Genomic DNA, 144,179 nt, shown 5'->3' with positions numbered 1-144,179 from the left:
TTTTGCGACATTGTTTGCGCTTATGAAATAACTCTTTGGTACCCTACAGAACCAACTTGCTTGATAAACTTTATACCCAGGTTCTGAGGGACATCGGGTCACCCCTTTTCTCTATAACTCCTTCCTGCCCAGGCCTTTGGTCTGGATGAGGGCAGACTTCTGTCTTGGCGGCAACTGGCTTGGAAAGCTCACCAAAGCATAGGGAGACTATGGCAACTTGGGGGCAATCTCCAAGGGTGCCACCCACCCTTGACACGAGAATCGTGTCATGGTGAATACGCACGGTGTTTGATACTAAACATGGCTGAATTTGGTGGCACCATAATGGAGCTGCCGAGCTCTTGGTCGCCTGGTAGCCAGTCCACATTAACCTAAGGACTGCCGTTCACTTACAGTGATCTTTAATAGAAAGATCACTGAGGGACATGTATGCTTGCACATACCTGTCCACACCATTGATATATTGCACCCTACCTCCTGGGCTATAGGAGGTCTACCTTAGGGGTGGCTTACTTATCTTTAAGGCAGTGAGGTGACCCTGTCAAACATGGTGTGTGCAGCGTCGATCTCAAGCATAGAATCTGCTTGTGCAGGCTGCGATGGTAGACTTGATGACTTCGGTCACTCTGGGTGGAACAAATAGTGCTGCAGCCTTTGTGATCCCTTTAACACCCCTGCCCTGGATACCACTGATACCATATACTAGGAACACACCAGGGGGGGGTTAAAGTATATTGCCATTTGGGCGTACCAATTCACATTACCTTTAGAGTGCTCTAGTACTAGGACGTCTAGACTATGGCAATACCTTATACCTCGTCTCACCATCTTATGTGGTCAAGAGGTTTCAGATTGTGCAGAACGTGGTGGCTCAACTTCTCACAGAAACACCCAGATACCAGCCAGCCACTAAAGCCATTCAGGGTCCCCACTGGCTTTTGGTGGAGCACAGAGTGCATTTTAAACCCCTATGCATCATTCACAGGGCGATAAACAGCAGAGGACCCCACTACTATGCTCACTGGCCTCCCCCTATGTACCCAGTAGGCATCTCAGATAAGCTTCTGCCCACCTACTAAAGGTCCCCAAGAATCAAAGATCACCGTGGGGTTGAAGCTCCTTGTCCTTTCTGGTACCCATGCTCGAACTCCCTCTGCCTGCAGCATAGTCAGCTGGAGCATGCACTCCCATTCAGAAGATCCTTGAAGATCTGGCTAGTCAAGCAATAGTGTCACACCCGGGCCATTATCCAGTAGCTATGAAAGGCGCTGGGAAGCCTATGGGTAGCCATGCGTTATACAAAAACTACAGAATAGAATAGGGAAAGAGCACTGGCACTGGGGCCTGGTTGGCAGGCTCCAGTGGACTTTCTTATAAATTACCACTGCATCCAAGCAAATAGTGTGGGGGGGGGGGGGTGACCATCCAAGAAGGGCAATTTCCTACAATGCAGGGCACTTATTATATTGTCTGTAAACACAGGTTTCTACTCAAGTAATGAAACATCTACTCTCAGACGTGAGCCCTGTACTATGGTTCATTTTTACATACTTTGGAGTCAAAAAGTGCTCTGAAGCAGAAGTGAGGATTCTTGGGCTAGCACAGTGCTTAATTTGTAAAATACGAAGTCCAGGTCCTCAAATGTTTGTCAGAGGCCACACCTACTTTCCCTCGGCTCCACCCACTTCCCCCACTGGCTCCACCCACTTACTCTATTGGCTCCATCCACGTCCTCAACTGCCACTGTGCTTGTTTTGACTATGGCACTAGCCCCACGCATTTCTTTTACTCTAAGACTCTTCATCTATGACTCCTCCCACAGATTAAATGTTTTATTTCACTGCAAACCATGCCCCTATCTCATACCACAGCATGCCATGACTTTCTGACCTGCTCTGGCATATGTCATATGCAGGGCTTTAAGTGGGATGAAAAAACTGGGGGGGGTCTCTCAAAGGGCCGTGGCCAATGTAATTAAGGGCATGGCTTAAAAGCATGTAAGCTAAAGATCTGTGCTTAGCATAGTGTGCAGCTGGATTTGTATTTTGCTGTTTCCGTCATTGCATTCATATATAATGTAAGAAGTAACAAATACACGTACGACAAGCCAGGACTATTGGCTTTGTCAATGAGTGTTAGTTGCATAAGATAAATAAGCAGCAACTATGGGCTTGTATATAATATTGAAAAAGCTTCCATTTAAAGCCCCGATGACACCACGACAATGTTGCTGCTCCTGAGTTTCAAAAAGAGAAAGGAAATCTAAAGAGAAAATAGCTCTCTTTAAAGGATTTCCCTTCCCCTACAACGCTCACCTGGCATGATGTCATGCCTTAACTTCTCCACTAGTGAGAAGTGAGCAGTGTGAGCAGCGCACATCGATGTGCCTGTTGCAACTGCAGTCTGGAAAAAACGGACGTGTATGCCAGGGCAAAAACACAGAGCCCGATAGAGACCCATTTCGAGGCCCCCTTTAATAAACTGCCGCTGCTCAAACCCGGGGAGACCCGGCTCACTTAAAGCACTGGTCATATGACAGGTTTAGAGCTCCAAACCTTTCTCAAAAATTCTCTTAACAATGCTTGTTCTTTGTGGTTGCAACCTATAAATATACCTGCGGGCGCTGTGTAGCCTTCGTATTACTATTTCAAAGGGTACAGACTGCGGCACTTAGCAAGGGCTGAACATGGAGCTGTATTGCAGCTAGTCTGTCCGTACATAGTCTGCTCTTTGTGTTGCATAAACAAAAGGTGGCTCACCAGGCACCTCCCAATCAATCCTTTACTAAAGAAACTGAGGCTGGATGTCAACTAGCGCATAGTCTTGAGGTAAACCAGTGGGGGTATGCATTCAACCCTTGCTGCACAATGTGCACATCGACAACTCTTGTGCGCTCCCAGGTCCCACAGCACAGCAGACATAAAGTATCTGGTCACCACAGTACTGCCACACTATGCTAACTATGCACAAGCTGTTAACAAGTGAGCAAATATCGCCTCGAGTTACGTGTATGAACTTTAGACACTTCAAACACAAGAAGCCAGTTGCCGGACTCTGCGCTTAGCGGGCGAAACTTATCATGATCTACCCCAGCGAAACTGCCAGCTCACAGTTTCAAGGTGTATTTCACCACATCATTCCATGAATTGGGCCATCACCCCACTCCTACATTTGGGGAAGCCACATCCGACTAAATTGTTTGATTTACAGGTTGCACAGCTTGTTAGAAATACAAATTATTCTGAGAGTGAATAAGCGACATTTTAAGTTATTTAGAAATACGTCATTGCTAAGTGCCGCAGTCTGTACCCTTTGAAATAGTAATACGAAGGATACACAGCACCCGCAGGTATATTTATAGCTTGCAACCACAAAGAACAAGCATTGTTAAGAGAATTTTAGAGAAAGTTTTGGAGCTCTAAACCTGTCATATGACCAGTGCTTTAAGTGGGCCGGGTCTCACCGGGTTTGAGCACCGGCAGTTTTTTAAAGGGGGCCTCGAAACGGGTCTCTATCGGGCTCTGTGTTTTTGCCCTAGCATACACGTCCGTTTTTTCCAGACTGCAGTTGCAACAGGCACATCGATGTGCGCTGCTCACACTGCTCCCTTCTCACTAGTGGAGAAGTTAAGGCATGACATCATGCCAGGTGAGCGTTGTAGGGGAAGGGAAATCCTTTAAAGAGAGCTATTTTCTCTTTAGATTTCCTTTCTCTTTTTGAAACTCAGGAGCAGCAACATTGTCGTGGTGTCATCGGGGCTTTAAATGGAAGCTTTTTCAATATTATATACAAGCCCATAGTTGCTGCTTATTTATCTTATGCAACTAACACCCATTGACAAAGCCAATAGTCCTGGCTTGTCGTACATGTATTTGTTACTTCTTACATTATATATCTGAATGCAATGACGGAAACAGCAAAATACAAGTCCAGCTGCACACTATGCTAAGCACAGATCATTAGCTTACATGCTTTTAAGCCACGCCCTTAATTACATTGGCCACACCCTTTGAGAGACCCCCTACTTAAAGCCCTTCATATGACATATGCCAGAGCAGGTCAGAAAGTCATGGCATGCTGTGGTATGAGATAGGGGCATGGTTTGCAGTGAAATAAAACATTTGATCTGTGGGATGAGTCATAGATGAAGAGTCTTAGAGTAAAAGAAATGTGTGGGGCTAGTGCCATAGTCAAAACAAGCACAGTGGCAGTTGAGGACGTGGATGGAGCCAATAGAGTAAGTGGGTGGAGCCAGTGGGGGAAGTGTTTTTAACAGAAAGTTTAATTTGGCCAAATAACTAGAGCAGCAAGACTGTGGAATGTGGGAAATAAAAGTATTTACATACAATTTTGCAAACATTATAGGTGGGTAGGTGTGTACGAAACTCTATACTGTGGTGGCAGAAAGTTCGAGGGGAAGAGAAACAAGAGAAACATGAGAAACAAGAGAAACATGCCTATCTTGACACATGGGGAAGCGGCACTGGTTGCTTCTAGTTAACTAGAGGGATGTATGACGTAACAACGCGAGTCATTACAATGCGTGCAGTTACATCGCAATCGTTACGACGACTGCGATGTTACTACGTTATGCCATTACAACGCAAGTCTTTACATCGACATGCGCTAGATGGCGTGCTAACATTAGAAAAGCGTAATTTACTATTCCAACTCCAGTCCACTTAACAGTAGGGAAGGTGTTGGGATAGTAAACTACACTATTTGTAATGTTAGCACGCCATCTAGCGCAAGTCGATGTAAAGACTTGCGTTGTAATGGCATTGTGTGGTTACATCGCGTTCGTTGTAACGACCGCGATGTAACAGCATCGCGGTGTACTGACTGCGATGTTAACGATGTTTCCCAACTAGAGAAATAAATAACGTGTACATTATCTGCCGTTCACCCTGCAAGCTATGTTCCCATGAAGAGAGGGATGTTGAGGGTTTTATAACCATTCTGCACAGAACTTGTCAAATGTTGCTCTACTTTCTGCCCCTCTTTTCATAAAGTTCAGAAGGAAAACTAAGGGTAATGTTAGTTGCTTAGTGACCATGGCAGCTGTCTCCTCATAGAGTATTTCAGTGATCAGAACATCATAAGGATCTATCTATCTATCTATCTATCTATCTATCTATCTATCTATCTATCTATCTATCTATCTATCTATCTATCTATCTATCTATCTATCTATCTATCTATCTATCTATCTCAGTGAAACATAATTGTTGCAAAATATATAGCTTTTCAATGTAATAGATATTGATTCAGCATATTTAAATATTATTCAGTATACCCTAGGGGTCTGCCTGCGAACCTATGTCACTAATATATCTCACTGTGATGATGCAAAGGCTGCAGTGAAACACGTACACATGTTGGGTCAAATTGCCAAAAAAGGGTGTAACAAACTTGGTATTTTATCCTTCTAAGTTTGAAATATGAGTGAATTCAAAGCACGGTAATATATCCAGAAATGGTCTGGATTTATGACACTGTGCAATAGTTGTTCAAATGGTAAAAGTATAATAAATATGTTGGTGGAGCTCACAGGTCACTTATTTTGAATTAACGTCTGATTGAAAGTAAACAACATCAGCTGTCTTGCATGTGTAATATATTTTTACAATTTGGGATTCCAGGTCATTAAGAAAAAAGCAAAGGGGAAGGCTAGGTGGAAGGAGAACTGTAAAAGCCACAAACCCTCAATGACTGTGCTTGAGGACGGCTCTCGAGACGGAAAAATCAAATGTGTTTCAAGACACACTTATGAAGCTTTCAAACCCTTATCCACTAGATCGTGAGTGCAGAAAAACAGCTGTCGAGAAGCCTCATTAACTTTTGCTTCACAATATGGAATTTTAATTGATGTGTATCCCTCATCAAAACCCATATCTTCCAACCCTGTCTTCTTGATTTCCACATAAAGGGAATTGCCATCCAGTGGACGCTGGTGATATTTGAAAGTGGTAGGCCGTAAAACAATTGTCGTACTTCACTGCGGCGGGCGAACGAGCGTAGCGAGCGAGCCTGAACCACCTATGGGGGACTGGGGGTGGGGGGGGGAGGGGGGGGGAGGGTTCAACCCCCGAGAACATTTTGAAAAAAGAGTGGGAAAATGGTGCATTTTCAAGCAAACCAGAAGGTGTGAAGAACAGCCCTGGAAGGCTTTCTGCCCAGAACTCAGGATCCTTCCCATCTGGCAGTGTCCAAGGAAAAAAATGAAAACCTGCCTCTTCAAGGAGGCTTTTCTAGCCCTCTACAAAACTCACAGGATGCCTCCTATACCATCCAAGGAAAAAGTCCCTGAAAAATGTTAAAGTGCCGCACAGGAGCTCTGTAAACTGATTAAAATGCAATTGACCTGAGCCTGTCAGATTTTGGTTACACTTGAAATACACCTAGACTCAATATTCAAAACAGCATTACAAAGTGGGCACCAGCCAAAAGTCAGGGAACAACAATTCAATTAAAGGTACACCTACCATGTCAGACACAGGGACACACTGAGGGGAAACATTCCATCTTGTAACTCTAAGGCATTCTCGCCTCACTCACCGTCACCTCACTCCCCTTATTTCACCAGGTACCCCTAGATTACAACCAGCAACAAAGCGGGCAAGTGACCCCCACCCAGAATTCATTGCTATTATATGAATAAGCACCCCGTTTTGGCAACTAACTGGTTAAATCCAGATTAAAAATAGCCACACTGCTTTCAAACTTAGAGTTAGCTCTGCCTGCAGTTCTCGCAAATAGATTCCAGTGTTTTTCCTCTCTTTGCTACAGGTCTCAAATGTCTCAGGTCACACGGAGTGCTAAAGCCTGGAGGGGAGCTGTGTGTATGCTGCACAAGGAGTGCTGAGGCCTGGAGGGGAGCTGTGTGTATGCTGCACAAGGAGTGCTAAAGCCTGGAGGGGAGCTGTGTATGCTGCACTCCTTAAGCTGTGTGTATGCTGCACACGGAGTGCTGAGGCCTGGAGGGGAGCTGTGTGTATGCTGCACAAGGAGTGCTGAGGCCTGGAGGGGAGCTGTGTGTATGCTGCACAAGGAGTGCTGACGCCTGGAGGGGAGCTGTGTGTATGCTGCACAAGGAGTGCTAAAGCCTGGAGGGGAGCTGTGTGTATGCTGCACAAGGAGTGCTGAAGCCTGGAGGGGAGCTGTGTGTATGCTGCACAAGGAGTGCTGAAGCCTGAAGGGGAGCTGTGTGTATGCTGCACAAGGAGTGCTGAAGCCTGGAGGGGAGCTGTGTGTATGCTGCACAAGGAGTGCTAAAGCCTGGAGGGGAGCTGTGTGTATGCTGCACAAGGAGTGCTAAAGCCTGGAGGGGAGCTGTGTGTATACTGCACAAGGAGTGCTAAAGCCTGGAGGGGAGCTGTGTGTATGCTGCACAAGGAGTGCTGAGGCCTGGAGGGGAGTTGTGTGCAGGCTGCACATGGGAGGGCTGAGGTCGAGTCGTGGGTGGGTGGGTGTATGCAGCTGCACAGAAGCCCCCGGGTGTGTGGCAGGTAGACGGCCTATAGGCTGCACTACAAGGACGAGACCTGTGACAAGTGCAGGGTGCGGTGCAGGGTGCGGTGTGGGGTGTGGTGCAGGCTGGCTGCTCCCAGGAGGACTGTGGGGTGTGATTGGCGGATTGCAGCTGTGCGCAGGCTGCAGTACCCCCCAGAATTGAAATGCACCGTATGGGCACAATACACATATTTAAATCTAACACACAACATCCTCTCTGTCATAAGGCGGTGCCACACGCCTGCCAGCTTGGGGCTTTCAAGGGGTCTGCATAAGAGAAGAGGCAGGCCGTGCAAGAGAATCAGGCGTGAGATTACAGTGACTGTCCCTGTGCTGTGCCTGCACACCAGGGAAAATATAAACCGCCTGCACTGCCTCTGTTTACAGGTGGAGCTACTGGGTTTTACTTATCAAGCGTGACAGGTGCCACTCGGCCGGGCAGAGGCCAGTGAGGTTACATACACATGCATTACAGCGCCTATATAAAATGTCTCTTCTAAAGTGCAGGGTGCACACTTAAGAGCTGGCGTTAAAATGGGCCGTCTATCCTCACTGGCGTGAATAGGTTTATATATCACCTTTTCGCCTCTGTGTCTGCAGATTTAAACGTCACCCCCCCATACACACACACACACCCTTCCCTTTCTGACGGAAGTGCGCACAGACAGTCTCTTCTGGGAGCTAGCTGGATGCCCAGGGTGCACAGGAATGCTAATGTATCACAGCTGCCCGTCTACCCCCTCGCCCAGCTCTTGTCCACATAGTGACAGACCGATGATTCCAGCGCTCCGCCACCTGCCAGAATCTAGCAGCGCTATATAAAACTCGTCGATAACATATAGTGACCACACCGTCATCTGCTCCACACAACACGCATGCACAGACGTCACCCAAGGATTACACTGACACTTTCATTGTGGGTGAAGAACTGCTGCAGGTTTATTTCATACAACATAAGTATGACGATAAATGGGTTATCTTACGGGCGATCCAGGGCAAGCAGCCCCTCGCTGCTCCGCCCGCCTGGTGAGCCAGCACGCACGGTGGGTCGATGCCCGGTAGTGCGGCACATATTTATTTTCAGATCATCCACTGGGTCACGTGATCTGTCTCCTACTCCCGCCCCTTTTGACAGGGGCGGAGCGTGTTGTGGCACACCCCCGGTTGGTCAGGCCCCCCAACTGCCCGAAGGACTAACGGGGCGCCGTCGCGGTCTTCCCAGAACCCCCTTCGGCTCCTGGACGCCTAAGTAGGGGGGGCTAGCCTCGCCCCCCTGTCGGCCCGCCTCCCACCGGCACACTCATTGGGCGCTCCCCTCCCTGGGCGCGGCCTCGCTCACGAGGCGGAACAAAGGGGGGGGGAAGGCTGCGACGGGCGGCCACTAGAAAGCTGCCCTGCTGATGTCCCACTGCGTGGGACGCGGGCAGCGGCAAACTGCCCACATACAAGTGATTGGGGACTACACTTAAAGCACGCATGTAGCGTGGGCGCCCCCCGATGGCCTCGAGAAACTCTGGTGTAATCCGAAGCAGGACGTGTACCATAAGAGTTATATAAAGCGATTTATGGTTCAAAGGCCCAGGGTTTCTGAGAACTGCTTTGGACGACACCAGAACTGTCCTCCAGCCCTGACCTTTTCACTTCGCTCACACTAAGAATTAAACCGGTTTAATTCTCAGCATGTTACCTCCTGGAGATGAACGCAACAAGTACTGGAATTTATTTAACCCTCCCCGCACCGTGTCCACCAAAACACGGAAAGGGCTATTATGAGACTCGCTAGCTTAAATCAGCTTAGAAATGGAGTGTCTCTCAGTCCATGATAAATAAAGTGATTTGCCTTTGAGATTCAGGACGCTTTTTAAGTTCGGATAAACCGCTTCTGTTTCGATAGACTAACGCGCCGCTGTTCCATTTGCCATTGAACCGATGGATACTCCAATGTAAAGCGGCGTAGTTCCGTTTGTATTTCTGCTGATACGAAATGCGTCAGGCTCATCAGTCACAGCTAGGTCAGCCCTTGAAACCCTCTTATGGGAATGGAGCCCCTCTTCCCACCCCCACCGGAGTTTAACAAGCGACTCCAATATTGCGAAGCAGAAGCGATCTATATATACAATATTTCAGTGCATGCTTCTCAGATGAGTTTTTAGAAAGTTGTGATCACAAAACTAAATAGTGTTTTAGAGTTAGCACCCCCCCCCCCCCCCACGAAAACACAGAACACCCCTTCCATGGTGTTGTACGAGTCCACCCAGCACCCCAAAAACACAGTCGCGGCTCGCAATACTCGCGATGGGGGGGGGGGACAGGGGGTGGGGGTTTAAAAAATAAAGTACCAAAAGAAAATTTACCTGACCGCCAGGGTCCGCGCTGCCTCTGATGCTGGGCAGGGGTCCTGCGTTGGGGCCTTCAACGTCTTCTGCGTCACTGGAGTGGCTGGCAACCCCTCTCAGCCAATCCAGCCCCAGCAGCGCCAGGATTGGCTTGAGCAGGGATGCTCCCCGCCCATTAGGAGACCGGGGGCTGCGGCATGAAGCAACCCTCGCTGTCCTAACGGGAAGGCTAGTGCGCATGTTCGTGCTGGTCGTAAAAATGAGCAGCCCAAAACCGAACATGCGCACTACTGCTGTCTGGTGCGCTGTCAGTCAAACCCTGAGTGATGCAGCAGCCCCACCCCCTTCTGCCTCTCTCGTTCTACTTCTGATGCTAATTCCAATCAGGAGTCCTGATTGGAATTAGTGTCAGCAGTAGAACGAAGAATTAGTTATTTCTTATTTGTAATTTATTTAAACGATGAATGGGGCCATGGCATTAGCGGGGCAATGCCCCAGCGCCCCAATGGACGCACCGCCACTGTTGCCATCTGGTTCTACAGTCTCATAGCTGGACTGTTTTCCCCAGTCAATGAAGGAGCCATGTAGTGGGTCCAACGTTCCTTGAGCAAGATGGCAATGCTGGCTACCCTCTCTAAAGTTGGAAAAAAAATCTGGGCCCTCCCTACCAGTATACAGTTATAATAAAGAGTATGGCATACTAGGTAGACCAGAGTGATGATGGTAACGTCTATGAGCTGAGTGAGAGTCTTTTTATGTTTTTTCATTAGCCGCCTGTTGTGAGCCTTTTGTAGTTGGATGGCTTGTTGGACGTTTTGGGTGATCTGGATCAGTCTGCTGCTGGTGCTGAACAACTTGACTTAGTTGTTGATGGCCTCCTGTCAGTTTCTGTTGTATTGACTGTATGCTCGTTTGATCCCACTCCTGATATCACTTTGTACACAAACGACTGAGGACTCGCGTAGTTTTCTGGTAACTTTCTTTATATAGTACACTGTCTCCCCACTGGAAATGATTTCATACTAGGTAGGAATACAAACATCTATAATCAGATGTTATTCTCTCCCTCTGGGTGGAATGAGAGGGTCCAGATATGCTCATATATTCGACCCCTTCCATTATTTTGAGGTGAAGTCAACAGTATCACAAAGTCTCTTTCTCTCAGCACCCTGAAATGTCCACTTGACAAAGATGGGGCTCATGGAAAGTAGAGGAGAAACAGTTATTAATGAATATGTTCCCATCCAGCGCGCCACCCTTTCCACAAATGCGGACAGTTCCTTCCAATCTCCACCTTGGTATCTCTCACATGCCTGGAGGGTAGAAGAAAAGGCAGGTATCTATGGATATGCTCTTACACCAATTTCATCCCACTGACTGACCATTCTTCCCCCAGATCTACCTTCATAGGAGTGGTTGTCCCACCCCTTCCTGTGTTCCTAGGGAAGTATACAGGTCCGATTGTTTATCCCTTCTCCTCCAGTCTCACCCTTTCTCTATCGGATCTGCTAAGGAGTGTCTCTTCTTGGCTGCGGTACACCGCCTTTTAGAAACAGGCTTCTCCTGTCCTCCTGATGGGAAATGCAACATGGCATGTGTGGAAAACCTTCCCTGTCTGACCTCAGTCCTAAGCTCCCTCACTGACCTGCATCTGCCTTGCCGTAGGAGACCCCGGATGAACAGAGTAACATGGAATCCATTCAGTCTCTGTTGCGGTAATGGTTTCCTCAGCTGTCTTGTCCCAATTCCGGGAACCTTGTGGAACAGGTGAAGAAATGCGTCCACTACTTACTGATGATAGCATTACCTTCCTTTCTAAACAATGAGGCTTCCTTGCCTCTGATAGATCCCTCCGTTCTTTAAATAAAATGCCCAACCACCCTCTCCTCGCCCTGTACGTAAACAAGCCAAACCAGACACTCAGGTGTTCTGTACCGGGAGGGTAGGAAGGACTTTGAAGGAAGGTGAGGGAGTAGTACTAAGAGTAATGCCATTATCAGTAAGTAATGGACGGATTACCCCCCGTCCCTCCCTCGCCTTCCTTCGTAACCAATTAGACATAGCAAGTAAAATAACAAAGGACAACAGAGTTGTAAACACCCAACTTTAATAGAGTTACCAGAACATATAAAGAAATCCCTCTATACCCTCATACAGAACAAAACTCTGTGACCCAACACATTAGCCAAACATTCCAGCTCAGCAATCTGATAGTGTCGAACACATGTGGAGGGAGTGGACCAAGTCACCGCCCTACAGATTTCCACTACCAATGTCCCTTGCAATTCAGCCACCATTGCTGCCATACTGCTCCTAGACTGCCCCTGAACACCCAGGGGAGGAACCACACCCTTCACCTCATATGCCAACAAGACCACAGAACGTACCCACCTACTCAAGGTAGCAGTAATTGGCTTTTCCCCTTTCTTAGCAGGACCAAAATTCACAAATAATGTGTCCCCTTTACGGAGCGACTTTACCACATCCAGGTACCACAGTAAAGAACGCCTCATGTCCAAAAAATGCAGTTTGCATTCCTCATCCGAGGCGGCTCTGGATAAAACGCCAGCAGGATCACTATCTGACTCACATGAAAAGCTAAATTGACTTTAGGTACGAATGAGGGAACCGAAACCAGAACAATCCTGTCCTGAAACACCTTACAGGCAGGAAACTTACAGGATAAGGCCCCCATCTCACCCAAGCACCTGCGGAAGTAATGACCACCAGCAAACAAGTCTTAAACGTTTAAAGTTTCAGATCAACACCCTCAAGGGGTTCAAATGAAGGTCAGTGAAAGCCTCCAATACCAACTGCAGATTACAACAAGTACAACAGCCCCTGAAAAAACCCTAGGAATCAGCCCCCCTTCATTCTTTAGATTCTGACAAGATCCACAAAATGCCTGAATCGCCATCCACTTAACCCTCAAAGTGGCGACTGACAGACCCATGTTAGCCCTAATCAGAAACAGACTGTCTACCGTAGGATCCACCTGCTTCTTCAAACACCAATTAGAAAAGGCATTCCAATGCCTGGCATAAAAATTCAGAGTAGATAATCTCCTCTAAGCCTTTAAGGGCACTGCCAACTGCTCAGGAACTCCTGAACCAGCTAAGCCGCTCTGTTCAACCTCCATGTTGTGAAATGCAACTTCCTCAACGACCCCAGAGGAAGACCCGGAAAGAAGAGCGAAGACGGTACCACAGGAAGATCCCACTCCTGTCCGCTCCTCAAGAACTGCAGTAGAGGGAAACAATTTGCTTGAGGCCACCATGGCGCCACCAAAATCATGTGTGCCCTCTCCTTCCTGACCCTCACCAAAAATGCCCTGACCAACTCAAAGGGCAGAAAGGCATATATTAGACCCAGAGCCCAGCGACAAGTCAACCCGTCCACAGCCCCCAGAGGACATTGTCCCCTCTAGCAAAATCACTGCACTTTCATATTCTCTGACAAAGACCCACCTCAGCACAAGTAGATCAAACAGACATTAGTGTAGGGAGAAATCGTTGGCGGACAGAATTTCTCTGCTTAACAGATCTGTCTGGACATTCGCAATGCCCCGAATGTAATGAGCATTCAGAGACAGAACATACACCTGTGCCCACAAGAAAATGTCCAGTGCAGTCAAGTTCAGGGCCGTGAACCTGGCACCCCTGTCTGTTGACGTAAGACTTTGCCACCAGATTGTGTGTCTGGACCAGTACCACTTTCCCCTTCAGGACCGCCTGAAAATGCACCAGAGCCAGAAGAACAGTCTTTAATTCTTGCCAAATTTTTAAGACCTCAGAGAGTCCTGACGAGGCCAGAACCCCTGAACCTGCTCTGATTCCAGACAGAATCTGATCCTGCCAGCATACCAACATTTTCTCTGACTATGTCACTAACCCTCTGAGAGTCAGAAAATGTGCCTCAATGAAAACCATGCCCCGGGACGGATCCAAAGATGTATTTTTCTGATTAATCAAAAACCTGTGTCCTTGTATGACCTGCAACACTCTTGTCACATGAACCCCCATCTGCGACTTGCTTATGGATGGCACCAAGAGATCATCCAAATAGAGATGCACAAACACTCCCTCTTTATGAAGAATAGCCATGAGTGGTGACAGAACCTTTGCAAACACCCAATGAGAGGATGTGAGCCCAAAGGGAAGAACACAAAACTGGAAATGCTTGCCCCTATCGCACACCGCAGAAACCGCTGCGAAGGAACAGAAACAGGAATGTGAAGGTTGGAATCCTGCAGATCCATTGATGCCAAACAATTTCGTGGACCCATCAGAGGGATAATCGCCTGAACAGTCAACATTTGGAAATAAATAGCTTTTATCCATGAATTGACCCACTTGAGATCCAGGACTTGTCCAATTTCCCCTGACACATTCCAAACCAGAAACAAGGTGGAAAAGGCCCCTTTCCCTTGCTCTGCCACTGGTATACTGCAGATGGCCCCTTTCACTATCATGCACCCGACACCATCCAGAAGGGCCAACCTCTTCCCCTCCGCAACCGGAACCAGAGGTAGCAGGATCCCAGTATCTGAGGGAACGTGTTTGAATTTTATTATGTAGCCATTGGCCACAATGTCTAGTACTCATCGATCTGACACACCCTGCGGCCAAACTGACAGAAAATGCTGGACCCTGCCACCTACTGGCAATGCTCCTCCATGACAGTGATTGTCAGGAGCTCTTCCTAGAGGCCCCTTCTGAGCAGGAACATTACGTTTTGGAGAAAAATGGTGCTGAAACTTCCTCCTCCAAAAGGAAGATTGACAGCACTCATGCTGTGGGGATGGTTTATAGGCTTTCCTCCACCCCTTCCCAGCAGAGGTACCCCCCTTATAGGGCAAGGCATGATTTCTCTTCTTAAATGCCTTAGAGATCATGGCAAGTAACTACTCCCCAAAGAGCGCCTGACCCTCAAACACAATTTTCATCATGGCGGCCTTCTCCCCAAGGTCTGTCTTCCACTGCCTCAGCCATAGAGCCCGTTTAGCCACAATCAAAGCCCCAGTGGACATAGCCAACAAGTGGTGTATAATGTCTAATGAAATGTCCGCAAGCATCCTTGCTTGCTGTTCGATAGCTGGAAACAAATCAGAGCACTCCGCCCCCTGCAACAGGGATTGCGCTGAATACGCTGAGAAAAACTTGCTTTCAAAGTCAAATTATCAGCTGTAAATGAACTCCTTATATCAGTCACCTTCCTATCTGTGGCATGAGTGGGAGAACAGTCCTCCAGATTAATGGCAGTATTGCTAATAAGGGTAGCTAGAATAGAATCTAGACGAACTGAATGAGGAAGAGCGGCCTCCGCATCTAACAAGTACAGTTCCTGTAGAAATCGAGGGACCTGAATCTTATCCACATCCTTTCATTCCCTCATTATCATATCCCTATGAGGACATTGAAAGGGCATAGCAAAGCTAGAGGGCTTAACTAATTGTGGAAACAAAGCATTCCCTGCGTCCACAGCTTGAAAGGATAGAAATCCTAGGTTTTCCCTTGCATGGGCTAGAATGTCCCACATCTCTTCTCTGGTAACATACATCCCTCCTGAGGAAGTAGATGGAGCCTCTACCTCCAAGGCCAAAGAATCATCGTCCACCACCACAGTCTTAGGCTTAATTGGTTTGATGAGATTTTGGGGGCTGAGCCCAAAGTGCTCTTGCCACGGCCACCTCAATCGTGTTCTGCACCTCTTCTCTAGGCATGAGAGGTGCCCTCCTCCTTCTGGACTCCCAGCATCACGAGCCCTCTTGCTGAGAAGAGGAACATCCTCATCCGAGGAAGACATAGTTGATACACATATTTCCATATTTTAGCTCTCTTCCCCTCCATGATGACACATAGATGCCACTCAACCCACCGGGGTGCCTTAAATAAAGGGAACAAAACCCAACCCTAAACCAATAGGTAAATTGCAGCAGAGCCAAACCATGGACCAATCACAGTCTAAACAAATACCCCCAAAATTATAAATAAAAACAAGCTCAAGCCCGCTCCCATCGCTTTTTCCAGATGAAGAAATGCCTCCGATTATGCACCCTGCCATGCAGAGGCGCTGAACCAGAATCTCAGCCCAGCCACAGCAGGATCACCGGACTCCGCCACGGTGTCCGCAGGCTATACTCGTACACCCGCCAAGCTGCTGCATCAGACCAAACCGCCAAGACAGGAGACTTCCTCTCAGAGCCCAACTCCTGGCATGGACATAACAAAGTAGCCCCCCATGCCCTACCGTGAGGGGAGAAAGGAAGTAGGTCTCCTGGGAGACAAAAAGAACAGGGCCTTGGAGGGGCAGGGGGCAATTTTATTTAGAGAAGGGAGGGGTCTATTGAAGGCAAAGGAGCCTCATTTGTTAAGAATGGATGCGAGGGAGAGAAGGGAGGTAACCTACCAATCTTTCTTCCCCCCTGTCATGTACTACAGTTGGCCCCAAATGTTAACGGGGACATGCTCCGCCCTTTCTTCCTATAGCCCTTTCTTCAGATGGTGTATGTTCTGGTGGTGGGAAATCTGCCTCTATACAGACAGCGATACAACAAATGTACATGAGGGTAGACGGCAGAAGAGTGGATCTTCAGATAGGAGTTTCAAGCGCATTGTGTGTGTCAGGGACTTTCCCACAGTGAGAAGGCTAGAGCCATCCTTCAGATCTAAAACAAACACCAATATCTTGTGTAAATTTAACAGTTTAGTTATTCATGCACATTTTTGCAATAACATGAACCTTAAAAAATCTGCCTTAAATGTGTAAAATGAAGGTAGCATATCATCCAGGTCTTACATTGATCTGAAAACTACTTTGAATGCATGGGACAATTTTGAGATTATAAACAACAAAGGTCCCTAGGCATAAATAAGATAGAGAAGGGAGTAAATAAGGACCCAATCAGTGCTTATTTTCCAGAGACTTGTCCAACCGGACAGTGGTCATAAGTTTTTACTAATATAATAGTTTGAACAACAATTTACAAAGGAATTCTCAAAGTTGGACACAAGCCTGTGTACCGTACAGTTAATAGGGGAGAAAATATTTACAAAAGACAAGGTACAGGCAAAAAAATGTTTGTAGCAATTGACAAGAAATAGAAAATGGAATTAACAAACATTGCATAGAGCACCCTTATGTGTATAACATAATGTCGTTAGGAACATATAGGGTGTGTACAAATGTCGACGACGTTTCGATCCTCACACGTAATATTGGGATCATCATCAGGACAACATACATAAGGCCTGTACAATTTGAACCTGAATAACTAAAATGAAAGAAGGGAAAAGAGAGGAGAAAAAAAGAGGATTTATAAATTGAGAAGGGAAATTAAAAACCAAACGGTCTGACTAAGCACACTGTGACTCTGCTTGTGTGAAGGAATAATTATCGCCGCCGTGAAGCAAGAGTGAAGGTAAAAAGGAATGAACTCTACTGGAGGGTGGAGTGAGACTATGGCATAATACAAGGAATTAGATGTTCAATTATTGCTGTTGATCTGGAAAACCATAGAAGGAGGGACAAGGTGTAGATATGCAAGCCCGTAATTGTTGGCTTGTGGGCTTGCATATCTACGCCTTGTCCCTCCTTCTATGGTTCTATTGTTGCATACAAATATTTAAAAGGTACATTACAATTAGACCTCGAAATAAATGTGCATCTTAACGTTCACACACAAAGTAACATGTGCATGGTTGAACACACCATTTACACAATTACAGCCGGGCTAAAGAAGTAAAACTAAGACTCCAAGGGTGAATATTTCACACAGCGTGGCGTTTATATAAATGTTTGCGATGCACCTTGGGTCTTGGGATACTTCACATGAGTCGTTCACTGCACACCCTCGTTGTCCTCCCCTGGAAAAATAGCGGGTTAAGGTTAGGATAGCATGGTGAAAGTGCCGTGTCCTCTCTAGATTGCGCAGGGAGTTAGCTTCATCTGGGGTATGGTGGGTGGGGTTGAGGGTTAACACTGGTACGGTACGGACCACCTGGGGAGAATCTGCGCCATTTCCACCCCGCACCATGTCCAGAAATTAAAATAGTCTTTGCCTTTCCGCCCATGAGTTGGTGTCAGCCCAGCACACGTGACACAGACTAGATCCATGTCTAAGTTTAGGGATGTGCGGGATGGGTGAGTAACCGTTTTTTACCCACACCTATGTGCCACGCACCTACTCCCTGCTGAATGTCAGTGTGTCTGTACCCTGTGAATCGTGCTATTAACTTTGGTGACATGCTGCTTTATAGCGCTCCGAAGCAGGTGTTGGGTCACATGGTGCGCTATATACATTTTTGAATGAATTAAATTGTCCACAGCCCCGGCCCTCTGTGACACTTTGAAAAAGACCGCAGGTGTTTCGACAAAGCCAACCTCGGCACCTGCTCACCATGCTTTCTTTTAATCCATCGCAGGGCCCTCCACCTCGTTACTCTCTGAAAGTGTAATTGCATTTCAGATGGGCAGAGCTGCGGTGTCGGCCCTCGAACCACACCTGAACGCTCCATTCCCCAGTTGGCCCTAATGCCTTTCATCCAGTTACCATGTGTCTGCATCAAGCATGTGGCTGGCGGACCCCTCCCAAGCCCCCCCAACCCCCCATGAGGACAGTGTCCCAAGATGGCTGAACGCTTATCAGCGCTTCACCGCCACTTCGGAGACCCGTGTGAAGTCAGTGAGCAGGCAGCAGCTAATAGCGCATGTAGACCCGGCCCTGACAAATAAGTGCCGGTGCTAAGCACCGTAAAGCACCGGCACAAATTAAGCACTGGCTGGCGTTAAAATGGGCCGTCTATCCTCACTGGCGTGAATAGGTTTATATATCACCTTTTCGCCTCTGTGTCTGCAGATTTAAACGTCACCCCCCCCCCCCCCACACACACACACACACCCTTCCCTTTCTGACGGAAGTGCCCACAGACAGTCTCTTCTGGGAGCTAGCTGGATGCCCAGGGTGCACAGGAATGCTAATGTATCACAGCTGCCCGTCTACCCCCTCGCCCAGCTCTTGTCCACATAGTGACAGACCGATGATTCCAGCGCTCCGCCACCTGCCAGAATCTAGCAGCGCTATATAAAACTCGTCGATAACATAAACTGCCCACATACAAGTGATTGGGGACTACACTTAAAGCGCGCATGTAGCGTGGGCGCCCCCCGATGGCCTCGAGAAACTCTGGTGTAATCCGAAGCAGGACGTGTACCATAAGAGTTATATAAAGCGATTTATTGTTCAAAGGCCCAGGGTTTCTGAGAACTGCTTTGTACGACACCAAACCTGTCCTCCAGCCCCGACCTTTTCACTTCGCTCACGCTAAGAATTAAACCGGTTTCATTCTCAGCATGTTACCTCCTGGAGATGAACGCAACAAGTACTGGAATTTATTTAACCCTCCCCGCACCGTTTCCACCAAAACACGGAAAGGGCTATTATGAGACTCGCTAGCTTAAATCAGCTTAGAAATGGAGTGTCTCTCAGTCCATGATAAATAAAGTGATTTGCCTTTGAGATTCAGGACGCTTTTTAAGTTCGGATAAACCGCTTCTGTTTCGATAGACTAACGCGCCGCTGTTCCATTTGCCATTGAACCGATGGATACTCCAATGTAAAGCGGTGCAGTTCCGTTTGTATTTCTGCTGATACGAAATGCGTCAGGCTCATCAGTCACAGCTAGGTCAGCCCTTGAAACCCTCTTATGGGAATGGAGCCCCCCTTCCCACCCCCACCGGTGTTTAACAAGCGACTCCAATGTTGCGAAGCAGAAGCGATCTATATATACAATATTTCAGTGCATGCTTCTCAGATGGGTTTTTAGAAAGTTGTGATCACAAAACTAAATAGTGTTTTAGAGTTAGCACTCCCCCCCCCCCCCCCCACGAAAACACAGAATACCCCTTCCATGGTGTTGTACGAGTCCACCCAGCACCCCAAAAACCCAGTCGCGGCTCGCAATACTCGCGGGAGGGGGGGGTGGGGAGACAGGGGGTGGGGGGTTAAAAAATAAAGTAACAAAAAGAAAATTTACCTGGCCGCCAGGGTCCGCGCTGCCTCTGATGCTGGGCAGGGGTCCTGCGTTGGCGCCTTCAACGTCTTCTGCGTCACTGGAGTGGCTGGCAACCCCTCTCAGCCAATCCAGCTCCAGCAGCGCCAGGATTGGCTTGAGCAGGGATGCTCCCTGCCCATTAGGAGACCGGGGGCTGCGGCATGAAGCAACCCTCGCTGTCCTAACGGGAAGGCTAGTGCGCATGTTCGTGCTGGTCGTAAAAATGAGCAGCCCAAAACCGAACATGCGCACTACTGCTATCTGGTGCGCTGTCACTCAAACCCTGAGTGATGCAGCAGCCACACCCCCTTCTGCCTCTCTCGTTCTACTTCTGATGCTAATTCCAATCAGGAGCCCTGATTGGAATTAGTGTCAGCAGTAGAACGAAGAATTCGTTATTTCTTATTTGTAATTTATTTAAACGATGAATGGGGCCATGGCATTAGTGGGGCAATGCCCCAGCACCCCAATGGACGCACCACCACTGTTGCCATCTGGTTCTACAGTCTCATAGCTGGACTGTTTTCCCCAGTCAATGAAGGAGCCATGTAGTGGGTCCAACGTTCCTTGAGCAAGATGGCAATGCTGGCTACCCTCTCTAAAGTTGGAAAAAAAATCTGGGCCCTCCCTACCAGTATACAGTTATAATAAAGAGTATGGCATACTAGGTAGACCAGAGTGATGATGGTAACGTCTATGAGCTGAGTGAGAGTCTTTTTATGTTTTTTCATTAGCCGCCTGTTGTGAGCCTTTTGTAGTTGGATGGCTTGTTGGACGTTTTGGGTGATCTGGATCAGTCTGCTGCTGGTGCTGAACAACTTGACTTAGTTGTTGATGGCCTCCTGTCAGTTTCTGTTGTATTGACTGTATGCTCATTTGATCCCACTCCTGATATCACTTTGTACACAAACTACTGAGGACTCACATAGTTTTCTGGTAACTTTCTTTATATAGTACACTGTCTCCCCACTGGAAATGTTTTCATACTAGGTAGGAATACAAACATCTATAATCAGATGTTATTCTCTTCCTCTGGGTGGAATGAGAGGGTCCAGATATGCTCATATATTCGACCCCTTCCATTATTTTGAGGTGAAGTCAACAGTATCACAAAGTCTCTTTCTCTCAGCACCCTGAAATGTCCACTTGACAAAGATGGGGCTCATGGAAGGTAGAGGAGAAACAGTTATTAAGGAATATGTTCCCATCCAGCGCGCCACCCTTTCCACAAATGCGGACAGTTCCTTCCAATCTCCACCTTGGTATCTCTCACATGCCTGGAGGGTAGAAGAAAAGGCAGGTATCTATGGATATGCTCTTACACCAATTTCATCCCACTGACTGACCATTCTTCCCCCAGATCTACCTTCATAGGAGTGGTTGTCCCACCCCTTCCTGTGTTCCTAGGGAAGTATACAGGTCCGATTGTTTATCCCTTCTCCTCCAGTCTCACCCTTTCTCTCCCGGATCTGCTAAGGAGCGTCTCTTCTTGGCTGCTGTACACCGCCTTTTAGAAACAGGCTTCTCCTGTCCTCCTGATGGGAAATGCAACATGGCATGTGTGGAAAACCTTCCCCGTCTGACCTCAGTCCTAAGCTCCCTCACTGACCTGCATCTGCCTTGCAGTAGGAGACCCCGGATGAACAGAGTAACATGGAATCCATTCAGTCTCTGTTGCGGTAATGGTTTCCTCAGCTGTCTTGTCCCAATTCCGTGAACCTTGTGGAACAGGTGAAGAAATGCGTCCACTACTTACTGATGATAGCATTACCTTCCTTTCTAAACAATGAGGCTTCCTTGCCTCTGATAGATCCCTCCGTTCTTTAAATAAAAATGCCCCACCACCCTCTCCTCGCCCTGTAAGTAAACAATCCAAACCAGACACTCAGGTGTTCTGTACCGGGAGGGTAGGAGGGACTTTGAAGGAAGGTGAGGGAGTAGTACTAAGAGTAATGCCATTATCAGTAAGTAATGGACGGATTACCCCCCCCCGTCCCTCCCTCGCCTTACTTCGTAACCAATTAGACATAGCAAGTAAAATAACAAAGGACAACAGAGTTGTAAACACCCAACTTTAATAGAGTTACCAGAACATATAAAGAAATCCCTCTATACCCTCATAGAGAACAAAACTCTGTGACCCAACACATTAGCCAAACATTCCAGCTCAGCAATCTGATAGTGTCGAACACATGTGGAGGGAGTGGACCAAGTCGCCGCCCTACAGATTTCCTCTACCAATGTCCCTTGCAATTCAGCCACCATTGCTGCCATACTGCTCCTAGACTGCCCCTGAACACCCAGCGGAGGAACCACACCCTTCACCTCATATGCCAAGAAGACCAGAGAACGTACCCACCTACTCAAGGTAGCAGTAATTGGCTTTTCCCCTTTCTTAGCAGGACCACAATTCACAAATAATGTGTCCCCTTTACGGAGCGACTTTACCACATCCAGGTACCACAGTAAAGAACGCCTCATGTCCAAAAAATGCAGTTTGCATTCCTCATCCGAGGCGGCTCTGGACAAAACGCCAGCAGGATCACTATCTGACTCACATGAACAGCTAAATTGACTTTAGGTACGAATGAGGGAACCAAAACCAGAACAATCTTGTCCTGAAACACCTTACAGGCAGGAAACTTACAGGATAAGGCCCCCATCTCACCCAAGCACCTGCGGAAGTAATGACCACCAGCAAACAAGTCTTAAACGTTGAAAGTTTCAGATCAACACCCTCAAGGGGTTCAAATGAAGGTCAGTGAAAGCCTCCAATACCAACTGCAGATTACAAAAAGTACAACAGCCCCTGAAAAAACCCTAGGAATCAGCCCCCCTTCATTCTTTAGATTCTGCCACTGACAGACCCATGTTAGCCGTAATCAGAAACAGACTGTCTACCGTAGGATCCACCTGCTTCTTCAAACACCAATTAGAAAAGGCATTCCAATGCCTGGCATAAAAATGCAGATTAGATAATCTCCTCTAAGCCTTTAAGGTCACTGCCAACTGCTCAGGAACTCCTGGACCAGCTAAGCTGCTCTGTTCAACCTCCATGTTGTGAAATGCAACTTCCTCAACGTCCCCAGAGGAAGACCCGGAAAGAAGAGAGAAGACGGTACCACAGGAAGATCCCACTCCTATCCGCTCCTCAAGAACTGCAGTAGAGGGAAACAATTTGCTTGAGGCCACCAAATCATGTGTGCCCTCTCCTTCCTGACCCTCACCAAAAATGCCCTGACCAACTCAAAGGGCAGAAAGGCATATATTAGACCCAGAGCCCAGCGACAAGTCAACCCGTCCACAGCCCCCAGAGGACATTGTCCCCTCTAGCAAAATCACTGCACCTTCATATTCTCTGACAAAGACCCACCTCAGCACAAGTAGATCAAACAGACATTAGTGTAGGGAGAAATCGTTGGCGGACAGAATTTCTCTGCTTAACAGATCTGTCTGGACATTCTCCATGCCCCGAATGTAATGAGCATTCAGAGACAGAACATAAACCTGTGCCCACAAGAAAATGTCCAGTGCAGTCAAGTTCAGGGCCGTGAACCTGGCCCCCCTGTCTGTTGATGTAAGACTTTGCCACCAGATTGTGTGTCTGGACCAGTACCACTTTCCCCTTCAGGACCGCCTGAAAATGCACCAGAGCCAGAAGAACAGTCTTTAATTCTTGCCAAATTTTTAAGACCTCAGAGAGTCCTGACGAGGCCAGAACCCCTGAACCTGCTCTGATTCGGGACAGAATCTGATCCTGCCAGCTTACCAACATTTTCTCTGACTATGTCACTAACCATCTGAGAGTCAGAAAATGTGCCTCAATGAAAACCATGCCCTGGGACGGATCCAAAGATGTATTTTTCTGATTCATAAAAAATCTGTGTCCTTGTAGGACCTGCAACACTCTTGTCACATGAACCCCCATCTGTGACTTGCTTATGGATGGCACCAAGAGATCATCCAAATAGAGATGCACAAACACTCCCTCTTTATGAAGAATAGCCATGAGTGGTGACAGAACCTTTGCAAACACCCAATGAGAGGATGTGAGCCCAAAGGGAAGAACACAAAACTGGAAATGCTTGCCCCTATCGCACACCGCAGAAACCGCTGCGAAGGAACAGAAACAGGAATGTGAAGGTTGGAATCCTGCAGATCCATTGATGCCAAACAATTTCGTGGACCCATCACAGGGATAATCGCCTGAACAGTCAACATTTGGAAATAAATAGCTTTTATCCATGAATTGACCCACTTGAGATTCAGGACTTGTCCAATTTCCCCTGACACATTCCAAACCAGAAACAAGATGGAAAAGGCCCCTTTCCCTTGCTCTGCCACTGGTATACTGCAGATGGCCCCTTTCACTATCATGCACCCGACACCATCCAGAAGGGCCAACCTCTTCCCCTCCGCAACCGGAACCCATCGATCTGACACATCCTGCGGCCAAACTGACAGAAAATGCTGGACCCTGCCACCTACTGGCAATGCTCCTCCATGACAGTGATTGTCAGGAGCTCTTCCTAGAGGCCCCTTCTGAGCAGGAACATTACGTTTTGGAGAAAAATGGTGCTGAAACTTCCTCCTCCAAAAGGAAGATTGACAGCACTCATGCTTTGGGGATGGTTTATAGGCTTTCCTCCACCCCTTCCCAGCAGAGGTACCCCCCTTATAGGGCAAGGCATGATTTCTCTTCTTAAATGCCTTAGAGATCATGGCAAGTAACTACTCCCCAAAGAGCGCCTGACCCTCAAACACAATTTTCATCATGGCGGCCTTCTCCCCAAGGTCTGTCTTCCACTGCCTCAGCCATAGAGCCCGTTTAGCCACAATCAAAGCCCCAGTGGACATAGCCAACAAGTGGTGTATAATGTCTAATGAAATGTCCGCAAGCATCCTTGCTTGCTGTTCGATAGCTGGTAACAAATCAGAGCACTCCGCCCCCTGCGACAGGGATTGCGCTGAATACGCTGAGAAAAAACTTGCTTTCAAAGTCAAATTCTCAGCTGTTAATGAACTCCTTATATCAGTCACCTTCCTATCTGTGGCATGAGTGGGAGAACAGTCCTCCAGATTAATGGCAGTCTTGCTAATCAGGGTAGCTAGAATAGAATCTAGACGAACTGAATGAGGAAGAGCGGCCTCCGCATCTAACAAGTGCAGTTCCTGTAGACATCGAGGGACCTGAATCTTAGCCACATCCTTTCATTCCCTCATTATCATATCCCTATGAGGACATTGAAAGGGCATGGCAAAGCTAGAGGGCTTAACTAATTGTGGAAACAAAGCATTCCCTGCCTCCACAGCTTGAAAGGATAGAAATCCTAGGTTTTCCCTTGCATGGGCTAGAATGTCCCACATCTCTTCTCTGGTAACATACATCCCTCCTGAGGAAGTAGATGGAGCCTCTACCTCCAAGGCCAAAGAATCATCGTCCACCACCACAGTCTTAGGCTTAATTGGTTTGATGAGATTTTGGGGGCTGAGCCCAAAGTGCTCTTGCCACGGCCACCTCAATCGTGTTCTGCACCTCTTCTCTAGGCATGAGAGGTGCCCTCCTCCTTCTGGACTCCCAGCATCACGAGCCCTCTTGCTGAGAAGAGGAACATCCTCATCCGAGGAAGACATAGTTGATACACATATTTCCATATTTTAGCTCTCTTCCCCTCCATGATGACACATAGGTGCCACTCAACCCACCAGGGATCCTTAAATAAAGGGAACAAAACCCAAGCCTAAACCAATAGGGAAATTGCAGCAGAGCCAAACCATGGACCAATCACAGTCTAAACAAATATCCCCGAAATTATAGATAAAAAAAGCTCAATCCCGCTCTCATCGCCTTTTCCAGATGAAGAAATGCCTCCGATTATGCACCCTGCCATGCAGAGGCGCTGAACCAGAATCTCAGCCCAGCCACAGCAGGATCACCGGACTCCGCCACGGTGTCCGCAGGCTGTACTCGTACACCCGCCACGCTGCTGCATCAGACCAAACCGCCAAGCCAGGAGACTTCCTCTCAGAGCCCCACTCCTGGCATGGACATAACAAAGTAGCCCCCCATGCCCTACCGTGAGGGGAGAAAGGAAGTAGGTCTCCTGGGAGACAAAAAAGAACTGTGCCTTGGAGAGGCAGCGGGCAATTTTATTTAGAGAAGGGAGGGGTCTATTGAAGGCAAAGGAGCCTCATTTGTTAAGAATGGATGCGAGGGAGAGAAGGGAGGTAGTCTACCAATCTTTCTTCCCCCCTGTCATGTACCACAGTTGGCCCCAAATGTTAACGGGGACATGCTCCGCCCTTTCTTCCTATAGCCCTGTCTTCAGATGGTGTATGTTCTGGTGGTGTGAAATCTGCCTCTATACAGACAGCGATACAACAAATGTACATGAGGGTAGACGGCAGAAGAGTGGATCTTCAGATAGGAGTTTCAAGCGCATTGTGTGTGTCAGGGACTTTCCCACAGTGAGAAGGCTAGAGCCATCCTTCAGATCTAAAACAAACACCAATATCTTGAGTAAATTTAACAGTTTAGTTATTCATGCACATTCCTGCAATAAGATGAACCTTGAAAAATCTGCCTTAAATGTGTTAAATGAAGGTAGCATATCATCCAGGTCTTACATTGATCTGAAAACTACTTTGAATGCATGGGACAATTTTGAGTCATAATATCTGCAATGTACAGAATGAACACATGTGACTGAAATATTTATTTTGTAGCAATTGCTGAAGAAAATTATGTATCGAATGAAAAGAATAGACAATGAGTAATTGACATTAGGAGTATCAAATAGCAACAAGCTTCTGGAAGATGCAGCCTACAAGTGAAATAAAGATGTAATTTCACACATTTTGTAGCCCAGTCATAGAATTGGCCTTTCACACGTCATACTACATATCTTACATCCCAACCACAGAACCAATCTTTTTTACTTGTAACACTTTAGTGCAACACATAGTGTGTCTCAGCTAAAACGTTTATCTTTAGCACTTGAGTTACTTTGATGCAACACATTTTTTATCCCTACCAAGTAACTTATGGCACTTTTGACTCTTTGGTGCACATGTGGCAATAAGTATACCTAGCAGAGCTGCATACCATGCACGCTTACTATATTAAGCACTTCTTCGTGCTTCCCCTGCAGCGCCAGATCAGAGGCTGTTTCATTCCACTTTGTCTTAACAAATAAGTCTGCTCCTGATTCCTTCAGACAGCGCAGAGTTTGAGTGTGTCCCTTCTCAGCGGCGAGCAGGAGAGGCGTCTTCCCAAGCCACTCCTTGGCGTTAATATCAGCGCCATGTTGAAGGAGAGCTGAGGCTGCTTCCTTGTGACCCTTGTAGACCGCGTGATGCAGCGGGGTCATGCTCAGCAGATCTCTGTTGTCCACCAACGCGCCATGTTGGAGCAGCATGTTCACTGTGACGTCGGAGCCGCTGCTTGCGGCTCGGTGCAGAGGCGTGCGGTGGTACTTATCTAAAGCGTCTACTGAGGCCCCTCCATTTAACAGCAGCTGTAGAATCTGCAAAACAGCGAAGAATGAGTTAAAATCAATTCACCAAAAACCACACAACTCATTAATACTTACTACCACTACCAATTCTTCATTTCAACCGGTGGGGCCCACCAGCACTCATTTTTGGGGAACTTATGTTTGTTCTCATCAGACAGTTACCGAGAGCAAGAGAGGGAAAAAAGGAGGAAAAGAAAGACGGACAAACTGTTACAAAGGGAGAAAGCAGGAATCTGCAAGAGTGAGATAAAGGGGCGGGGAGTGTCTGGTGGTGGATTAAAGAGGCATGAGGTGGATTTAAAACTTGCAGCCTTGGTATTCGGGTTGCCAACATTTCGAATCAGCAGCTGTGGACTTCTAAGCAGAGCTTTCAGGTCCAGCACTCATTCTTTTATAAAGAAAGCCCTGAGTACTACTGATCAAACCTTTACAAAAGTCATATTCTGGACTAGCGAAATGCGCTGTGATGCTCCACTAATGGCAGACTGCACTATACAGGTGCCACTTAACAATAATAATGAAATTGGCAATATCAATAACAGTAATAATGCCACTAAGGACCAGAGCTTATTTAACATGAAAGATGATTGTTATTAAAGTTCTGTAAAATGTAAATCATGTTCAATCAATACTGAGGGATGATGAACAACCAATTTTTTATATCTTAAGAGACATATCTTACGCCTTAGAAAATTACTTACATTTAGCAGAGTTTTCTTGTTCTTCAGTATGATTTTTTTGTACAAATAGTGCAGTGCACCAGACTTATAAAGTACTTATAAACTACCAATCCTTAATAAAAAAAAAAGAATGTAGCGGAGACTTCTGCATCTGAATCTCGGCCTATGATTGCAGTACTTGGTCAACAAGAAAACCATTAAGACTACAGGATTCGATAGTGAAATAGCACAAAAGTAGTGTTTTAAACTTTTGTCACTATGCAGGCCTTCTGTGATTTTAATATTATTGAAGAGAGACGTGGGTGGGATAAAATATGGATTTTGTTATTCTATTATGCAAAATAAAATCTTATATGTTTCTTTTTCAGATGATTGCTGTTAGAAATGGGATTTCTGGTTGGCTAGGGCTTGCGCCAAAGCCAGGCAGAAACCACCACTCTAGTCAGGGCTGGGGAGTTACACGCCAAAGATAACCCCTGCTCACCCCCTTGGTAGCTTGGCACGAGCAGTCAGGCTTATCCCGGAGGCGATGTGTAAAGCGTTTGCACGCGCACCCAGCAACAATACCCAAGGCCCACCACAAAAGAAACTCCATACAAGGTATTATATAAACATAGCCTTTGTATTATACCAAAACACATTAGATAAAAAACACACACTCTACAATGTGCCAACAGGCACGGGCAGAATTTACAAGGGATTATATGTACAGGGGACAGGGCCACAGGGACCACTGTCAGGAATTAGCACTTTTAGAACTTAGCACTTAGAACATAGGATATAAAATTACTGTAGCGCAAAATAACACATGTAGCACACAACCAGTAACTACTGGTAACAGGTAAGTACCACCTACGCAACCCTAACCACCTTAGGAATATATTGCGCAGGGAACCAGGACCTCACTTGCACCACCTGTACTAGGAGAAAACAACCACCTAAGTATCACAATACCTGTAGGGGTATAAGCACATTACATATGACGCATAAAAACACATTCAGAGGTGTAAACAAAAGGCACATGACGCATAAAGACACATTCAGAGGTGCAGGTTAGGAACAATAGCGCAAAACTCACATTAGCCACCACCTGTGGCCATCCCTAGGCCAACTGGCCTTGTCGGGGCTAGGACGCCCTGTGTCCAGCAGAGTCAGGGCAAGACTGCGCAGGCTGCGCAAGCCAAAACGTAAAGAAACAGGGCACAACCTAAAAGTTGCAGCTGCCCACTAAGTGCTGGGCAGCTGGGGAAAGGAACCTGGCACCGGCGTGCCTCTTGAGCCCTCTCTGGGCTCTGGAATGCCCCAAACAGTGTGGGCGCCCCGTGGGCTCTAGGACTCAACTGGAAAGAAAGGCGCCCCAGTTACGTGGAGCCTTGTGGGCTCTTTAGCAATGTCGCCCTCAACGTGGGAGCGACCTCGTGCTCAGTGCAATCAACGCTGTCTGTTGGAGCGCCCCAGCGCTCGAAGAAAATAATGCGGGCCGTGTTGGAGCCTCACTTAGCTCTTACACTCCTGCCCCCGACGTTGGAGCGGCCCACTGCCTTCCGGGGCCGCTCTGGTTATCAACAGAATACCCCCGTCGGAGTCTCTCGGGGCTCAGGAGCAAAGATTTCCCCTGACGCGCTGCCGCTGCCCACTGTCAGGCGGGGCAGCGGAACAAAGAGGAATGAGCCCGGCGCCCGCTGCTCGGACGTTACTAGGGGGACGGGGCAGCACCGAGAAACGTGCCCTGTCTCGCTCCCCGCCACCCAGCAGCTAAGCCCCACTCACCAGGATGAAGGCGCTGGTCCCGGTCACCGGCAGCGCTACGGTGGAGTCCCGCTTCTGGGACTCAGAAAACCTCCGGACGCCGGCACCACTCCCCGGATTCTCCTGACTTCCTCCCTCACCGTCCAGTGCGGGGTGGGCTCCCGCCTGGATTCTTCACTTCACGGAGCAGCGTCTCCACAGCTTTTCCTCCCGGACCAACAACGCGGGTGAGGGCTTCCGGACTCCGGTTAGGCCCCGCCCATGTCACAGGCCAGTTTGCCTGACTTCCTGATCGGCCGCGGCTCGGGCCGCTGCGGTGATTATTTTGCCGGGCGCAATGCGGGGTGGGCACCCGCTCAATTAAAGATCCAGGAAGCGGGGTGAGCACCCGCTAGTGAGCATACCAGCGGGGTGGGCACCCGCAGATTAAATATACAAGAATAAGCAGGGTGGGCTCCTGCTCGATAATCAAAAAGGAGCACCAAAGGCTGCCAAAACGCAGTAAAATAGAGAGGCAGGGTGAGTGGAGATCCCACACGTTACAGATTTGTTCTGCAGGCCACCAGCAGTCCTCTTGGGCAGAAACACAGCGCTCCTCAGCACCAAAGTCAAGGGCTCCATCAGAATGAGAAATAAAGCGCTCCCAGGCGCTGTAGGCAAAAGTCCAGGAAAAGTTCTCCCCATCATGCAGCAAGGCAGAGGGGGCAAGGCTGGGCCCAGAGCCAGCTCACTGGGCCTCCAGGCAGGGAGGTAGTCCAAGTGGCGGTCCTCTGGCCCAACAACAGCAGCAGCCCCCTCAGGCAGGATCCTGGAAGAGAACATTTTTCATGGGGTCACAGCCCCTTCTTATACACAGAACACCTTTGTCTCAAGGTGCAGGGGAGGGGCGAACCAGATGCAACTGGTTCTTGAGCACTTTGTTTTGCTCAGCCCCTCTCCCTATTCACAGGGCAGGCCAGGGTCATCAGTCGCACCACAGGGGGCGGAGCCAGCATTGTGTGGGGAAAACCCAGCCCTATTCAGGACCCAGGTGTACTCCTCCCACCCATCTAGCTGCCGATCTCCCTATTCACCACTGGGTGACTCCTCCTGACTCTGGGGATTCCCTAGCCCGTCACATGACCTCAGCCAGCCAATCACCAGACAAGGCACACATTTCACACTGCACACAGAAGGGCCCACTTCTAGAAGTGGCACTTCCATACTAGGTACATGCACGCCGCACACATCATCGCGCAGCATTTCATCACACGAGTCTGCACATACCAGACTCGACCCTGCACACCCCACGCATCAGGAACTACCAGGGGCACATACATTCCCCATGCATTCCTATGGGAGGGCAGGCCTATCTCACCACATGCACTCAGAGTGCGCACGCACTTTACTCTGGGACACAGGGAAAGTGCGCAGAAACCAAAAATCACTACCACCAGGTCACCAGTAAAAGCAAAAAGTTTAGGGGTGAACCTGCCAGAAGGGCCAAGTCCAACACAACCCCCTTCCAGCCAAAACGCAGGGCAGACCAATCACCACCGTGATGGACTTCCCTGCTTGGGGCGATAGAACACGGACGCGGGCCCGCAACTGCAGGGACACCCTCCTGTTCTACGCCACGGTGAACCCATGGGATTCCTTCTAAAACCACTGTCTGGACCAACTGGGCTACCCCACTGGTACTCCCAAGCTGTCCGCGGCCAAGACCAGGCCCTAGGCCACCCAGGTGCCACCGGTCCTTGCCTAATCACAGAGTGGGGGGTAGTAACCCCTGGCACATAGCGGCCGTTCTCCACTCTTCCTGTCTGCAAGACAGGACTAGACTGCCACTGGTTCTCCAGCCTAGGGTCTACAACCTCAGGCGGACCAGGAGTCTCAGGGAAGGCTCTCCTCCCCCTACCTCTTCTCCTAGGGTTCCTCCTCCTCTGGCGAGGGGTACACCTAGAACGCCATTCCAACCCAGGGTTTAACCCCTCAGGTTGCACCGGGGTCAGAGGTGGGCTCTCCCACCCTCTGCACCCCCTTCCAGAGCCCTGCTCCCTACCAACTGGGGCGGTACCTCTGGAAGAAGAACCGGTCAGGACCCTGGTTACAGTCGTCCTACCCTTCAGGTCAGGCTGATCCTGAACCTGGCCTCCCAACCTCTGGCCTAGAACCTTTGGTGGAATAATCGCCTGGCACTCCAGGACTTCTGGGGATTTACACTCCATCCCCCTGAGGCTAACAAACGACACATATGTCGTGTGACTGTCTGTCTGGCGCAGATCTCCTGTCCCCTGTCCACCTGACAGTGCGCAGAGATCCCCCAGAACAGAAGTGGTGTCGCCATGGTCACTACACGGGATCCTGGCCCAACTGGGTAGTCCCTGACCCACTGGCTCTTCCCCTGGGGAACTCATCCCCCAATCACTCCTCACACTGGACTCCTGTACCCTCCCTACCGGAGCGGCACTGCCAGACTCTAGAACCATAGGAGCCCTGTTTACAGGCGCTCCAGGTCCTCTACTCACTAAGAGATCTTCCTCAAGTGGAGTAACAGGACAGCCTAGGTCCCCAACTTGGTGTTCCCTCATGAAACCATCCAAGTCCTGAGGCAGGGTTTCGTGCGTCTGGGGACCCTCGGTCACCCTCTCACTCCTGCTCCACTGAGCCCGGCCGTGAGCCCCTACACCCTCCTCGCTATCCTGGGACCTAGCTGGGCTACACTGAGCCTCTTCCACCATGCTGGGCTGGAAGATACCTGAACCACTACTTTTGGAGTCACTCCCTAATGACTCTAGAGAACCTCTAGCACTTTCCCAGCGCTCTGCTTCCTCTGCAAGTTCCCAAGGACAAAAAGAGCCATACCTCAACAGGTGTTGGCGCAACCCTGGAGAACAACTACTGAGCATCTGCTCTTTGATAAACAGATCATACATGGCGGAATAACTGCGTTCCGGGCTAAGATCCACCCAATCGTCCAGTGCATCATCACATTCATCCGCAAACTCCTTCCAAGTCTGGTAAGACAGCTTCCTACTGCCCCGGAATTTCAACCTTAACTCCTCCTCCTGGGAAACAGGTACCAGACTGGGGGGACTCAGACTGGGATTTCCTACATTGAAATCTATATAGCTGCCACCACTGGACTCAACCCTCCCTGGGGAGCCCAGAAAATTAAAACTACGCGCAGGGGATAGCCTACCCTCCAGAGCTACTTTGCCTCTGGTGGAGGCCCTCTCAGCCTCCTCTATCCTCTCCTGCGCCAAGACCCTCTCAGTCTCCAGCTTGGCATGCTCTATCCTGAGCTTCTCCATGGCCAGCTGGTGTTCCCTTTCTTCCCTCCTATCTTCCCACTCCTCTGGGGACAGGGAAAGGGATGAGGCGCTGCCTCCTACGCTGGACCCAGCAAGGGACTCCCTACCTATGGGGTCTTCACTCTCTACCGGCGTCCTGGTACTGTCATCTTCTTCCTCCTCTTCTGAATCTTCAGGGCTCCCCACAGACCCACACCCTCCAAGTGTGAGGCCCGGGCCCTTTCCCTACTGAGCTCAAGATCCCTTTGATCCTTAACCCACTGGATCATGTGGTCCCTAAGTTCATACAGAGTGTCTGACTCTCTCACCCCTATGTCTCTCTCTCTACAGAACCTTTCCAACTCCTTCATACTGTAAAAAACTAGATCACTGAGATCAAAAGCTGGTTCCATTTTGGCGGACGTTCCGGTGAAAAGATGACACAGGGAACCTAGGGGTCTGAGCTTAACAGGAGCACACAATTCACAAAAAGGATGCAGCAAGCTCTCTATCCCAGAGAACTCACACTCACTGTCTAGTGCCACACACCATTCATCCACACACAACCCTCCCCTTGGAATGGTAAGGCAGTTTCTACCACCCCTGATTCCTCAACCTGACCACAAGTGACACAGGTACCAACTCTGGGCGCAGGGCGTGGAACAAATGTACTGGACACTATTATGCTGCCACCACTGGATCCCACCTTCTGGTGAATCCAGAAAACACACTGCACTTAGGGGGATGATCTACCCTCCCGAGCTAGGGACACCTAACTCACAGTGCACAAGAAACACATTTCCAAAGAAATGACATTTAAAAACAACCTTAGAACAATAATCCCTATACCATGTGACTATCTAAATGCAGAGTTTTGTGGTGCAGCCAGTTGCTGCTGCGGTACAGCGCAAACGCAAGTCCAATCCCACCGCTGATCACCAATGTTAGAAATGGGATTTCTGGTTGGCTAGGGCTTGCGCCAAAGCCAGGCAGAAACCACCACTCTAGTCAGGGCTGGGGAGTTACACGCCAAAGATAACCCCTGCTCACCCCCTTGGTAGCTTGGCACGAGCAGTCAGGCTTATCCCGGAGGCGATGTGTAAAGCGTTTGCGTGCGCACCCAGCAACAACACCCAAGGCCCACCACAAAAGAAACTCCACACAAGGTATTATATAAAAATAGCCTTTGTATTATACCAAAACACATTAGATAAAAAACACACACTCTACAATGTGCCAACAGGCACGGGCAGAATTTACAAGGGATTATATGTACAGGGGACAGGGCCACAGGGACCACTGTCAGGAATTAGCACTTTTAGAACTTAGCACTTAGAACATAGGATATAAAATTACTGTAGCGCAAAATAACACATGTAGCACACAACCAGTAACTACTGGTAACAGGTAAGTACCACCTACGCAACCCTAACCACCTTAGGAATATATTGCGCAGGGAACCAGGACCTCACTTGCACCACCTGTACTAGGAGAAAACAACCACCTAAGTATCACAATACCTGTAGGGGTATAAGCACATTACATATGACGCATAAAAACACATTCAGAGGTGTAAACAAAAGGCACATGATGCATAAAGACACATTCAGAGGTGCAGGTTAGGAACAATAGCGCAAAACTCACATTAGCCACCACCTGTGGCCGTCCCTAGGCCAACTGGCCTTGTCGGGGTTAGGACGCCCTGTGTCCAGCAGAGTCAGGGCAAGACTGCGCAGGCTGCGCAAGCCAAAACGTAAAGCAACAGGGCACAACCTAAGCGTTGCAGCTGCCCACTAAGTGCTGGGCAGCTGGGGAAAGGAACCTGGCACCGGCGTGCCTCTTGAGCCCTCTCTGGGCTCTGGAATGCCCCAAACAGTGTGGGCGCCCCGTGGGCTCTGGGACTCAACTGGAAAGAAAGGCGCCCCAGTTACGTGGAGCCTCGTGGGCTCTTTAGCAATTTCGCCCTCAACGTGGGAGCGACCTCGCGCTCAGTTCAATCAACGCTGTCCGTTGGAGCGCCCCAGCGCTCGAAGAAAATAATGCGGGCCGTGTTGGAGCCTCACTTGGCTCTTACACTCCTGCCCCCGACGTTGGAGCGGCCCACTGCCTTCCGGGGCCGCTCTGGTTATCAACAGAATGCCCCCGTCGGAGTCTCTCGGGGCTCAGGAGCAAAGATTTCCCCTGACGCGCTGCCGCTGCCCACTGTCAGGCGGGGCAGCGGAACAAAGAGGAATGAGCCCGGCGCCCGCTGCTCGGACGTTACTAGGGGGACGGGGCAGCACCGAGAAACGTGCCCTGTCTCGCTCCCTGCCACCCAGCAGCTAATCCCCACTCACCGGGATGAAGGCGCTGGTCCCGGTCACCGGCAGCGCTACGGTGGAGTCCCGCTTCTGGGACTCAGGAAACCTCCGGACACCGGCACCACTCCCCGGATTCTCCTGACTTCCTCCCTCACCGTCCAGCGCGGGGTGGGCTCCCGCCTAGATTCTTCACTTCACGGAGCAGCGTCTCCACAGCTTTTGCTCCCGGGCCAACAATGCGGGTGAGGGCTTCCGGACTCCGGTTAGGCCCCGCCCAAGTCACAGGCCAGTTTGCCTGACTTCCTGATCGGCCGCGGCTCGGGCCGCTGCGGTGATTATTTCGTCGGGCGCAATGCGGGGTGGGCACCCGCTCAATTAAAGATCCAGGAAGCGGGGTGAGCACCCGCTAGTGAGCATACCAGCGGGGTGGGCACCCGCAGATTAAATATACAAGAATAAGCAGGGTGGGCTCCTGCTCGATAATTAAAAAGGAGCACCAAAGGCTGCCAAAACGCAGTAAAATAAAGAGGCAGTGTGAGGGGAGATCCCACACGTTGCAGATTTGCGCTGCAGGCCACCAGCAGTCCTCTTGGGCAGAAACACAGCGCTCCTCAGCACCAAAGTCAAGGGCTCCTTCAAAATGAGAAATATAGCGCTCCCAGGCGCTGTAGGCAAAAGTCCAGGAAAAGTTCTCCCCTGCATGCAGCAAGGCAGGGGGGGGGGGCAAGGCTGGGCCCAGAGCCCGCTCACTGGGCCTCCAGGCAGGGAGGTAGTCCAAGTGGCGGTCCTCTGGCCCAACAACAGCAGCAGCCCCCTAAGGCAGGATCCTGGAAGAGAACATTTTTCATGGGGTCACAGCCCCTTCTTATACACAGAACACGTTTGTCTCAAGGTGCAGGGGAGGGGCGGACCAGATGCAACTGGTTCTTGAGCACTTTGTTTTGCTCAGCCCTTCTCCCTATTCACAGGGCAGGCCAGGGTCATCAGTCGCACCACAGGGGGCGGAGCCAGCATTGTGTGGGGAAAACCCAGCCCTATTCAGGACCCAGGTGTACTCCTCCCACCCATCTAGCTGCTGATCTCCCTATTCACCACTGGATGACTCCTCCTGACTCTGGGGATTCCCTAGCCCGTCACATGACCTCAGCCAGCCAATCGCCAGACAAGGCACACATTTCACACTGTACACAGAAGTGCCCACTTCTATAAGTGGCACTTCCATACTAGGTACATGCACGCCGCACACATCATCGCGCAGCATTTCATCACACGAGTCCGCACATACCAGACTCGACCCTGCACACCCCATGCATCAGGAACTACCAGGGGCACATACATTCCCCATGCATTCCTATGGGAGGGCAGGCCTATCTCACCACATGCACTCAGAGTGTGCACGCACTTTACTCTGGGACACAGGGAAAGTGCGCAGAAACCAAAAATCACTACCACCAGGTCACCAGTAAAAGCAAAAAGTTTAGGGGTGAACCTGCCAGAAGGGCCAAGTCCAACAATTGCACACAGATAATAAAGACATTTCAGTGCCCTGGAACAAATCATGTAACCCTTACTTGATCTGAAACAATACTTCTTCCAACTAACTGGTTCAAAATGATTTTTTTTTTTACTGGTTTGTAGACATCCTGTTTTTGCATTTATCGTTAGTGCAAATGCCACAGCAGAATTGCTGTGCACTGGTGCAAACTTGCCCAGAACCAGTGCAAAACTGCCTGCAATTTATGCAACAAGGTGATTTGAACATTACTTCTGAAGATTCATTTGAGGAAAGATAAGTAGAATTGATTAACGGAGGGCAGTCTGGGAAAAACGCTTCCACTGAGAAAAGGAAGCGGTCGATTGTTTGTCAAGGCACACACTTCTGATGGTCACCAGTGAGTCACACTCAGTTGAAGGATTATTGTAGTATACTTGTGCTCCTCACAAGATGGCCACCTGTGGTCATTTGACCTTCCTTTGTGTTCCCACATCCCCAGTCTCCCAGAATACCTGTGTGCACTCTACCTCCCCAGACTCCCAGAATACCTGTGTGCATTCTACCTTGTACCGTTTGAGAGAGCACACCTCGCCAGCTGACCAGACCATCAAGTGACAAGAGTGGAACTCTCAAATGCTACAAGGTAGAATGCACACAGGTATTCTGGGAGGCTGGGGAGGTGGGAACACAAAGGAAGGTCTAATGACCACAGGTGGCCATCTTGTGAGGAGCACAAGTATAATACAATTAGCAACTCAGAACACTGGGAAGGAGGATCTATTGCTACCTTGACAGAGACCTGAGCTACTGCAAATATGGCTGAATTAGACGATAAATTTAAGATGCAACTCGGCTCTTGTCGGATCCAGATCTTCCTCATTGATGTATGAAATGATCAGTTACGAGCATCCAGACAAAGTGAGGATTGCGGCCATTCAGGACAGCAGGAGCAGCGTGCAGACTCATTGTCCAGAGAGCTTTGAAGTGGTGCAGCTGTTGACTACGTCCCAAGAGCTAGGTCTTGATTGTTCGGCCAGACTACAGCAGAGAGTCAAAGTGGCTTTGAGGGCCCAACTTTTAATCTAAAAACAAGAACCAAACATTCTAGTCAGTAGATAGCACGTGTCAAATATGGAAGACTTTCCCTTCCAATCAGTGCTTAGTTTGTACAATAATAAGTGACGGTGCCCAAAGCTCTGCTCAGAGGCCCGCAGCTGGCGCCATGAAATGTCAATGTGCCGATTACCAAGGATAGTCTGAAATTCACCTGTCCTCTTTAAACCACTTTCAGACACTCCCTGTCCCTTTATCTTATTCTTGCAGGTTCCCACTTTCTCCCTTTATGACAGTTTTGTCATCTTTGTCTTCCTCCTTCTTTTCCCATAGTGCTTGTCCCTCTTGTAATGTCCTGCGGGACACATTCTAGTATTCCGCAGGAAGCTGTACTTCCAGCCACTCCCTTAAGGGCTGGAGACACTGCACCCCCACACCCATCCATCACGGGTGTCCCGAGTGACGTGGCCCCGCTAATCAAAAGACCCGGGTGCACGTGCTCAAGGCCAGTTACCGTACACAACCACCTGGTGTCTGTGTTCTTTACTATCATCATGTGGGCCTGAGGCCAGACATCACATTGGCGACGAGGCGGGTAGCTAACCCCGCGTGCCTGAGGCTCGGCGCTTCATCATCCATCGTGGGGAAGGAAATGAGCCTGATAGGCGGCACTCCCCACAGCGCTGTCCACGGCCATCAGGGGCTGCAGTGGTGATCGGGAGAGACACCGCCCTCCGCAATCACAGAGCAACGACTGTAGACTAGCCATGCCTCACCCCCACTGATATCAGAAGTGGGGAAGGGTGAACATGCAATCCCGGTGAGTGCGAGAGCCCCGCAACGCCAGCAATGCGCCCGCTGCCACACTCACCGGTATGCCTGCAGGGCCCAGTGATCCGCGAGTAAAATCCCCGCCCTACTTCCTCTCGCCGGTGCAGCCGGCATCCACCCAGAAGCTGCCCCATTGCAGGTGTCTACCACTGCGGAGGAGGGGGGCACGAAGCTGCAGTCACGGCAAAGCGGACAGAGCACGCGAGGGCACAGCTCACTGCACGGCATGGTCAGCCCACACCAGCAGTGAAAGAAGCACACACCGGCAGCCCCCAGTCCGGCACTGCCTGCCGGTTCACCCCATCAAGGAAAAGAGAAAACCTCAGTGACGGAAAAGGGAGCCGTGATGTCCTAAGGCGACTGCCCGGCACCGCACAAACTCACCCAAGGCAGAGGAGCCCGCCGTCCATCAGTGTCACCTGAGGGACGAGTACGAATGTCCCACACTGCAGCGCTGCTGGAGCTTTAAGGCCCGGTGAACTGAGAGAGATGACTTGAACACGGTCGCCACAGCGCCACCTGCTGGTTGCATACCGCACCGGCATCCCTGCCAATGCCTGTTAGCGCAGCACCGTGCATACCCGGGTGGTATTGCGGCCCCCTGTGAGGCGCCCCACCACATGTACCTGCGTCAGTGTCCAGCAAGGAAGAGGGGAACGTCCGCACCACTCCGGAGCACTACCGATGACAGAGGACGCATTGGTAGAACAGTGCCGTCCCCACGTTGCTCTTCTTATCCTCGCAACTACAAATCCACCGTGGCATTCAGAAGGCTGCTGTGGCTGGTGGCACCACCTAGCTGCCATACGGAAAATTAGGAGGACCGCCTCGAGAGTGCACGGCTCAGGACGAGGGCCCTGAAGACTCGGCAGTCCAGCACTGACTCAGGCATGGCGAGACCAACCCAAAAGAGGGGGAGATGTAGCATAATGAATCCCCGCAACAGTCAGAAATCCCTTTCTACTCAGGCATGAGCACCAAACGACCCGCAGCGCAAAGGAGGCTGCAAGAGCCACTCAAGGCAATGCACGGCCACCTAGTGGTCGCCGGTACCATATTGGAAATTAAAACGGACAAATAACCAGAGCAACCCCCCAAAGTGCGAGGCGGACGGCCAGGGCCTCCAACTTCGAAAAGCAACATTACTAACTGCACTATCTAATGCCCCAGTGCCTCCCTACATACAAAGACTACAGGAGAATCTCAACAACGCAGCATCAGGAAAGCTGCTAGGACACATAACTACGGCTGCAGTGCCACCTGGTGGACAAATATGGTTACTGCAACGGCAGGAAAGAAAAGCACGGGAAGGCCAAGCAGTGTCCCTACCTAGTCAGAGACACCAAGACAGTAACCCCCTAATGCCGAAACAAGGGAGGAGAAACAAGCCAACTGAGCACCTCATGCCTCCTGGTGGCTGCTCTTCACTCGCTGCAAGAAAAAGGAATGAAGGAACTGCAGCACCAAGTGTCCCCGCTGCCATAGAGGGAACGTAGAGACCGTCCAGCGCCCGCATCACCTGTAAGGTTTATGTGGAAAGGAAGATGGCCAAGACCCGAGTGCAGCACCACCTAGCGGTCGCAGGCCTGCACCTCACCCAGAGAAACAAAGCAGCAATGAGGACATGGAGGCCCACATGAACTGCTGCAGGCTGGACGTGAAAGAGGCCCCAAGGCGCCCCAAGCTGCACCAGCGCAAACCGGCATCATATACGCATAAGCACTGCCTGCCACCTCTGCAAGGTACAAGGAGAGGCTGACAAACCCCGCAAAGAGCTGCAAGAAACCCAGAACTACGCACAGACAGCCACCACCAACAAGAGTGGATGACCAGCCAGAGCAGCAACGGCTCAAGGTCGCTGTCCCTGCTAACAGCTCAAGAGAAGCTTGTTCAGAGTGCGCACCACATGTGGCTGCCCTTCGCCACTGCCGGAGGAGAGATCGCATCACTTGCCCCTCCTAGTACACAGACCTAATTGCAGGCTACGCTACAGGCACACGAAGCACCAGAAGAAAGCGTCCAGACAGAAGACACAGCACACAAAGTCCGAGGTGCGCAGGAGACTGCGCCAGTGCACCTGACAGCACGGGCAGGCGCCCGGGAGATCGAGACATCTCCACAAGGAAGCACTGCTGAACGCAGCACAGAGAACGACCACTTCTCCACCTCCCCAGCGAAGCCCCGCAGTGGGCCGAAGACCAAACACAGTGTCCTTCCTCACACTGCCTCAAGACAGAGTCGGCCGCGACCCAAGAGAGGAGTCGCACACCCCACGTGGCAAGCCACCACAGCTACATGCTCTCCAACAACCAGCAACACGCGACCGGACGTCACGTCGCCCAGCAAGCAAGGAGCGCGCCGGAGCGAAGGAAGAAGCCAACGCCATGACAGTGCCACCTCGAGGTCCAAGCGCAACGCCCTCGAAGAAAGAAGAGAGCGACAGCCCTGTCACCCTGAAAACCTGATAAAGACAGGTGGGCTGAACAGACCAGCAAAGCGAGAAGACCGAGGACTCGCAGCAAGCCAAGAGCACACCCTGACACACCACACAGCCACCAAGGCGGACCGACGTCTCGGGATATAGCCTCACGGATGAACCGAACATAAGCCGCAGCAAGCGCAGATCACGTCTCATCCCAACGCTTCCCCAGGCGACCGTCCATCCCCGAACGTCGGCAGTCTAATGTCAAGCGGCATCTCTGCTCCTGTCCGCAGATGCCACGGGTGAAGATTAGCGCTGAGTGCCCGCCCTCACACCGCCTCAAGATGGAGTCGGCAGTGGCCCCAAAACAGGCAAGAGAGGATACGTACACTCTACGTGTCAGGCCGCCACTGAAGAGCAACCTCGACAAAGCAGAGACACCTGGCTACTAAGTCCATCCTGACATCCAAACTCTCCCAGCAAGTCACCACCACCTGTCATTCCGACTCACCACATGGCTGGCAACCACCATCACGCCAGCCATCAGCACATGCGTCAAACACCACTCCCCGAGTACCGATGGACTGGAGTCTGACACCGTTGCCACACCAGCCGTCTAAAAGAAATCAGAAGCCACCTGAGGACCTGGCCTACACCAGAACCGCGGCAGCGAGTGCAAGTCTTGACCAAGACTACTCCACCCGTGAGGGTTGTGCGTGCGACTAAGTAACATTTCCTCAGCGGTCCTGCAGCTGCCCCCAGACGGCACACAAGGGGCCCCCAGCGCAGCCCTCCTACAGTCCCGCAGCAACCCCGACAACGGGCCTCCCCAGGCGGGAGAGCGAGGATAGACATTGCCCCACCGACAGGTTACCGGTCACAGCCAAGCAGTTCAACAGGGACAGTCGGTCCAGCAACACCTCTGTGAATTCTTACTTGAGACTCCATCCATGGTCACGACACAGCCCACAAAAAAAGGAACTGTTAGAACTCACCACAGACCATCACCAACGTCAGCAAAGTGGAAGCAATGCAAGACAGCAAGACATGTCATCATCAGCGATCTGATGGTATGCAGCGGACGTCTCCAAGCCAGTGGTCGTGTCCTGAACCCCTCAGGTTAAACTACGGGTGTCCGCCGAGAAGGTCCTGCTGCAAGCCAAGTCACCAGCTCCTGTCTGACGTCGTCCTGCCACCTGACTCAGAAGACTGATGGACCCTGTGGTATTTAGATAACTGTCTGTTTTGTCCCCACAGGTTGGACTAACGTTTTGTTTGTTCCTCAATAAAGTTGGGGAGGAATGTAATGTCCTGCGGGACACATTCTAGTGTTCCGCAGGAAGCTGTACTTCCAGCCACTCCCTTGAGGGCTGGACACACTGCACCCCCACACCCATCCATCACGGGTGTCACGAGTGACGTGGCCCCGCTAATAAAAAGGCCCGGGTGCACGTGCTCAAGGCCAGTTACCGTACACTACCACCTGGTGTCTGTGTTCTTTACTATCATCATGTGGGCCTGAGGCCCGACATCACACCTCTGTTGCTCCCTGGAAACGTCTTAAATGGAAAAATAAGTGCCAGTCCCCTAAGATGAGAGCTGGTGGCTCCCACCAGAACCCACTTACTCAAATTAAACACTCCTTCCACTTCAAGGGTCTGGTAAAAGCCTGACATACTCATGTGCATTTTCACTTCTAAAACAAGCCATATGCAATTTACATGGAAAAAGGACTTTCATAATCTGGATCTCAGAGTCTACAAGTAAGAGAGTCACTTTCTGGATCCCTTTACACTTCCTTCAGTGTACCGTCAGCGTTCAACTGTTATTGAGGCCGCTTAGACATCTTATCTGATCACCAATTTAAATTTCAGATGTACGGGGATGCACCTAAATACAACCGATACCAGGACGCATGCAGAGCACTAATTTGTGGTTAAAAGACAACTTTTTATGCAGAAACCTTTTATAATTCTTTTTTTGCTGTTCACCAATTCAAACAAAAATGTGTTCCATTTAACTGGTCTCATGTAATGGGAGGAAGCACAATACCGCCTTAGAAGTCAAGAACCTTGCAATCTTGTTTGCCACAGACCTTACTATTCCTTCCCAAATCAGCACTAAGTTCAGCAGTCTCAATACACACAGCATGAAGCTTTTAAAGCTCTCCCCTTTCTCTAATTAACCGACTGGGTGGATCCTTCTCTGACAATGGCCATTTCGCCCTTAGACTAAAAGGAACTACCGGGACTACAACTAATTCAGAACTAAGCTGAGAGACTAAGTATTAATCTTATTAACGTGTTTCACCTCATCCCTAGCCTGAATGGCCAATGGAGCAAAAAATAGCTTTATGGTCCACCAGTAGCGGCTGGTGTCAGGGAAATGTGGTGATGCAGTGCTAGGGGGTGTCTGGGGTGGTGCTGGAAGGGCTGTAACAAACAAAATAATTTCAAAAAACATAACTGCTGCTCTTTTGCTCACTACTCTTTTCACGGATCTTCTGCTCCTCTGAGCATAGGCTGAAGCTCCCCGCCTCCCCTACGGCCAAACCACATACTGCTCTCATACCCAAGAGAGCAGTGCCAGGATTGGGCAGAGTGGGCTTGTTTTGCACTCTATCGGGAGCTGGGAGCCTGTGTCTGCTGGTCTGTCCACCCAGCAACACAGCTGGGTTAGAGAGATGTCAGTGCGCATGACGGCTTGGCTGTCTTAAGAATGGCCGGCCAAACAGTCATACGCACTGAGAGCAGTGCCCACTACTCTTCCACCAACTGCAGTAATGTGGTTCCGACCACCCCCCCTAAAAAAATGTTTCAGCTCACTACTTGTAAACACAGACTCTCAGATCCAGGACTGTTTGCAATGTTGTTCTGCTCGATTTTCCCGGCCTTCTTGTGAGGAAAGGTGATTGAATGTGACTTCAGTCTCTTACCATTCAAGTCTAAGGGTTAGAGTAGTGAATGGAGCCTATTCACTAGGCACTTCGACATGATCCTGTGCTCTTCCCCATAGATCAGGGCTTGCACACATAGCCTAGGGGATAGATTCGTTAGTATTAGGGATAACCTGTCCTGTAGTGAGGGTATTTCATGGAGCCGTGCTGAATTCAGGCCTGGTAGGCCTCAAACGGGAGAGACTCCATCTTTCTTTCTGCTCCGGCAGCTTGGGATGCTTCTAGGTCAAATGTAATGTTTTAGTTATGAGGTGTTATTCGCTTGGAGAGAACCGGTTCAGGCCGGCCCTTATCGAAGGATTGTATTTTTCTTCATGCCGAAGACACTACATCAGGCCGGCCGGCTGGGAACGTGTCCTTGGTACGGGGAGGTACAAGAATTTGGTGGGCGGCAGGTTACGGGCCGGAATTTTCCATGAGGAAACGCACCTCTATATTAGTGAAAGTCTGAGGCAGTTACATGTTCAGTCCGTAGGCGGCATCTAGCCGTTAGCAGTAAAGCTACTACTTATTCCAGGGAAGACAGACGCCATCTTGGAGGCGGAGAAAAACCGAGAGACAGATACTCTCCTAGCAGAATAGCCAGAGAGGAGAGAGTAGCCGATAAGGAAGAGGTCCCAGTGACTCGGAGAAGGGTGAAGGGAACAGCGCATAGTGGTGCAGACGTGTATCCGTGACTGCGGAGGTGTGACTTCCAGGCGAGCCGAGGCACAGACGAGAAGGGAACCTAGATGACCACTGAGTGCAGGCTACACACTACTAAGGTGATGTCGACCCTTTCTTATTAGAGTGCACAACTTAATCTTTCACTTTTCTTTGCAGGTTATGTGTTATATTGTAATGTTATGTGATTGCATATGTAATGAGTAATAAAGTACCCAGTTTGTAGTGAACCAACATGTGCTGCGTGTTCTTGTATGAGAGGGTAGCCTATTCTTCTAGTCAGCTGCGGCTACATGAACAGATGTTAACCCTGATCAGGTAAGTGGTAACTGAATGAGGGAGAGAGGAGCCCCTCGAACCGGAGAACAGGCTATGCTCGAACTGGCAGTCCTTGTGTGATCTGATGAATAGTGAGACTGATTCCCTTTTTGTATGTTATGGTGATCATAGGATGAACTGTCGTATGAACTGTCGTCTGGGTAGAGAGGTCTGGATCCGTATGGGATCGCGAGGCCGCCGATTGTGCTGAGACTGCCGTCTGGGTAGAGAGGTCTGGATTCGTATGGGATCGCGAGGCCGCCACTTGTGCTGAGACTGCCGTCTGGGTAGAGAGGTCTGGATTTGTATGGGATCGCGAGGCCGCCACTTGTGCTGAGACTGCCGTCTGGGTAGAGAGGTCTGGATCCGTATGGGATCGCGAGGCCGCCACTTGTGCTGAGACTGCCGTCTGGGTAGAGAGGTCTGGATTCGTATGGGATCGCGAGGCCGCCACTTGTGCTGAGACTGCCGTCTGGGTAGAGAGGTCTGGATTCGTATGGGATCGCGAGGCCGCCACTTGTGATACTGTCGTATGGGCAGAGAGGTCTGGATCCGTATGGGATCGCGAGGCCGCCGATTGTAAGAGGTCTTGGTATGTATGAGTAGGAATTCCCTGTCCTTAGGTGGTAGATATATGTGGTTACCTATTGTAAATAGGCCCTAGGGAGGGGGAGGGGGTAACGTTCTGGCTGGGTTAGTGAGGCTCTGATGAGCGGGTTCTATCTGATCCGAAAACCCAAGCAGAACATTTGGCGTCACGAACCGTTTACGAAACCTGTGTGCGTTGTGGTTGTATCGTGTTTGCTTTCGGCGCGTGCGTGGTTTCGTTTGTATATTATTTGTATATAATTGTGTGTATAGTTTTTTTTTTTTTTTTTTCTTTCTTTTCCGAGATGTTTTCTAGAAAGTCGAAATCTACTTTTAAGTTGCCCGTTGATATTCCCGGCTGGGATTCAACGCCTTATGAAGCCTTAGCCCGTGAGTGGGCTGATTCTACTGGTTTGAGTGAGAATTGGAATTCTTTTTTGGAGCTGGCGGAGCCGGCTAATGTGATTACTTGTTTACAGAAGGCGCCGGTATCTAAGGGTGATGAGCTTCCCGTTTTGGGGCGCAGAGGTTGGAATGTTCTGTCTGCGTACAGGATTCTGCATGAGAGGTTGTTGAAGTTACAGAAATTGCATAAGGATGTGGAAGCGAACTTTGTTGAGATTCAGAATGCTCATACTTTGTTGCGGTGTCAAAATAAGTTGCTTGCTGACAAACTTGAGACGTACCAAACTATTGCCGAGAGGGCGGCTGTGCGAATTGCTCGTTATAAATACAAGAATCGGCGTGGTCGGGTTTCGACGCGAAAGGTGCGTCTGGTCGTGGCGAAAGCCGGACTGGATTGGAATCCTGATGAATGGGATGGTAATATCTGGAACTCGAGTGATTCTCGTTCCTCGGGTGAGGAGTCTGCCAAGCGCGAGTCCTCTCGCTCCGGCCGTGATTGTAAGTCTGCTTCTTGCGCCTCTGATGGTGCACCCCGTGATTGCGCTCGTCCTTCGCATGGGGTCGATGCTTCTTACACTGATTGTTCCTCTACGTGTACTGATCGAGCTCCTTGTGATGCTCGTCCCGCGGTCTCGGTGCATCCTGTTTTTCGGCGGAAGTTGCAGCAGGCTCCCGGTGCTCCGAATGGTATTGCTTTAGACTCTTTGGAGGATTTTACTCAACAAGAAATTAGTGATATTTTGCAGCGATTTCGGCAGCGAGCTGGTGAGACCTTACTCACATGGATGGTGCGCCTTTATGAACTGGGCGCTGCTGGCATTACGTTGGATGCTGGCGATTGTTTGAAGTTTTGTTCCTTGAGTTCGGATTCTACTGTACAGGATCATTTTCGTAACTTTAATGGTGGTGGTCAAATTACTTTGCTTCAATTGGCGACTGAGGGTTGTAATAAAAAATATCCTACTGAGTCTGACTGGCCTGTGAATGACAAACCGTGGTATACTTTGCGCGATGCTGCACAACGTCTCAAAGAGGAGGTGATGAAAACGGCAATTTTTCTGAATACTGCTGACAGGTTGCTTGATGGTTTGTTGACATCTTCTGTGCGGAATCGTATTATTCGTTCTTCCCCTGTTGCTTATAAGCAGGTCATGATGACTTTATTGATTAATCAGACTGGTAACATGTTATCTATGGTGCTGGAATCGGTACGCCAACTCGGTGAGTTGGGTGAGTGGTTTAAACCTGAACGGCAGTCCCGGCCTGACACTCGTACTCCTGGTGACAATAAACTTACTAGACGTGATATGTTTTTTGGTCTTATGGCCGATGGTGTGCGGAAGGAGGACATTGACGGTGAGACTACTTCTCGTTTGTGGGAAATGTTTCGCAAACGTGGCTTGGATCGAAAGGAGGGTGCCCGGCGTGTTCGGACGACTGAGTGTGATCGTGGTTTTTCTGACGGTAGCGGTGATGACGACCGCCGTGGGCGCTCTGATCGTCGTGATGATCGACGTTATGTACGTGATTTGTCCCCCCGTCGTGAGAGAGATAGAGAGAGAGAGGGGGAAAGAGAAAGGGGGAGAGATGATTATGTTAACAGCAGACGTAGAGATGATAGGGATCAATCCCCTGAGTTGAGAAGGAGAGAGGATCGACACAGATTGGCCGATCGAAACCCGCAGTACAATGCAGAGGACAGGAATCCATTTCGTAATAGAGATGGATATGAACAGGAGGTATCGATACCTGGGAAACGTGAGAGTCTTTATCCTGATATATCCTGGTACACAGAATGCAGTAAAAATGACTAGGAAATAGGTCAAGCTCCAGTACACAGATGGGCTCACAGAGATAATAGACCCTATGTAGATATTGATATTTATTGGAGACATCGTAATGTCCAAAGGGCCCGAGCATTGGTAGATACAGGAGCGGAGGCCACTCTTATTCATGGAAAATCAAAGAAGTTTAAAGGTCAGCCTTTTACAATTACCGGATTAGGTGGAAAGGAAACTCCCGCAGTTCAAACTTTACTTGAAATGAGAATAGGTAGAATTCCTAGAAAAGAATACTCTGTATTAGTGGTGCCACTCTTAGAATTCATAATTGGAATTGATATTTTGAAAGGAATGACTTTGCACTTAGATGATGGATGTTACCATTTTGGAACTAAACATTATATATCGTCCAGGCCTGTACGGGTTGGTCGTTTAAGAATGCCCCCCATAAAAGTTCCCCAGGCGACAAAAGTGGTTTGTCAGAAGCAGTATCGTATTCCAGGTGGTCATGAAGAGATTAGTACCACTATTCAGGAGTTGGTGGATGCAGGAGTTATAACCCCAGTTACTTCTGCTTGGAATAATCCTGTTTGGCCTGTACGTAAGAGTGATAATTCTTGGCGCATGACTGTTGATTATCGAGAATTGAATAGACACACACCCTCTTTGACTGTTGCAGTACCGGATGTTATTACCCTAATTGAAAGAATCCAAAAACATCCAGGTACATGGTATGCGTCCATTGATATTGCTAATGCTTTCTTTTCGATTCCAATTGCCCCTGAGTGTCAGGAACAATTCAGTTTTACGTGGAACGGGCGTCAGATGACGTTTAGAAGTCTTCCCCAGGGCTATGTGCATAGTCCTACGATATGTCACCGGCTGGTGGCAGAGCATTTGGCTGAGGTACCGGTTCATCCGCAAATTCAGATATGTCACTATATTGATGATATTTTGATCCAAGGCGAAACACAAGAGGAAGTTCAGACCCAATTGGACAGAGTCATTGAGTGCCTGCGTGAGAAAGGTTGGGAAATCAACCCGGATAAATTACAAGGTCCGTCCCAGGCTGTGAAATTTTTGGGTATTAATTGGCATGAGGGGCACCGAGAAGTGATCCCTCAGGTTAAACAGAAAATTCTTGATTTTGCAGTTCCGAGGAATAGGAAAGAAGCCCAAAGCTTCATTGGTTTGTTTGGTTTTTGGCGCCAGCATATTCCTCATTTGAGTCAAATATTGGCCCCTTTGTATCATGTCACTCGTAAAAAGAATGCATTTGAATGGGATAAACCACAGCAAGATGCGTTCAGTCTGGCAAAAGAAGCAATTCAGCATGCTCTGGATTTATGGCCTGTATGTGATGGTGATGTGGATTTGAATGTGTCTGTACAAGGCCTTTATGCGAATTGGAGTTTGTGGCAGAAACAAGGCAAGAGTAGAGTACCGTTAGGTTTCTGGACCAAAAAGTTACCTGATGCTGGTGAACGTTATACACCTTTTGAGAAACAGTTACTTGCATGTTATTGGGCTCTGGTGGATACCGAGCAATTGACTTTGGGACATGATATAGTTTTGCGACCTGAAATTCCTATCATGCAGTGGGTTATGAGTTCGCCGAAAACTCACCGAATTGGACACGCTCAAGAGGCGAGTGTGATTAAATGGAAATGGTATATACAAGACAGGGCACGTGTGGGACAAAAAGGAGTTGCATCTTTGCATGAGCAGGTGGCGCGGGCGCCATCGACTGAGACTGAGAGTGAATGTTCCGTACCTTTAGTACAGGAGTCTCCTGTTAAGTGGGGTAGACCTTTTGATGATTTGTCCGCGGAGGACAGAAACCATGTCTGGTTTACGGATGGTTCAGCAAGGTTCATAGGGACGAAACGGCATTGGAAGGCGGTGTTCTATAATCCGATCACACAAAAATTGCTGAGTACAACTGGTGAGGGTAAGAGCAGTCAATTTGCTGAACTCTATGCTGTTTATCAAGTTCTGAAACAAGAGTTACCTGGCACATGTCATATTTTCACCGATTCTTGGTCTACTGCCAATGGACTGGCAGTTTGGTTACCGACTTGGCATTCCCATAGTTGGAAATTAAATTCAAAAGAACTGTGGGGAAAAGAATTATGGCAGGAGATTTGGGAAATGCTCCCACAGAGTACTGTTACAATCTTCCATGTGGATGCTCATACCCCGATAGACTCTCTTGACAAATTCTTTCATAACATTGCAGATGAGAAATCTAAAATTGCTGAGGCAGTGGTGGACAGGCAAGATTCTGATATAGCGGGATTGGCGAAATGGGCCCACCAGAAAGCAGGACACTTTGGAGAGAAAGCCACTAGCAGGTGGGCTGCTGATCGAGGAATTTATATTCCCCTAGATTTAATCAAAAATGTTATTCTACATTGTCCTATTTGTCAGCATATCAGGCAGCGCAAAGTGCCCCAAATTGTTAAAGGTCATTTACATCGCGGGAAATTGCCCGCTCAAATTTGGCAGATTGATTACATCGGTCCACTTCCTATGAGTAGGAATTGTCAATATGTTTGCACTACTGTTGATACATACAGTGGCCTGCTGGTGGCCCTTCCCTGTAAGCAAGCTACCCAATTGAATACTATTAAAACATTGGAATTGATTATGATGTATTATGGTGTGCCATTCCAAATTCAATCTGATAATGCATCCCATTTTCGTGGAAGATTGGTACAGGAATTCTGTGTGGAAAACAATATTGAATGGGTGTTTCATATACCATATTATCCACAGGCCTCGGGTCTTGTGGAGAGGTTGAATGACCTGCTGAAAGATCAGTTACGTAAATTAACAGATGACAAGTATAAGAATTGGCGAGACTTTTTGCCTCAAGCGCTATTGATTTTGAATAACCGTCCTTTTCTAAATGCTGAATCCCCACTTATGCGTTTGTTTCCTCCGAATGTTGGGGCTAAGCCCAATGAAATCAGAGAGACTGTGATGTACTGGGAAATTACTCCCGGAGCTTTGGCTCCATGTAGAGCGACCCCAGGGTCGGCAGGTTTAGACTTGCATGCCATGGATGACACCGTTATAAAAAGTAAGAATCAAGTCATCATTGAAACTGGTGTTGGTGTTCATATACCAACTGGGAATTTCGGATTAATCGCCCCTAGATCGGGGCTGGCTGTAAAAGGCGTTCAGGTACTTGGAGGAATCATTGACAGTGATTATCAGGGAGAGATTAAGGTGCTCCTGCTGAATAGCAGTGAGGTTGACTTACTGATACATCAAACTGACCGAGTGGCTCAATTGCTAATAATGCCTGTTTTCAGTGGTGAGATCACAAAAGGCACTGCCCCAACGTTGCTAACTGTACGTGGCCAGAAAGGTTTTGGCTCCACAGATAATCCTGGGGCCAGAGTTTGGGTGCAGTCGCCTAAGAATCCCCCTGAACAAGCAGAGGTCATTGCAACCGGTCAAGACAACACCATTTTAGTTATGAGACCAGGGAAAGATAGCTGGGAAGCAGTCCCGGCTGACAAATGTTACTTACGAGAATGAATAATGCCTGTATTTGATTCTCTTTCAGATCATTCTTTGGATTGTTGCTGCAGGATGTGTCGGCGTTGGACTCCTTTTGGGCTGGTACGACGAGAGAGGAGGGATCCCATCAACCCGGGCTGAGTTGAGAACCCGAGTGTCGCGTTCCTTCGCTGCGTGGGATTCGTCGTCGAACTTTTGGACTACGTTAGCCAAACGAGTGACTAAAGCCCCTCATTTCTGCTTGACACCGATGAGATCGGTGACTGATATTCTAGCGACTTGTTTAGTTGCTGTCCCTGCTTCATTGGAGACTTTGACTCATATTTTTAATATATCGAATGCTCGCCCCAATGTTCTTCGGGGCGATTTTGCTACCCATGAGTATTGCCCCTTGTGTACTGTACTGTCAGACCCGATGCCCCCATCCAGTCCCAAATAGTTACCTATAATATCACACAGGGTGATTTGTGTTTTTTCCTTACTTGTGATCCTAGTGCGATTTCTGAATGTATGCGTTTAAGATTGAAAGGTGCCACTTCATTCACCGCTCATGAACGAACTTTGTGCCTTCAAAGGACACCGAAAACATGTACTTCTGTTCAGAATAACATGACTTGCAAGAGTTTGGTAGTTACCCCCAGTCATTATCGCACGATGTTACTACCTGCCGGATGGCTTTTGTCATGTGGTAATACTTCCTGGCCATATATCCCCGCAAATATTTCTGGAGGCCCTTGTGCCATTACTAGACTGAGCTTGTTAATGTTTTCATCACATCCGAATGCCAACTCTCGTATGATTCGAGATACAGTGAGGTTACAGGAGGATTGTGACTCATCTTTGCATTTATATTCCAAGTCTGAATACCTTAGCCTGGCTATTTCAATTGTTGGTGTTCCTGCTTTGGCAGTTTATAATGCCAAATCTATTGGGAAAATGGCCTGCTGGATGGTAAAATCCATTAATCATACTTCTACAGTCCTGTCTGACATGCTATTAGACGCCCAGGGTGAACGTAGAGCTATCTTGCAAAATCGAGCGGCCATTGATTATCTTTTGCTTAAACATGGACACGATTGTTCTGATTTTGAGGGTCTTTGTTGTTTTAACTTGTCTGATCATACAAAATCCATTCAAGCTCACATTGATAAACTACATGACTTGACAGAAGAAGTTAGAAAACACATTGACCAGGGCTGGTTTGACTGGCTCTTTAATTGGTTACCTGATTTGCATATGTTACGTCAGATATTAGGAGGTATTCTGGTTACTATCGGCATTTTGATTTCTATCTGTTGCTTTATTCAGTGTATTCCTTCACTACTTCAATTCTGCACACCTGGTACTAGACATAGATCAGTTAGTTTTGTTTCATATTATTCTTCCACAGATATTAGTTCTGTTTAATGAATGTATAATAGACTGAAGTCAAGGGTGAAATGTTCTGCTCGATTTTCCCGGCCTTCTTGTGAGGAAAGGTGATTGAATGTGACTTCAGTCTCTTACCATTCAAGTCTAAGGGTTAGAGTAGTGAATGGAGCCTATTCACTAGGCACTTCGACATGATCCTGTGCTCTTCCCCATAGATCAGGGCTTGCACACATAGCCTAGGGGATAGATTCGTTAGTATTAGGGATAACCTGTCCTGTAGTGAGGGTATTTCATGGAGCCGTGCTGAATTCAGGCCTGGTAGGCCTCAAACGGGAGAGACCCCATCTTTCTTTCTGCTCCGGCAGCTTGGGATGCTTCTAGGTCAAATGTAATGTTTTAGTTATGAGGTGTTATTCGCTTGGAGAGAACCGGTTCAGGCCGGCCCTTATCGAAGGATTGTATTTTTCTTCATGCCGAAGACACTACATCAGGCCGGCCGGCTGGGAACGTGTCCTTGGTACGGGGAGGTACAAGAATTTGGTGGGCGGCAGGTTACGGGCCGGAATTTTCCATGAGGAAACGCACCTCTATATTAGTGAAAGTCTGAGGCAGTTACATGTTCAGTCCGTAGGCGGCATCTAGCCGTTAGCAGTAAAGCTACTACTTATTCCAGGGAAGACAGACGCCATCTTGGAGGCGGAGAAAAACCGAGAGACAGATACTCTCCTAGCAGAATAGCCAGAGAGGAGAGAGTAGCCGATAAGGAAGAGGTCCCAGTGACTCGGAGAAGGGTGAAGGGAACAGCGCATAGTGGTGCAGACGTGTATCCGTGACTGCGGAGGTGTGACTTCCAGGCGAGCCGAGGCACAGACGAGAAGGGAACCTAGATGACCACTGAGTGCAGGCTACACACTACTAAGGTGATGTCGACCCTTTCTTATTAGAGTGCACAACTTAATCTTTCACTTTTCTTTGCAGGTTATGTGTTATATTGTAATGTTATGTCATTGCATATGTAATGAGTAATAAAGTACCCAGTTTGTAGTGAACCAACATGTGCTGCGTGTTCTTGTATGAGATGGTAGCCTATTCTTCTAGTCAGCTGCGGCTACATGAACAGATGTTAACCCTGATCAGGTAAGTGGTAACTGAATGAGGGAGAGAGGAGCCCCTCGAACCGGAGAACAGGCTATGCTCGAACTGGCAGTCCTTGTGTGATCTGATGAATAGTGAGACTGATTCCCTTTTTGTATGTTATGGTGATCATAGGATGAACTGTCGTATGAACTGTCGTCTGGGTAGAGAGGTCTGGATCCGTATGGGATCGCGAGGCCGCCGATTGTGCTGAGACTGCCGTCTGGGTAGAGAGGTCTGGATTCGTATGGGATCGCGAGGCCGCCACTTGTGCTGAGACTGCCGTCTGGGTAGAGAGGTCTGGATTCGTATGGGATCGCGAGGCCGCCACTTGTGCTGAGACTGCCGTCTGGGTAGAGAGGTCTGGATCCGTATGGGATCGCGAGGCCGCCACTTGTGCTGAGACTGCCGTCTGGGTAGAGAGGTCTGGATTCGTATGGGATCGCGAGGCCGCCACTTGTGCTGAGACTGCCGTCTGGGTAGAGAGGTCTGGATTCGTATGGGATCGCGAGGCCGCCACTTGTGATACTGTCGTATGGGCAGAGAGGTCTGGATCCGTATGGGATCGCGAGGCCGCCGATTGTAAGAGGTCTTGGTATGTATGAGTAGGAATTCCCTGTCCTTAGGTGGTAGATATATGTGGTTACCTATTGTAAATAGGCCCTAGGGAGGGGGAGGGGGTAACGTTCTGGCTGGGTTAGTGAGGCTCTGATGAGCGGGTTCTATCTGATCCGAAAACCCAAGCAGAACAAATGTGAATCCAACTGAGAAAAAAAATGAGCTAGAAGCTCTACCAAAGATGGACAATTTCAGTGAGAAACTGAAAACATCCCTATTAATAGAGGTCTTCGCCCACATTGCTTGAGCCTATCCTTAGAAGAGGGTCTTTCTACATGAACCCCATGGATTGAGGACTGGGGCCCTGATTATAAGTGGGCTGGATTTCTCTGTGTTGCGTGTCCGAATCCAGGGAAGCCAGTAACTCCGGGGGTGCAATTTAACAGGGATAACATATGGAATCCAGTGGTTCCACTGAGAGATTACTGGGGTATTGGTAAGCCCAGATTTCACCTGGTAACTTTATCCCTTGGATTTTGACCTGGAGATTTCAGCTGCATCAGCTTCCAAAATGTCTGGGTAAAGGAAAGCGGATCTGCGATGTTCCCAAGGGTCTCATAATTCCTTTCTGACTGTGCTAGTAAATGCTGTTGTGTCTATGATGATTGGATATAAGCGGCCACTCACAATGGGGGTATATGTGCAATCAAATACTAGAGTCTGTGCTCCGGGCAGGTTCTCCAAATCTCAATCAAACTGTGTCAGGACCGAAAAACATTACAACTGTGAGTTGGACGCAAGGTGATGTGGTGACATAAAAAACCCAAATGAATGAATGAAATAAGGGCACACTAAGTGGAGCTATGAGCATTAAGGCATCTAAATGTTGTAAGGTACCAGGAAAACAATGAAACAATCTTGCAATGGAATCCTGAAGGAAATTAAAGGGCAGGTGGCAGCTTGCAGCCCTAACATGTATTTCACAACTCAATAGCTAATGTAATGATTACAGAGGAGGGAAGGCAATGCCAATTAAAAGGTTGGCTGTTCACATGCATATATACAGACGTGGGTATACTGTGCACTAACGTTTTACAACCAGTCTTTAATTTGGTGAACTGTACTATGTATTAATATATCGTTTCACAAAATAAGCATTAACATGGGGTCTCAGTACGACCATCCTAAATAATATTCATTAGGTAGATTGCAATTTGTGATCTCCTGGGATTGGCTAAAGGTAACAAGACGGTGGCCTGCAACGGACAACGAACCACCATCTGTGTGATTGCTTGGCAAAACAGAAAACTTTTTTTTCAAAAGCAGGCCAAATTTCTTAAAGGAACCAAGACTGCTTTAATAAAACTTTTTCATTTTGGAAAACTTAAATGAGAAGAAGCGGTGGTCCCTGGACCACGGCCAGTCCCCTCCAAACCTACCACCTCAATTTCCAAAAGGGAAGGGGTCCAAAAGGGAACTGGTTCTCTTTGCGAATCAGTTACCACCCCAACTGGGGAGTCAGTAACAGAGCAATAGTCTGCGGCTGGAAATACAGTCCTTGACCATTGACAACGACCATTTCGACTTATAATTCGGAAGGAATACCCATTAGGCTCACCTTCCAAATAGCAATTCAATAAGCATGGCAAAATTCATGTTAGGAGTCAGAAAAAGTGTTTTGGTTATACATATGAATGAATCATTTAGCGGTCGCAAAGCCTGTAATTTCCCAAATCACAGCCTAAGGGGCCAAATATTAGTGGGCCACACAAAAACTGAGATTTCCCTCGATTGTTCAACACCAATTCAAGAATCTTTTTCACTATTTTCACCTAGTGTTTTGCTCAGGCACCTCGCATGCACCTGGAAGTATATGGGTGAAATACTCCGGACACTCAGTGTTTGTAGGAAAGTAGGATCTGCTTCTTATTGTTACCCCCACTTTTTGCTAAATGTGATACTGTTTTTGACTAGTCTGACTGGGATCCTCTAATTAGGACCCCAGTCTATCTGCTTTCTCCTTAAACTGTTATGCTATGTACTTAGGTACACTCCAGATTGGATACTGGGGTACCCTTTTCAGTCCCTAGTATATGGTACCCATGTACCCAGGGCATAGGTACCCCAGAGGCCTCCCATGGGCTGTAGCATGTATTAGGCCACCCATGAGAGGCCATGCAAAATGGAACTACAGGCCTGCCATTGCAGCCTGTGTGCGTTGGTGCATGCACCACGTACTTAAGATATAGGTTTACTATATCCAAGGGTCATTGCACTTAAAACCTATAAGTCACCCCTCTAGCAGGCCTTTACAATCCTGAGGGCAGGGTGCTTGGTTCTAAGTGATAGTGTGCCACTCATGAGCAGAACGCCCCTGCAGCCTAGGAGTCAATTCTCCTAGGTTGTCAGTGAGGCAGCCATTTATGACATATATAGTGGCATTATGCGACCGTGTGATGACCAACTCTAAAACGGGTGATACAAACCCTATTGTGTTTGGTGTCAAACATGTTGGAATCATACCCCCACACTGGTAACCGGTGTGGGGGTATGATTCCACCCCTCAGAAGTGAGCTTTGTGGGGTCCCTGGTGTTCCCGGTACCAGCCTTCTCATCCCGGGCAGCACAAATTGGTTGCTGCCGACCAGAGACGCATATCTGGCCTCCTGCTGCTGAGCCAAATCCGAGCTGGGGAAGGCAGAACAATAGGCCTCCTGCCACAGGGAGGTGTGATCACCTCCCAGACAGGGTTTAGTGTATTAGGGCTGGGTGGGTGCACTTACAAGTGACTGACAGTCTGCATCAGGGGCACATTTGGTGTCCCAGTGCATAGTCTAGTTCAAACCAGCCCTGGGAGCCGATGGCTCCCACTCTGGCGTGAAACTGGACAAAGGACATGGGAGTAACCTCCCCACTGTCCAGACCCTCCCCTGGGAGGGTCCCCTTAATCTTGCCATCCCTCTTCCATGGGCACTTAACGGCTTACCTGGCTGTATGACCTTAGATTTGACGTGTGTTAGACCTGGCACCATTGGCGTGGGTCTCCCTTCCATTTTTTGCTGTTGCCTCATGTGTTTTGCTGGTGTTAGCTGCTCAGAGCACTGTGCCACTGCCAACCAGTGCCACCGTGCAAGTGCTCCCTGTGTAAATTGCTATATTGATTGGATTCCATGATTGGCTTATTTGGATTAATGTCAGACCCTAGTACAGTGCACCAGGAGTGCCCAGGGCTTGTAAATCCAAATGCTGCTGGTGGGCTTGCAGCACTGGTTGTGCCACCCACAGAAGCAGCCTTGTAAAGTGTGTCTAAGGTCTGCCATTGCAGAGCCTGCATGCAGTCTGGTACTGTCATGCTGACTGGGCAAGTGCACCCACTTGCCAGTCCCTAAACCTTCCCTTAACTTCATATTAGTCACCCCTATGGTAGGCCCAAGGGCAGGGTGCATTGTAAGTATAAGGTAGGACAAGCCCTGGTGGGTGTGGCATGTCCTAATAGTGAATTACAGCCATTTTCGTTTTTCACAATTGCAAGGCTACCTGTTCTCCATAGGCCAGAATGGGCTGTTAGAATTATTACATTCTGTAATTCTAGCAGACTCAGAGAACAAGGTAGAAATTCGAGTTTAGTATGCCTGAACTCAGAATAATAAAATACATCTTTTAGTAAAGGTTATTTTAATATTCTGTGTTTGCAAATACCACTTTTAGAAAGTTGGTATTTGCTTGCCTAACCATTTTAGCCCGCCTCTGCTAGGATGTGTATCTGCTGTCTGGTTTCTGTGAGTGACACGGCTGGGGAATTCCAGGAGACAGGCTGGGGCAGTCCGGTGGTGAATAGAGAGATTTACATCCAGATGGGTGGGAGGAGTACACCTGGACTCTGAATAGGACTGTGCCTTTCCACCACAATGCTGGCTCCACCTCCTGTGGAGTGTCTGATGTCTCTGCCCTGCACACTGAAAGAAAAGCCACAGTTATATCAACAGAGTGCTCCAGAACTGGTTTAAACTAGGCACAGGCCTCTCTACCCAAGAGGAACAAAGGAGTTAGGGGTATAAGTATTGGCACCCTGCTCTCAAGAAATTAGATCCAGATTTGCCAAGAAGACACCTCTGCCTGAAAAGAAGGAATTGGGAAAGCTGAAGGAGGAATACTATGCCTGACCTGGGGGATTGGCCTGCAGTGGTTGCCTTGCTGCTGAAGGAGAGGAGAAAGACTCAAAAACTTTATTTTTAACTTGTGTCAAAGATCTCCAAGGGCTTGTGAGTGAGCTTGCCCCCTGAACGAAGTCCCAGGACCAGTGGACTTCACCCGCCTTGAGGAGAGCCTGCTGGAAACACTGTTTTCCCCGTAGCGCCGAGGCAGGGAGCTGTGTGCGCATCGTAGGATCTACTCGAACTCTGTGAAACCCCGTGCCAAGCCGTCCGCCTCAAGCAACGCGACTCTGAGCCCAACGACCCGCACAAGCGCCGTCAACGAGCGGTAGCTCGCACCGTGACAGTGGGGACCACGCACCGCACTTCGCTTCACCCCTTGGAGCCACACTGATCACCGCGCACCCTGCCGCTGATGTCAAATCTGCAATCGCGCTGAAAGGTGGAGTACGCTTCGCCCATCCGCGTCATACTGGCCGCCTCGCACCGCGCTTAAAGACTGAAAGGCGCCAGCTCCCAAGGTACGGCTCATACGCCGCAACATAAAGAGATTGCACCGCACCAGGCACCGTCCCCTCAAACAACGCGGCTCTGAGTTCCATTGACCCGCACTGAGGACTTCTATGAGCCGTAGCTCGCACCGTGACAGGAGGACATCGCCGCATACAACGCTTTCTTTTGCATCGCCCCGTCTGTGCCAGACACATCAAACTAAGGTACTGTGAACGACTCGCACTGCATTTGTGTGCGCTTCTGGCCGCCTCGCACCGCGCTTAAAGACTGAAAGGCGCCAGCTTTCAAGGTACGGCTCGTACGCCGCAACGTAAAGAGATCGCACCGCATCAGGCACCGTCCCCTCAAACAACGCGGCTCTGAGTTCCATCGACCCGCACTGAGGACGTCTACGAGCCGTAGCTCGCACCGTGACAGGAGGACATCGCCGCGTACAACGCTTTCTTTTGCATCGCCCCGTCCGTGCCGGACACATCAAACTAAGGTACTGTGAACGACTCGCCCTGCATTTGTGTGCGCATCGGACCGGAGCGTCCGCTGCGCCGGTTAGACTCTTTTGGGCATTTTCATCACCATGAGAGCCAGACAAAGGGTGCGAAGCGCACAGAACTCTAAGATAAGCATTTTTAAACCAGAACTCTTTATTGCTGACAGTATTGTGGTTTTTTTTTGTCGTTATGTGGTCTTGTGCTAAGTCTTACATAAAAGCTAAACTATTTTTTATATAATACGAGTGTGGTGTCCATTTGTGGTGTTGTCACTAAATTACTGTATGTGGTCACAAATGCTTAACCTACAACGCCTCTGAAATAAGCCTTGACTGCTTGTGCCAAGCTACCTAGAGGGTGAGCAGAGGTTATTTTGAGAGGGTAATCCCCTTGTCCTGACTAGAGGAGAGGGTCCCTGCTTGTCACAAGTACCTACCTGTGCCAACCAGAGACCCCCAAATCTAACAACGTGGATATGATTCTGAACCAGAAACCACTGAAATTCAACCCTCTGGACACTCTGGACTTCGCTGGACTTCTTTGAGCCTGACTTCGTCTCCCTCTCAGTCTGAAGCATCGTCTGTGCCCTTGAACCATACCGGAACCAAGCGGGACCTGTGGAGCATCAAGGACAACCAAAGATATCTCCCTTGGAGTGAAAGAGTCACTCCCCTTCATTCGCAGGCACCACAACACTGCTGTCCAGTCTGCTGACCCCAAGCTCCTACAGACTCTGAAGGCTTCAGCAACACTGGAGGTAGTTTTCTACATCACTCGATGTCTGAGTTGCTCTCTCACCAAATTTGAGGTCAGAGTCCCTTGTGGGGGCTGCAATACCCGAATCCCTGTGCACCCTATTCATTTGCAAGTGCATATGCTCTTTGGCATTTCCTGAACAAGTACATTGGGCACCGAGTAGCCCCAGTCTCTGTCACCAATTCCTACCAAGAACTTTGACCTCCTTGCACTGAGTGCTCCTTGGGCTGTTGTTTGGTAAAATCGCTCAAGATCCTCTTGCGACTCCTGTGCCTCCGGCCTGTGAGCCCATTTGAGGGTCAACTTTGGTTTTCTTGGGCTACCCTGGTTGCTCCAGGCCTGCCCTGACTCCCCTTCCTGTGGTGAGTTTCCTGGACCTTGCTGGTCAGAACTGTATACATCCTTGACCTTCTGTGTGGGTTGCTGTTGCCAAGGCTTGTTGGTGCTCCTGCCGGACAATGACCCCTCAGTACTTGATATCCTTTGTGGAACAGTGCGTATCCAGCTCCTGGTCATCCTTGACTTCTCCTGGTCCCCGTAGCTGCAAAGTTAAGGACTTCATTAACGTACCTGAAGCATCCGACATCAGTGGGCATTCGTCTACCGAGCCCATGGTCACTTCTGAGTGACCCAGACTCTGTCCGCTCTGCTTTCAGGTACTCTTCAACAAGAATCCACCTTTGTATTCCAATGGACACTTTTCCTTCTTCCATCAGTGACTCTTCTTCAAAGTCCTCCATTGGGTTTGACTGCGGTTTCTGACGCCATTTCAGACCTATGCACCCAGCTTCCCTGGGATAGGTAACTAGGATACCTCCATATGCACGGGTGGGGTGGCTCTCCAACCTTCTGTCTTCCACAGGGTTTCTTCGAAGTCCACTGGGAAGGGTCCTTAAAATCTAAAACTTCAACCGCAACTTTCCCATAGAATTGTAGGGAGCACGTGTTGTGTTCCCAGACTGCAACTGTCCTCTATCGGGTCCCTATCTACTCATCTTGGGTGGTTCCTTGGGGTCCCAGCGATTCTACATCCTCTCGACACTGTCTTGACTCGAGTTGTGGTTCTCATACCACTTTCTTAGTATATAGTTTGGTCCCCCTCCGGGGCCCACTGTGTATTAGTGCTATTTACTGTCATTTCTGTGGTTAAGTATTGTGTGCTTTGTGATTATCTCCATGTTGGAGATACTGCGTTGTACTAGATAGTGTTATATTAATAAATACATATTTTTATAACTACTATGTGGTTCTCCTTTTTATTGAACTAATACTATAAGGTAGCATTCTGGTAAAACAAGCTGCTTAACATTCCTTCAAGACTAAACCTGAAGGCTGCTCTCCACAGCTACCATTTGAATAGCTTTCTAACGTTATATTTGACCTCTTAAATCACCATAAGGGTTGTTTGAACTGGTGCAAGGTGCCCACTTTAATTAGTGGACAGCATATACCAGGCCAACTTCTCAGTGTTTCTGCAAATCTTGTAATAATAATAGTTTGCACAAATGGATCTATGATGCCTCTTTCCAACTCTTCTGGTCAATAATTCTGTGCTTAGCTTGAAAGACCTTTCAGCCGATTCCATGGCAAACTCATTTGTCTTCACCTAGAGAAATCTTATTTTATTAAAAGCAGAGAGGCAGTTAAAGCAAAGCTCTCACAAAAATGAACTAATCTCTTCAAAAGGCAGTGCTTAATTTAAGCCAGTGATTGCTAGGGGGCCCACGGGCATCCATGTTTGGGGACTGGCATCAGACATTGAAGGAGCACAAGAGAGGGACAAATGCACAAAGCAGGGAGACAAAGAAGAGAAAGAGAGAAACCCTTCAAAAATGGAGAAAGTTGAAACCTGCAAGAGCAATATAAAGGGACAGAGAGGGTCTGGTAGTGGTTTAAAGAGGCATGATTTGTGCCGGCCACGGGCATCCGAGCAAAACTTTGGGCACTCGCGTTCATTGTTTTGCAAATGAAGCACTGGCAAAAGGTGTAAATTCCCAGACACTGGATGGTTTGAATCCCTAAGTGCAGGGCTTTAATTGGGAAGAAAAATGGAGGGGTCTCTAAAACAGGTGTGGCCTATGTAATTATGGGCATGGCTTAAACACGTAAACTATATTTCTGAGATTTCCATAGTGTGCCCCATGACCGGTATTTTGGTGCCTCTCTGGGCTTTCTGTGATTGTATCCAGGTGTATATCATAACTAACCTACACCTAAAACTAGCCAGGACCAGTGCCTTAAATGGGCCTGTACTGTCCAGTACTGAGTACCAGCACTTTTTTATTTTGCGATGGAGAGTACCTATACTTCTCATAAGTGAGGTGATACTTTTAATTGGAGAGTACCTGCACTTCTCAGAAACAAGCAGGTACTCTGGTACAGGGTACCTGAACTTCTATTTTTCCATTTCAAGCACTGGCCAGGACAACTAGGTTTCAAAATAGCTGTAAGCTATTTATGATAAATGAGTGTCAAAAGTGATTTTGTTCTCAATAATTAATATTGAAAATGTTCCATTTCTGGCATTGTCTGAATGTGAATTAATCATTACTGGGGCCTGTGGAAATGTTCACTATATGTTAGACATGTATGCCTTTTTTCTCTCCACGTCTTATTCATTTGCACATCTTACACTTCATCTCTTTCATCTTTAGTACCCTCTCTTCATTCACTGCTGAATGCATTTCCTAGCATCTCCTTCACTTTTCTACCCCGCTAAAAACACAACTCAGCCACTTATCTGTAAGCACTGAATTTACTTTGACTTTCGCCTTGTTAATATTTTGACAACTGTGTACCTCCTTCACACATTTGTATATAACCAAAATTGCAACTCAGGCACATGATCATTGCTCTGTGTACTCTGCAGAGAGGCTAAGGATTGGCTGACCATGTAGTCTGAACACCTTTTTCGACCCACTCATAAGCAGCAGCATAGCCAGTGTGTCGGCCTTAGTATAATAGGATGGAAACTGGCCCCTTTGGCTGCTGTTCGAACTATAAAATGTAGCAATAATCAGGGTTCAGGAAGCCTCTCTGGTACACAGTGGAATATAGCAGGTTACAACGCGTGCTTTTTGTACGTGGTAGGTAACAGCGCTGTCGTTACAAAGACCGTGTTGTTACAACGCGATGCCATTACTACGCAAGTCATTACATCGACTTGCAGTAGATGGCGCTGTAAAATTAGGAATGTATAATTTACTATTCCAACTCCAGCCTACGCAACAGTAGGGAAGGTGTTGGAATAGTAAATGATGCTATTCCTTATGTTAGAGTGCCATCTACTGCAAGTCGATTTAATGACTTCCGTAGTAATGGCATCGCGATGTAACAATGCGATCGTTGTGATGACCGCGTTGTAAAGACATCGCGGTCTAATGACTGCGATGTAAAGGTTGTTTCCCACACAGTGCCACTGCAACAGCTGCACCAATGGATGCTACGACCCTGCTGTCAGGCACTGTAATAAACTCACACTGCCTTAGCCCTCAACTCCGGAGCACTCAATTGGGGTCATAATAAACACCTCAGTTCGAAGCACGTGTATATAAGAGTAATATGCTGTGGGAATATACACTGCGGGAAAAATACACAATCCTGGAAATAGCTTACTTAATCTTTTGTTCCCTAAGAGTGTTAAACATGTGAAATATAAAGTGAAACTAAATCTCTGAACTGGATTACCTTAAAGTTTCTTACACTGATCATTCAGAAGTCGGTCAGCGTTTTTCCTAATGGACATGAATGTAGGGCCCGATGGGGACACGTTTCTAATCACTACTGAGCCTGAGACCCAGAGGGACCAGGCCTATTTAAAGCTCTGATTTCAGTATTTCTGTAGTGCCGCACACCTAGTGCTCTTACTGCATGTTTGAAATGACACAGAGACTTCTGAGTGTAGGTTTGCGAGACACTGATTGGTAGGGGAGAGTGGGAAACCAAGAAATTGCTCCTATGTTTAAGCTGAGGTATTATGCTCAGCCTTCTTCAGCACTTTCAGTTGTTTACAATATAATTCTTCTAACTCACTTGAATGTGTCTGGGAAAGTGGGAAGCAGACAGTAAACTACCAACAAGCAGTGGCAGCTGGCATATATGGAGAGTGGTGCGGCTGGCAAATGGGTGGTACTAAAATAAATAAAATAAATAAGCACCTCCTTGCTTGCTGCATTACGTCCTACTCCTTCTCCTAGCTCTGGTTTTCCGGTCTTCTCTCCTCCAGGCACCATTAGGGGACCCAGCAAAACTCCCCTAACCAATCCTGGTGCTGCTCTCACGCTGTTAATCAGCATGACAGAAGTGCCAGGATATATGTTGTCCACTAGTTATAGTGGGCACCCTATATCAGTCCAAACAGCCCCTTATTGGTTATAGGTTAAAGACAATCTTTATTGAAAGCTATCCTTGTGGTAGCTATGGAGAACAGCCTTCAGGTTAAGTCTTAAAGGAATGTAAAGCAGCTTGTTTTACCATTCTATAATCTCTTGAGTCACTAAATGAAAGATATCCACACCAGGTATATATATAAAATATATGTATTTATTACTAAACACAACCTCCGAGTCTCTTTATGAGACTAGAGGTCAAAACACACAAGTTACACTTCAACAATCACAGTAAAATAGCACAAATACACGTCAGGCCCTAGGGGCGAGCCAAACCATATACTAAAATAGTGGTATAAGAACCACGACTTAACTAGACACAAGGCCTAGAGCCTGTAGAATCGCTGGGACCCCAAGAAATCACCCAAGGTAGTGATACAGGGTACCCACGGGGGCCTTGTGCAGTGTGTGAACACAGCCGCACGCTCCCGTTAGATTCTATGGGGAAAGTCGCGGTTAGATTTTTAAAGATTAGGGACACTTAGAAATGAGTCAGGACCAAACCCTTTTGGACTTAGGAAGTTCAAGGGCTAGCACCTACGGGAGCACCGGAGTACTCGTGTTACCTCACCCAGGGAAGCCGGGTGCATAGGTGTCTTTTGGTCGCGTCGTCGATTTCAATGGGAGCTGGCGAAGAAGTGCTGCTGCCATGAAGATGCGAAGTGTCTGAAGAGATCCAAGCCTGGATCAAAGATGAGAAGAACCTGAAAGCAGAGGGGACAGAGTCTGGGTCACTTGCCAGTGACCAGGAAGGCGATGAGCAGATGCCCACCGATGTCGGGTGATTTCAGGTGAAGGAGGTGAAGCTTGACTCTTCAGCCACAAGGTCCCGGAGGTGTCGAGGACAACCAGGAGCTGGATTCTAGCTGTCCCACAAAGGATGACGAGTGCTGCCATGTGAGTGACTGGATTGGACACAACAAGCCGTGGCAACAGCAACCCGCGCAGAAACGAGAAAGATACTTTGGTGCGGACCAGCAAGGTCTGTGGGACTCACCACTTGGATGGGAGTCAGGGCACATCTGGAGCAACCAGGAAAGCCCAAGGAAATGCAAAGTTACCCCCTCAGGGACCCACCAGTCAATGGACCAGCGATTGCAAAGGGATCTTAAGATGAAATAAAAAATGGCGGCCCACGGGTCACTCGGAATGACCAGGCCAACAATCTTCGGTGGATTCAGTGCTCAAGGTAGGAGCTTCAATTCAGCCCAAGCACGACTTCAAGAGACGTCAAGAAGTCAATGCACTTGCAGAAATACACGGTGACCAGGAGTTCCGGTCCCATGCTACTCACGAGGGCTGTGGATCTCAACTTTGCTGGGGACTCGGGTCAGCCTCTGACATGTCTGGAACTCCTCTTCCTGGTCTGCAAATATTTCGGAGTCCAGCGGGAGCTTCGATGATGCAGACTGGCAAATTGCTTCATTAGTGCCTGCCAAGCAGGGGAGTCACTTCTTGACCCCAAGGGAGATTTCTTCAGTCCTCTGGTCTTGAGCAGAGCGTCGAAAGTACAGGATTCAGCATCAGAGTTTCGTCCAGGGTAATCTAAAGTCCTAAGGACAGGGGTCCCATACTTATACTAAGGTAGGGGGTTGGACATACTCTGGGGATCCACCTATGGGAGGGTTTGGAAAGAGGGGTGGCTACACTCATTTCCTTTGTCCAGTTTCGCGCCAGAGCAGGGGCTGGAAGCCCCTGAACCGGTTTGAGCTGGACTATGCACAAGGACACCAAATGTGCCCCCAGTGCAGGACTTCAAAGCACTAAGAGAGTGCTCCCACCCAGCCCCAATACACATAAGCCTGTCTGGGAGGTGGTTACACCACCCTGTGACAGGAAACCTATTGTCCAGGCCTCCCTTGCCAGAGTTTCGGTCAGCAGCAGGAGACCAGACCCGTGTCTGTGGCTCCAGCATCCATTTTGTGATGCCAGGGCTCTATTAAGTTTCTACCAGGTATACCAGTGCTGTCATGTCTCTCCCTCTAGAAGGGTGGGATCATACTCCCACACCAGTTACTGATGTGGGGGTATGATTCCAAGGTGTTTGACACCAAACACAATAAGTTTCTGTGCAGCCAGTCCAAAGTTAGCATTTACCGTTTGGTTATAATGCACTTAAGAGTATATGGTCAGGCTGCACTACCAACAGCATCAGAGAAGGGTCTCCGAACGCTGCAGAGGGGGTCTGCTCATGCAGGGGCACCCTCTCACATAGGAACCAAGCACTCTGCCTTCAGGATTGATAAGGCCTGCCATAGGAGTGACTTATAGGTTTATATGTGGGTATATGGTGAGATGTAGTGAACCTATATCTCAGTAAGGGGTACATGCACCACCTTACCCAGGCTGCAGTAGCAGACCTGTGGTGTCATTTTGGGTGGCTTTCCAGGGGTGGCATAATACATGCTTCAGCCACTGGTAGGCCTCTGGGGTACCTGGGCCCTGGGGACATAGTATACCATATACTAGGGGCTTACAAGGGCACCTCAGTTCCAATCTGAACTGTACCTAAAGTACATGGAATCATTTTAGAGAGGAAGCAGCTAGGCTGGGGCCCTGAATAGCAGGGTCCCAGCCAGACTAAAGTCGAAAAACAGTGAAACACCAGCAAAAAGTGGGGGGTAAACATGTGAAGCAGATTCTACTCTCCTACACAAATGACATGCTCACTTTAAACTTAAATGCAGAGCTCGCTGGTGCCACTCTGCAGCAATTGCCCCGCTACGTCCTGACACCCGATTCTTAAAGGGTTGGTGAAAAATAAAATGGTATTAAATTTACTCTTTTTCTCATTTTATTTTTCATCTCTGGGGCTTTGCTGGGGGTATTTTTTAGTGGGGCGGCGCTCCTCTGCTCTTATCGATGGGCCATTCCTGGAAACAAGAATGCAAGACGTGCTTAGAAGACCCATGCCAGCAGGTACGAGACACCTGCCCTCATGTCGGCTTCCATTGCATTTGACATTAGATCCAACCCCAAGGTGGAACTTGCTTTTCTAAGTGGTAGCGGCTTGAAATTAAATATCAAAGCACATTCTGCTTTTATCTTTTGCTGGCTTGGTCCTGGCTTTTCTGCGGACATGATGTCGCTCTTAGGGAATTCAATCATGTAAAACTTGTGAACTATTAAACCCGAGTTAAATCACTGACATTGATTACCTTATCGTTTTTTGCATTCATTGTTCTGAATTCGAACAGTGCTTTTGCCGGTAAACTTAAGGTGCCGATAGGGATACGTTTCAATGTACATTTTTAATTGTTCCCGGATCGGAGACCAGGACGGACCCGACCCACTTAAAGCCCTGCCTAAATGTTTGGAGGTTTAAAATAAGAGGACTGCACTCTCTTTAAAATGTTTCTGTAATCTGTTCATAATTGTAGTTAATGGAATATATTATTCACTAATAAAACGAGGCAGCACTGCAGGGCCGGACTGACTACCGGGCGTTTTGGAATGCTGCTGAGCTGGGGGCTGATTTCGTTGATGGGGACCAAATTCCAAAACGCCCGGTAGTCAGTCCGGCCCTGCAGCACTGGAAGGTTGATAAACATCTGTGCAGCCAATGACTACGAGTTTTCAAAAAATTCAAATTGTGATTTACGAGGATTGGGTGCCACCTAGTGGTAAATATTGGTTTGTTTGCTGAGAATTATCGTTTCTTCTTGCGACATAAGCTTTAAGAATTGTAATTGTTCATTAATGAAAAATTGCAGCCATTAAGGCGGGGACATTGTTACAGAAAAAAACAAAAGGCACACTTATGAAATCAGGAACAAGCGGCTCTTGGGCAATAAGTACCCAGTGTGATTCACAGGAGTCTCGAGCTGACCAGAGATCGTCGTTTAGATACCTTGCACATAATACACTTTTGACAGGGTCGAATGTCGTAATGACCTTAGCATGGCATTCTGCTGATTAGTTCCTATTTGGCAGTCACAGATTAACAAATAGCACATTGTCCATATATGCACTTACTGCCAGCGGCAGGCTGTCCCTAAGGGCAGAGGGTCATTTTTTTAAAAAAAATGAAGAATAGCTGTCAGGTTGAGCTCAGGTAAGTCTGACAAACACTTCATGTTCACGTCAGGCAGCCAGGCGCTGTAGTTGTGCTAAATGTGCAGGTGACTAGCTGGCTGAGCTGAACTTTGCTGGACTGAAGATGTCTCAGTCCTGTGGGCGTGAACTTCTCAGCTCAGCAAAGTGCATGGTGGTCCTCCTCCCCATGATGAGCGAGAGTGTCCCTGATAGCAGTGGACGTGGGCGCTTCAATTTCAAGCCCTGAATGGCCTGGGCCGAGTGTCAGTCAGTGACGCGCCTATCAGAGTGCAGTGGGTCAGCAGTTTAACTGATACCATCCCACTCTGTGACAAGTAAGGGACAGGTGCCTCCTCTCATATGCTGACCAGTGGCGAGCGTCGCCCCACTGATTTAAGCAGCGTAAATAAAGGAAACATAAAATGATTATAACAAAGTTATCATTTCATGTTTCCGTGCTGCTCTGCGGCAGGCGGGCAGCTGGGCAGCTGGGCAGGGCGCTCTGTTGTCAGAGCAGGGCAGGGGAGGAGTGGTTTTCCCACTCCAAGTACGCAGTGACTGTTTGGCCGGCCCTCTGGTGCCGGCTAAATAGTCATGCGCACTTCGCATGTTCCCCATACAAGTTGCATTACAGCCTGCGTGGGGAACATGCCCAGGCCTCCAGTACCCGTCTGAACAGTGAACCACGGTGCTCAGACCAATCACAACGCTGCATTGCAGCATTGTGATTAGTCAGTGGAGCCAGCGGAGTCCTGACGCGGAGGAGAGACCCGGCGGCGATAAGGTAAGTTATTACTATTATTATTGTTTTTCCCACCCCCCCCTTCACCACTACCCCCGCCCTGCAATCCCCCGATTGGTGCCGGCTGCCACTGATGCTCACCCATAACAAGTTGAGCCAATGAGAGAAGGCAGCATTACCCAATGGTCAGGAACCACCAAGGCTTCCCTCCAGCCACCTGAGATCACTGCTGCGGCCCTGTACGTTTAAAAAAAATTATGTTTGGTGTGTGCGTGTCTGTGAGTATGTATGAGTGTATGTGTGAGTACTTGCTGTGAATGGGTTTGTGTGTGTGTGTGTGTGTGAATGGATGGGTGTGACAGTGCGTGTGTGTGAGGCCCGGCAACCCCCTGCCTTTTCGAAATTCTGGCCGCCACTGCTTATTGTGCTGGTCCTTGTATTCACTTTGAGATGCATGGGTGAACTAGCAGGATTCAAGCTTTAATTTGTGAAGTTTATCTTCTATCTTATGAGCCCTCATAGGCTTGACTTTGCAGTGGCCTACTGGATTAATTCCTGCCTAGTAATTTATTCTGAGGGGCTCTACTGGATTACCATGATTGAGAAAGTGGTGGGCTTCCTTCCACTTTGTTAATCCTGGTGTTTTGACACATCTGTCAAGCCGTATAATTTAATATGAGAGCAAAACTGGCACTGAAGAAAGCTTGATCCTGGTGAATTTGTTTCTATGTGCAGAGAGAGAGGAGCTGTTCTGCTTCCTGCTGCCAGGTCTTGGTCCCCCTCATTCATGCTCCTCCTCCCAGTCTTTACCGAATGAGGTGGCTCCAACCCTGGACAGATCGTGCCCTAAGCTCTTTCTTTTGCTACCCATGTGACTTACCATATTCCCTGAATCATTCCTTTAAAACATCCTCCTCCCTCCATGGTGGCCTGCTGGTTGATAGTTACTTGACTGACAGAGTGTCCCAAGCTAAGATGCAAAGTTTATTGAAATGGATTCCTTTGTACTTGAATGCCAGTGCTTGTAGCGTGCAACACTTTTCAAATGCTTCGCGTGCAGAAGTGCCCAGTGCCCATGTGCTGAGCTGGCGTGGGGAGCTAGCTCAGCGTTTGCTGTTCTTGGTGTGGATCATTTTGGCAGGAAGTTACTGATTCAGTAAGCGCTAGCAGAACGAGGCCCGTCTGCAATAAACCCGTGTGTGTTAGGCTGGCACGAAAGGGTCTTTAACCAAAATCCTCATCTTGCGTGATGAGAAGTCATTGCTAGAGACCTATATAAAGAGGATGTCAATGCTCAAAGCTTGAACACTGAGTGTTCAACATGAAGCCCAGAAAGCACTTGCTAAAGTGAAATAATCCAGAGCCAGAAGAAGAGGCAGGGGAGGTCCGTTCCATTTCTGGGAGTGACCTAGAATCATTTACTAAAGAGGCAATAAACACTACAATGCTGGAACCTTCAGTAAAGAGACATATAGCTGATGCAAATGAAGACCAAGAGGAACATACCATCTGGCTTCAGCCTTTAACAAGGGAGCAGGACTTTAATGCCGGTATAGCCCAACAACAGTGGCCATTAAAACATTCCACCACTAGAGGTTAGAATGTTCTAAAAATTAAAACAAAGACCCCACAGAGCCCAAGGGGACTGAAATCGCCTCGGCCTTTTTTCAGCATCCCCTGTGAACAACAACATTGGAATGTTGGAGCTCCGGCTTCTACCAGCCATTAGAAGCCTGGAGCACTCCATTGTTTTCAATGGAGCCCCCAACATTCCAATGTTCTAATAAAGGAAAATATGTCCAGAGCCATAATATGCAGGAACTGTTAAAACATATGAAGGAGGATTTAAAATATCAGGAACAGCCCCAAGGAAATCAAGAGGAATTTTTCTCACCGTATACTGCCTCACCATTAGATAACCTGCCTTTCCACGATGTTCCCTAGATATTTGCCAAAATAGAATCCACTGGAAGGTTTTGATGAAGAGTTTCCACAAATTCCTAAACTTAACGTAATTCTAGCCAGTATGGTTTCATTATTGTCATTGACTGCAGAAGAAGCTTTCCGTTCAGATGCCCTGACTATCTGGTTGGTGTAGTAAGATGGCGAATTTTGAACTTTCACCATCAATGGTCCAATTTGAGAAAGGACGAGTGGGTGTTAGATATGATCTAAAAAAGTAATTCCATAGAATTTGAGAATCCATCACCAGGTCAACTTTTTCTTCCTACAATATATCCCAATTCCTAGCATGATGCAAGGTATTCAAGACCTAGCACAAAATGGAACAATAGACCCTCAGTTACAGAGAGAATTGGGAACGTATTCAAGACTTTTTCTGGTTCCAAAATGAGGAGAGAATTACAGACCTGTACTGGACTGGGAAACATTGAACAGAAATATCTGTTACATTTCATTCTGTATGGTAAAATTGTAGATGATAATTCTAATTTCAGAGAGAGATTGTTTTGCAAGATTGGATTTGCAAGATACTTATTTGCATGTTTGAATCCATCAAGACAGCCAAAAGTATCTCCAATATAGAGTGGAGGAACAATATTCTCAGTTCAGAGCTCTTCCGTTCAGTGTGTCATCATCTTCCAAGATTTTCATGAAGGTGTTGGCACCTGTATAGCATCATTGCACGTACAAGGTATACAATGTTTCCCCTAACCTGATGACTGGCTCATATCTGGTCCTTCTTTTCTGAAGGCTAACGGAAATGTGGATTGGGAATTTTGTTGTCTGGAGTTCCTGGGTTTTTACATCAACCACCAGAAATCCAGTCTGGTGAAACAAGGCCTATTGTGGTGGCTGTACCTGTAAATGTACAAAAGAGAGTTTGTTTGCAGTATCTGAATCCCTTAGTGATAATCACAGATGCCATTGCTTGTGAGTGGGTTGCAGTTCTAGAGGGATGGACTTGAAGGGAAAATGGTCAATAACAGAGCACACTCAGGAATTGAATTGTAAGGAGCTAATGGGTATCTGACATGCCCTGCATAGATGTGAACAGTACCTAGAGAAAAAGTAATTCATGGTGAAAACCAACAACTGGGTAGTGAAAAGTTACATCAGCAAGCTAATGGAGACATAGGACAGATCTCTCTCAAAGATGACGATAGCCATAATTTCATAGACGGGAGTCCATGTTAAATCTCTAAAACCAATGTATATTCCAGGGACACAGAAAAGTCTACTTTCTTGACTAAATTTTTGCCTGAGAGATGTTTCACTTGATGGGGAAGTTTTTGGGGAGGCCATGGTTGGACATGTTTGCATCATCCACCAATTTTCAACTTCCACAGTCCTGCTCGGACACATGGTGTCAGGAAGCTTGGGCAGTGGATGTTCTGTCCATCCCGTCCCCAATTGGCATTCTTTATGCCTTTCCTCCAATTCACCTCCTCACAAAGGAACTAAAGAAGATTTGGGGGGAGACGGGTGTGATTCTTATAGCCCCATATCAGCTTCATTGCCCGCCCATGGTTTCCGGGGTTAAAGCAAGTGGAGATTTAACCTTGCTTTCACCTTCCTCTTAACCCATCTCCTCATCACTTCACAAACATGCCACAGAAGCAGTTGCTAAATCTAAATGTGACAGCTTGAAAATTGAGACGGTTGCCTTACCTCAAGATCTTTCAGCTAATGATGTGAAGCTGAAGAGCATGAAAATTGGGAATCTTTGATCCAGTTGTATCTTTGTTTCTAATTGATCTCCCTTATCTTTACAATTATAGATGTGTCTCCTGCAGCAAAATAATCTGAGTTTGTCGTAAATATTGAATTGAGCCACTGCTTTTGCAATATATAGATAACCCATTTACGATCAGACTCAAGATTTGAACACTGATCATTGACCATGCTTGGCCAGCTTGCACCCTTGCAGAGGTGGAAATGCAGACCATCTTCGATCAACAACAGCTGCTTCACTCTACCTGCAGAAGCAGACACTATATGAAATAAGTGTGATTGAGATGAGGGGTAGTACCAAGTAGATTGTATTGTCCTTTCATGGCTTGCTCTATAGTTTTATTTGCCTAGCCCTACTGTGTTTGTAGTACCCCTTTGCCCAACTGGACAGATTAAGTAAAGAGGAAGGTAGCGAGGCAAAGGAAAATGTAATGAAGTTCTTGTTGACATACAGTAAATTTCAGGAAGTTAGAGGTTTACAAATATTCATGCATTAATGTTGGACTTGGCCCTTTTTGCAAGGTCATCCCTGAACTTTTTGCCTTCCTCCTGGTATTTTCTCTGACCTGGTGTTGATGGTTTTAGGACTCTGGGCACTTTATCACTGCTGTCCAGTGTAACGTGCATGTGCTCTCTATGGTAAAAGTGGTAAGATTGGTCTACACCTGTTTGGCGTATTTAATTTACCTATCAGTCCCTTGTAAAGTGGTATCTGATATACCCAGGGCCAGTAAATTAAATGCTACTGGTGGGCTTGCAGCCCTGCTTGTGCCACCCACCAAAGTAGGCTTTCAACCCTGTCTCAGGCCTCTGCCATTGCAGGTCTTGCGCGCGCAGTTTACTGCCACCGTGACGTGGCACATAAATTGGTTGCCACATCTGTGACTCCCCTTTTACTACATATCAGTCACCAATAAGGTAGGCCCTAGCTAGCCCTATAGGCAGGATGCACTGTAGGTAAAAGATAGGACATGTGCCTTAACTGTGTGGCATGTCCTGGTAGTGACAAACAGCCATTTTGGTTTCTCAATACTGTGAGGCTGCCCTCTCATATGAATGCATTGGGGATTCCCTGATATGTATTTCAGTGGTAATTCCTGATCTGCGAGGAGTAGCGTGATCAAGTTTGTTATGTTTGGAATAATGGTAATAAATGATGCGTAATGGTGTGTGCAGATTTATTGTCACTATTTTAGAAATGTCACTTTTAGAAGTGGGCATTTCTGTGTGCTATGTGTCTTCGTGCCTGCCTGATGTGTATTGCAGGTCTGGCTCTGAAATGACAGGGGCAGGGCAGGTGCAGTGGCTCCAGAGGGGCTGGGTGAGTCAGCGTTAGGCTGAATAGGCCAATCTGCATTTGGAGCAGTGGGAGGTGTAGCACCTGAACCTGAATAGGGCTGTGCCTGCCTTCCACATTGCTGGCTCTGCCTCCCTGTGGTGTGTCTGGGGCCAGAGCCTACACTGACAAAGGATGTGTTGTACCATCTAAGAAAATGTTTGAGTGTCCCCAGAACTGGTTTGGACCAGTGGCAGAGTCCTGTGGAAGGGGGAGAACAAAGACACTAAGTGGTATAAGTATTGGGGCTGTGACTCCATGGGTTGGTGCTGTTGTGCTTACTTTGAAACTATCGGGCCCAGGAGGAACCGCCATCTAGGGCTCCCTACTCATGGGAGTGAAGCTGCTGCTCTGTCGAAGAGCCCTGGTGTGCTGGCCTGCTTGGGCTGATCAAACTGGAATGAGACTCAGTGGCGAAGCGCTTTGGACGCTCCACTTTTAAAGAGCCCTGGGACTTAGTGTTTATTGCCCCTGGTGACCTCCTAAATGAGCATGTGGAGTCCGTCCTTGTTTTCCTTGCGCTCAGAAGTGCTGTGCCCTGCCACTGGTTCCATCCAGGAATCCTGAGGAGAAGGCATCCTGACACTAGGATTCCCCCGTGTTGCCTGGTTTTGGGTGGGGCTTTGCCAAGGAAGCTGCCTGATCGTGGGCAGGGCTCTCATGAGGACGAGGAGAGCCCCGCGTGGTCCCCGGGCCTGTGTGTGGACCTGGTCCTCTGGCTGTGTCTGCCCACCAGGAGGGTGTGGTGGGCTCATTTAGTTGCGACCAGAAACCAAGAGGTGGGCTCATGATTAGAACGCGGTGAGACAGGCTGCAACGAGCACTGGAAATCAGACCGAGGACGCCTGGTCATGGGCGGGGCTCCCGTGAGGTGGAGAGACCCCGCATGCTGCCCGAGAGTACACCTAGGAAGGGGTGAGGCAGAGACTTCACTCCGTGCCTGTTCGTTCCCGAGGGCCCTGTCCAGAGAGCCTTGTATGTCCCCGGGCTGGAGTGGCTACACCGCGAGGTCACAGGCGGCCGCAGTTGTCCTTAGGGGCATGGTGCTTCCATAGGAGGCCCTTGGCCGCGTGAAACCACCCCAGTGAAAACGGAGAGAGGCCGTGGGCCACATCAGCCAAGGGTATGGCTGTGGCCGGAGGCGGGTGAGTGTCGTTCCTCCTCCCGGCACCTACCTGAAGGCACGCCTTGTGGGGCAGGCCAAATGCAGGCCGCTGCAAGCTTCCTCTTGTCTTCCAGGTGAGAGACCTGCAGTTGCGGGCCTGCAGGGAGAGGGGGCGCGGCTGGCCCCATTGGCCCGAAAGTGATGGCCAGGCTCCTCTCCCATATTAGTGACAGTGGTCCCTTCCTTCTTGAGAGCATAAGGGGGGAACCTCAGCGAAGGCCCCCGCTCCTCCCCTGGAACAGAGGAGGTGCCTCAGAGGTCCCGGTTCGGATCGGGGATTACTGAATTCCTGGTTGAAGGCAGGCAGAAGGTCCAGAAGCCTACCAGGAGGGGATAAGGGTAATGAGCCGTAGTTCGGGAGTTTGTACTATGAATAGTGTGTAACCTAGGACCCTTGTTATGATTTATGTGGGTACTGGGACAGATGTTCACTACGGTGCATGCTGGAAATTCACGTCTTGTGTTCGGAGATAAGGTGTGCCCTCCAGAAGTGGGTACGTTGGTGCATTGTTGCTGTTGCTAATGCTTTGGACTAAGGTACACTGCTGGGCCTGATGTTACTATGGTGCATGGCCTACTGTGATGTTATGCATACTATATTGTGTTAGGCCTAATGCCTGATGCATCCATAGGGGGTGCCCGTTATTAGCATTTACTAGGGTGCACTGATGATTATGATGTATGCCTAATGTGTTTTGCTAAGTGCCCTATTGCTAGTAGTTACTGGTTGTTTTCAATACCTGTGAGTGATATGACAGTGGCTCGATTGGCCCTGTGATGTATGTAATCCCCTGTAAAGTCATACCTTCTGCCAGGTGGCACAGTGTATATGTGTGATTGTGCTTTAATGTGTTTTATGGATAATACAAAGGCTATTTTATATAACCTTGTGTGGAGTTTCTTTTGTGATGTGCCGAGTGTGTCGCTGCTGTGTGTGTGGGTTGTGCAAACACTTTACACATTGCCTCTGGGATAACCTGACTGCTCTGCCAAGCTACCAAGGGGGTGAGCAGGGGTTATATTCAGCGTGTAACTCCCTTGCCCTGACTAGAATGGTGGTTTCTGCCTGGCTTAGGCGCAAGCTTCAGAAACGTTAAAGTCTCCAAGGTTTCAGCCAACACATGTTTTGCTCCTTAGATGGTTAGCATTCCTGGGCCTTTCTCAAGGCTGTATTGACTTTATGGTCAGAAACCAATGTATAATTTACAAATAACAACAATATCCGAAATAGAAGAATTCAGAAAAATAGTAAGGCACAAACAGTAGTAGGGAGGTGGAAAAAAAGGAAAAAACAGAAGAAAATAAACATTTTAACTACTTGGTAACAAAATTCTAAGTGAAGAAAGTAGGTGTTCCAACATTGTTAAAAGGCACTCGCTATGGACCTAAGGAACAGACGCAGACTTAAGGATCCAGTCAAGTGGGGCCCCTATCAACCAATCTCACTCCTCAATACAAACTGTAAGATATTTACGAAGTCCCTGGCAGTGCTTGATGTTTGTTATTGAGTGTTTAGCGGGCTCCAACCTAACTGATTTTATATGACACAGGCGGTTGGCAAAAGCAGATTTGACGCACTATCTAATAGAAGGTATTTCCTCTCTATACAATGAAACGAGGGAGGGCATAATTGTTTCTCCTGATGACGAGAAAGCCTTTTGTCGTGGTGAGCTAGGAGTATATATGGTTTGTAAAGGATACACTCATAATACCACCCTGGTTCATCAGGCCAAACTCAGGCTTATGCACAGGATCTTTGATCCACTCAATAATAAATGGATTCAGAGGAGAAAAGATTTCAGTCCGCCGTGGCACAAGGCAGGGGTGCTCACTATCCCCTATACTTTTTGCTCTCTTCATTGAGCCATTCACTTTGAAAATATGCTTGAACCACAAGAATAGTAATTGTTTCCTTATGCTGTGCTGTGTTTGCTACATAAAGGAATACATAGGTAAATAAAAAAAAGGCTTACATAAGGTTAGTCAAGAAAGGACATTAACATGTCATATACCAACATCAGGAGCATTATCAACAGAAGAATTAGTAGAATGTAACAACTTTCTTTCTCTGGTGACATAAGTGAGTCATGTTTGGTAAGAATGTGAAATAATACTCAAGAAACAGATGCTCTGCATTGACCAGGCATTTAAGATATAGAGGGAAATAATTATCAAGGAAAGTCAATGTGCCATCACTCACCACCTTACGCTACCACCCCTCTTCCTTTCCTGAAGTGTTAAATAGAAGCATTCCCCATAAAAAATTTCTCTTACGCTAAATTTATTGAAATGTGTTGCTAAAACGTTGTAAAAGAAATCAGAGTAGATCTGCAGAACATGTTTGAGTGAAGATCACTTCTCATGGGTTGTACATTACCTCCTCAGTTCCATTTTCTGCTGCTATGTGAGTTGCAGTTTGTCCATCCTCATCACTGATGTTCACATCCAACTTTTTCCTCAATAGGTACTTTGTGGTTTGCAAACAGCCCGCCAGGACCGCCAAGTGCAGGAGTGTCTTCCCAGTACTGGTTTCTTCTTCTAACGAAACCCCAAATGATACAAGCAGGTCAAGCACGTCTACGTGGTCATTGATGACCGACCACTGCATAGCGGTCCACGTCTTGTTGTCTTTAATAGTCAATGGGGCTTTGTATTGAAGTAATACCTTCACGGCAGATGTATGACCATTGGCCACAGCTATAAGTAGGACTGATTCTCCAGAAGATGTGAGCATATCTATTGAAGCACCATTCTGCAAGAGATACTCCATGGTTTCTGTGTGCCCATTCAGTGCGGCTCTGTGTAGCGGGCAGTAGCTGCAGACGTCTCTCATATTGACCGACGCCCCTTTTTGGATCAGGAATTTCACCAAAGGTAGATTCCCACTGCTGGCCGCACAATGAAGAGGTGACCATCCTCTGCTGTCTCTGTCAACGATTCAGAAGACAAAACTAAGAATAATTATTTGAGACATTTTTGTTGTAATGTTGGCAGTGCATTATCCTCTCACTCCCCTTCATATAACAGTCCTTCAACTAGGTGCCCACACTTTGGATATAGGAATTTCCTACAGCCCCTTTAAAATTAATGTTTCCATTACGATTCAAAAGAGAACACAATTCCCTGTTTCTGTTTTAAATGAAGCCCCACCCCTTTTACAGGCCTATTAGAAGGCTGCACCTGAACTCTACTTCCTGTTCATGCCAAGTTTCTTGATGCATGTTCAGGGGCCCAACCAAGGAAGGGACTGGGATGGTGGACCCTAGGACTGTGACGAGGAAGGACTGGATTTAGAGTAAGAGTACCGATAGGTAATATGGACAGATCATGTTCTCTTTTTAGCACGAACCACTTAACAAGTAAAGTGACTGAAATATGTATACATCTACCTATTTGTTTATTTTACTTTATTTATAGGCCACATGACACAAACTGAATTTTCTATGCCTTGAGCGTTAAAATAACCAAACGATCTTAAATGTATGATAAAGATTGTGTCGCAACAACAGAACACAAGAAATTATATATTAGAGATCACAAAAAGCTAGTTTTTTAAAAAGGATTGTGGAAGGAGTGTTGTTTCCCTGGTGCCTGAGAGCATCAAGTTTCAACTCCTGTTGGAGTTTATTTCCTGAAATAAGTAGAAGACAGAGACGTCTTCAGCCAACTCTGTAATCTGGCACATATATGACACTCCTTTCCTGCTGATACTCTGGGGGCAGGTCCCTGAACAGATTTAAGTACCAGTCACGGTACTTTCCATGTGATGTACAGGTTACCTGTGAGACAATGTAGTTATCTGCTTTAATGTGATCATATTTCCCAGGGTATGGGCAAGCCTTGAAGCCAGATTTACAGCCTGAATATTTGGATCATTGTTGGTTATTTCATTAGATTTGCATAGTTTTATTAAGAGCAAACAAGGCCGCGTGAGCATCAGAGCACTGCATAGCAGTCATACACTATTTTTGGATCACATATACAATATCTTATACAAATTACATAGAGCTGCAAGGGCCCGAGTGCACAGTAGTCAAGCAGCGTGCAATTGATCACAGAGTGAAACACAGCAATCTATTAGACCAATACATGCAGGGATTTCTACAGCAAGGTGTTGCTTTAGGTTGGCATAACTTTAGCCTATGTCTACCTAGGAATTTTATTGCCACACAGAGCAATTTATTCATGAAAAGCAAGATGGAAAGTAAACCACGGTTTTGATCATCAAAAAACAATGATAAATCCGGTTCGATGAATCAACAATGCAGATGAAGAGGAAATAATTAGAATGGTGATAATAATGAAACTATTGCTAAAGCATACTTAGAGTATACTTTAAAAAGCAGAATGACTGATCTAGATATCCATGGGAGGATTGCTAATGCTATTAGACATTAATGTTTCAGCATGTTAGAATTTAGGAACACCTTCCAGCATCTTATGAACATTAAAGTCGTAAATATCCTTAATCTTTTCACTAAAGAAGTTGCAAAAAGTCCCATCCTTTCCTAAACATGATTGGGACATGGAAGCAGACATCATGTACTGCTAAACAATTGTATAATCATAGACGGTTTATTAGATTAATTATTGGTTCCTTAAATCTTCATGTTTACATTTTCCTTAAAAAAGCAGCTATTATTATAGACCAGTTCCAATATTACTGAATGCAAAGCATGTTTTCAAGGCGGCTTGAAACTAAGGTAGTTGTAGTGTTTGTGAAGTGAAAAGGGATATCTTATAAAGTCTCAGTATGGAGGTTCCCTGCAGAGACTGTGTACTAGATCTAAGAAATCAATGAATAAGCTGCTGTTTGCTGTAGAAGAAGTCCATACAGGTTCTTCTGGACCTGAATACTCAATTGTAAACCAGGGAAGCCTGGGTTCAGGATTTCCTGGACATGTTGCAGACTCTTACAGTGACTCCTGACCCAGGAGACATTCCACTCCTTACCACTACAATAGAGAGCAATACTTACCCAGAACTGAAAGAATAATACATATTTATTCTATTTCTACTCCTTTATCTCTGAGCACCTCCCCCTCACCATACTATATTCTGACCCACAGACCCTCCCTTTAGATGATTTAGGTAAGCAATTGTGCTAGTACAAAACACGCCTGTCTTATCCAACACAGTCCTTACTTCCAGGGTTAGTGGTAGGGTGGACTAATACGTCCACTGCAGGTATTTGTATTTTTCCCCATGGTCTCAGGTTCGAATCCTCGCATATCCACTCAGCCTTTCATTCTTTTCTCATTGCTAACCTCAGTACCATTATATTGGGTAGCAATAAACATCTATCATTCAGGGCCACTGAACCTTTCAGGGTGAACATGTACTTTACACATATTCATGTTATGTCTATGAACATGCACCAAGCACAAAAAACATCCACCATGCATCAGGCAAATTGACCAGAGCCCTGAAAACTCTCTCTAATACAGGCACCATCTGAAATGAACTTCAACCATTCCCCACTCAATGGGACAGTCTAAATGGATCCACAGGATTCTGGCAATGGCAAATTTGTCTCACAAATTCATATGACAGATAGCCAAATATCACTGCCCCCAGTCAAGCACTCACCGGGTTCCAAGCACGGAGGCAATACTGGAACTTATGCTGGACCTCCTAGCCCTGCAGGGCTGTGCTCATTCAAAGAATAGGTTCTCCCTAAACAAGGCACGACCCTTGTGGGGCAGGGGGGATGGGTGGGGGGTTGGGATAAAATAAGAAATGAGAGACTTGCTGCACTGGTTCTTTTTAGCAACTGTGCGGCACAGCATTAACTGGAGACCCTCTGAGTCTGCTAGGTATAGTGCACTGGACCCGGACCTCTGATTTTGCGAGGCTGCAATGCACTTCAAACAACAAAATGAGGCAATTACCACCAATACACTACAGGCTTCTCAAACAATGGATTAGCAATGACTTCAGTAACATAAACTAATACACTCTTACAGAAACACAGTAGGGAACAGAATACCCGGAACCACAGATTGGACCTAGACACTCCCACGGAATAACTTGAAATACAGATTGAAGTTACTGGTACTCCCAAAGAAGCATATGGAACATAGATTGGACTTAATGACACTCCCAAGGGTAAACTCTGAACATAGACATGATAACACAAAGAAACAACATGGCTGCAAAGCATAAGGGAATTGGGACAGGGGACTAAGTAGAAAGACGAACGTAAAACCTAGGAAAACAGATAACATGAAGCCCAAAGGTAATGCAGAGTGCTTCCTAGGCACCTTTGTGTTTTATTAGTATCAAATGGATAATGGATCCATAAAAAGAAACAGGATAAAACCAAGGGTGAGGACAAGCTCAAAATAGTCAGAAAGCAGAAAAGAAAAAATGGAGTGCCAGTTTACAAAGCCTAGAGTTGAGAAGTTGTAATTTGCTACCATAGTATTTCTTCTATATTTAGAGCAAATTTCTGACCTTTCTAGGATTCACAGGAGATTTTTTGAGTTCTTTGGGAAATCTAAGGCAATTGTAGCTTTACTTAAGGACTAAAAAGTGTACCATTTCTGCATGGATATGTTCCATCACGTGCAAATGTTCATTGGAATGCAACACTTTTTCTGCAGAGGGCAAATATTATCTAAGCCAAGAAACCTCTGACCCACCCTTCCAATTAAATATGTAAGTTCTCCCTCTTCACTCCAAACACAGTTCCTCCTGCCTTTGACGGGAGCACATTTGAATGAGTCTGCATATTGGGAAACGTTCTGCAAAGTACAGATGAAGACCCACAAACTTATGAATGATCACCTACTTTAGGAGGGTGGCAACCTAGAAATCTCTCCCTCACTCTACATTTGCGAATACCGCACTTCTGAGCATTTAGGTGGAACTGTCCTGTCATAAGTATACTTCTCCAACGTAAAATTCCATCAACTGCCATTCTGGCCTTTTAGAGAGAAACCACCAAACACTCCTGGAAAGCATCAGGCTTGTTCGCAGACAAGGGATCCTTGAACTATTTATGGTTGTCTCTTAATACCTGTCAGGAAAGGCTTAGTGGACAAATTAGACATTGGGAGATGGAGTACGGTCCATCAGGTTGCTAGAGGACATTATGTCTGCTATCCTGATTGACTAACATCTGCAAAAATCATAGATGATTGGTGGCTCAGCTCTCATCTCTGTATATTGAAAGCAGCCATCGTGGTAGGGGTTCCCTTCAAGGTACAAAAGGTTTGGTGAATGGCTGCCATCAGTTTTGATGGCTAGCCACCCACCTTTTAACATTATTTGGCATTACAAAGAAACTCCCAAATTGGGAGTTTGTTCTTGAAAAACAAACAACTAATGATCACAACACCCCGAGAGTTTCTCCCAGGAGATAGGGTCATTATTTTTTTCTGTCCCTCACGGCCAGGTTTTTCATGGCAGTGATGCACACAAATAATTGACATCACACTGTCCACCATAAAGAGAGTGGACATTGTAATGTCCTTCCTGCGATGGCCTCAACTCTGTCAGGCTGTCAGAGGAAGCTTTCCGTTAATGAAAGCAACAAGGGCTCTGTCAGCAGAAAGCTCACAGTGCAAGTGGTACCAGATACCCTTTGTCCACTGGTGGTATCACAATTATGTTTGCAATCTACAGAAAGTAAACATGTCTCTGTCAGCCATTGTTTTCATTCTGTTGTTTTTACCTCCTGCATAACCCCTGAGACCAGGGGTATCAAGCATTGTCCCATGGGTGCCAATGGGAAAGAGAGAGGTAGCAGCTGTTGTCTTCAATGAATCCAATGTTCTCCATTGGTCCACCCTATTTTATTTATAATTTGTACATTGAGATTTTGTAGAACATTTAACAAGAAATCATAACATTCGTTTAATACAGATCTGCTTCTGCCCGTGGGTATCGACTCCTATATTACCCAGTTCCAAACAATCTTTAGCATTATCAAGTTATACAATACCCTCCTGGTACCTTTCCCAGTTCCTCCACGCCCTCTCATGCTTTTAGAGACAACCCTAGGCTTCATACACTGTTTTTCCCTTCTACAACATAGGTCTATTTTGGTGTGCCATCCCCCAGTAGTAGGAGCAGCTGCCTGGTGCAACTTCCGGGCTAAGTTTCTTTTCCCTATCATGACGCCCAGTCCCAGTTATGTTGGATTGGAGTGCATAAATCCCTCATCAGCTAGAATATTGAGGAGGTCCTTCTACTTTGTGAGACTGCATGAGCAGCCCATGACTACTTCAAGTGTTATCTTGATTGAGTTTCAATAAGTATGAAGGACCCCACAACCCCATACCATGTGGAAAAAAAATCTTATACTTCCTTCTCACATCGTAGACAGCCCGGGTCATCTCTTTTGTTCGTTCACCATAGCTATAGCAGAGTCAAATATATGCAATGTAAATATTTAAATTGTATTAGGCAGAAGCTCGCAGATATAGCGGTCTTTCTAAGGCTCATGAGAGTAGTTGCCCACTCATCACCATCGAACTCCCCAGGTCGCCTTCCCTGGAGTATTAATCACTAAAGACTTTTATGTAAGGGAAACTCTGCCTTTGTTGGAGAGTAGAGCCATTGTCAGTTTAGCCTCGAGGGGGCTGAACTCTGAGAGGTCATCACACACTCGCAGGTCCAGTCTCAAGGAATGGCGCAGCAGCAGATATCTGTGAAGCTGGGAGCGCTCCAGCCCAAATTCCTGTTGAAGTTGGGTATATGAAATCATGTCAATACCAATCAGAACATGACCTAAAATAGTGATCTTGAGGAAGTCGCAACCATAAAAACCCTCTAGGCATGAAGCATCGGGCATCAGGGTACTGCACCACGGGGGCATCTCCCGCGTCAGCATGCCCTCCCACTGGAGACATCAGAGCGAATATGTCCACATTTTCAGCACTGCCCATATCAAAGGGTGGTGTGCGATGGTAGTCTGCCTCTGCATATGTAATGAAGTGAGTAGTGACTGCCCCTGAACTACCTCTCCAACTGGTAGGCCGGGTCGTCCACAGGTCCATAGGTCCAATCATTGAGAACAAATAGGTAGTAAGCTCTATAGTAGGACAGCAGGTCAGTCATTGCTAATCCTTCATCGAATGCTGACTTGCAACACTTACTGAAGGCCACTCCGTGGGGCCCTACCCTCCAGACAAACGCAGTTAGAACCGGGGGGGAATGCAGCTAAAGTCGACTTTGGTATGTAGTATGTATAATTTTGTACTGTGTACATTCATCCTCAGAGTCATCTTCAACAGCGCCACCCATCACAGTATGGACAACCAGTGGTCCACCTTAACTAGGCTTCAATGGTATAGGAATATCCTTCATCAATTCTTCTGCCAGGAGTATTGAGCTCCATATATGGACCATTGGCCACAAGATGGGCATTTATAGGGGAATGAGGCGACTTTGGACTTGAGGTGACTTTAAGAACATGCTCACCTCTGCTTTGTTTTAGGGCACTGTGCTGACAGTGTTGGATGTAAAGCTTGGGAGCCACTGGGCCAGCTTTTCTCACAGTGCTGTAGTACGAAATGAGTTGGACTTCGTCTTGTAGATCTTTTTTTTGTAGGAAATACAGAACTCGAGGGTACCGTAGATGAAGAATTGAGGGAGTGCGGACATTCAGATACCAAATCAGCTGTCCAGTTGGATGACTCTATATGGTACTCTATGCTGATCCGATGGGTCTTGGAAGCTGTCACCAAACTTGATCCTGAACTTGTGTTTGGCATTTGCTGGCCTGCACATGCACAGGAAGCATGTCAAAATCAGAATCTGTGGATAATATTTCCCAGAAAGCAGTGTCAAGCAATTCCAAAATCTTGTGCCTGTTGTTTGTTGATTTCAACTCCACGACATGCGGAATGCATAAAGACTGGCTTTTCTCTCCAGGTTTTGAGGAAAGCATGGTATAAACAATATCTGTGACTGTGTTTTAGGCATGCGTACATTTTTTATTATGTGGGTGAAGTCTTGTATAGATCCCAATTGTTGGCCTATTTGTAAATTATAGAGTTTTCTGCCATTCTTACGTGTACGCCCTGGCATAGCAGTTCCTTGCTGACTTGCAATATGTTCTCAGGAGTTCTCGTTGCCGCTGAAAATAGATGTGCCATTTTCTTACAAACTAACTTTTAACACCATTTCCCTTGTGGCTTAAAAAATTGATGGATGTTGCTGAACTATTTTTTCAAACAACTTAAAAATGGCATAAAAGTCTTGGGTTTAACATGAAAATGCAGATGCAGACACTTTGCACCCTCATGGCTTGCTGGTTTTATACAATAATGCTATGCCATAATCATTCAGATGGCTGGAACTCCTTATGTTGTGGAGAAGTGCGTCAAGCATTCGCTCCATACATTGCTTGCCACACCTTTTTACTGTAGCAACAGGAGTTGAGCTCCTCACCATTTGTTTGATAAGTTAGCGATTTTGTGCCTCTTGCCAGACTGTCCATCGAGCTCTTGTTTCAGCTATTTTGTCAATTTCCATTCTCTTTCTCGCTGTCTTCTTCCAGTCCCTCTGCCCCTGATTCTAAAGATGTAGCCAAGCAATCCCTAGTTCTCATGCTTCTTTTGTATGCTTCTTTGCTTTTGTGTCTCTTCATACCACTTTCTACAGTTCCCTCATTGCTAATCCGTTGCTACACTTCCCCTAGTCTAAAGGTTTTTGCAACGTTTCTTAGATCTGCTTTTCACCTTACTAAGATCATCTTGTTTTTTGTAATCTTTTTCTTGTCACATGTGTTCTAAGTTCTTGTCCATTGCTGTATCTGAAACCAGCTTGTCAGTTCCCCATTCTTCCAGTGTATTTCTCTTCTGCGAACATTTATGGTCGACACAGGTTCTTATAACTTGGTATATTTTGCAGTCTTTCTTAAAGTGCTCCATGCATTGTTCATCAAAACATGTGCACATCATAAGGCTAAGGAAGTCATCAATGACCTGGTGGGTTCATCCACCCCTTCACAAAGAATATTGTTCCATATTGAGCTTCAAGTAATACAAAAGAAGCCTGACTCTGAAATAACTGTTTCTCAGACATTTCCCTCTGATATAGACAGGCAATTGAAGGCCCTGGAGAACAACAACAAGAAAAGCTTCACGTCCAGTGGTCTCTCCCTGAGACATGGAAATGTTAACACAATGATGTTCAGATGCATGATACACCGGTGAGAATAGTTCAATTGATGTATATTATACCTGTCCAAACAAACTTCCGCTAAGAGGCTGTGCCATAGTGTGGCACAAGGAAAATGGAATGAAAGGAATGCTTAAGTTAATCTCAGTCACTGGCTACTCTGGGATACATATATGTGCATTATATTTTTACTCAATGTAACAATGCAGACAAGGACTAATGATATTCAAGTTAGTCTTGACCACACTCCTCAAAGTCAGTCCAGCCCTAACTGCTAGATCTCATCATCTGGGTGAGGTACCTAAAGGGACTGGAGACATGATTTTGTGTCATTGGGCCAATGGACATACATTTGTGTAACAAAACAATTCCTGGACTTTTCATTACAAATATTTGCCAAATCCAATCCTCCTTTTTCTTGTTGAGGACCACCTGGGGAGGTGATTTCCTTAGGATTTTGAAGTATACCAAGACGGTAGAAACACCCAAAACAAAGTACTCTACTTCCACAAATAGGCTTCCCAATGCACTGAACTGAATGTCTGGCAGGAAGAAAATATTGTTTGTATTCTGGCTGTGGGCTGCTTATTCCGCTTGATGGGATTGCTAGATACCCTAAATTATGGAGTGGGGTACTTTGTTTTGAGATTTCATGTAAATCTTGGTAGACACACCTCCCTTGACCCACAACAGTGCCTCTTGTCCTATGGGCACTCAAATCAAATTTTGTCTCAGGAAGATCAAGTACAGCAGAAATCCCAATAGAAATTGATCGCAGTAATCCTATTTGCTTAGATTCAGGTTGTAGGTCGACAAATTATCATTTTTGAGGGGAGGTGTATCAACTACAATCGCTGTTATGATACATATTATTAGTAACATCAATCTTAAGTGCCATCTTTGGTGGATGATTTCTCTCTAATACCCATGGCACACACCATGTAATGAGACTTTTCAATTGGGATTCAAATAGTTTTCAGAGCCATTTGAAAGAGAGAACCACGTTAATCTCTGATGGGACTACAACTGTGTATATCTCATCTTTATGAATTGTCAAAATGCTTTGGCAAATTCTCAATCATGAATTTGACCTTGCATCAGTAGGAAAAGCCCATTGCATTGTCTGAATTTATCATTGGTTTTCTTCATGACTTCATTTATTTTAAGACAAACTATTGGTTTACAAAATGACTTGCTTTGAGTCATCTTTTTTTAATTTCCCACCATAAGAATGCTTCTTTTTTGCTTCTATTATAGTACATACCTTAATCTCTATATTCAGGTTACAATCAATATCTGGATATCACATTAAAATAGCTGCAAGTTTGACACTAGTATTTTGTACCTGCACCCTGTTGGCATGATTAAAAATGTGTACATCTGTACCCTAGTTGACATGTTTTGGCACAGGATGCTGTGACTCCTTCAGGTGCTTACTCTGGTATAATGTTAGCCCACTTACCAATGTGACATGAATAATTTTGGTGGTGTCTGCTCCCCAGTAAATATCACCAATTTGTGTGGAATATGCTTCCCTTTGATTCTTTCCTATGTGGGGCTTAGGATATCACTTACTTCCCTGACCAAAGAGGGCTCTTGACCAAGCACTGCAGTGCTCACACCTTCCTACTTATTTTTCTGCCCTGTTCTATTTTTGCGTTATTGAATTTCCCTGATTTTTGAGATCCTTTAGGTTCCAAACTCATCCTCTTAGCTTGGACTTTAATTTAGGTAATTTAGATTTACGCATGTATAGACGAGAAAATCTGAGACTCCTCTCTGAGCATCAGATACTTTTGTTAATCGTTTGTAGTGTTGTGACTGAACTTCTTCTTTATGTGATACTGGTACGCCTAAACTTCCATAGGAGGTTGGGATTCCCAGTTGATATTCTGTATCTTTATAGCATGGTGGTAGGAGTTGTGTACCTTAACTTGATTGCTAATTTTTAATGAATCTGCTTAACCATAGTTACTGATTCCTGGTCCTTATGGTGTAGCCAAATGGGTTACACTGTAAATTGAAATCGATTGATGTGATGTTAACTCCCATCACCCCTCAGACGAAAAAAAAAAGGTCCATCGGAGGACGCATGGTAAGAAAGTGGGCCCAGAACACTGGATCACCTGTTTGAGGAGCATTCTAATGTGGAAGCTGTCATTAACTGAAGACACTACTTTGCTGAAACAATTTCAGTAGCTTTGCTGACACCATTCTTCATCTTTCATCATGTTCACTTCTTGGTTGAACAACTTCCCGGCTACTGCTTCTTGAGATCAACAGAGCTCTTTCTGACTAATTTTCCATTATGCATTTGGAAACACTTGTGTGTTCTTGGAAATGCAGCACCATTCTGTTTGGGCTGAATGTCCAAATGTATTTTTAGTTTAGCATCAAAGAAGAGTGCCAGGCGCACTCTAGCCTTTTGCAATCTCTTTTCGAAAGGAAGATCTCTTTCATGTACCATGGGGCTGTGGGGTGATCTGTGCTTGGAGAATGGCTTGGTAGAGCGCCGATTGGCCCCGATTATACATATAGTAGTCTCAGAGCAGCAACATGGCTTTGTCCCCGGAAAAGACACTGCTGCTCACATTAACACGGCAATTGCTGCATTTGATGTTTCTGGTCAATTGGGCCAGCAGATGGGGATGCTGATGTTAGATGCCGAGAAGACCTTTGACCGAGTGACTTGGGGAGCATTATGGGCATCTATGTCTCTAATAGGTCTCGGCAAAGGTTTATCTCGGCAGTGCAGAAGTTGTACAGACGCCCAACAGCCGCAATTAAACTTAACAACCTTTTCTCATCTTGGTTTTCAGTTCAAAGGGGCACGCGGCAGGGCTGTCCGCTATACCCCTTATTGTTTGCCATATATATTGAGCCTTTTATCAAGCACTTAATGCTAAATGGTGACATTTCTCCAGTCATTTTAAATGGGACGGATTTAAAATTAACCGTATATGTAGACGACATTGCTATCTTCTCGACTAACCCAGTTAATGCCATGGCTGCGATAACCCATGAAGCACAGCGATTCGAATCTTTTTCTGCTTATAAATTAAATGTGAATAAAACGCCGACGATATTAAATTCCCAACTTGAAACTCCCTCAATAGCCCTTGGGGTCACAAGGATGGCTACTTATCTCAAAGTTAGTCTCAGCAGTCAAGTTAATGATATTATTGTATTAAACTATGAATCATTGCTGACAAAAGTAGTGACAAAGTTGCGATGCTGGCACCGGTTACCCCTTAGCATATACGGGAGATGTAATGTGGTCAAAATGAACGTTCTTTCGAAGTTTCTGTACTTTTTCCGTACAATCCCATTAAAAGTGCCATCAACTTTTTTTTAAATGTCTTCATATTGCTGTCGGAAGTTATATCTGGGGATATCGACGGGCCAGAAGAGCTATCCGATACTTAAAATTATCATATAAGCAGGGTGGATTTAAGCTCCCGGATTTTAAGCTGTATTTTTGGGCAGCATTTATGGGGCGAAAACAGAGCTTACTTAGAGGAACTGATACTAATCACAGTTGGCTTTCATACCAGTTGGCCTGTGGACCTAGTACCGTTTTTTTACTTTACAAAACATCTGATCCCAACTATTTCAAGCGGGAACGGTTTAAGGTAGTTAGGGACATTACTAATATATGGCATGAAATGTGTAAGGCATATCAATTACCTGATGTACATGGTTATACTGCATTATGGGGGAACCCTTTATTGCCTAATATATTCCACTATCAGATTGGGAAGGAATGGCAATCTAAGGGTGTTGTGCGGGTGGATCAGTTATATGACGAACAGGGATTTCAAACTTTTTTATCTTTAAAAGAAGAATTTGATGTGTCACAAACTAATTTTTTCAAGTACTTACAAGTTAGGGATTATTTCACTCGCGGTTGGGGATTGTTAGAACTATCTAATTCTTCTTAAATCCTGTCTACATTTTTTGGTACTAGTGGACGAGGAACTATAGGCAAAATGTACCAAAAATTCATCAAGATGGTTAGCGATGACGGTATACAAATCGCGGCTAAACTAAGCCGGATTTTTAACTGTGACATAACTAAAGAGGAAATACAGGAATCCCTTCAAACCATTGATTTAGTAGTAACATCTGTCAATCTGAAACTACAGCAGCATATAATTATTTTTATGCTTTATTATACCCCTGAGCGAATGCCTAAATGGGCAAATAATCCAACTGCCATTAAAACACACTGTCCGAAATGTCAAGAATATGCCGCAGATCTATACCATATGTTTATTACATGTCCAATGTTGAAGGATTTTTTGGTCTAACATAACTCTTGCTCTTGCAACCTGGGTTGGCTATGACAATCCGGTTTCTGGGAAAGAATTGTTATTGGGAATTTTCTCAGAGCTTGGTGGTCTTACGAAATCTTTTGCTTCTATTATTCCGGCCTGTGCTCGTTTATGTATTGCTCGCTCAAGGATCCATAGTGCGTTCCCAAGCATTAACGAATTTTGGTTTTTGCTGAGGGAGATTTATAATATGGAGACTGCATTGGCAAAAGTTAGAGGCCCTCGGTCTTGGTTAAAATTTCGAAGGGTATGGTCCTGTCTTCAATGGGATTAAGGATTTAATGTATTCTTTGTATTATTGTTTTTACATAATTAACTGCTATTCTTTGATTCTTTATATCGCTGATTGTAAGTAGATATATTTATATTGTGGTCGCTTGCGTTTGTTTTTCTCTTTTTTCTTCTTTAATGCTGCTCTGTAAATGATTATCGATTTGTTATTATTGATTTTTTTTCCTTTTGCGATGATATATTTATGTTTGTGGCAATAAAATCTCCCCCCCAAAAAAGGTAGAGCGATGATAGTAAGCCCTTTATCAAACCATTCAGGCACAGAAAGAGAAGCCACATTAATGTAAAAGGAAAGAATGGGAGAGGCAACAAAGAGACCTTAAAACCCTCAGTGGTGATCTTGGACCACGCTAAGGACAGGACAGAAGATGATGAGCAAGAAATGCCTTTTGCCGGTGTAAGACCATATAAGCAGTGCAGAGGAGTCCACTATAATAGAGTTAGAGAAGAGGGGGTTCCTACAAATGGCTGTAGGAAGCTGGGGTTCCGTTACACTAACCCCCCCCCCCACTTTTTGACAGATTTCTGATGCACTTTGACTTGATGTGGCCTGGGTCCCTGCCAATCAGGTTCCCAGGGCCTGTGTTCTTTCCCTAAACTGTACCTTCGTACCTCTCTAGCCACATGTAAGTCCCTTGTAAAAGGTATCATGGATACGAAGGGCACTGTGACCAGGGAAGGCCTCCAAGGGTTGCAGCACATATTGTGCCACACTTAGAGTTCCTGTATCTTAACACACACACGCACTGCCATTGCAGGCTGGGTGTTTTTGTGCAAAGAAAAGTGAAGAGTTGGCATGACACACATTCCTGTGTGCTATACATACAACCCATTGCCTAGGGCATAGGTCAGCCACCCCTCTAGCTGGGTGCAGTATGCCACTGGCGAGGGTTCAGGTGCATGAGCCCTGCACCCCTACAGTGTCTAAGACCATCCTTAGACTTTGTAAGTGCAGCAAAGCCATAAACAATATATGGTCTGATACTTTGTCATTACGAACTCCAAAGCACCATAATGTCTTTACTGAATTTTGGGAAGTTTGTTATCAAACTTCCCAGCATAATAAACCCACACTGATGCCAGTGTGGGATTTATTCTACAATGCACTCACACTGAAAAACGACCAGCCTCTGGTGGGTTCCCTGACTAGTAAACACTAGCCTGCCACCACGAGACATGTTTCTGGACCCCTGGGATGGGAGCCTTTGCTCCCTGATCCCAGAAACAATGCCTTTCCTAGGCGGAGGTGTTCACACAACCCCCAGCCTCTCCTGCTTTGAGGAGTAGGCCCCCTTCCAGTCTCCCCTTCTTTTCGGCAGGAAGACAGGCAGGAAAAATGTGAACATTCCAGAAGGTGTGCCCGCCTTTGCCAATCTCACCCGTCAGGTGGGGGAGGCGAGGTGAAGCCCACTCTTCAGTGCCCGCCTTCTTGCAGATAGCAGGCACTCTCCAATCAGGATTAAGAATTAGGCCCACACCCCACTTGGGGTGAGCACACCAAGGGTGTTGTCGCCATAAGGTCTTTAGCCCATTGGCTACTGACCTCAAGACCCCTAAAATGCCCCCTAAACACAGTATTTATTGGGCATCCCTGAACAAAGAAGACAGATTTTCGCAATCTACGGAGAAGAAGGATGAAAGAAGACACCCAGCAGAGGAGACTGCAGAGAAGAACTGACTTGGCTCAATCCCTACCGGCCTGTTTGCAGTTTCAAGAGCTCCTCCACCAAAAGTCGCCTTGTCCTGCAGTCAGCGACCTCCAGAACCCCTGGGAGGACTGAATGCCTTCAACAAAGACCGGATCTCCTGTGAACAGCAGCTCTGCTCAAAAGAAACTCCCAAGACAGACTCTGAGCCTGCTAAGGAAAATGAAACCCGACGCCTGGAACCACCACTGCACCCACCGCCTACGGCCCAGAGTTAGTGTGGCTCACCGGTCCCAGCAAGGTCACCCAGCACTCCAGAGTCTGAGTACACCGTGGGTTGACCCTTCAGGACTCCCCGAAATCACCTGCAGCCTCTGCACGGAGACCCTCGCAACTGCGAGTGGCCCGGTAAGTTGAAATCCAACCTCAAAAGACACCCCTGCATCCAGCCACTTTGGAGAAGAGAACCCAAGGTGCACCTAAATCCCCAAGCCCTCCAACCTACCTGCCCGGCTGTTTGTTCCTCCCGGAAGACTTCCTGGACCAAGCCTGCAGCCAAAATCCAAAACCGGCAACTCCCATTAAAAACAACAGGGCACCCAAAGCCAAAACTGCACCCTGCACCCGGCCACTCCTGTGTCACTGTGGGTGCACTTTGTGTGCTAACTCGGATCCCACTTTGCCCTGAGCCTAACACCAGGAGCTTTGCTCCCACAACCTTGTGGCCTGCTCGTGAGCAGACACCAACCAGAGGCCCCCTATCCCCCATTGGATAACATTGGGCCTCAGCACTCCGCACTCGGCCACCCTAGTGCTTTGAGAGTGCATCCTTGACCCTGTGGGTACCCTGCTTCTAACCCCAGGAACCCAACTCCCAAGACTGAGTACTTACCCTTAAACCGATAACACTGTTTTCTCACATAGGATTGCATTGTTTTTCTTTGGGAATTGTTGTGTGTGTGAGTTGGTTTGTATGAAACAGTACGAAACTGCAAAAATACAAAAACTGATTTCCTTACCTTTTCTTTAGGAAGTGTCGCAGTACATAGCCCAACTGAGGTGTCAGTGGGTTACCATAAATCTTTTTAATTGTTCTGTGCCCCGTCTGTCCAGTTCTGATGTCTCACTTTCAGTCTTGCCTGTGACTGCCACCTCAACCTCTTAATTGTTACTAGCCCTCCCAAGCTACACTAGGACCTCTGGGGGACAGAGAGGGTATTTTAAAGCACCTAAAGGTCCTTGCAGTCATTCAGGAAATTCGCCAATAGCAAATAGTGCGGTGCATTGAATCTCCTCTCCGTCACATTTATGCTTGGCAGGCCTCCATCTTCTCAAGCCTACGTGAAGTCAGTGTCTTTATTTGGTATATTTCTCTAGCTTATCTCACATGGCCAGGTGCTCCAGTTTGAAAGTAGCTAATCTCCATAATCAGATTATATAATCTCTTCAATATGTTAGAAAAGGATGTTATTATCCTTGGATATTCTGATAAATGGCTAAAAGACCCCTCAATTCTAGAGCATAAGTGAAGTCCAAATGTGCATCAAAATCATATTTTCTGTGTACGACGTGCATCCAGAACATGTCGCTATAGTCTCAATGGTTTTAGGCCTCAGTCAGTATGGACGTTTACCATTGACCAAATCTGGGAATAAATAGTCGTCATCCCCGGCAAGACTGGTGAATAATATCCATAGATCCAAACGTAACAGTTGGCTAACTCTGTGTTAGCAAGCCCGCTTGTAGGTTTCTGAACTGCTCTGAATAAGCGAAGTATGTCCCATAAGACTTGTAAGTGAGGCAAAGGAGAAGTGAATCTATCGAATACAGTTAAGACCTCAGCAACATTTTTTGGGAGTCTTCTACAACTAAAAGAATAGGCCAACCACCTTACAAAAACATGTGCTGCCATCAAACAAAATCTTTATTTGGCCAGAAAGGCCATATAGATAAACTCATAAATATAAAGAAAAAAATCCAAATATGTACAAAAATGCACAAGAAACGAAGATAAAAATAAATCATTTTCTGAAACACAAAATCAGGGGTCCCTCAAGGCTCTATAATCTCACCCATGCATTTCAAAATCTACATGACTGGTACTGATCAATCAATTTCACGTGCTATAACTATGCAGATGACACACAAATACTCCTTCAACTGGAATGCCCCAAAGAAATTGGAATCTCGCCAATTTTCAGTTGTCTCAGAGCCGTGGATCAATGGATGACTTGGAGCCATCTTAAATTGATTGCTTCCAAAATGGAAATACTCACGTGTAGCGATTGGAAACTTTATCACACACTTACCGCTTGGCCTGATGAACTGGGATCACCGCCTAAAGTATCGAAGGAAGTAAGAAACCTCGAAATGACCATGGACTCCAAGCTATCGATGAATGCCCAAGTGGACAAACTAGCAAGATCAAACTTTGTTACTATAAAAACTCTGCGATGAATCTTCCCCCATTTGGGATTTCCACACAAGATCCAAGCTACCATCTCCCTTGCTCTGTCCAAACTCGATTACACCAATAGCCTCTATCATGGATCACCTTTAACAACCATGAAAAGACTACAACGGATTCAGAACTCGGCTGCCAGACTACTCTTGCATATCAAACCGCAAGACCACATCTCCCCTGCCTTGAAAGCCCTGCATTGGTTACCGGTTGCCAGAAGATCCACATTCAAGCTGCTTTGTATAACCCACAAAGCGATACATGGAATGGGATCACTCTTCATCAGGAATAAAATCACCATATGCATTCAACAAAGGAAACTCCACTCTAGAGTGGCATCTCGCCTCAAAATTCCAAGATACAAGAAAAAAATATGGGTGGCACATCCTTCTCTGTTCAAGCAGCCAAACTATCGAACTCTTTAGCCCTCAACATAAGATCCATGGACAACCACCTTATCTTCAGAAAACTACTCAAGAATTGGCTCTTCCCCACATAAGCACCATACACAAACAGAAATATACAGCATATCCCTCTGTATATAAGAATTTATTTGTATATAGATATGTACCTATATATGTGTATTGCTTTGTATAAGCATATAGAATAATCATTTTTTTTTAAAATAATAATGATTTTTTAAGTACAAGAACTCTTGAAAACCAGAGTTTATCTAATGCATCTTTAATCTACATATACTTACTTCCTTTATGCATCTATATACTTTCCATGTACTTGGATCTATATATTTATGACTTTTCTCCTAAAAAAGAATATTCAATGCACTACCCTATTTCTCACCCTATACTTCTATCAATATCTTTAATCTAAACATACTTACTTGCTTTATGCATCTATATAATTTCCATGTACTTATGGATCTATATATTTATTACTTTCTTCTAATTCAGCACATCCAATGCAATTCCATATTTCTCACACTATACCTCTATCAATATATCCTCTACATCCACTCTCTCATTCATCTCAAACCCCATACCACTACTATGACCCCCAAAATAACCCTTTCTAGACTCTTCCCTACTCTACCTCTCCTTGCATCATCTGACACCTGTTTTACTATACCAATCCTACAAAACAAGCCTTTCTAAACTCCTTCCTTTAACTCTTCCCCTCCACATCTCTTTTTACTTATCACAAGCCTCCTCCTACTGCTGTGCACCCCCCCCAAAAAGTCTAAATCCTTAACTCTTTTATCCCTCCACAATCCATTTCAATCAAAACAACAGACTGACATGTCCACTTCTCAAATTTCATATTTCACTATACTAATTCACCACTCATCCTTTATGGGTTCCAGAGTAGCATGCTACTCGCCGAAAAAGCGCTTCAACACCTCATCAGGGGTAGCAATCACTATATAAATGAAACCTTTTTCCCTCTTCTATCCCTCTGCTAAGCTTCTCTATCCAAATAACTGACTAACCTATCCACCACTCAAATTACTTTCATATTTCACTATACTAATTCCACACTAATCCTTTATGGGTTCTGGAGTAGCGTGCTACTCGCAGAAAAAGCACTTTGATGCCTCGTCAGGGGTAGTAAGCGTTATATAAATGCAATTACAATACAATACAATACAATATCTAGGCATATCACACTGAGTAGAAAGAAAACTTAAAACGTTATCTGCAAATTAATCAGAAGTAATCTAACTGTAATTTCATTTGTATTCAAAGTATTTACAAACCTGTAACAAAGTAATTTTAATTCAGCTTGTTGTATTGTTCAACCTGCCTTGAAAAGCGTCATTTACACTTAACTGTGTCAGGCTTGCTTGATTCTAGAAAATAAATACAACTAAATAATATTTTTATGCAAGAAAATTGGTCTAAGTTCAGTCTTTGAGTGTGTGACATAATTTCTTGCCTGAGTGTGTACAATAAATGCTTAACACTCCCCTCTGATAAAGTCTTACTGCTCGCCCACACTACCACAAAGAAAGAGTAAGGTAGTATCTACTTTTACCTCTGCCTACCTTTGGGGTTCCACTGGACTCTGTGCACACTATACCTCACTTTGGTATAGAATATACAGAGCCAGCTTCCTAAAATGGCCCCTTGAGTGTATGGGACTTTCCATGAACAAAGACAGACCAGAGTCTTGCTCTGTATCAAGATAGGCCGCTGCAATAGTGTTGTTTGGAGAGTCGAGTCAAAGTGGGGATTCAAGTCGCCAAGCAAAACAAAGGAGAACGACTTTAAAATGGTGAAAGTGAGGTGGTCCAGACGTTTCCTGGAGGAACTGCTAATTGGCCAAGGGATCTGTATACCAGGGCACCAGAAATGGAGCAAGTCCATGCTGTAGTGGCAGTAAAAAATGAAGTTTTGCACGTGGTGAGCTGGGTATTAGAAGAATTTTTACATTCTAAGTGGTCTCTATTATTAATGGCAATAACATCACCTTGTTTGCCAATTCTTTTTCAACTGGGAATTAAAAAGTGTAACTTTGTTTAATACTCCAGCTTGAAACATTATGTGCTATTCATCTTAAGATTCTTAATGCAGTTCACCAAAAAATAGCATATCTAAGTATAAACGTATTTCCTTGCCATGCATGACCAAAAAGGTGATGAAACAAAGTTCTTGCCAACTTTTATATTAATGAAAAAGATGTTGCAAAATGCACGTGATTCTGTGACCTTATGCGTACTAGTCTCTCAGAGACGCCTTTTGTTAAAAGCATGATGTGCCTGGTGAATTTTCAGTCCAATTGAAATGACTACAGTGTTTACACTTTATTGCACTATATTAAATGATAGGACGCATAGTACTTTGAAAAAAATAGAATAGTAAAAATATAGTTATCTAGTAATGCCGTGTGGACAATCTGACGCCACTGAAATGTTCTCTGATTTAAGAGAAGACATGCCTGCCTCTTTGTACTGTAATGCACAAGGCCTCTATCACATATCAGATTGCCCAAAGACTCATACGAACTCTGGTGGACTTACGCTAAACGGTAGCCCTGGTGCTTTTAGATCTGAGTGCCGCAATCGACACCGTTTCCCAAGCAATTCTACTTTAGCGTCTGGTTGAGGTTGGTGTCGAGCATGTGGCACTTGAATGGTTTCGATTGTTTCTATCTGGTCGTACCTTCAGGGTTGCTACTTCGCCCCACCAGTCTAAACCCCACTCTATCACCCAGGGCGTTCCGCAAGGATCGGCTCTGAGCCCCACACTCTTTAATATCTATGTCCAGCCGCTGGCTGAGGTCGCCAAGCGATGCAATCTGACCATGGTGTCTTATGCTGACGACACTCAGCTGGCGGTTGCCATAAGTGGGGCTTCTGATACAGAGGCTACTAAGTTCTGTAAGGGAATTCGATCAGTGGCTTGTTGGTTAACCGAGAATTGTTTGCAATTGAATGCAAAAAAAACGGAGGTGCTTATTATTGGTAAGCAGAGTCATCTCTGGGGTGATCAGTGGTGGCCTTCCGAGCTTGGCCCTACCCCTCTCCCAGTTGCCGAGGTAAAGAACCTAGGCATATGGCTAGATTCCAAACTTAGTTTTGTTTCCCATACTAAGAAAATTGCTGCCACTTGCTTCGGTACTCTCCGTAGGGTCAGATCTATTTTTAAATTCTTTGATGCCCCTACCAGACAGCTTATTGTACAGGCTACTATACTGTCTCGATTGGACTATGCTAGCTCTCTCTTACTTGGAGTCAATCAGGCTGAACTCTGTAGACTTCAGCGAGTTCAAAACGCCAGGGCTCTGGTTGGCTTGCCGAGATTTTGCTCAACAAAAAAAACTATCTATGGACTCCATTGGCTTCCTGTATCCCAGAGGATTAAGTTTAAATCTCTTTGCCTCTCATTCAAAATTTTGAAATACTCTTCCCCTCAGGTCTTGGAAAATCTTATTCTGCCGTATGTACCTTCACGCACTTTGAGATCTTCTGGGTCCCATATGGCCTTAGTTCCACGCTTTAAAAAGGTTAGGGCAGGGGGCCGCTCTTTTAGTGTGCTTGCTGCCAAGCTCTGGAACTCTCTTCCCGTCCACATCAGGGCCATTGATGATCTCTTGATCTTCAGGAAGGCCATTAAGACCTTCCTGTTTTCTTTGAATGCTTAGGCTCTGCCTCCACCTGCCCACTGGGTTGTCTGTGTGCCGATTTCTTGCTCTAAGCGGCGGGACGCCCCTTTGCTGGGGCAGCTGTGCGCTATACAAATTCGGCTAACATAACATAACATAACTCACCCCGTTCCCTAACACCGTGCAGGCTGAACTGTGTGTGATCTCCGGGTAACAGACTGAATGCTGACAGGACTGATGCAGCCTTTGCTCCTTCTGAGGTCATTACAGTGAGTTTGAATTGTAGATGAACCTTATTAATGGCGTGTAGAGGTTTTGAATTGTAAAGAGTTGAATCCATTAAAAACCATTCCTAAAAGGAATTCTATAGATTGCTGTTGTATTGCAAGTTTAGTGTTTGCTTTATACACGTCCCATTTTGACCTCACCATAGGTCGTGACCTCCAGAAGCCATAGTCAACGGCTCAAGTATTTCTAGACCAATTCTCACTGTCCCTGCACTGGACCACTATAAAGGCTGCCTAGTGCGACCCATGACCTTTGTACTGTGATGCAGGGGTGTTTGTGTGCTGTCTGGCATAGGATTTGCACTTGAAGCATGCTCTTCCAGTGCCTAGACAAATTCTGAGCATTGGATGTGTGGAATGTTTGGAGAAATTAAAACCTTTCTCCTTGTGAGGTTTTAATGCATAGCCTGGTCTGGCTATCTTTCTAGCTCTTTGTAGATCGGGCTTTGCATCAAAAAATATGTGTGTGTGGTCAAATAGCAGCAAAGCAATGCCCTCTTTGAGAAAATAACACCTTTCTAGCGCAATATACTCTTTGCACTACAATCTTACAAGACTTTGGGTGACTTTGCACTGGTGTAAAGTCTGGGGAAATCTGGGCCCAAGTCCTAAAGCAGGAGTGTCATTGTTATTTGTCTTTTCATCTTGTCAGTGAATATAAATGTATTCAAACTAAGACCAGTTCTAGTGAGTTTGTGGATTTTTGGGCATTCATGGGCGAACAGGATTACCCACCCCTTCATTCTTCTGGGACTAGCCTACGCCCCACGGGAATAGTTCCTGAAGGATAATTTATCCTGAAGGATATTTTATCAGAGCTACATCAATTTGGTGTTGGATGTGTGTGGCTGTTTGTGAATAGTGTACATTACTGATAAAGATAATATTCCTACTCTGAGGCATAGCAGCTAGGGCAAGGTAGATCAGCAGACCCCTTAAAGGGAAAACAACACCTGGCATGTTTTAGACCGATGGAACAAACCAACAGAGCAGGGAATATAGGACAAACCAATGAAGATTGCATAGAACGAACAGAGGATTTATTCACTCCATGGCTGGAGAGGCAAAGGTTAGCATGACAGTAAAATAAACTACACACAGGCCAACCACAGTGCCACAAGTAGACAGATACCCAACTCAGGAGTGCGCTCCCTTTCCAGAGGCTGGACACATTGATGGTCACAGAGGGGCTCATGTACCATTAATGGCCCTGAGATACAAGGTAGTACGAGATTGAATGGAATGATTGGGTCGACCAGCAGTGACTAGACGGAATACTGGATTAATGGAAGACTGTGAGGGTAGCGAGGGGCTGCCTGGTCCCAAGCTCAGCCAGAAAGACACAGCCAGTATGAACTTGGAGGAACTGGTGTTATGAGTCGATTGATGGAAAAATAGGAACCGATCTATCAGGGTTCTGAGATTAGATTAAACAGGGATGTAATCAATGTGCGGAGCAGAGATTGTGGTGGAGCAGTAATCCTCCAGGCGTGGTCATCATATACCACAGAATCAGAATCTTCTTAGGGACCGGGAACCACTTGTGTTAGACCTGACATCCTTTCAACAGTCAACAGTTAAGAAGGTATATATATATATATGTTAATAAATAAGTGAAAATAAACTAACAAAAAAAACGTAAATCAGCTTCCTAACTTTACTAATCCCCAGCTATAAGTGAACTGTGTTTACTTGAAAATCCCCAAACCTTTCATTCTAGAATGCCCTACATCCCAGTGTGCATTTCATCACATCATTACACACATATGCTGGAAAGTTGGAGCTTGAAGCGGACAGGAATACAAAGTTCATCACAAAGGACCAGGTGCGGCCTGGCACCTTTCACATGTTTACTCCAAACAGAGCTTAATCGAGCTTAGCTTGAGGAAGGCTTTTGTTTTCCCAGTCATTCTATCTATGCTCCCAATGAGGCAAGAGTCAGGGAAGGGTTTTCAGGGGTGGATTCTCATTTGAATAACATAGTCTCTGTGTGCTGGTAGAAGCTTTGGACACAGTGCACTCTCAAAAGCTAGAACGCAGGGTGTTCTTGGATAGTTCTCAAGAAAGCAAGCAGAAGCTGTGGCAAAAGTAGGCAGGTTGGGAACTGGGAATTATTTTGGCACTGCGTTGGAGGCTGTCACTAATCATTATTAAGTGTGCATTATAAAATTGGCTCCTCACCACAAGTCCATCACAACATAACTGAACCTGGTGAGGGATTAGAAAAACGTTTCTTTGTGGAGCTGCATGAAGAAACGGCATAGGTGTGACCTTGTGCACAGATGATCAAAAGCATTTAACATTAGCTAGTTGGCTGGACTCCTGCTTTAGGGACTGAAAAGGCCGTAAGGAAGAACTACCGGCCACAAGCCTGTGAGACAGTAACGGCTGCTACCAAACAGGGCCGTGGGGAGGAGCGGAGGGATTCTTAAAAAAAACACTTACCTGGATATGGCTGGCCGGCAGACATCTCTCCTCCGTCCTCTTCTCTTACCTCGGGCAGCAGGAACCAGGAAGTATACAGCCTCCCAGACTCCTTTGACCAATCACAACGCTGCAGTGATTCAGCACTCAGACAGGGGCTGGGAGGCTGTGCCTGTTCTCCACACCCAGGCTGCAATGCAGCCTGGGTGGAGAACATGCAAAGTGCGCATGATGGTTTCACCGGCCCGAAAGAGCCGGCCCAAATATCATGCGCACTTAGGATGTGCCTACCCCTCCTCCCCCAGTTCTAAACAGCCTCGGCCCATTCCCCACCCAACGGAGCCAGTACAGTTAAATAAAATGATAATAAAGTTGCGTTATTATCATTTTATTTTTCCGTTTTGAATTGCTCAGTGGGGCGGCACTCCTCCACATTCGCAGAGGAGCCGCCATTGCTGTGAGAGAGCTGCATTGGATCTTGCCGGTGCTCTGGAACGCTCTTGGTGTAAACTCTGGTCCCAAGGAACCATCACTGTAAGTCTGAAAGGTGTATGCTGTACAGCACTTATATACAAGTGTGACATGGTCATCCTCAGATCGCTGGAGGGAATGGACAGTGTGCTGAGGCAACCAAGGAAAGGTGTGACTTGAGTGAGCAAGATTTCCAGGATCATCATGCTTTGGGCATTTTACCTCGAAGGAAAGAAAGAGGTTCAGCAGGACCTTGTGGTGAAGTGATCCAGTCTTGTTGAGCCCTGCCTGACTACAGCATCTAGCCTTACCCCAGTTTTAAGCTTCAAAAAATGATTCTGTCTATCAGTAAAACTTCAGGCAGCAAACATACTCCATCAGTGAACTTGACCTTGTGGCTGTAGGAATAAACTTTGGACCAATTGGGGTGTATGATTGCCGAAGGGGGAGGTTTTAGCAGGAACACAAACTTGATATGTCTGACTTCAATCATCCTGCCTTGCCCTGCAAGAGGAGTTTCATTGCAAGAAAAGAGACAAAGTCCCAAGGTGAAACCTTTGATTGGTAAAACCCACCAGGTGCACTGGACACATGTTCCATCACAGTTGGCCTGAAATTTGGTCAGGGTCAACCACAACCATTGACTTCTATTGGCACTTGGTGCTTTTTTACTCAAAAATTAAAAAAACATCATATGTCTGGTTCACTTATTGAGGTTTTGCCAATGCTTAGGTCCTTCTTTTACGTTTTACTAGATTACTTTGCCAGTTTTATGTTATTTTGCGACCTTCTGTTGTTTTGTTTTTGATTGATTACTTAACATTCCTTCCTCTTGGGAAAATCCTGCTAGTTGTGCCATACTTAATGTTGATTAAAGTCAGGTTGTCTCAGTGAACTATGTTTTGATCAGCTTGATATTGGTTTATTAAATTAGTGCCCCTCATTCCAAATTAACAAACCAACATCACATTAGAAAGCTAAAGGGAAACCTTCCAAGAAATTAACAGTTGCATTTAGATTGCACCCAAAAGACAGAATTCACGAATGTACACCAGTCAAATAAAAATATCAGGTAATGTGCTGTGTAAATACCACAAGTTTGTCAATGTTTCTGCGACTCAGTAGAATAAAATCCAATGAAAAGCAGAAATTACACAACGGAACTGTTGAATGTTCCAACAAAAATGAATTCCACACATTAGGTGGCAGAAGTGCAGCAGAACCGACGGCAACCATTAAAACGCGAATGTAAGCTAATCTGAGAAATGTATGATTGAACAGCCAATCTTTAGCTAATGGAAGGAGGTGACGCTGGCATTCTTGGGGCAGAGATGACACTGGGTAAATCTTCAAGTTCATGCTAGCACACTCTTCAATAGCAATAGGGATTTTAGTGGCATTTCGCTTCAGCTTAGCTTTCTTTCTCAGTTCCTATAGGTAACACCCATACTACAATACATGTGATTTACAATATTGACATGTTCACAGCCACCTTGGATGCACAGGGCAGGCCCAAGTTTATTCAGGTTCACCAGGGACAGGGAACAGCTCTTGACAGTACATCATGGTGTGAGGAGTTTGTATTAAACCAGATTACATGAGCCAGAATGTGATGGCTGGGAGTGGGTTTCAACATAATATTTAGACAATATTAGGCCCGCACTTGCCCAGAGAAATGGTTATGCCCAGACTCAGCCGCGACCCGTGAATTTCCTAGCGTGCGCTGCATCGCAATTTGCGATGCAGGGCGCGCTACGACATTCGTTTTATTTATTTAATTGTTTACTTACCTCCAATTATCCATATTCCGGTTTTTAGTACCCCCCACCCTGCCCCTCCCCCGCTTCGCCTTTCCGCCCCACGGAACTCCCTCCACGGGCCGCGGCTACCCAGTCTCTTCTGATTTTCCTGATCAAGTGTTGAAGCTGGCATTGCACTCCAGGCAGCAAGTGCAAATGTCAAAAGGTTAGCAACTAGACCACATACACTAATGTGTCACCTTGCACATGACACATGACTGTCTATACACTTCAAGTCCTGTGTATTTTATGATATAATTAACTAATAAATAGATTTATACTTTCTCATAAAAACGTTGTCTATATTGTTAGCCTTGTGCATACAGTTATATTTCCCTTATATGAGTGATGTGCGCTTGAAAGAGTGAGATCGAGGTGTACTTTGGTACACCTAGTTATTATTATTTTGAGTCTTTGAAGTACAATCCAAAGGAAATTTATTTTGTGATAACCTTGTACATGAGCAAATATGAAGGAGGAGGCAGATATTACACCAGTGGCGGCTCCTCAGCTAAGGTGGAAGAGCGTCGCCCCACTACTGCTGTGCAGCAGTAAAAGAAAGGAAAAATAACATGATAATAGAGCAAAGCTATTATCATTTTATTCTTCCCTGCTGCTGCACCATGAGAGTGGAGCTGCTCTGCTGACGGAGCAGGGGAGGAGTGGAGGGCACATTAAAGTGCGCATACTAAAGTGCTTGGGCTGGCCAAACAGTCATGCGCACTTTAGCATGTTCTCCATGCAGACTGCATTACAGCCTGCATGGAGAACATGCCCAGGCCCCCCTGTCCCTGTATGGGTACTTAACCACGCGCTCAGACCAATCAAAGCGATGCATGCATTGCACTGTTGTGATTGGTTTAGGGGAGCCAATCACAAAACTGCATTGCAGCGTTGTAATTGGCTTAGGGGAGCCTGGCTGTTTCCTGTTCAGCAGAGGAGAGACGACGTGGGACAGAGCGGTGAGGAGGTAAGTGAAATTTAATTTCTTTTAATTATGCCCCGTCTCACCACACCAGATCCATGCTGGCCGCCACTGTCCTATACTCCTCTATTGAAGGTATATTACAATTTGTTCGCTTATCAGTGGGCCTTTCTCTGGTGGGAAGACCCATTGATGGTCACTTGCCTTACAGAATTAGCGTTACAACAAACAAATGATGGACGGAATGCTGACAATGCAGACATTCTCCCCCAGTCAAGAGATCTGGGTTAAATCTATCGTTCTTTTGCCCACTACACCACCCCAGTTTAGACATGGCCATATGCAAATCAGTCTTGACCCTGTGCCTCATGGGAACAGTCCAGCCCGAACTGCCAAGCCATGTCTTCCCTGGACCGGAATCAAGCATCCTAGGACCGGTTTCTGGCTATCAGCCGTCATCAGCCAGGATAGCTTGACTCCAGTGGCGTAGTGAGCACGGGTCCCACATCTGGGAATACCCATCCCACTTAGGGTGAAAAGCGTTACAACAAACAAATGATGGACGGAATGCTGACAATGCAGACATTCTCCCCCAGTCAAGAGATCTGGGTTAAATCCATCGTTCTTTTGCCCACTACGCCACCCCAGTTTAGACATGGCCATATGCAAATCAGTCTTGACCCTGTGCCTCATGGGAACAGTCCAGCCCGAACTGCCAAGCCATGTCTTCCCTGGACTGGAATCAAGCATCCTAAGACCGGTTTCTGGCTATCAGCCGTCATCAGCCAGGATAGCTTGACTCCAGTGGCGTAGTGAGCACGGGTCCCACGTCTGGGAATACCCATCCCACTTAGGGCGAAAAGCGTTACAACAAACAAATGATGGACGGAATGCTGACAATGCAGACATTCTCCCCCAGTCAAGAGATCTGGGTTAAATCCATCGTTCTTTTGCCCACTACGCCACCCCAGTTTAGACATGGCCATATGCAAATCAGTCTTGACCCTGTGCCTCATGGGAACAGTCCAGCCCGAACTGCCAAGCCATGTCTTCCCTGGACCGGAATCAAGCATCCTAGGACCGGTTTCTGGCTATCAGCCGTCATCAGCAAGGATAGCTTGACTCCAGTGGCATAGTGAGCACGGGTCCCACGTCTGGGAATACCCATCCCACTTAGGGCGAAAAGCGTTACAACCAACAAATGATGGACGGAATGCTGACAATGCAGACATTCTCCCCCAGTCAAGAGATCTGGGTTAAATCCATCGTTCTTTTGCCCACTACGCCACCCCAGTTTAGACATGGCCATATGCAAATCAGTCTTGACCCTGTGCCTCATGGGAACAGTCCAGCCCGAACTGCCAAGCCATGTCTTCCCTGGACTGGAATCAAGCATCCTAGGACCGGTTTCTGGCTATCAGTCGTCATCAGCCAGGATAGCTTGACTCCAGTGGAGTAGTGAGCACGGGTCCCACGTCTGGGAATACCCATCCCACTTAGGGCGAAAAGCGTTACAACAAACAAATGATGGACGGAATGCTGACAATGCAGACATTCTCCCCCATTCAAGAGATCTGGGTTAAATCCATCGTTCTTTTGCCCACTACGCCACCCCAGTTTAGACATGGCCATATGCAAATCAGTCTTGACCCTGTGCCTCATGGGAACAGTCCAGCCCGAACTGCCAAGCCATGTCTTCCCTGGACCGGAATCAAGCATCCTAGGACCGGTTTCTGGCTATCAGCCGCCATCAGCCAGGATAGCTTGACTCCAGTGGCGTAGTGAGCACGGGTCCCACGTCTGGGAATACCCATCCCACTTAGGGCGAAAAGCGTTACAACAAACAAATGATGGACGGAATGCTGACAATGCAGACATTCTCCCCCAGTCAAGAGATTGAGCACGGGTCCCACGTCTGGGAATACCCATCCCACTTAGGGCGAAAAGCGTTACAACAAACAAATGATGGACGGAATGCTGACAATGCAGACATTCTCCCCCATTCAAGAGATCTGGGTTAAATCCATCGTTCTTTTGCCCACTACGCCACCCCAGTTTAGACATGGCCATATGCAAATCAGTCTTGACCCTGTGCCTCATGGGAACAGTCCAGCCCGAACTGCCAAGCCATGTCTTCCCTGGATCGGAATCAAGCTTCCTAGGACCGGTTTCTGGCTATCAGCCGTCATCAGCCAGGATAGCTTGACTCCAGTGGCGTAGTGAGCACGGGTCCCACGTCTGGGAATACCCATCCCACTTAGGGCGAAAAGCGTTACAACAAACAAATGATGGACAGAATGCTGACAATGCAGACATTCTCCCCCAGTCAAGAGATCTGGGTTAAATCCATCGTTCTTTTGCCCACTACGCCACCCCAGTTTAGACATGGCCATATGCAAATCAGTCTTGACCCTGTGCCTCATGGGAACAGTCCAGCCCGAACTGCCAAGCCACGTCTTCCCTGGACCGGAATCAAGCATCCTAGGACCGGTTTCTGGCTATCAGCCGTCATCAGCCAGGATAGCTTGACTCCAGTGGCGTAGTGAGCACGGGTCCCACGTCTGGGAATACCCATCCCACTTAGGGAGAAAAGCGTTACAACAAACAAATGATGGACGGAATGCTGACAATGCAGATATTCTCCCCCAGTCAAGAGATCTGGGTTAAATCCATCGTTCTTTTGCCCACTACGCCACCCCAGTTTAGACATGGCCATATGCAAATCAGTCTTGACCCTGTGCCTCATGGGAACAGTCCAGCCCGAACTGCCAAGCCATGTCTTCCCTGGACCGGAATCAAGCATCCTAGGACCGGTTTCTGGCTATCAGCCGTCATCAGCGAGGATAGCTTGACTCCAGTGGCGTAGTGAGCACGGGTCCCACGTCTGGGAATACCCATCCCACTTAGGGCGAAAAGCGTTACAACAAACAAATGATGGACGGAATGCTGACAATGCAGACATTCTCCCCCAGTCAAGAGATCTGGGTTAAATCCATCGTTCTTTTGCCCACTACGCCACCCCAGTTTAGACATGGCCATATGCAAATCAGTCTTGACCCTGTGCCTCTTGCGAACAGTCCAGCCCGAACTGCCAAGCCATGTCTTCCCTGGACCGGAATCAAGCATCCTAGGACCGGTTTCTGGCTATCAGCCGTCATCAGCCAGGATAGCTTGACTCCAGTGGCGTAGTGAGCACGGGTCCCACGTCTGGGAATACCCATCCCACTTAGGGCGAAAAGCGTTACAACAAACAAATGATGGACGGAATGCTGACAATGCAGACATTCTCCCCCAGTCAAGAGATCTGGGTTAAATCCATTGTTCTTTTGCCCACTACGCCACCCCAGTTTAGACATAGCCATATGCAAATCAGTCTTGACCCTGTGCCTCATGGGAACAGTCCAGCCCGAACTGCCAAGCCATGTCTTCTCTGGACTGGAATCAAGCATCCTAGGACCGGTTTCTGGCTATCAGTCGTCATCAGCCAGGATAGCTTGACTCCAGTGGAGTAGTGAGCACGGGTCCCACGTCTGGGAATACCCATCCCACTTAGAGCGAAAAGCGTTACAACAAACAAATGATGGACGGAATGCTGACAATGCAGACATTCTCCCCCATTCAAGAGATCTGGGTTAAATCCATCGTTCTTTTGCCCACTACGCCACCCCAGTTTAGACATGGCCATATGCAAATCAGTCTTGACCCTGTGCCTCATTGGAACAGTCCAGCCCGAACTGCCAAGCCATGTCTTCCCTGGATCGGAATCAAGCATCCTAGGACCGGTTTCTGGCTATCAGCCGTCATCAGCCAGGATAGCTTGACTCCAGTGGCGTAGTGAGCACGGGTCCCACGTCTGGGAATACCCATCCCACTTAGGGCGAAAAGCGTTACAACAAACAAATGATGGACGGATGCTGACAATGCAGACATTCTCCCCCAGTCAAGAGATCTGGGTTAAATCCATCGTTCTTTTGCCCACTACGCCACCCTAGTTTAGACATGGCCATATGCAAATCAGTCTTGACCCTGTGCCTCATGGGAACAGTCCAGCCCGAACTGCCAAGCCATGTCTTCCCTGGACCGGAATCAAGCATCCTAGGACCGGTTTCTGGCTATCAGCCGTCATCAGCCAGGATAGCTTGACTCCAGTGGCGTAGTGAGCACGGGTCCCACGTCTGGGAATACCCATCCCACTTAGGGCGAAAAGCGTTACAACAAACAAATGATGGACGGAATGCTGACAATGCAGACATTCTCCCCCAGTCAAGAGATTGAGCACGGGTCCCACGTCTGGGAATACCCATCCCACTTAGGGCGAAAAGCGTTACAACAAACAAATGATGGACGGAATGCTGACAATGCAGACATTCTCCCCCAGTCAAGAGATCTGGGTTAAATCCATCGTTCTTTTGCCCACTACGCCACCCCAGTTTAGACATGGCCATATGCAAATCAGTCTTGACCCTGTGCCTCATGGGAACAGTCCAGCCCGAACTGCCAAGCCATGTCTTCCCTGGACCGGAATCAAGCATCCTAGGACCGGTTTCTGGCTATCAGCCGTCATCACCCAGGATAGCTTGACTCCAGTGGCGTAGTGAGCACGGGTCCCACGTCTGGGAATACCCATCCCACTTAGGGCGAAAAGCGTTACAACCAACAAATGATGGACGGAATGCTGACAATGCAGACATTCTCCCCCAGTCAAGAGATCTGGGTTAAATCCATCGTTCTTTTGCCCACTACGCCACCCCAGTTTAGACATGGCCATATGCAAATCAGTCTTGACCCTGTGCCTCATGGGAACAGTCCAGCCCGAACTGCCAAGCCACGTCTTCCCTGGACCGGAATCAAGCATCCTAGGACCGGTTTCTTGCTATCAGTCGTCATCAGCCAGGATAGCTTGATTCCAGTGGCGTAGTGAGCACGGGTCCCACGTCTGGGAATACCCATCCCACTTAGGGCGAAAAGCGTTACAACAAACAAATGATGGACGGAATGCTGACAATGCAGACATTCTCCCCCATTCAAGAGATCTGGGTTAAATCCATCGTTCTTTTGCCCACTACGCCACCCCAGTTTAGACATGGCCATATGCAAATCAGTCTTGACCCTGTGCCTCATGGGAACAGTCCAGCCCGAACTGCCAAGCCATGTCTTCCCTGGATCGGAATCAAGCTTCCTAGGACCGGTTTCTGGCTATCAGCCGTCATCAGCCAGGATAGCTTGACTCCAGTGGCGTAGTGAGCACGGGTCCCACGTCTGGGAATACCCATCCCACTTAGGGCGAAAAGCGTTACAACAAACAAATGATGGACAGAATGCTGACAATGCAGACATTCTCCCCCAGTCAAGAGATCTGGGTTAAATCCATCGTTCTTTTGCCCACTACGCCACCCCAGTTTAGACATGGCCATATGCAAATCAGTCTTGACCCTGTGCCTCATGGGAACAGTCCAGCCCGAACTGCCAAGCCACGTCTTCCCTGGACCGGAATCAAGAATCCTAGGACCGGTTTCTGGCTATCAGCCGTCATCAGCCAGGATAGCTTGACTCCAGTGGCGTAGTGAGCACGGGTCCCACGTCTGGGAATACCCATCCCACTTAGGGAGAAAAGCGTTACAACAAACAAATGATGGACGGAATGCTGACAATGCAGATATTCTCCCCCAGTCAAGAGATCTGGGTTAAATCCATCGTTCTTTTGCCCACTACGCCACCCCAGTTTAGACATGGCCATATGCAAATCAGTCTTGACCCTGTGCCTCATGGGAACAGTCCAGCCCGAACTGCCAAGCCATGTCTTCCCTGGACCGGAATCAAGCATCCTAGGACCGGTTTCTGGCTATCAGCCGTCATCAGCGAGGATAGCTTGACTCCAGTGGCGTAGTGAGCACGGGTCCCACGTCTGGGAATACCCATCCCACTTAGGGCGAAAAGCGTTACAACAAACAAATGATGGACGGAATGCTGACAATGCAGACATTCTCCCCCAGTCAAGAGATCTGGGTTAAATCCATCGTTCTTTTGCCCACTACGCCACCCCAGTTTAGACATGGCCATATGCAAATCAGTCTTGACCCTGTGCCTCTTGCGAACAGTCCAGCCCGAACTGCCAAGCCATGTCTTCCCTGGACCGGAATCAAGCATCCTAGGACCGGTTTCTGGCTATCAGCCGTCATCAGCCAGGATAGCTTGACTCCAGTGGCGTAGTGAGCACGGGTCCCACGTCTGGGAATACCCATCCCACTTAGGGCGAAAAGCGTTACAACAAACAAATGATGGACGGAATGCTGACAATGCAGACATTCTCCCCCAGTCAAGAGATCTGGGTTAAATCCATTGTTCTTTTGCCCACTACGCCACCCCAGTTTAGACATAGCCATATGCAAATCAGTCTTGACCCTGTGCCTCATGGGAACAGTCCAGCCCGAACTGCCAAGCCATGTCTTCCCTGGACCGGAATCAAGCATCCTAGGACCGGTTTCTGGCTATCAGCCGTCATCAGCCAGGATAGCTTGACTCCAGTGGCGTAGTGCGCACGGGTCCCACGTCTGGAAATACCCATCCCACTTAGGGCGAAAAGCGTTACAACAAACAAATGATGGACGGAATGCTGACAATGCAGACATTCTCCCCCAGTCAAGAGATCTGGGTTAAATCCATCGTTCTTTTGCCCACTACGCCACCCCAGTTTAGACATGGCCATATGCAAATCAGTCTTGACCCTGTGCCTCATGGGAACAGTCCAGCCCGAACTGCCAAGCCATGTCTTCCCTGGACCGGAATCAAGCATCCTAGGACCGGTTTCTGGCTATCAGCCGTCATCTGCCAGGATAGCTTGACTCCAGTGGCATAGTGAGCACGGGTCCCACGTCTGGGAATACCCATCCCACTTAGGGCGAAAAGCGTTACAACAAACAAATGATGGACGGAATGCTGACAATGCAGATATTCTCCCCCAGTCAAGAGATCTGGGTTAAATCCATCGTTCTTTGCATATGGCCATGTCTAAACTGGGGTGGTGTAGTGGGCAAAAGAACGATGGATTTAACCCAGATCTCTTGACTGGGGGAGAATGTCTGCATTGTCAGCATTCCGTCCATCAATTGTTTGTTGTAACGCTTTTCGCCCTAAGTGGGATGGGTATTCCCAGACGTGGGACCCGTGCTCACTATGCCACTGGAGTCAAGCTATCATGGCTGATGACTGCTGATAGCCAGAAACCGGTCCTAGGATGCTTGATTCCGGTCCAGGGAAGACATGGCTTGGCAGTTCGGGCTGGACTGTTCCCATGAGGCACAGGGTCAAGACTGATTTGCATATGGCCATGTCTAAACTGGGGTGGTGTAGTGGGCAAAAGAACGATGGATTTAACCCAGATCTCTTGACTGGGGGAGAATGTCTGCATTGTCAGCATTCCGTTCATCAATTGTTTGTTGTAACGCTTTACAGAATTAGCGTAGCATCTGCTTAAACACAAAGGAAACCTGGGAATTCAGAACAAGGTTGAAGTCCTTTACCTGAGCAGCAATGTGAGATGAATTTACAAACACACAGTGCTTAATTTGAGCAGGTGGTTTCCAGTGCTTGGCACCGGCACTTAATTGTCAACACTGGCACTTGTGGCAGTTTCCCACAAAGTGGAACTGTCTGGCTGATTTAGAGATTAACACAACAACAGTTAATTATTAATTCAATATACATTTAAAAATGACTATTACTTGCTGCCCAAGCCATTCTTATAGCCTTGGGTCCCTCTAATAGTCTGAATTGTCACACTTGTAGGAGTGTGATGTTTATTAGTTGAGTTTTTACTGTCATAGGCAGCATAGCAGGGGCAATATGTGGTGCAAGCTGCAGTGGCCTCCCGACAAGAGCCCTGGCACTTATTGTTTTAGAAATTGAGCACTTCAGACACTCAAGGGCGTAGCCTTTCACCTGTCTTACTGGGGCCACTTCATTCTTTTGGGGTCCACCCTGAAATCCCACCTTCTCAAAGAACTGTTTCATGATTGATTTTAGCCTCTTCATTGCATTAAAGTGCTATATAACTCTGCATAAATAGAATGTAACAATTCATTTTCTCTTTCAAAAGATTAATGCAGTTCATTTTCGCAGTTTGAAGGCATCAAGGAAATCTCCTGCTCTGAACTGCAGAATACATTTCAAGATAAACCTTATATACTTTTACTGGTTCTCCTTTTAGTGGCAAAGTGGTGATGGGCACCCATCTGTGGAGATTTACCTATTTTCAACATGTGGTTAACATGTGGTCAGTGACTGGGAAGTAGTCATACATTCAGGTTTCTGTGGAAGTTGTTGGCTGATATTCAACGAATTACCCTGTGCTTGGTATGTAGTTGGTCACTCGGTTCTGGCACAGTAGAGTGGCAACTGGTATCCGTTTGTGTTCAATAACCGTGGTTGTTCTTCGTGTCACTCGGTTTTGATGTCAACCTAGTCTACCCAATAGGGGCTTCATCATTTTTTTTTTGCATTTTAATATCAATTGTGGATCCTAGGGCTTGGATTACTACAGTGTTTAACTACTTGGGTTCCCCCGGGAAGTCCTCTTCACCTAGTCTTTTTTACTATTGATGCAACAATTACAGTGGCACCTGGCCCCAGAGGCCTGAGGGACCCACTGATCCCTGATGATTTTGTAGTCGGTGGACCATGTCCCTTGCTTACACAAGGGTCCCTGGCAAATTTGCTACACCCCTGCCTCTCCCAGACCTAGTGGGTATCAATACTTTTGCTGCCCCTATTTATCAGTGTGACCAGGGTCCTCTTGAGTCCAGAAGTGGTTTTCCCTCCCTGCGTCTGTGGATTCCACATTTGTGTGTAGGATGTGGTGTCCTGAGCTTTTTCTTTGGGGAGTCATTCAGATACAGTAGAATTTCCCAAGAGCATACTTTCTGTAACTCACCAGGGGCGTAACACAGGCCCCCGCAGCCCCCGCGGTGCAGTGGGGCCCCAAGCTCCAGGGATCCCCCTCGGCACTGCACTCTAGCCAGAGAGCTACTGATTGAGCCTGGAGGGGGCCCCTCTTCGTACCGTGCAGGGAGGCCCCCTCAATTTTCGTTACGCCAGTGTAACTCACGACGAGGGCATGCTGGGGTCAGTAGGAACCCTCACTCCCACTGACACATGGTTTATCCTCTTACCTGTACCCAGCTACCAATCCATCACAGGAAGCCCGGTAGCACCATAGTGCTTTGAAGCATCTTGGCAGTAAGTGCTTAATTTGTAAAAACAAAAAAAGAAGTGCAAGGGCTCTAGTCCGGAAGCCCCTGCAGCTTGCACCAGCCATTGCTACTTGCATTGTTGCCAATAACAGTACCTGCACAACTACTAACCAGTATACTGTGACAATTCAGACTATTCCAGGCCCCCAAAGCTGTAAAAAAAATAGCTTGGGCGGCAGGTATTAGTTGCTTTTGATGCATACTGAATTAATAAATAATTGCTGGTCTGCTCAGCTCTAAATTATACAAACAGCGCCACGTGTGACAGCTGGCATAAGTGCCGGTGCTGAAAATTAAGTGCTGGTGCAGACAATTAAGTGCCGGTGCTGAGCACCGGAAACCACCAGCTCAAATTAAGCAGTGTCAGGCAGTTCACCCAAAACGTGAGGTTTCTGATGTCCACCTGTCACCTGCAGGGCCCCAACGGATGGTTGGTTCGCTCTGGTCTGGGCAGAGGCCACCACATGCATGGCATGACTACGAGCCCTGGATGGTGCTTTGAGCAAATGCTGCCTTGAATGGTTTCCTTTCTGAAGGAAGGGTCCTGAACCAGATTTCTGACAGGACAATCCACCTCTCAACCGCTCCCCTCCCCCAAAAAACATCTCCACCACCCAGCCTTAGATACCTGATGCCGCGTGATGCGGTCCAAGCACCGCTGGCTGCACAGCTAAAGTCACTCGTATTTAACACGCCTTCGAAATTCACACAAGGAATAAACCCATTGGTCTCAAAGCAGCTGCTGCCAGTATCAAACCCACAGTACTAACTGGAGATTAGACTACGCAAACAAATTGTGTAGGATTTAGCAAGTGAAAATATGGAACGGCGGGTGCTATGACATTGTCACTGGCCAATAAGAGGAACGCAGGTGCTTGGCGGTTGCATGACCCTGCTGGAAGAAACCTCATTGGCTAGAAGATCACAGCTCCCCTAGTTAGTGTCACTCACCCTGTGACACACTCAGGGCATATTGCTACGTAACACACCTGAAAACAAAACACAAACGTGGCAACTGAAAAAGAGACAGGCATTAATTAGCAAAGCCCTCCATTGTTCAAAGAGTCGCTGCAGGTTGTTTTCCAAAGTTGTACCTTCGTCGTTACTTTTCGTAGAAAAGCTTTATCCAGCCAGAAAAACTCCCCCGACAAATTTTACGTTTTTAAAGTGCGGTACAAGTTCAAAGCGCTACATACAGTTTTAGCTATACAATTAAGAATTCTTAAAGAAATAACATCGTCTATTTTGTTTTCAGCTATGTCACTTCTGCAACTCGTGCAATATATTAGCTAAATCGCAGCTTTCTTCAGAGATAGCAACTCGTCTGCCTCGCGAGTGATTTGACAGTTAAAGACATGGTAGCGGGGTTGAAATTGGAAAGAGGGGTGAGGAAACATGGCCAGACACCCCAGTGTTTTGGGAACATCAGGGGAGTTAGAAGTGCAAAACAGTGAGTTTAGGAAGTGAGGGAGTTTTCAGGGTTAGTAGTTGCGCAGTTGCTGGAGGTGCAGGAATTTTAGGGGCCCCTCAACCAACCTACCAGCTCTGTTGTTTGTGTCACAGAACTGGAGAAAACTCTGGCATGGCGTGTATGAAGGACTGAGGGAGAGAGAGAGTAAGAGAGGGTGCTATGGAGAAAGAATCAGCGAATGGAGTTTGGTTGAGTCACAAATACCTTTTTTGTTATTCAGATGAATGAAAACTCATGGTATGTGCTTTGAAATCCCAGTCAGTATGAACATTCTCAGAAAAACACCTATATCTAACCAAAAGATTCGCCATTGATGTTTTGATCGTTCCTATTGTGAAATTAAAGGAGTAATGAGATTAAAATGTTTTTGAAACTGAACTTGAAGAAACTTCATTGATAGTAAAACGAATATTAGAAATATGGCACATACACCTCTAAAGTTAAATTATAAGTCAAAGCAAGGCGGATGTCTCAGTGAGCGACAATTAAATGTGGGATATGAGGTGATCTGCAGGTTCTGGTTTCTAATCCCTGGCAAGGCCTACTTACCATTCCATCCTTCCAAGGTCTGTAAATTGAGTAATATTAAATCAGGCTATAGTAACACCTATTATAGAGAGGTGTGTCGATTTTCTTTCTGGTTTGCTGACTCTAACATCTCATATACTGCCTCCCTACCAGGCTCTGGAAAGCAACTCAACAGGGCAGTGAGTTAGAGCTCCATGGTTGTGCCTTTAAGGTAACCATAGTAACCATGGAAATAAAAGATAACTTTGAAACAGCATTGTACGCACAGTCTTAGTGTAGCTGCTAATGACACCCTGTAATGTGTGACATATTGAACTGTTCTTTGCCAATAGCAATTTGCATGCTGGGGCTCCTCCCCACAGATCTATATCGTTGCCATGGTGACATTCTAAGTCTCAGAAGCAACGTGCTTCTAGTTAAAACCAGTGCTGGCAGAAGATGTCACACATAACATGAGGCTACTTGTTAGATCTGTAAAGTATGAAAGAGACACGCAGCCCATACCCTCTCTTAACAAACCCACTTAAACAACCATTAGACTCTCACAGCAGACACTGGAAAAAGAAAACAACACCTGTGTTCAGGTTCCTTATCTGATAGAGGGGAGAGAGTGAGTGGATCATTTAGAGTTTGACAGAGTGTGTAAGTGGCATAAATTGGTGATTCCTCTGCCCCGCCAAACTTGTAGTTCCCACCCCAGTTAATCAATCAATCAATCAATGAATTTGTAAAGCGCGCTACTCATCCGTAGGGTCTCAAGGCGCTGGGGGGAGTGGGATCCGCTTCTGCTCGAAGAGCCAAGTCTTGAGCTGTTTCCTGAAGGACAGATGGTTCTGGGTTAGTCGTAGGTGGGTTAGAGGTGGGGGGCCTCAGATTTCTACTGGCAAGCCATAGCTGGCGCTGTCAGAGGAAACATTCGACCTGTTCGTCCTTTTGCCTCAGGACGACCAGGATATGAGTACTCCAGGCTCTTAATTTAATCTATACATGCTCTCCCTGGTGGAGATCATCGAGTGACACAATGTGACCATTGCGTCTTATGCCGATGATAAGCAACTTATTGTCACTCTGTCCCAGGAAGTGGAAGGTTTGGCTGCCCAAGTTAGATTTTGTTTGGTGGAGCTGGCAAAATGGGTAAACAGGAGCTGCCTCGAGCTTAATGCTAATAAAACTGAGGTCCTCATTTTTTGTAAAGCTCCCTCTGTCTAGTCTTCCGCCTGTTGGCCTGATGCTCTGGGCCCCCTTCCAGTCGCTAAGTTAAAGCGGAAGAGCTTAGGAGTTTGGTTTGAAGCTAAGATGACTTTTGATGGTCAGACTGCTTGTGTCGCAGGTAAATGTTTCAGCACCTTCAAAAATTCTGAGGAAGATCATGGATCTTCTGCCGCTGGCCGCCAGTAAAACAATAGTCCAGGCATTGGTGACATCCCAAGTGGACTATTGTTTTACCCTTTACATCAGGGCCACACGGGGTAGATTGCAAAAGTTGCAGAGTACAAAACGCGGCTGCAGGTTTATTGTTAAATCTACCCAGACGCGTGCCTTCTGGTCCAGCTCTTGCCAAATTGCACTGGCTTCCCCCAAGCAAGAGAATCTCTTTTAAAGGTATGAGCCGATGCCATAAAATGCTCAATGGCAGGGGCCCTTGGCACCTGCTTTCCATGGTAAAACCATATCATCCAAGCTGCAGTCTCAGGTCATCTAAGGCTAAGCTGGCTGTGTTCCATCTGTGAAACAAGCCTGGAAGGGGTGCTGCTCTTTTGGTTTTTGAGCTGCAAAGCTGTGGTCCACCCTACCTCTCCATCTTAGGATGGAGTCTTCAGAGTCAGGTTTCCGTAATATGCTCAAAACCTGGTTATTTCAGCTGCTCTAGTGGCTTTTTTAAATTAATTAATTTTTATTTAAAAAGTTTTGTATAGCGCAAACATGACCCAAGCAGGTATCAGAGCGCTTTACATGCAGGTTGAGGGGTGTACAGTGGCAGGAGAAAATTAAGGCAATTAAGACATTTAATGCAGTCTACATCAGAATCAACTGTGCCATGAGGACATGCAAACATGGGCCGTGACAGAGGCCGGTAGCAGTTGCGAGAAGTTACACATTAGGAACAGCAATAACACAGTAGGGGCGATACAGGGCCTTAGCAGAGGCCAGTTGGTAACGCTAAAGCAGGCAGGGCGGCAAGGGAGAGAGGCTACTAGTTCAGCGCATTGTTCATCAGTAGTTCCTTCACTTCTCTTTTGAAGGCAAAAGTTGATGGAATCAGTCTTGTTTCAACCGGTAGGGAGTTCCAAATTCTCGGGGCAATGGAGCAATGCCGGAGAAAGTACGTTTGTAGGTTTTCAGTTTTTTAAAATTTCTTTGGCTTAAGGAGCAGAGTGCTGGTGCTCCGAGAGGTCAGAGCACTACCAGATAGTTCGAGTTTATTTTTCAGGTACAGAGGGTTAGGTTGAGATTGATCTCTGCATTGTCTGGAGCTGTTTTAGCTGTTTTTTTTTTGTTTTGGTCTGTTTTCTTCTTTGTTAGTTCAGTTTGGTTGTTGGCTGGTAGGACAATCCTAGCGCGGAGACACTCCGTCCGGAGTAACTAAGTGCTTCATATATCAAATTATTATTATTATTCTTAAGGGCTGGGTAATTGACACTACTTTTACCCACCAGGGACTACCATGTGAGGCATGGCAGTCACAAGTGGGGAAACTAATGAATGACACCAATGATCATGGAAAATCTACCTGCCTTTTTCTTTAAGAATAAAAAAATGCAGCTTGAGGCCCTAACAACTTGGCAGCCTCTTGCTAGATTCTTCTGCCTTCAAAGCAACTGCAGTACTGACAGCTGGTCTGAAGGCAGTGACATCCCCACCAGGCAAGCGTGGATGGCATGATAGACTGGGCAGTATTGCACCAGGGAGCCAGAGCTCAGAGCCTCTGCTGAACTGGCAGGATGGCGTGACCTACCAAATGTTTAATGTGCTTTATCCAAGCTCCCACAGTACCCAAAACCAGCGATTCCTATTTTGTGGCAAAGCAGAAGGGTTAAACCCTGCAGGTAATAAGGGAATACAATTGCCGGAAAACACAATTACATTAGGTGAGGAGAACACGAATGGGATGTGCAGTCAAAGAAACTTCCAAAGGTAGCAAAGATTGTATCCGCACTGTTACTGAATAGGCAGAACCGCTCAAAAGGAAATTTGAGTTGCTGTGTTAGAATATATTTGAATTCTAATGGTCCTGCAAAGTAAATGGTACTAGAAAAATAAGGATGGGGTGGTTTTAATTGAAGTTTGTAATGGGTTACAGCTCTTACAGAATGCTGAGCTGAAGAGCCAGTAAGAGGCAAAGAGTGGGCCACAATTAAGCAATGAAAACAATTAACCTTCGGAATTAGTTGTTCCTCTGGAGGAAAGATCTTACAAGAGGATGCAAAAATATTGGAAATAAAATATCAGGTAACACTAATATCATCCAAAAATAAACAAAAATATAGTTTTTGATATATATACAGTTTGAAGTAGCAAATCTTAAATATTTTACTACATAACATTCATATAATGCAAATTAAATAAATTCCATGTATACGTAATGCTATATATAAATATGTACTTATAGAAACACACTCACGCATATATGTATAAGTTTGTGTGTTTATATAACTATGTAGATATATACATATATATCATGTAACACAATTGAAATATACATTTTACATTATATAAAAAAATCATTTTTATTTACTAATATAAAAACATCTATCTATCTATCTATGTATTAAATAAAACATAACAAATATTAAGAATTCAATTACAAAATATTAAATAAATTACCAAATGAATAACATATAGAGAAATTAAAAACCATGACAAACAGATTTACAAAAAATATAAAAAAAATTGAAAAAAATTAAAAATAGAAACAAATAATATAAGGGTTCTAATTTTTACACGATTATCAACATATAATTAACCGATATCAGGAAAGTTATTGAAGTCTTGGAATATTAGATATACTATTCTCACTTCAGTTTATGCAATAGTAGAGAAAATGTAGGACTTCGAAGGGGTTACATTTACTATTCCCACTCCAAACACCTCAACAGTAGTGAAAGTGTTGGAATTCAAAAGGGTTAAATTGACTCTTCCCACTCCAAAGAATGCAACAGTAGGGAAAGTGTTAGACTTCGGAGGGGTTACATTTATCATTGCTACACTAGTCAATGCAACAGTGGTGAAAATGTAGGAGTTTGGAGGGGTTATATATACACAAAGATGTATTTTTCCTACTCCTGTCTGCACAACAGTAGGGGAAGAATTGGACTTTGGAGGAATTACATTGACTATTCTGATTCCAATCTGCGCAAAAGTAGGGAAAGTTTAAATTTACAATTCCATCTCCAAACAGTGAACAGTGAACAGTAGGGTAACTATTGGACTTCGGAGGGGTAAAATTTACTATTCCCACTCCAACCAGCACAACATTAGGGAAAGCGTTGGACTTTAGAAAGGCTAAATTTACCATTTGTAGTCCAGTCTAAGCAATAGTAGGGAAAGTACTTCACTTCAGACACATTGCATATACGACTAACCCTATTAATTTAGAAAAAGAAGAAAACCCGTCAAATAAACATTACTAATTAACATGAAATAAATATATATATATACAATTAAACAATTAACATAATGAATTATAAACTAAATAATTATCAATTAATGATTGTTACATAATTAATACTTAATTAACTACCCCTACAACCCTACAAACCTGAAAACCTGAAAACCTGCACCTAAAATATAGCAAAAAAATATATAAGTATTACACAATTTACATAATTAATAATCAGTTAATTAATTATCTAGTCATTGTTAATTATTACCTAATTAACTTCCCACTCTATACCCTTACACCCCTAGCAAACCCCACCTAAACTATGATTAAAAGAAATCAGTATTACATAATTTACATAATGATACTAACCACATAACGGATTAAAAGTTGTTAATTAATTAAGAATGAATTATTACTTAATTTGCTTCCCGCCCTATCCTTCTACAAACCGAACAATCTTCTGCAATACTATAAATGTACTATTACCAATAAAATAAAACTTTCTATATCACTCAAAATGACATACTATTTTTAAAAAAATGAATAGCAATCATACAAATGATAGTAACATACAATTAATATATCAACTAAAACATATTAACATAATTAACAACTATACTTTTTCAACTATAATAATGAAAACGATATTAAAAACAACAATATTCTTGAAAATATTACGTAACTAAAAAAACTATGGGCCTGATTATGATCTTGGCAGATGGATACTATGGAAATAATGGAATTGTAATACGGCGGACGGAATATCTGTCACGTTTGTGATGGAGTATCCCATCCCCCAAGATCGTGATCAGGCCAAAAATTCTTGAAATTGTATTTTTGTATCACAATACTTTTGTATCACAATATTTGTTTCCCGGTTTTCTGTCTCACAATATTTACAACTCAATAGCTTGTCCAAACACCGGAGAAACAGCATGCTCTGGACTGTTGCAGGCCTAGGGCAAACTAAGGTCAGCCACAATAACCGCAGCACCATGACACACCAGGGTCTTCTGAGTAGGTTTACCAGGTCACACTCCCCAAGGATAAACCTGGTAGAGCAAAGAATAAACACAAGTGATATCTTATTGGCACTAAAGGTACAGAGTGAGCCCTCAGTCAAGTGTGGTAGACTTCTGGATGGGACATCTCAAAAAGTGAGGAACATGCTGAACTTATAGAGTAGATTATAAAATGACTTGCTAATGAAGTCAGTTAGAGGATTGTCCTTTACCTCTTCTCAACCGTCCACCGCCCAGTGATAGGTCAGCCCAGTGTCAGTCCATTTCTGAGGATGGAGATAATATATTCTATATATTCTAGCCCATTTGCAGAATCCGGTACCACTGTGATGGGACGCAAGAAGAGAGGGGATTCTGTCAGCTGATACCTTCCTCAGACTATATCAGATCTGTCAGTCTGCGTCTTCATTTGAGGTGTATTGTGCTGGAAATGGGCTGACCCATTCTCAAGATGATTTGGCTTCCTGTCTATCCAGCTCTCCCTATATAGAGCCAGCGAATAACTACATATGGGGTGGTGTAGCAAAGGTGTCATGGCTGCTAATGGAAGCAATGAAAATTCGGTAGGTTAATAAAAGACAATCCTAATCCTGGTGCATAATGCTTTTCACACCTTTGGGCTTCAGGATTACTGCCCATGCAGCACTAATGATAACACATGAAGATGGACTTGTCTGACATTTCTTGGGCAATATAAATCAATAAACACAGAAACAAGCAAACAAGCTATGGCTCTGGAGGTGTGCTTCAGGGTGTACTATTTTGACAATTGCCTCTTTTAAATCAATCTTGCACCATGTAGTCTTATGACAAGATATACATCTTTACCTTTTAACTTATAATAAATTGGGGTGCCCATCTTAGTGGCGACTGGGACAAAGCTTAGCCAGGAGACAACTCAGGGACCTTGAATCCAGGAAAAACCGTGTTGTGAGGAAAAACATGTACACAAGAAGGGTAGAACTGTTGAGTGGTGGTATTTGTTCTGGAAACTATTTAACCTTTGCTGCCACCAATATATCTCAGGCTCGTTACCACACAAAGCAAGTACTGTCAAAGCCAAAAGGTCTGGCTTTGGCAAAAGAGCCATGTTTCATGTTTAATGTCTTTTTGCAAAACTATGAAATATGTTTTTAAAAAAGGCAAACAAATAAAATATATGGAAAGATAGGAGTATGCCAAAAGCCTTGGGACACCAGCCTTGTCGCTGAAGTGTACTGCTTTTCAGGCAGCTGTGCACATGTGATCAGGAAAAATGCCAACACTCAGTGCAAGACAACCAATGGGTGAAGGGATCTGGCCCATTGCCCCATACTGTAGTGGGTGTAAGCAATATGTGAATGACACATGAACAGAACTATGGATGAAAATGGCTGAGCAAAAGCCCCCGTATGTATGTATTTATGAATGTATATTCATAAGTACTCATAATTGATTGATATGTCAAAATTGACATCCTGAACTACTTCCCAGACCTGCCAAGTAACTAGCTGCTCCATTCCAGTTTTATTTCGCATCCTGGGCCTTCTTTATCCCACTATAAAGACAGATAGATCTACAACACACTCCATCATCATACCACACACCTTTCCTTAAACAACTGTTAGGCACAGGCCCACTGCAAGCCCATCTTTGTAATCACTGTCCCCAAGGAGGCTGTCTCTGAGAGACCTGATAATGTCCAGCACCAACACAGCACACACCTCTCTCTGCAGTCACCACCTCGAGGGCAGATCACAATCATTCTCATGCACAGCGACGAGACACCAAAATAAATATATGCCACATCTATTCTAGACAAAGCACAGAAAATTAAAAACATGTTTTAATGTTGCAAATGAGGTATAGAGTCGAATTTATCCCATAGCCTCTAAGAAAACACAAAGGCGGGAATATACATTTAAACTGGCGTAGCCTCAACCAAAATCATCGGGGAGTTTTGAACAGACTTGCCAAGCTCTTGAACATAGAATCTGAAATTATATTTTACTCGTTTACATTCCGAACCTAATATTTACCGTGAAGTTAGTAATATTTGCAACATTGTGAGTATTGCACTGTTTACGTGAGCTTTTAGCAATCCAGGCTGCCAAGTTACAATAAAAGAATGCCGACACACCTGTCTAAACACACTCAAAGATTCCTTTGCATAGATTTAGCCTTGTTTACAAGCGCTACCGGTACTTGGAGCGGCGTCAAGGGCCTTTCTGCTCTCTTGTGGTTTAAACGAAGTGTTCATAAGAGGACAAAAGGCGTCATTGCATTGGAAGGGATAGGGTGTCAAGCCCTTATCTCTGTCAACGATATCTTACACGCGGGTGTCAGGAAAGAAAATGTTGTGACGGGTTTCAGGTGGACCCCTTTGTGTCCCGAATCATTGTGAGCACCAAACTCTTTTAAGCGAAGTCATACCATTGCTGTAGGCAAATCATAGAGTCACCACTGCCCTTGTATTTTTTTAGTGATGAATGAGCCTGTGACACGTAGAAGCCTCCTAGTGACGTAAGGTCTGACAACCGCGACGTCATAAGTCAAAGCGCACACTTACTGACAATTGACGGGGACGCCAGAATTAAACATGGCGTTGACTTGGTCCACGTCGCCAGCCCACACAGCCTTCAGGAGAGATTCCTTTTGGTTTTCCAGCCCGTCGGTCAGCTCTGAGCGCAGGTGTGCGCACCTCTCCAGCTGCCACTGCTTCAGCCCGGAGGCTCTCCTCAGCTGTCGCTCAGACCTGGAGAGCGAGATGGAGTCGTGGAGGTCCGCGAACTTCCACATCACCTCGGTCGCCATTGTGAGTACCGTGCTGAAGGCTGGACTGCTCCACACAGGCTGCTTCACCAAGGGCTCTGCTGTCCGCACTTGAACCCTAGCTCACACGCCACATCTTTTTGCACTGGGGCCATGGCTGCGCTTGTTCCTGTTTTGCTGTTGTCATGAGCACCAGATTTTGGCACACTGCGTGTCACGCTTTGTCTCGACTTACTAAACTCCATTCCTCGAGTGTTTTAGCAGTAAGTCCTTTTGTTGGAACCCAGCATGAAGCAAATGAGCAGCGCATTTAAAACCTGCAGATTAATTTTCAAAGCAAAATCTCAATGCAGAAGAAAACATTTGTTTTTTAAATTATAGAGTGCTTTTGTAATTTATTACAAAACCTAATGTATGGCCTGTGCTTTTCTAGCCACCTGTGAAGAGTTATGTGCAGGATTCGAACCCTATAAATGACAGAAACGCGTGGCCTTTAGTTGTCCTTTAGATGGGATATGATAATACCCTCCATGGCATAATGTGGCAGGTTAAAGTGTGAAAAATAACAAAGCCACACCCTGTTGTCCAGATGCACTTCTATCCATAGTGCAGATTGAACCGCACCATGCTGCATTTTTTATAGAGGGAGACCTGCCGAGCCCCCAAACCCACATCTGCGCTCTTAGCTTCACTTCCAATATCCCTTTCCTTTCTTGCCATTGTCGGTCTTTAGCATGTTATGCCTGCTCACACCCGAGCTCCATGCAGGTGGACGTCCATTCACGAAATTCTACATGACATCATAGGACTGCCACTCTCCTTCACCAATCACCAACCTTGTATTTGGTGGTGAAAGACTAAGGAAAGGACAACTAAGGAGAAACTACAGGAACTAAACAGGGTTGTTAGTTTCCCAGCCTGGGTTAATTTCAAATCAGACAAGGGCTATCACCCCCAATGTCTCCTGAATTTATGGCTTCAAAGTCGAAACTTAAAGTGTTATTTCAATATAAATCCAGATCCCTGAGTCCATTTAGGTATTATGACTTGACCATTACTGCACAAGCATGCAAAAGGAGGCTGGCTACTGTTGCGTTTTTTTAATTGAATGAAACATAAAAGAACATCGTTATAATGAATGAGCAGTATCTACGTGCAAGCCTCAATGAAAATGAAGTGTATTTAAAAATACCAATATTTTAGTATGCGGTCACATTTACCCATACTAGGCTTCAAATGGCTAAAACAACATTGCTTGACAAGCTGATTGGATAGAAGCGCTGAAATACACATAAAGGGTGTCATTCTTGACCTTTCCATGATCATGTTTGGACAAATAATAAGTTTCACAAATGATTTCATAGACATCTCTGCAGAATGTTTATACTCTTTCTATTAAACCAACGCCACTGTTTTCACATAATTAGAAATAGTCACAATAAAATTATGAACAAAATCTCCCATAGAGAATGCAGCAATTAAACATGAACTTCACATTTTTAACCTACTTGTCTATTCCAATGAATGGATTTATACTAAATGTTTTCTTTTTGTTAATACATATGCTTTAAGTTTTTAGATAGATCATTGTTAGTGAAACATATAATTTGATATTTAGAAGTTTAGATATGTGGTGTAATACATGGGAAAGGAGTCTTGAATGAGAACATTTTCCACATGAGTCTATAAAAGATACATTTAGGTTTCAAAACTAACATTGCTGTCTGTAGACTATTGTATTTCGGTGTGAAGAAGAGGAGTGACCCTGTTCTCAGGAGAGTACAGACAATTTTTCGGATGAGAGGAGGAGAAGATGCAATATGAACTGAAACATTGTTGTTGACTGTTCATAATAGTGCGTGTTCCTAGAGTAGGTTACCACTTTCTTTTACTCCGTTGCAATTTGCGGTTGCTACTGCAGCTGCTGATCCTGTTAATATCCCTTTGTCCTTATTCGACATTGCTCTGAGACTCTACTGAGATTTTTTAACCTTTCTTTATGGAAAGTTCTGCTTTGATTGATTTTTGATTATTTGAACTGCTCCATGGGCTGAAGCTTAATGCTTTCTCTCACTTTCTTGAACTAGGACTCTTTATGCATTCTTACTGACATCTATTATCGCCAGAGTCGTAGAATAGGGATTCTTTATTTAAAGAAATGTCTTGAAGGCATTTTTATCACTGTTAGCTGATTTATTATTGATTTCTAATAAGATTCTAATGACTAAAATGTATGGATTTACTTGTGATCTAATAAAGATGACTTACTATAAGATGTACAATAAAGCCCTTTAACTCATGCCAAACTCTCATTATTGAATGAACTTAGAATAGAAATTGTGATTTTAATTATTGTGATATATTGCTCCTGATCTTCTCTAAAACAACTGCAAAGGTGTATTGACCAGAGAGAGAAAATCCAGTGGGGATCAGCCCGAGTGATGTAAACAGAGTTTATTTAAACTGATTCCTGCTCTTGCAAATTTGGTAGCAAGAAGACGGTTTACATTCTGAGAAGCGGAGCTATAAAGAATTGCCCAAGTTAGAGTAATACCAGAGACCCAAAAGCGAATGCCCAGAACTTGAAGACTGACATGGTGCGATTTCGAAGGCTTTTCCTGTATTGGAGGTGTGAGTATCAATAGAGTTACGAGTCTTGAATTGTGACTACTGTGTTTTATTCGTGAGATATTGGAGTATGTGTGTTGAATGAATTGGTGATGCTTATGTGTTTATTGTGAAGAAGTTGAAGAGGTTATTGGGCGTGATGCAGCCTAAGATCCTGGGATAATGAGATAGGAGTAGATAACACTTTGTGGTTTGTCTTGCCTTCTAACGATTTGTGGTGTAGGTCATGAGGTACCGTCGACACACAATTAAGATAGGGATTAAAATGAGTTTGTTGTTAATGCATTAATATTGATTAATGTTAGCAGAGCCATATTGCACAAAAGGTGAAGCTACATTGGTTGGGGTGAATTTTTTGCTGGTTGAAATTTCATTTGCGTGTGTGATAATCTTACTGTGTGAAAAGTTGGAATATTCTGATTGCTGAATTGCTTTTGTTTTTCTTTAGTGGAAGCAGGCAATGATTTGTTTATTTATGTTAGCTTAGAGTCGTAGAATTGTGTGAATGAGAAAATTGTAAAGGAGGATGAACTGCTGCAAGGAGTAAAATAATACATCAGAGTGTGCAGCGCTGAGATTAGTTGGTTGGTGTATTGTTGCGCTGATTGTCTGATGATGACACAGAGTGCCGCGCTGTGATATGTCAGTTGTTCTTGAGGTGCTGTAGTGAGACGAGTCTTTAAGTATTAAATATGTGACAGGTTTGGAGAAAAGAAATCTGACATTTACTGAATAAAATCAAAACATTGAATTGAATTAATGAACAATTAGGGGTCCATTAGGATGTCGGGCGGTGGCACCACCGCGGTGCCGGCGGTGCGGAAAAATGCATTTTTCCACCCGCGAGCAGCATATTATTATGGCCAAACATAGCCCATTTCCCGTCGGCCACGGTGCGACGCGCACCGTCATCAACGAACCACCTGCCACCGTGGCGGTGGGAGCCAATGGAGACTCACCACCATGCGGAATGATGTCTGCCCCGCTCCACAAATTAGGATGCCCCAAACAAGCAGACGCACCGCAGCGGAGAAACCGCCCAACCAGAGACAGTGGAAGCTCGATAGCGGAGCGCAAAACCAGAGTCCCGGCCCACACCACCCGGTCACGACTGCCATGGACCCAGCTCTACACGTTTTTCCGGTGCTGTACCTGCTACATCACCAGCAACTCATGGACCGCCGCGGACGCCGCCGCAGGTACGCAATAACACAAACACAACACACAACACATGGGCTGACACAGGGTCCAAATCCACATCAGGCACCCTGATGGGGACAGGAACACATCCACAAGGGCACCCACACATCACCCACCTGCCACCAAGTTACCCCTCTGCATCCTGGACACACATCTTCCGCAACCAGGCAGCAATGTCCCGGTCATGTCACCGCAGCGGTGAACACAAGGAAATACATGCGTGCTGCAGAAGGCAGGGCCAGTGCCAGGCATGGGCAGGGCACAAAGACCACAGGGCCACACGCCCTCCCACCACACACTAGCACACCCCATGAAGGCACATGCCATGTGCCTCTCTTGTGCACCCCCATGCACAACAAGCCAGGTGAATCCACACCCTGCACCACACAACGAACAACCAGGGAGACAGCCACTGCAGGAGTGGCTGCACAGAAACACACAACACACAGCACAGTAGCACAGAGCCAGGGAAACACACACACCACCACAACACCACACTCAGGGAAACAAAAATGAGTACAAGCACCAAATGAACACATACAAGGAACAAACATCCAAATGGACACACAGCCTGCATAGTCACACATACATACCACAGACTGACACACAGACACATACACAACCCACATGCCAACAGCAATGGAGCACAACAAATAGGAAAGCCAAAGTGAGCTGCACAGAAATGGAAGGCCATGGAGACACACAACAAGCATGTGTACATCACATGCAAGACAAGGAACAGAGAACAACACCTCAGACCGTCAAAGCACACATGGTTGGTACAGTCAGTGAAGTCAAACCACAGACATCACAGTGCAACAACACAGGGAGACAGCAAGGCAAACCATGTATAGGCACAAGGACGAAAGGAAGGCCCTGAAGTCAAACTGTGAACAGCCACACATCTATACAACTACTTCACAGGAGTACACCAGCAGCACTACACACAGGGCCCATTGACACTCTCCATGACTGACAAACACCAGTAGGAATCTACACACATACCCCCCTCACACCAGCAGCACACAACACCAGTGTCAAACACACTGAAGGCTGGCAATACTTGCCAGTCAAAACACAGACAAACAATCACACACCCTGGGGGTAGCCACAAACATCACACACACACAGGGATGCCACAACAAATGTCTGCACAAAAACAACAGACCAACACATAACCCAACAGAAACACACACAGAACCACAACAAGAACAGACATGCCCTGTGCAGCTAAACTGTGGAAAGGCAATGGGAGCACAGACACAACAGGAGTGCACAACCTCATCACTCAGGAACAATGCACAGACAACATACCACAACACACACAAGAAGTACACCATCACAGAACAACACAGCCACATCAAACAAATAACAGATGCACAAGCAGAAAAATCACATAGCAAACACAGCTGGACATCAGGGAATGGACAACAGGCAATGACAAGGCAACATACACACACAGCACTGCAAGCACAACAAGCAGCGTGTGAACACCAAGCATACCAGCCACACACAGACATGAGTGACAGAACATCAACCCACACAACACCAATCAGCACAGCACAAAGACAACAGCACACCCAGGAAGTGAAGCAAGAACACAGCCAACACACATACATCCAATACAACACCAACAGATGCACAAGTCTGGGACACAAACGTGGAGACAACTTGACCAGAGGACTGGACAGCACACACAGTTGAACTGCATAGGAGCAACTATGACTGCCAAACAGCACAAGAACATCACATACAATCCAGTGGTGAAATGCCCTGAGTGACACATTGATCCTGGCCAAAGAACTGCACCACAAAGCACAGTGTCACAAATGAAGTGATGGGGAGGCACACACACATGTAAACCAAGGGGACAGCTGACACCAAAGTGAAGTGTACTGCATGTCAGTAGGGGACATGGCAGGAGTGTACCATACACAAAGAGAGGGAGTGCAGACCCACAATGGGTAGGCATCTGAAGCACAGATAGGGGATGGTATGACAACACACACACCATGCCATACTGGAGGCAAGAAGGCACCATGTGACAGCAATGCATGAGAAAACACAACCACAATGGCAGTGTGTAACAGCAGGTCTGCACAGTCTCCACAAACAGTAACAAGACACATGGATGTGCAACAAAACACAACACTGACTTGCCAGTCACACACTCTGCATACTCACAAGTGACAAAAACAACAAGTAGGAGTCAGCCAGAACTGCAAGGACACACCAACACACTGCACAGTGCACAACATACAACTCACACATGTGCATACAACCACATCCACAGGGCTGAACAATCAAAACAACAGGCATACAACACCTGGGTGACACATGTGGGTAGTTGACAACGCAGGGGCATGCACACATCAACACTCCCGACAAACCCACCCCCTTCACACTGCACACTTCCTGACCATCCAAGAGCACACATGGAAAGTATGCCATGGGACTAGGCTGACTGGCCATCACAAGATGACCACACACATACACCACTGGGCACACATAAAGGAAGAATACACATACATGAGGACCCTGGCCAGCCGGCCTGCAATACTGCGTGCAGAAAGCCACTCTGTGCTGGCAGTGCCCCTCAACCTGAAATGTGTACAATATAGCCAACATGAACAAAATAAGAAAATGACAACTGCTTCCCATTGAAAATTGACACCATTGCCCCCACAAGTATCTGGGTCAGGAAGAACTGAAGACCCTGTCGCCCCTGTAAAACATAGAGTAAGTGAGCCCAAACATTGACTATGTTGAAGTGGCACACAGACCATGTGGCACAGTAAACCACACAGCAAAATAACTTTATTCAGTAAGGACACTGACAAAATAGACAACAGGAGCAACTGTCTTTATTCACATATTGCACAGATAGGCACCACGAGAAGAGAAGAGTACGGCACAAAATGCAGAGCATGTTCATGAAAAGCTGCACAGGCAAGGGCAAAACAGCAGTGAACAACAAGGCCAGTGGCCAGGGCAAAGTGCAGAGCATGTCCATGAGAAGCTGCACAGGCAAGGACAAGACAGCAGTGAACAACAAGGCCAGTGGCCAGGGCTAAGTGCAGAGTAAGTCCATGAGAAGCTGCACAGGCAAGGGCAAGACAGCAGTGAACAACAAGGCTAGTGGCCAGGGCTAAGTGCAGCGCATGTCCATGAGAAGCTGCACAGGCAAGGGCAAGACAGCAGTGAACAACAAGGCCAGTGGCCAGGGCTAAGTGCAGAGCATGTCTATGAGAAGCTGTCAAGGGAATACTTGAACATAGCAAAGAGCAACAAGGCCAGTGGCTAAAACGAAGTGCAGGGTATGTCCAGGAGAGGCTGCACAGGGAATGTGTGCAACTGTAACTTTCCATGGTCAGCAACACAGTCAGGGGGTTACAATGTGCAGTACAGGCCCACCTGTGTGAGAGACAGGTGTGTGAGGGTTACTACCACTCAGACTTGGCTGTCATGAGGACTGGGAGCTGGCTGTGTCTCGGGGACTGTCGGGGCACTTGACCAGGGAGAGAGCGGACCAGCTGAGGTAGAGCTATCAGTGGTTTGGCAAGCTGGAGGGCTCCTTGGATCAGGTGGTGTAGTGGCACGTGGAGGCGGAGTCATACAGACGGGAGACACGGTGTGGCTAAGAGATTGTGGAGGGGTGCCTTTCCACTTCTTGGGGATCCTAAATGGCATGCCTGACTTTGGATCAATGGAAAGTGGTGTGGGCACAACAGGAACACTCACCACCAAAGCTGCATCAGGTGCAGACACTGGCACCCCCTCTGGTGATGTGCTGGATCCAGCGGAACACTTTGCCTGGCTTCACCTCTGCCCCCCTTCCCCTGTTTACTAGGTGTCACCCCTACAGTGCCCTCCTTCCCCTGCTTCACTGGGCTTGGAATGGGAGTCAAGGTAGTGGGTGAATCTGCCTTGGAGCCCTTCCTACGTGGACCCTTGGCATGCAGCACCTCCTCGGTGGGCACAGAAGCTGTATGCTTCTCTTTGCGAGATGCTTTAGGGACAGGAGAGTCCTTGGATGGAGATGCCTCTGAGGCATGTGTGCCTGAGGTCTCCTGCTTTGCTTTTTGTCCCCTGGTGTCGCCTGACGGAATTTTCTCTCTTGGCTCTGGGGTGGCTTTGGTCTTCTGTGGGGATGGTGTCCGCACCCAGGAGCGCTTGGGTTTCTGATGCTATGTGCTTCGTGTGCCGTATCGTGACTTTGATGTATGTGGACCGTGGTCACTATCGTCAGACGTGGCAACTGCCAGGGAATGGACAAAGGGACCGGAGCTGGACTGTGAGTATGTGCCTGTTGAAGGGCAGACGTCACTGTGGAGGACAAAGCCTGGACAGTCCGGTGCAGCCCACCCACATCAGAATGTATGCCCTCCATGAAAGAAACCACCTGTGCCAATTTTTTGTCGTGGTCAATGAAGGCATTGAGGAGAGCTGTCTGACCTAAACACAGCTGGCGCAAAAGGACCACAGACTCAGCACTGATGGCAGCAGGGGGGGCAGGGGCAGTGGTGCCAGGGGTAAAGGACACTCTTCCCCTCTTACTGAGGCAGACAGGGGCAGCACCAGAGGAAGTGGCTGGGAGGGTGGGCACTGGCCGCTGTGTGGTGGAAGATGATGCAGAGTCCCCATTCCCTGTGCCCGCCAGCATGGATGCATTCTCACTGGCATCAGATGATGTGGTACTTTGTGTCTCAGTCTGGGATTCCTCCAGCAGACTCCTGTCCCCCTCTGAGGCGCTGGTGACATCTGTGTCACTGGGCTCCTGTGCAGATGTCATGCTAGTTTCACCCCCACTGGTGTCCGTCTCCTGTCCCTCTGTGACCACAGGAGATGCTGCATGAGAGAGATGTAGGGTCAGGTCAGTGGCAGCAATAGAACAAACATATGCAAGCAATGCCTAACAAAAGATGACCAGATCTACATGTTGCACACCTCCCTGTGCAATCACATTGTGCCAACTCCCTATATAGACTCAAACAGTGCGTGGAAACTGGAAATTCAGGCTTGAGTGAACCATGTGATGACCACACAGCACAACACCCTGCTTGTGGCTCTGTTCAACCAGACACACAACTAGCTCTGAGCACACCTAGGGACATGATGGGTGCACACTACTTGTTGCCACTGACAGATCTGGATGGAACAACACAGACACAGAATACAACATGACAGTCCACAATGGCCATTAGCCTATGCCACCCATCATGTTGTACTTTGGGGCCCAAAGACTGGTGCACATTGTTGTCAGATGTCTAGGCCTCCACAATCGGGGTGCATGCAATGGACGCATTGATGAAGGCACACTCAGATCGGGAACACTGCTGTTCCCTCACATGGGATTTCCAAGACTACCGCAATGCAGAAAAAACATGAAGAGCTCAACTCAGAATGCAATGGGAATGCACAGCATTCAAATCACCTCCGTAAGTACAAGAATGGCAAATGCATGACACCGTCACCCAGCCCAGCAGCCACTTACATGCCACTGCATCACACTACCAACATCACATAGGCCAGCGCTAGCACAGGCTCTGTACACATGCAGCCACTCCCAGCCAAAGTCACCCTCCCCAAATGCTCACCCCTGGCTTGCTGCTCCTTCAAATGTGCATCCAGCTCAGGCTGTGTCACCGCCAAGATGCGCCCCATTAGTGGTGTCATGCTGCGCCGTGTCAAACGCCCATTGTGAGGAAGCAGCCCCAAGGTCATCTCCGCCACGTTCTTTGCCAGCCGGCTGATGTCGTCCCACCTCCTGTGGCAGTGGGTGCGCCATCGGTTTGAGACCGCAGAGCTCGCACCTTGGCCGCAGTGGCCCTACACACGGCCTTACGCGGGCATAGGAGACAAGAGGGGGAAATTATCAGTGACACAGTGTTATGCACCAACATCTATCAGTATAGCAGCAAAATACAAACTCATCACAAATCCAACGATATGTCAATCAGAGATTAGAGTACATCTCACATGGTACATCTACATGGGAAAAGCTGATGTAAATGCATGCAGGTGTGAGGGGGAACACAGTCCCTGCACATCTCACACACATGCAGGATGTCAGCACCGAAACACCTATGTAGCCTGCCCACATCTCCAGTCCATTGTTGGGTTGAGCAACACATACATCACATATCGACCTGTGTCTGGGGGTGGACTCACTGTGTCCAAGACTGCGCAGCCCCCAATGTACCTACCCTGTGAATAGATAACTGTGTCATGATTGTAACATTGAGGGACACGATCTCACAAATCCAAAATCCTCATCACAAGGCCGGTCGTGTGCAACGTACAGTGCTGAGATGGCCCACAGCTGGAGTGCAATGAGAAAAGACTGATGTAATACTCTGTAAGTGGAGTGATGTGTCCTTTTCTCTGTGGTCGGGGACTGTGCTGGCCATGTGGGCTCACACTGAGATGGACTACAGGGGCACACACATCCATTCAGCCAAGCAATCAGTGTCCTGACTCCTGCATGAACAACCTTCTGTGTCACTGTATGGCAGACAACACGACACAGGTCACTCATACAGACATGTGCAGGCAGGGAAATCTGTGGCATTGGGTACACACACCTTCCCCCTGGAGACAGCATGTTAGGCAGTGCATGACATAACCCCACAATCCCAGGCACATACTGCATCAGTCCAATCACATGTGTGCCCTCCGGCCCTTCCCCCCCACTGTTGAGGACTTACCACAACATTTGGGGCACCATGTAGCCTTGGGTACTGTGTGAGCACCTCGTCCACCAGGACCTCCAGCTCCTCGCTCGTGAAGGGATTGGCACAGATCTTCTCTGTCCTTGCCATCACTGTGGACATGAGACAACAGCGGTGGAATTGGGTGGTGAGGGGTCTCAGGCAGCAGTCCCTGGAGGCAGGTGAGGGGTCTCAGGCAGCAGTCCCTGGTGGCAGCAGCGGGTGAGGGGTCTCAGGCAGCAGGCTCTGGGAGCAGGGGAAATGTGAGGCTCACTCCCACACATATATAGCCCCCTTGGGTCATTTCAAAGGTGCTAAGCTGCAGCAATTGGTGGTCTAGGTCTGTCTCTTTCAAATGCATCCAATGACTGCCTCCGCGGTGGCTGAGCACACCTATCGTGATCTTCGAAATTGCATCATGCCACCGCAATCAAGGTTCCCATTGGCTGTAAGGGCATGCTCCATGGCGGTGACAGTCCGCTGTGGCCTGGTGTATGCTACCACGATGGTGCATCTTTCAAATGCATCCAATGACTGCCTCCACGGTGGCGGAGCACGCCTACCGCGATCTTCAAAATTGCATCATGCCACTGCAATCAATGTTCCCATTGGCTGTATGGGCATTCTCCATGGCGGTGACACACCGCTGGAGCCCGGTGTGCGCTAGCGTGATTTTGGCAGTGGAGCATGCCCACCGCCATTTGGGCATGTCTCCATGCCAATCACTACCGCACTTGTGTCAATGGGGGTGCTGGTGACACACCGCTGGGGCAGGCGGTAGCTACCACGATATGGGTGCCATACATTGACACGAGGCACTGTGATTCAGGCGGCGGAGCATGCCCACCGCCATTTGGGAATGTCTCCATGCCAATCACTACCGCACTTGTGTGAATGGGGGTGCTGGTGACACACCACTGGGGCCAGGCGGTAGCTACCGCTATATGGGTGCCATACAATGGCAATGGCCATCTGGCAAACATCAACAGTGTACAGTACCCACATGGTCAATGGCACATCATTGTGCACACTATGCCAATGTTCCATTTACTCGACTGGTGAATACACATCCCATGTTTGTATGTGTGATTTCGTAGATTGGCCTGCACTCACTCACGTCACTTATGAATTTGATGGTCGTATAGGCAGGACAGTGTTGTTCTGGACTCAACAATGTGTACACTTGTCAATGTGTTGAGGTGCAGTGACAATCATAGCAATGCTCGTCTCAATGAATGATGATCTATTTTGCATGGCCTCTCATGTCTGCTCATGCACACATTCGTCATTCCTGCGCCGACTGTGGTCATTGTGTGGTGGATGTGTGCCAGGTTGAAATGACGCATGAAGGTGTGACAGGTACAGCAGCTAGGTAGGAGACAGTGGGGTTGATTTGTTACACATATGCTGGATGCTATACTCCCAGGTGTGCCCATGTGAAATGTGGCCATATCCCTATGTGCATTCACATTGACCAAGGTGGTGTTTGGGGTATTTGTTCTGTGTAAGTTGACAGGTGTGCCCTTTGTGTGGCTGAAGGTGTTCTTACATGTAAGCTGGTCTGCAACTCAATTTTGACGGCAGTCATTGTTGTCGTTGTGTCCTCCAGAACGTGAGATGCTGTGCCCATCTCATGATGTATTGCATTGACATGTGTCCACTTTCATCTCAACTAGGAGGAGGCCAAATCTGATTCATCACTTTACAGTGCTGGAGGACATAGAGGATGTGGCGATCATCCGGAAATGCCGTCTGGATAGAGCCACCCTAAAGACCCTTTGTGATATGTTGGAGCCCCACCTGCAGCCTCACCGGAAATATCCAACAGCTTTCACCCCAACTTATAAGGTGATGGTGGCCCTGCATTTTTTTGCAACTGGATCGTTCCAAGAGACAGTGGCCAGTGCTGGTGGAAAGTCACAACCGATGTTCAGCATGGTGCTGCGTGATGTTCTGCCCGCCATGATGATATACAAGGCCAGATATATACATTTCCCCAGGGGTGCTGAATTGCCAGCTGTGAAGGGAGACTTCTATCCCCTTGGACACATCCCCCATGTTGTTGGGGCCATTGATTGCACCCATGTCGGGCTTGTGCCATCATAGGCAAGTGAGCACATTTACAGGAATTGCAAACATTACCACTCCATAAATGTGCAAGTGGTGTGCCTGGCAGATATGATCATCTCCCACGTGTGTGCCAAATTCCCAGGCTCGGCCCATGACTCTTACAACCTGCGGAACAGCATTGTGCCCTAGCTGATGGCTAATCTGCTTCCCGTGCGAGCATGGATTGTGGGTGAGTATGCCTAGTCGTATTGCGTGCTGTGTGTGTGACCTGCTGCCCTATGCCTCAGCGACGTTGCAATGTCTATTTGTGTTTGTCATACCTAGGTGACAGGAGGAAGGTGTTGACCTGCGTGAACAGCTCATGACCCGCTACTTCACTTGAAGGTGGGTGACAACGTACAACCTTCAATATCAGCATTGTCTGCTGATATTGCTGTTGTCGTGAAGGGGTATGTGAGAATTGTGACATCAGCCAGTTGTAGACTCAGCAGTGGTTGGCAATGTTTCTGGGACAGGTCATTTTGGAACATCTACAGGACGTGTATGTTGACACGTTGTCCATTGTGACGTGTGCATGTTGGGTTATCTTGATGGTAGGTGTTGTGTGGTGTCTGTGATGCCACACCCAGACCAGTAAATGTTGTTCTGTTGTGTTTCCCTAGGTGCCTTCAACTTCTCCTTGCCTACATACAGTCTATACTCCTGGTACATTGTGATCATGTTTAAGACTGTACATCCTGCAATGAAGACTGAGCAGACACGACAACAAGTGTGTAAGGATTTTTTATTTACAATGGTGACATGTGAGGGGGGTGTACATTTCCATTGAGGTGGTGGTGGAGCAGTGAGTTGACAGTTGTGGTAAATGAGATAGTTGAGTAATTACCACATTGATGTGGTGACCCAGTCCAACAGACAGATGCCATTCACAAGGCAGTGTGGGGAAGGACAGTCCATAAAGTCAATGCAGTGGTGAAGAGGGTTGCCATCAAGGCTAGCTCCGTGACTGGCGTTTGGCAGGTGCTTTGCCTCCAGATACTCCCAGGGTCTTCTTAGGATGGCCCCTTTGTCGCTTGGCAGGGGGGGCCCTGCTGCAGGGCCAGTGGGGTCTGAGGACTCACCCCTCTCTGTGGGCGCAGGGGAGGATGGCGAACTGTCATCCTACGGCCCACCAGAGGAAGGTGGAGGTGTTGGTTGTGGCGCAGGCCTGTCCCTCAGTACCGCCACTTGCTGGCCCAAGAGGTCCATGATTTGTCCCATGCGGGTGTCGATGGACCTCATCAGCAGGATGAGCTCGCAGAACAGTTCATCTGACCGGCCCGTTTGTCCCTGGGCCTGTTCATATGCGCCAACGACTCTGGTTATATGTTCCAGCGATTGGGTCCCAGCCTCCTGGTGTCTGTGGGTGACCCTGCCCCTCCCACCTACCCTGCTGCCATGGACCCGTTGCCTCACCACTGTGGATACCTGCATCCTCTCCCTGCCTTCCTCAGTCGGTGTTGTGGGGTCGTCATCCTCTGAGACAGGGAGGGTGTTGCAGGCAGCACTGGTGGTGGTGGTGCTGGTGGAGGTGGCCGTACACGCCGTAACAGCAGGGGTCTGCAGTGAAGTTGTTATTGCCGCAGATGTGGTCGGGGGACAATGGGGTCCTGGGACCTGTTTCTCCCTGGCACACCAGATGGGCCGGCTTTGAGCTCATCATCCGTAGAATCCTGGGTGTCAACATCTGAGAGTCCATGTACCGGGGGGAGGGGAGACTGGCTCTGCAGGTTGATGGTGTTGTCCTCTGCAGTGAGTTTTTGGTCACCTGTGGATCAGATGGAAAATTGTCATTGTAGTGCACCCTGCAAGCTTTGTGTTAGCTGTGTGTTATTCACTGTTTATACACTGCACAATTAACTTATCATCACATTGTTTCCTATGTGCACTACTGTGCCTCCTGACATGATGCAGTGGTACATGCATTACTTGCCCATGGTGTGAGGTGTCAATGCATACCATGCGAGTCGTGCATAATTTATGTTTACAGGGACCTGTTGCCATCTAGGGACTGGCACAACATGTTTCTCATTGTGGACTCTTTGTTGATTTGTCTGACCTGGCAGACATCACATCTGGCCATGGACTGGCCATTGTCATCTCCTGCATACCTTTGTCCTGTAATGTGCATATCTTGATTTATACCACCACACATACTTTATTATTTCTTGAATGGTCCTTGTTGCACTGGCCCCATGGCGAGGCAATGTCAATAGGTGCTGTGCATGATTGTGCCCAGACTGTCTTCTACATGTGCATTGATGACAAATGTGTTGGTGGACTCACTTGCTTCTTGCCTGTTACGTGCTCGCCTTTGGCTTTGTGATGTGGCACATCTGTGTGTGCGTGGTGGAGGCTTACATCCTGCTCAGTGGTGTCATAAGACAGAATGATATGTCTACCTACCTGTAGGTTTGTTTTGTGTACTGCAATGGCTTCCAACTGCTTCTGGGTGGGGTGGGGGTGGGTTCCATCTTGCTAGGCTGTGGGACAGGGGGCAAGGTGGGAGTAGTAGAGCAGGCCTCCCACCCATAAACACCCTCCCAGGGAAGATGTCTACCTACCTGTGAGTTTGATGTGGGTTGTGTGATGGCTGACACATGCTTCTGGGTGGGATGGGGGAGTGCTCCATCCTGCTGAGGTGTGGGGCAGGGGGCATGGTGGTAGTAGTGGTACAGGCCTCCCACCCACAAACACCCTCCCAGGGAAGATGGCTACATACCTGTAAGTTTGTTTGGTGTACTGCAATGGCTTCCAACTGCTTCGGGGTGGGGTGAGGGTTCCACCTTGCTAGGCTGTGGGACAGGGGGCATGGTGGGAGTTGTAGTGCTGGCTGACTGCACACATGCCCCCATGGTAATGTTGGTAGCTACGTTTGGGGTGAATGGGAGTGGGTAAATGTTGGATCTGTGGGACATGTGTTTGTGAGTGTGTGGTGCAGATGGATGGAATTTGTCATAGGTGGTGTAGCTTTGTAGTTGTGCAAGACAGTACATAGCAGTGTGGTGGTAGTCATTTGTTTGTACTTACCAGCCTCCACTTCCCCGGCTACTCCTGTGAGACTCTCTGGATGCAGTATGGCAAGCACCTTCTCCTCCCATGGTGTGTATGGTTTTGGTGGAATGGGAGGGCCAACACCAGTCCTCTGAGCCAGCTCACTGTTCTTGCTTCTCCTCTCCTTGACAACCGTCTTCAGATCATGCCACCGCTTCATGATCTCCTTTTTGGATCTTGGGGTGGTCCCTGCTGCATTGACCCTTTGGACTATCCTTGCCCACACTTGTATCCTTGTGGCTAATGGTGTCTGTTGGACCAGGCTACCAAACAGTTGTGGTTCCACTCTGACTATCTCATCTACCATGACTGTTAACTCACTCTCTGTGAATTTGGGCATTTTATGTGTTTCCATGGTGTGTGGTGTTCAAAGTGGTTGTTGAGTGCAGGAGTGTGAGTGGTGGGTGGGGTTGTGATGTGAATGGTAAGTGATGTGCAGGGGAGTTAGTAGTGCAGGTGTGGAAATGGTAGTGGTGCTGTGTGTGGTGTGGGTAGTGATATTGTGTTCTTTGCCTGTACTTTAAACTGGGGTGTGTGTCCCTTCTCTCCTGGAATATTGCAAAGGATTGTGGTCAGGGAAGGGGCTGATTTTATACTTAGCTATGTGGGTGTGTCCAAATGGGGTATTGCTGTCAGGTGTGTTGTCCTGGGAATTGTATTTTACTTTTTGCCATGTGGTTGTGTCATTGGGGTGTGTTTTGTGTATTTGGGGGGCATAGCTATTTTGCTGTGTGCACTTTTTGGCCTTATTGTGGGTGTTTTGCTTCGTCCGCCATATTTTTCATGGATCGTCCGCAGTGGTGGCTATGCTGCAGCTCTTCCGCTGGCTCTCCCATTCATCCCAGTGTGCAACCGCGGCGGTCGGAAACAGTGGTATGTACCGTGGGACCATCGGGGATATCCTAATTTACCGTGTGGTGTCTCTGCTATGCTTGCGGTGGGTTGGTGTTTTTCCGCTGCGTATCCGACCGCCGCGGACGAATTTTGCCCATCACCGCCCGCTATGGGTGTTTTTTCTTGGCCCCGTTCCGCCGCGGTCGGTGTTTTTTGGCGGATGTTCCTATTTTGGACGCCGGTTTTTCCATGGTGCAGGCGGGCAGTTGTTTTCCGCTTCCATGGCGGTCGGGTGGTTTTCCGACCGCCATCCTAATGGGCCCCTTAATGTTGAATAATTGCAAAGCTGAAATGCTTTAAAGTATTTAAGAGTCTTGTAAGAGGTGATGTGACAATTCCATGATGGGACAGTAAAGAAGTGCCTCACATTAAATGACAATGAAATTGGGATTGCAAACATTTGTATGCCTTCCTCAATGGTGCAAGATCTCTAAGAATGAGGGTCTTTTGAGTTTTCTAAAATATGGTAAATTTGAGCTTAGAATTATTGATAGATTGAGAGAAAAGCTAAATGAGATGAACAGCACTTGAGAGGGAGAAAGGGAAATACCAGAACAAAACTAAGAGCGAAGTGCGTAATCATGCTGACGCTCAATGTCATGAGGAGCAACAGAGATGGAGGAAAGCCATAGTCTAGAGAAGTAGACTATAGCCAGTTATTACTACTGAGAAATCTGAGAAGCAGAAAAAGAATGAAACACAGGGCAAAGAAGACAAAAAAGATGATGAAAAGAAACCAGATACAGAAGGGGATTCAGGGGATGAAATGTTGGATGCATTGTTAGCCCCTTGTTCAGCACCTTTTGTGGCCCCTACAATGAATGCAGATAGTGATGCAACTGCTAGTTTTACAGTGGCTACTGCTGTTGTTGAACCAAGCGTATTCCAGATTGAGAGACCATTTCAGACATTACAGATTGGCACTGCACCTGTTGGTATTGCACTACCCGTGGTAACACCAAGTGTTACTGCTTCGATTGTGACTGTTCCTGTACAAGCACCATAAGTTGTGACAGCACATACCGTGGCAAGGCCAGTTGCAACTGTCCCAATAAATATTGCTCAGACTTTAGGAGCTCAAGGAGTTGTAGGAGGACTAACTGTAACAGGGTTCATCCTGACATTGCAGAATTCACAGATCGTTGCATGGACACAGCAAACGATTTAGTCCTTTAGAGAAGGAAGAAGAATTGTCTTTTTCCAACACCAATATCACAAGGACAAATGTCTTTGAAGATGGGATTTTTTTCCTCAGCTTGAAGAAGCTGCAGTAAATAAAAAGACAGAGAGAGCAGAGTTACCTCAGAACCTGAACAGGAGACACCATTAAATCTTTCAAAATTAAAGTTGGAATTGGAGGAAATTATCAGGGGATGTCTAGATCTTGTTAATTCGAACCCGTATCAGTGAAATGAACTGATTTACCTGTGTAAATGAATGACAAGGCATGTAGCAATTACTCCTGATAAATTAACCGATTTGCCCCAGAAATATGAAGCCTATCTTTCAAAACGTTTTCCAATCCAGAAATGTTTCAGGGTACAATAAGATGATGAAGTCATTGAGAAATATTATTCTTCAGGAATGTGGTTGCACTTAACAGAATTAATAAAATGCATTCATGAATAGAGTGATTTTTATAAATTAGAAAGTAAACTAACACAGAAGCATGGGAAGAATAAGAAACAACTAGAAGCAGTTGAATAAAATAATAAACAAGATGAGGGAGAAGCTTTGGCTTACCCATTGAGAAAAATAGCAGCAAAAGAGGCAATCTTGCAGCATTTACAAACTTTTTTTAAACTTGAGATATAAGCCTGTTCAGTTGTACTCAAAAGTTGACAAATTTGTCAAAATGTCTGTGGATTGAATTGAATCTATTTTTTGATATTATAGTGCTAAATGATTTGTAGGCCGAGTGGAAGGTTACTGTTCCATGGCCACGTGAAGAGCCAACAAGAGATGCCCACACTAATGCACCATCTCCTGTAGTCATGGACAAATACAAAACAGTGATTACATTCCTAAAAGACAAAGTTCCTCCAAAAGATATTGATTGGGTGAAGATGAAAAGAACCTCACAAGAGAAACAGTGCATGATTACTATGAGCGGTTGCTTCACACTGGAAGGGAATATCCTGGACCAAGTGATATGGGATTTTTTGTATCTAAATTTATTAATGGCTTGAGACAAGACATCATTATACATATACAACTAAGTGTGATTTGCTGGCAGACAAAATCATTGGATTCTGAGGTATGAAAAGTATTGCAGTTACGAACAAGAAATGAAAAAGAAAAAGCTTTAGGATTAATGTATGTTGGCCCAGACAA

The 144,179-nt window shown here is 46.8% G+C and overlaps 1 protein-coding gene across 1 annotated transcript; it reads right to left on the bottom strand.

Annotated features, from left to right (window-relative positions):
• Window positions 1-26,607: 26,607 nt before the first annotated feature.
• LOC146785576 (uncharacterized) lies at window positions 26,608-125,400 on the bottom strand. Its single transcript, XM_085633474.1, has 3 exons — window positions 125,048-125,400; window positions 78,172-78,721; window positions 26,608-27,426 (listed from the first exon to the last, which is right to left on the bottom strand). Exons 1-3 carry the CDS (start codon window positions 125,290-125,292, stop codon window positions 26,989-26,991), a joined length of 1,233 nt encoding a protein of 410 aa, XP_085489600.1. The 5' UTR covers window positions 125,293-125,400; the 3' UTR covers window positions 26,608-26,988.
• Window positions 125,401-144,179: the final 18,779 nt, after the last annotated feature.

This window comes from Triturus cristatus, chromosome 11, assembly GCF_964204655.1.
Source record: "Triturus cristatus chromosome 11, aTriCri1.1, whole genome shotgun sequence".
Classification (NCBI taxonomy): Eukaryota; Metazoa; Chordata; class Amphibia; order Caudata; family Salamandridae; genus Triturus; species Triturus cristatus.
The sequence above is the reverse complement of the archived record's forward strand: the minus strand, read 5'-3'. Positions and strand labels throughout refer to the sequence as shown.

Bases quoted from the DNA above. Each gene is read 5' to 3' on its own strand.
- LOC146785576 (XM_085633474.1), bottom strand. From the start codon at position 125,292: ATGGCGACCGAGGTGATGTGGAAGTTCGCGGACCTCCACGACTCCATC. The intron at 78,722-125,047 runs GTAAGTGTGCGC...AATCGTTGACAG, and splicing joins GGCGTCCCCGTCAATTGTCA to AGACAGCAGAGGATGGTCAC. The intron at 27,427-78,171 runs GTAATGTACAAC...GCTGTTTTGCAG, and splicing joins CAGAAAATGGAACTGAGGAG to ATTCTACAGCTGCTGTTAAA.